Here is a 144,179-nt window from a genome sequence, read left to right as displayed (position 1 = left end):
CAATCAGAAATTCAGATGAACATCATATTTGAAAGTGGACAGAGCATCATATTTAAAACTGTAAGATAATAATCTAACGTACCTCGTCAAATGCCTCAAAAATGTCGATACTTGGTTGGTGTATAGTGCAGACCACCGTTCTTCCTGTATCAACAGTATTACGAACAGTCCTCATCACAATGGCTGCTGCCCTTGCGTCCAGTCCAGATGTGGGTTCATCCATAAAGATAATTGACGGGTTCGCAACAAGCTCAACAGCGATTGTTAAGCGTTTTCTTTGCTCTGTTGATAAGCCTGAACTGCCTGGCACACCAACCAAAGCATGCCTTAGAGTATCAAGCTCTACTAGTTCCATTACTTCTTCAACAAACACCTGCAATGTTAACATAGTAAGGTTATGTGAAAAATAAATTGCAACAACGAGGGGAAGCAAAACGAATATAAATATCATAAGTTGTATGCAGCAACTCACGAGTCTTGTCTCTGTGCTGACTTCCTTTGGAAAGCGAAGAGCAGAAGAAAACCATAGACTCTCCTTAACTGTAACTTGAGGAGAATGTATGTCATTTTGCTCAACATATCCTGCTACTCTAGCAAAAGTATGTTGCTCTCTCAGGTAACCAGATATCTTAATATCTCCTTCTATGTATCCACCAGTTTTCCTACCAGCAAGGACGTCCATCAAAGTGGTCTTTCCAGCTCCACTAGACCCAACTAAAGCTGTAAGAATACCTGGTGAGAATACTCCGCTCACATTCGACAAGAGTTGCAACTTCGATTCTGGTATACCTTGTGACTTCATCTCCTAAAAACATTAAAGATGCCAGTTTGCATTATCTGTAATGTATAGGACATAAACTTGAAGGGCTACAAACTAGGTCTCATCAGCTAAAAGAAAATAAAGCTGAAAGGATACGCACCTTTGGCTTGTGAACAGAGTAGGTAACATTGTGGAAAGTCATTGTTAATGGCTGAAATGGTAAGATCATTCCCTTTACTGGGCTGTTAACTCTAGCTAATTTTGGGCTAGACACAGTCTTATTTTTACCCCCTGCATAATCAGAGTATTAATTGTAGTTATTACAAGTCAACTGAATCTCCTAAATATCTAAATATATTAATACATGAGGTAGATGGTGGAGTTGCGACTGACCATCTGCAGCAGGACTCCCTTCTGTGTCATCAAGTGGAAGCACTGTCTGGTACTTCCTTAGTGCTGTGAAGAACATGTGATGAACAACATTCTTAGAGATGATATACAAATATAACATGAACAGAAAACAATATATTTTTTTGATTTATAAACTGAATGCATTAACTGGACTACTGGAGATACAAACATACAAATTTCTTTCAAACTTACGATTTAGGTACGTCAAGGCCAGAGTCACTCTGCAATTGAAAAGCAATGCATAAGCTAACAAACCACCAACTCCAATCCAATACCAATAATCACCATTTGGTATGTTGTGTTCTTGGAGGACATTTTGCCCAATTGTTCTGTTTGTTAAAGGAGCTATCTGCAAAGGTCCCAAAGCATTAAATAATGGATTCATATCTCATGAATATCATTTTGATCATTTGATTCCAAATTGACAAAAGCATACCTTGATCCACCTTACAGCAGTAAATTCATTGATAGAAAGAGCGCGTTGTCCATATGATAGTGGTGATACCCAAAAGGCCCATTGCCACCATGGCTTAATGCTATCTGAAAAAGAAAAGGCAGGCTGGTCAGTTACTAAAACATATAACAAGGCAAATTACTAATAATAACCAATCTCCTAACCATGCAAAAGATTTTTGTACCTTTGGGAATAACGAATCCACCCAACAAAAATATAACAAGTAATGCAGCTAATCCAAATGCAGCCAGAGCACAAATAAGTGAACTCACAAGCTTTGAGGAGTTCCGCAATACAGTTGCAAGCTGGGAATGACTACTTACGAGGGCCTTAATCTTCTTGAAAGATGCAACAACAGATATTGGCACTATATCAGAATGAATAATAAACAGTTAATAGTGATGAAAACTCAACCCACTAAATTCCAATGCAAAATCAATATACATCCTTGCATATAAAACTGGTTTGTAGCACCACAAACAAATAAGGTATTTCTGCAGGGACAAATCTTGCCCTTTAACTTGAAAGGTAAGCATCATATTAAGTATATTACAGAGCCCAAAAACACTGAATCTAACTCTCTCACACACATTTAAAACCATAACAGTTCTCAAAGGAAAGAAACAGTACAAACAGATTAGTAATTACCAAATCCTTCTGGGTCTTTGTTTATGAACCTCATAAGATGATCAGTAGTAGCTAAGTTCAGATCACTGAAATAATACTCCACCTGCAAATGTTAGGAGAACCAAAAGAATATCAGGTAAGGTAAAGAGTAGGGAAAGTTGAGATTACAACTATTATATTAGATACTAGTATGGTACCACCAAAAACAGTATTCCATTTTTAGATTTTCTCAAACACATCATAGGAGTCAAACCCTGCATACGTTCTGGAACACATGTTATCGAATTCCATAAGGACCAACTTCATCCCCATTTCAATTCATCCAATGTCAAATTAAGTTTGCAGCCAACATACTTTTAGACACATATATGAACACTATTACATAGCATATAATCTGCTATAATAGAAAAATCAAGTAGGGTATACCTTTAGAAGTAGGGAGCTCCTTGCCTTCTTTAGTAAAAAACTCCCTCAACGACACCTATGGTTTCCCCTTGAACTCCTGAACTGTCACCTTCCTCTTATGCGAAAGCTGCGTCAGCACAAACAATACCCCAAAAATCAAAAATCAAATAAAATATCGAATCCAAATTAGCAATAAGCAAGACCCGGATTTTGGCATACCCTACAAATCATGAGATCGCCATTTATCATCTTGTTCATATGATCCCATTACTTAATCAGTCTGTTAGGACTCTGAGTTTTCCACCATTTTGATTCGTTCATATATAAACGGGTATATACAATTATATATATGTACGATTAATTATAGATATAGAAATACATGGAGCTATTCAATAAACCAAGATCAGTAATTGAAAAGCAAACACCAGCTAAGATGAAGATCACTTACAGGTATGTAGACTAAGCAAACTCCACCCAAATCCCAACCAACCTTTCAGCCTAAGACAAATATATGAATTCCATTAGTACTCAGCATTAACTCCCAGATTTCATTACCAATTAAACTGCCCAAAATGGGATTCTTTAGAAACCATTAAAATGATAGGAATCCCATAAACCCAAACCAAGATCAAAATTCAATGCATTAATTGAGTACCTTCCAAACAAACAAACACCAAACCAAAATCAAAATTCAATGCATTCGTCCCTAAAATTCAATGCGTTATCTCTAAAAACCAAATTAAACAACCACAATTTCACAAAACAAAACAAAAAAAAAAATTGAAAACTTTCTTCCAATTAGAACTAGAACGAACACAGAGTGCATCTCTAAAAACGAAATCAAACAACCACAATTTCAATAATTAAATATGAAACGAGTCAAACTTACCAGAATTTAAACTCGGGGAGCCGTCGAACGAAGGGGCGGAACTCGTCGGATCCGCGGGTAGGGAGGCCGGGGCCGTCGGAAAGGTCGTGGATCTCCGGGTCGACCTGAGGAGAGAGAAAGCCGATGAGCAAGTTGAGGAGGAAGATCCCCAAGCCGTACGACACGATGTAGAATCCCTGGAGAAGTAGACGCGGAGGACGTAGACCAAGGCCACGCCGAGGGTCGCGAGCCAGCGGTGATCAATCACTTCAATGTTCTTTAATTTGGAGCTCAATCGATCCACGGCATCTTGATGACAAGAGCAGAAAACGTGGTGGTGGTGAGAGGTGGCCAGCGACTCGTGGAAAATTGAGGTCTGTCGGGGAGAGAGAAAAGTTTTGTTTTATGAAATGAAAAAACAATAGAATTAGAAAGTGTAGAGGGAAGAGATGGGGGGAAACAAAAATTTTAGTGAAAATTTCGCGCCTTATACTTTTACGGCACACATTAATGCATGCCGTAAAAGGCTATATTAAAACAACATTAACGGCGCACATTCTTGCAGGCTGTAAAAGACCAAATAAAAATTGACATTAACGGCGTGCATCAATGCATGCCATAAAAGATCAAATGAAAATTGACATTAACGGCGTGCATCTAATGCATGCCATAAAAGACCAAATGAAAATTGACATTAACGGCGTGCATCAATGCATGCCATAAAAGACCAAATGAAAATTGCCATTAACGGCGTGCATTAGATGCACGCCGTAAAAGACTATATCTGAAAGGGTATTCACGGCATGCCGTGAAAGTGCGCCGTAAATGTATGTCTATTACGGCACTCATCGATGCACGCCGTAAAATGTGCGCGGTAAAAGAGTCATTTTCTTGTAGTGTTTCTTCGATCGAATATCCCGCTGTTTTTTTGGAGAACCTTGATGGTACTAGAGAAATAAAAAGAAATACCAAATTGGAGGACATAGACCTTACAACAAACAAGCTAGAAACAACTGAAACTCAAAATGAACTCTATATCTAATCTCATACTCTATGGTCATTAATTTGTTAAGTTATGAAACTTATTTTAACAATTTTTTTTTAAGCACGGAAATTGTTATAGTGTTTTGATGGATATCACAATTAGTAAGAGCTCGTTACAATTTTCGCTCTAGACTTCCAAAATCTCATGTTTGGCCCTGCTCATGTTACTACTTCGACAATTCTAGTAGTAACTAGAAAAAAGTTATCGTGAAGGTAAATAAGGTCCTCATTGGAGTAAACCAAGTTCTTGTTTAAGTAATCAAGTCTTAAAAGTAGTAATTGAATGCAGATTATATATTAATATATTGTAGTATTTCTCTATAGCTTACAGTTCTACGATTTATCCACGCGCATGCCCGGCCTATTTATATTTTGATAATTGATAATTTTTATAATTTATACCAGATTACCAGAATACCAGGTGCTGTTACTCGTTAGAAATTAGCGGTTCTCCCAGACTACATAGTACATATACAGAGATGACTGAAAACTTTATTGCATATATGCATATCCAGATATCCATTTCATGCATCAAATTAACTAACTATATAGTACGTCGAAAATTAAAGGACATTGTTCATAATTCATTAAAAAGAATGCAATTCCTAATTCATTCATGCTACTTCATTCCGTGATCAAAACCAAACGTCAAGCTACATACTTATCGAGACTAACTACATCAAAATTAATTAAAAGCAATTAGAGACACAAAACTAAACAACTCCTTTATTAGCCACTTCCATCCTCTCGCACGCTGCGGCCACCAACTTAATTAGAAGTATCGGCACCCTGATACATTTCGGCAAATATGGGATTGCAAAGGTTTTCAAGAATTTTCATCTTATTCTCGTATTCTTCACGTTCAGCTAGTTGGTTCCCACTTCCGTCAAGCCAGTGAATGACCTTTTCAACCGCATCCACAATTTTCTTTTTGTCTGGTGAGCTTTGAGAGATTAGAAGATGTGTTCCTCAAGTCATATGCATAGTTTTCCCATGCAATTTTAGCCGCCATCTTATTCTTGTACTCCTGGTCTTCTAATTTGTATTTCTCTGCCTCCTTGACCATCTTCTCAATTTCCTCCTTAGATAACCTATTTTTGTTGTTATTGATGATAGTGATAATGCTTTTATTACCTGTTAGTTTTTCGTCAGCATAGACAACCAAAATTCCATTAGCATCGATCTCAAATATAACGTGAACCTCAGGAACTCGCCTTGCAGCAGAACGGATGCCTTTTGACCTTAAATGTACCCAACAACCTGTTCTCTTTGGCTGTTGCGCTTTCACCCTCATACACAGGAAATTTTATAGTTGTTTGTCCACTTTCGCAAGTTGTGAAATTTCGTTGTTTCTTGGTGGGGATTGCAGTGTTTCTTGGGACAACAACTCTCATTCTTCCTTTAACAGTTTCTATACCAAGAGAGAGTGGAGTCACATCCAACTGGAGTAAGTCTTAACCTTCTCAATATTTCCCTCGCTGCTCAAAATTGCAGCTTGTACGGCTGCACCATATGCAACTGCTTCATCAGGATTGGTGCTCTTGCAAAGCTCCTTACCATTAAAAAAGTTCCTCAATAATTGATGTACCTTAGGAATTCTAGTAGATCCACCAACAAGTACAACATCATGAATAATACTCTTGTCGATTTTAGCATCTCAAACACTTCTCCACCGGCTCCATGCATTTTGTAAAAAGATCTATGTTGAGCTCCTCAAATTTTGCTCTGGTTATTGTGGTGTAAAAATCAACGCTCTCATATAAAGAATCAATCTCGACGGTAGTTTCAGCGGTGGAAGAAAGAGTTCTCTTTGCTCTCTCACATGATGTTCTCAATCTCCTTAGTGCTTTAATTTGGGGTTATTGCTTATATCTTTTTTGTGTTTCCTCTTAAACTCTTGTACAAAATGGTTCACCATTCGGTTGTCAAAATCTTCACCTCCAAGATGGAAATCTCCAGCAGTAGCTTGCACCTCGAAAATTCCCTCTTCAATTTTGAGAAGGGAAACATCGAAAGTGCCACCACCAAGATCAAAAATAAGAACGTTCTTTCCACCAACAGTGCTACCTTTTTTGTCAAGACCATAGGCAATAGCAGTAGCGGTAGGCTCATTGATGATGCCCATGACATTCATACCTGCAATTATACCAGCATCTTTTGTAGCCTGGCGTTGGAAGTCATTAAAGTATGCTGGGACATGCAGTTACAACAACATTCTTGACAGTGGATCCGATGTACGTCTCTGCTATTTTACGCATCTTAATAAGAATCATGGAAGATACCTCCTCAGCAGAAAACTTTTTCTCTTCATTCTTGTAGTTAATCACAATTATTGGTTTGTCTCTCCAACACCACGACCTTTGAAAGGTCAAAACTTCATGTCACTCTTTATGGAGGCATCACTGAAACTCCTACCAATCAAGCGCTTTGCATCTATAATAATGAAAGTATGAAACAAAAGCATAACAATTATTAAAAAAAAAATGGATAGCAGAAGTTATTTAGATACAGCTAGAACAACATACATATATATATGTGTGTCTCTGTGTGTGTAGGTTCTTAGTTAAATTGATTGTTTTCATAAGATATTAATTTACAGATAACTTAAAAAATATATATCAAGAATGTACTAACCAAAAATAGTGTTAATGGGGTTCATGGAGACTTGGTTCTTGGCGGCATCACCAATCAAACGTCCATTGTCGGTAAAAGCTATATATGACGGTGTTGTTCTATTGCCTTGATCATTGGCGATGATCTCAACACGACCGTGTTGCTAAACACCAACGCATGAATAAGTTGTTCCGAGATCGATACCGATGGCCGGACCCTCACCTTTTGCAGCCATAGCCATGTAGAAGATTAAGCCAGATACAAAGAGAAAAGGTGTTCGTGTTACTGTGTACGCAATGGATGTGATGTATTAGTATTACTATGGATGTGAATCATGTGTCAGTATTAGTATTACCATATATTGACCTCTTAGGAATCGAGGCAGCGCGGGTTTTCATTAGTTAGTCCTTTAATCCTTTTCCTTAAATTGATATTACCATTCCTGTCCCAGTGTAACAAAGAAATCCTAACAAGTAGACTAAATTAATTTGTCAACAAGACAACTTCTAGGGGTTAAAAGGAATCATAATTTTGTTCGGTCTCCTTGTGGAGTATGGAGTAACCATATCTTTGATCATTTGTGTCGTCTTTTTTTTTTTTTTAAATATTTCCGGCAAGGCAGACAAAAATGGTTAAAAACGTTGGAAGGTTTATGTTCGAAACTTGGATATGCAAAAGCAACATATTCACTGTACAATAAAGGGAAGGAATCCAGTATAAAATTTAAGTAACATCAAGACCTCGAGGATTCTAATTTCTAAGAAACAAAAAGCCTAGCAGCCACAAGGTTGCAAGTTATGGGAAAGATCGTGACATGACTTGAGACTTTAAATCGGAACAGAACGAGGCTCGACTCAGATAGTGGCCGGTGATTACGCTATATCATGTGTATGAAAGATCTCCAAATCTTTATCTTCAGAGGAGTTCAGGGCAATAATCAATGATTGTCTCATCATTGACTGCGGTTATGAGGGCAGCAAGCCATATGCAACAATTCTGCATGTTTCGTATCAAAAAAAAAAAAAAAACAATTCTGCATGTTACCATATTCACTTGAAGAGCCCCAACTAGGCAACTGCTAACTGCAGAGTTCCTTGGCCTTTTTACCGAGTAAGAGACTTCAGCTTTTCTCTTCTTGCCTTCTTCGGGCTTCTTGGTTGCAGCACCAAGCCTCTTTACATGGGAAATGTATCCATCCACGTCATATTTCCTTTTGCAGCCTGAATAATTCATGCGTATTTTCCGAAAAAATGGTTTGTTCCTTCCAACCCTGAAATTCCTCATCAAATCACCTAATCAGAGAATATCACTAAAAATTAAGATGTCATTGAAATTCCTCATCAAATCACTAAATTGGACAATTCTTAGGTTCACCCTTAGGATGAACGAGTTTATTCACCCCTATTGTCGATTAACATACTTTTGCTTAACAAATTTATAATCCAACGGTGCATATCTTAAATTAGCCTTTAAAGATCATCTATGTAAAAAATCAATCGAATCCGAAATTGTTTAATTATCTAATTAAATCAAACAAATAGATGGTTCTAACAATACTCACTACTCTTATGATGAACCGTCAATGTATTTCATAGAAATGAATAACTAAAATATCTTCAATTTGATTGATTTTTTACAGAGCTAATCTTTGTATTACGTTATACAACATGAATGGTTGGATTAGAAAATTATAAAGTTATTATGCATTAATTTAAAGAGGGGGTGAATATGCTCATTCACCCAAGGGGTGAACCTAAGAATTGTCCTTCACCCCTTGGGTGAATGAACATATTCACCCTCTCTTGCGATTAATGCATAATAACTTTATAATTTTCTAATTCAACCATTCATGTTATATAACGTAATACAAAGATTAGCTCTGTAAAAAATTAGTCAAATTGAAGACCTTTTAGTTATTCATTTCTATGAAATACATGGACGGTTCATCATAATACTAGTAAGTGTTGTTAGAACCATCTATTTGTTTGATTCAATTAGATATTTAAAAGATTTCCGATTCGATTGATTTTTTAAAGAGATGATCTTTAAAGGCTAATTTAAGATATGAACCGTTGGATTATAAATTTATTAAGTAAAATTATGTTAATCGACAATGGGGTAAATATGCTCGTTCACCCTAAGGGTAAATCTGAGAATTGTCATTTCCTAAATATCTAGTTTGTATTGTATTAATAGTTTTCCTAAAGTAACTTGGTATATCTAGTTTCCTAATTAAAGTAACTACTTACCCTACATGATTAGGATTATGATCGTCCTACTTATATATTGACAACAACATCTCACTACAACAAAAAAGCTCATTTGCGAGGAACTTATTCCTCGCTAAAAACCGACATTTCATCACTATAGTATTTCCACGAGGAAATTTTTTTCGTTTTCAATTCGTCGGAGAAAGCTCATCAAGAAAAGTTTTAGCGACGAAAAAACTATTTCCTCGACAAACCTTTTTTGCGAGAAAATTAATTTTTCTTGCTGTTAATCTTTGGCGATAATGTTTTTCCTCACCCAAACTCATACTTTTACCTCGTTAAAAAATTTCGAGGATCAGAAAATAGTCGTTAAATATATTTTCTGACAAACTTGTTTTCGTCGCTAAATTATGTATTTCCTCGCTAATGATAATGAATAAATAAAAAATTATAAAAAAAAAAAAAGTGAACTACTGTTTTTGCGGCGAAAATATTTTCGTCATTATAAATAGCTTTGGCGAGGAAGTTCTTCCTCTCTTTAAACCATTTTCAGCGACGAAATTTTGTTTCATTGTAACATGTACCCTTTTAGCAAGAAAAAGTTATCTCACTAAAAATAATCAGCGAGAAATGGTGTAGGAATTGAAATCTATAGTGAGATAATTCACTTTTGTCATTATTAAATTTTAGTCTATAGCGAGGAAATATTCTTTTCTGTTACAGTTGTCTGCATATTACAATATGACATGTCGGCAGTACATATTATTTCATTCTACAAAGAGGATTCTTTATTCAAAACTATTCAAACAATCAACAAAAATAATAAAGGAAATAAAAGAACATAGCAAGGATTTTGGAACAGAAGAAACTTATATTGCAGCAAACATCGTTTACATATGGTTTACAGTACAAAACTCTCTTGGTATCGTTTACATATGGTTTACAGTACAAAACTCTCTTGGTAGTTCATTATTCTTAGACTTGAAGAAAAAGATCCAAACCTATATTTCAAAGGCAAAAGCATATACTAGCAGCTTTAGCTCTTATTCAAGAAAGCTTAACAAGACAAGCCTCTCACTTCCTCATGATCACAGTCCACAAGCTGCTGCCCCCTGAGACTCACGAGCTCCCCTGTTGTCAAATAATGAGCTCCTTCCAGTGCAAGCTCCCCTTATCTACAAGACTACAAGCAATAAATCATCCTCGTATGTGATTCTTGTTCCTAATCAAAGTTCAAGTATGGGGCAGTCACTAAAACAACATTAGTAGTTTCATAGAATACTTGCAGGAAACACACAGTGGTGCAGAAATGCTTCTAAAAGGTTATCAGGCAGAGAATCTGAGAATTACCTTAATCATTGTCTAAGGCCACAACTTAACCAATCCCTTCTACTTCACCATCAGACCCACGAGCTCTTAAGCTAGAAGTTGACAAGACCTGTGAACCCAAATGACAAATGATATAAATGAGGATTTTCATCTTTTGTCAACATTACATATGATTACATCAAAACAAGGAGTAATCAACCAACCTTTCCAAAGGCTACTCCACACACTACTATGTCCCCCTTTCTAACGGTTCCATTTTGCACGATAAGTGTAACTAAAAGTTCTCTAGATTTATCAAGACCAGCCTCAATGACTGCATTTTGCACTTCTATCAGGATTGGCCTTTAACTGTTGCAACTAACAGAACTATACAGAAGGTTAGATACATGGAGGAGGTAACCAAAATGCAAGGAAGCGGAATGAATTGGTGGAGCCTCTTCCCAAAGATAAGAATTAGTGAGGAACCTGTATGATAAAAAAAAAAGGGACTGATTAGTATATGATCTTCAATACAGTAAGGTGCTCTATAAAATAATAGGGCCAACTCATATAGTAATTTGAGACCCCAACACTGCCCTTACATCTGGAATATATCTTATTCCCCAGACATACAATTAGATAACACAATATCTATCTATATATAGGGAGTTGTTATTAACACTACCATAATGTCAATCTCCACTCTTTTTGAAATTTTATGTCACTGCAAGTAAATAATCACATATTATCTTTTCTGGATTCACACTTGCATCAAACCACATGAGATCATCAGCATATGTTGCTTCACCTATAACTAGCATATTGTTGTCTGTAGTTAAGTCTAGCTGTATACTCACTATCTCCTTATATAGCCTTATAAGGAAGCGATTCACCACACTACCTTGATCTCTTATCTCATCAATAGACAAAACCTACACACATGCTTTCCAACTTCAGGGACCTTTATATATTGAAAGAAAAGAAAACAAAAGAAAGAAGAAGACACACAGAACTGAGTTTCCCTCAAAATTATTTTTCATGTAGCTTTTTTGTGAAGCAAACAAAGCCTTGATAATAAGTTGCTGCAGTATTTCAAGAATCGAAACCACAGTATCATAATAGTTTCAGCTAGAACTGGTACTTACCAGCAAAACTGAAATAATTAACTACAAAAATGGCATGCCTTATTACAAAAGAAGAGTAAATAACACTGATTCTTCATGCCTTATTACATAACTGAAAGTGGAGACTTTTCAGAATGCAAACTTTTACCTTCGTAAAAGAAAGTACAAGGATGACTGCAGCAAAGATAGCAAGCCATGCTGGGACATTTGAGTCCAAAAAAATGGTAAGCGCCTTGCATAACAAAATGCCTAGAATCAAATCACATGTCTTTAGGATACATGTCTACATAATGCATACTAAGTATACTCAGCATACCTCTGTAATTAATCATTACCAAAACATTATGCCAAGTACAGGACCTACTCCACTACACCATCCACAAGACAGAACCAAAATGATATTCAAACAATCACCAGTTCAAACTGTAATAGTTCATTCAATTTGAATCAGATAATCAACAGAAACGGGGAATGATAATCAACAATTCAACATATATTCATTCAATTTGAAAAGACCAGTCCGAACCCAAACTTGAGCAAATGGAGCACAAACTTGCCCACAAGGTTTGTCTTGCAGCGTTCTAGACCACCGAGGAAAGGAGCCTCCGAGATACGAACTGAAACCACACCATTCTCCATGAACGGCAACGGAAGTTAGTCAATGTTGATCGAAGCCGAGCGGTGGAGGCCGCACCGGGCCGACCAGAGAAGAAAAAGAAGGCTTGTGAGGGGGCTGGGGGGCGGTGCCGCTGCCGGAGGAGGAGCCAGCCATCCGGCCCTGGCACGGCGAAGATCTGGTTAGGGTTTATCCTTCCTAGGCACCGCGAAGAGAAAACCAAAGAAAACAAATGATCTCCCGAAGGACAAGGAGGCTAGTACCCTTTAATAAAAGATCAAAATATAACCTTTTTTTTTTTACTTTCTAATTTTACTTGTTTATCCTTGTTCAATAATGTCGTTTTCATGGCTCTCCGCCTCCTTGCTAACCCTAGTCGTCATGGCTGGGGCCTCCGTCAATGGTGTTTGTCACCATCACTAAGCAGTAGCATCTCTGCCTCTCGCCGTCTTACGGCCCTCCAACGTCAATTTTCTTTGACGAGTCTCCAACCAATTTTCTCTCTCAAAGAGGCTGTATCCTCGAGTTCCATCGTGCCTCGCCATGAAGCCATTGATGGCCTCTCAAGTTGGGAACCAACTGAGAATCTGGGTGGGATCCGGCCTCCCAGAGGGCGACTAAAGTATGGTGGCGTTCGGCGTACGATTCTCAATGTGGCGTCAGAGGCGGAGGATCGGATCATAGCCTATGCAACTGTTAGGAGACGAGGTGGCTATGGTTTGGCCCTGGTGCTGAAGGCAGCGGAGAAGGACGAATGGTTTTGCGTGGGCTCGGGATGGAGGCTGAGAATGGTGAAGCCAGAGGGGCGATCATGGCGGCTGGTGGCGGAAAAATTGGAGGTTCGTCCAAGGCAACAGCCAATGACGCATCGAGCTGCAGGTGTGAAAGTTGTTGCGGCGATGGTGGCTGCAAACACCGGTGCAGCAGCTCCAGTTCGGATTCCCAAACTCGTTTGGGTGCCCAGATCCCTTTTTGGGGTGCCCAGATCAAAATGGTTGCCCAACGTTTTAGGGTTTGGAACATTTTGGGGGCCCAATGCAGCTGTGGATGTTTATTGGACCTGGGCTTGTAAGTGGAACAAGCATATGGGTTCAGAATCCCTAAATTTTCGTCTTTGGGATCCCGGAGGTAGTCAAATTATCATAGTTATCCTCCTTGCCCTACTACTATGGGTAAGGAGAAAAATTAAGTTCTATTTTACATTGCCTATGTACTCTCTAATGTTTGAGCATAGTACTATAGGCTTGTTTAGAATAAGTGAGCATCGAATGTTTAATGAGTGGACCTATTTCTATGTACCACCGTGGTACCTCCACAACTTCTTGTCTGTCTACATTAATGACAGCGGAAGGGTATGTAATGGTCATTCTGGCTTGAGGTTAGGACTAGTTCCTTTAGTTTTGATAATGCTCCAGAAAATGTTCTGGGTGCGTTACGATTTGATTGTAATCATCTCTATTGAGACTATTTTATAAAATTTTCCTTTGATTCAAAAAAAAATAATGTCGTTTTCATAGTATCTCTATAAGGGGTATTTACGTAAAAAACATATTTTGGCTAACAAACATTTAAATTTTGTTTATAGATAATAAAATCCTAATACACTAAACTCTTTTCATATAAAAGATGATCTAGAATCAGATTTTCAAAAAAGTTCTATTAGATTCTTAGTAGTAGTCATTGGTCAGCAATGCAATTGCCTTCTAGTCGAGCCTCTAACTTACTACGACATCAACAAGAAAAGATTAGTAGTACCAAAATTAAAAAAAGAATGAAATTATGCAACACTGAAAACCCTATTCGAGATTTAGGGTACTAATGAGAAGAAGAGAAACTAAAAGAGGCGAGATAGATGAGAGGGATTGCATGACAGAGACACTACTGCCGGGAGGTATTGGTGTTCGAAGGTTCGTATGAGCAAGTTGCAGAGCAGTGATCGTTGAATAGTTCAAAGAACTAAGATAAAGGGAGAGGCTATTTATATGTGAGATCGGAACTACATCGTTTCAATCCCAATCAGTTGCTACACACTATTTATTTTTGCCAAACACCATCCAATTCCCAAAGCTTCTAAAGACGGTGGTGATAGTGAGAGAGAGAGAGAGAGAGAGAGAGAGAGAGAGAGAGAGAGAGAGAGAGAGAGAGAGAGAGAGAGAGAGAGAGAGAGAGAGAGAGAGAATTGGGGTTTTTTGGTAGTGTCTCTCTTTTTATTTGATTTTTCATTTTGGCAAACAGGTGCGTTTCTGTTTTTATTGCCGCTTAGAATTTTTAAATGTTTTGCTTTTAATTTCGTTTGTGTTTTGAAAGCCCGCTTTACTTCAGGGTTTGTGGTTTAGGGTATAGGGTATAGGGTTTAAGGTTTCATGGCTTAAGTCATGATTATAGCTAACTAAATGATTTTCAATTTGAAAAAGGTCTTGTATTATACAATAGAGACCCAAATCTTGAACATGTCAAAATAAATTAATTTGCAACTTTGCATAGTATCAATAATCTAATGTCTGGTGCGAGATCTTCTATAGAATTTTATTTCGATGATCTAAATAGTTCCTTAGGACATCACTCCTAGATCATTTTTGTAAAACTTTAAGCTAAATTGAGTACCATTTAGTTATTAATTATCATGAATTATCATGATGATCATATTGAACATAGTGTGATCGTCTACTTTTCTTCTAAGTTCTACATCTTAAAAGAGAGTTATAAAACTAGAGCATTTGAATTGGAATTACATAGTGAGTCACATGTAATATAGTAATATGCATAAAGAAGAGTCCCTTAGTGGAAACGTCAAGTATGCAAAGTGAGCAGAAGATTAAGGAGAAGGAATTGAGGAGTGAGAATAAGTTATTTAAATATATATGTGTGTGTAGTGAGCGGAAGATTAGAGGGAAGGAATTGAGGAGTGAGAATATATATATATATATATATATAGAATCTTCCTCCGCTAAGGAGGTTCTTAACTTAGCTTAAGGAACGGATTTCCATATTTTGACCACTTTTTGATCACATATTCACATCTTAACCGTTCAGTTTTTAGGTATATATGAATATATCATCTCTGCAAATTTTCAGTCAAATTGATGATCGTTAAGGCATCCAAAACTGCAATTTACACGAACAAACAGAATCTGTCCAACCTGAACCGTTCGTGTAAATTGCATTTTTAGATGCCTTAACGATCATCAATTTTGCTAAAAATTTGCAAAAGTGATCTACTCATATATACCTAAAAATTGAACGGTTAAGATGTGAATATGCGATTGAAAAGTGATCAAAATATGAAAATCTGTTCCTTACGCTAAGTTAACACAATTTTCTACCAAACTAATAACGAGGAAAGCGTTATTTCCTCATTAATTGCTTCTTTTGGTGAGGAAATCATTCCTCGATGAATATAGACTTTTAGCGAGGAAACCATAGTTTTGTCACTAATGAATTTAGCGGGTTTTACTCAATTATCCGCCAAACTAATAACGAGGAAAGTGTTATTTCCTCGCTAATTGTTTCTTTTAACGAGGAAATGGTTCCTCATAGAACATAGACTTTTAGCGAGAAAACCATAGTTTTGTCGCCAATGAATTTAGCGGGTTTTACTCAATTATCCGCCAAACTAATAACGAGGAAAGTGTTATTTCCTCGCTAATTGTTTCTTTTAATGAGGAAATGGTTCCTCGTAGAACATAGACTTTTAGCGAGAAACCCATAGTTTTGTCGCCAATGAATTTGGCGGGCCTTACTCAATTATCCGCCAAACTAATAACGAGAAAAGTGTTATTTCATCGCTAATTGTTTCTTTTAACGAGGAAATGGTTTCTCGTAGAAAATAGATTTTCAGCGAGGAAACCATATTTTTGTCGCCATCAAATTAGGCGGGTCCTAAACAATTTGCCGCCAAACAAATAACGACGAAATCATTATTTCCTCGTTGAATGTTGTTTTTGCGATGAAAAAATTCGTCACTGAAGTCTCATATTTCCTCGCTAATAACACGACGATGTGAAAGACCAAATTGTGGTCACCTTTAGTGATGAACTGAAATATTTGTCGTAGAAAGTGATATATAGGGAGGAAAATATGTTCCTCGTAAAAAACCCATGGCATTTAGTGAGGAACTTAATTATTCCTCGTGAAATGTGATATTTAGTGAGGAAAATAAATTCCTCGCGAAAAACTTGGTCGCTAAAGAGACTTTTTGTTGTAGTGTCTTCTGCATGTGTTTCAAACCACACCTTGAGTCTGTGACGATGGAGAACAATGATATGGCGCAGAAAGTTGACTGCATGGAGATCGACAAGTCTGACCCTTCTTCTTCTTGGAACGAGACCTCTTTCTCTGCATTCTTCCATGAAAAACAAGATGACAAGTTTGCAAGACATTTGGCCGATGGTGGAATTGTCTCTAGAAGAGTATGGCATTGCATGCGCTTTGAATCTACCTGAACGTTGCATGACAGTGTCAACAACCAGGACTGAGGACCGAAATTATTTTGAGATGGCTAAGCGTCTCGTTGAACTTTTGACAACAACTCACGTTCCACCACATATGGCAATAGAAACACTAGGATGTCATATCCTCATCAAGATCGGGAATCAAGAAAGGTGGACTTTGCTCCCAATTTGGGATCAAGAATGAACAATTTGTTAAGCAGCGGGAATGTCTTGCTTGCTCCCTAGAGGCACTTACAGCATTGACGTGTTGTAAACTTTTTCTCAACGACAACACTCTTAATTGCTGTTGTGGGTGTATCTCGGTCGTTCGTGCTAGTCAGGAAGATTGTCGTCGACTGCATTGCATGTTAACCACATGAATCCGGAAACTTGCATTAGTGAGATGAGAAAACTCTTTTTGGAGAAGGGAAACTGATTTGGGACCCAAACGTCAATCGCATGGGAATGGATGAGAAGTGTGGCCCTTGCTTGGATTCATATGGCATGCTTGAAGTAACCTCTTACCTTTTGCCTATCTAAACAGGCCGAGAAACTGAGGTGCAAGAAGCTTGGCCGTTTGTGCAGTGGTTTTTACATGGGCATGGCATTTCATGCACATTGAACACGGCTGGGCGTCGCTTGACAATTTCAACCACCAGAAAGACAATGAATCCAGATACTATAGTCAAGGTTGGGGTTGTTCTTGAACTTATGGCAAGTAATCGAACTAGTATTCCAGCAACCAAGGCAGTAGAAATACTAATGGCAGTGTGCTACATGAAGTCATCAAGACTGGGTTTCACAATGGTGGGCTTTGTGCAAAATTGGTATACGAGAAGGATAAGTATGTTAAAAACAGGGAAAACGGGGAACGTTTGTGGCAAAACTCACAGGCACTCGGACGCTGTTGAAGTGTGACATTTATATAAATGGATACATTATTGTTGCAGTAGGGACTTCAGCTGCAGAATTAAGGTTGTTCAGGTCAGTTGTGGAAGGTTGTTTTCTTAGAAATGAAGATCCTATAACAGTTGCCAGGAGGTTAAAACTGGATCGTAAAGTGTACCGGTTGATGAACAAGGTTCAAGCTTTGTGTTTGTGAATGTACAATTTATAATTCACCATCTGAACGTTAATTTATGGTAAAAAGAAAACGTGAACTGCGATATTCTTTACTACTCCGAGATTTAGAAAAGGTTTGATTCCATCAGATTACATACATTCCAGCTTCATTCTAGTATCCTTTTCTCTAATTGTATAACAGCTAGAGGTTTTTTTTTTTTTTTTTTGTTATTCCGAACATAAGCTTAAAAATAAAATATTGATTTTTAGTACCTGAAGTTTCCTCAGAGCATCTGGAATGTTTCCCCTAAGGAAGGAATAATGTGGTTGCATCTAACTAACTGTATTGAAAAGAAACATGAGTAAAACTAAAAGTTGAAAACATGAATCAGAAGAGGAAAGAATATAATCATGTGCCCCAATCTTCGTTGAAGAAATCACAAGCTCACTGTCCTAGTTGATTCAAGAACTCTCCTGTTCATAGCCAGGACTAACTACAAGAGAGTGAGGTGAACAGTAAGACAGCTCGGTTAACCATTAACTTCTAAGTTGAGCTCTCAACAAGCAAACTCATACTTCTTACCTCTCAGTATTGTTAAAGATTGAGCTCTTTCTATTCACAATACTGGTGCTATCTTAGTATACTGATCCCCTGCTTAAGGTTCATCCTAGCAGCATTAACAATACTGATGCTGTCACGCCCCGAATTTTGAATAACCAATTCAAATCCGAAACATGAATAAACAATTAATACAAATAACGTTCTGAATTTTTTTCTCAGAAACAAACACACCACTCGCCACTCAACACAAAACTCGAAAACCTCGAGTTAATTATTACAATTCACTCTTACAAAGTAAAATTGTAAAGCTCTAAATGAGCATAACAAACCTCACAATATAATGCTGTAATTCACATAACACTACTCTAAGCTGCCCGATCACCGTCCTGGTTCTCCTGACCTGCAGGGTTATCCGCTACACCGTTTGAATAGTGTACCGGGATTGCAACAACACAAAACCCGGTAAGCTTTTGACAGCCCGTATGAGTAAAAAGAAAGAACTGTTGATTTATTAAATTTCAGTTCAAGTAAAATTCAACAGTATTACGTCTGCAAAGAGACATCAAACCACTCATGTAAAACCACAAGGAATACATTTTCACAATCCTCAAATCACAATACACCACACTGGTCCTGCAAAAACCCAACCCACATAACACCACTTTGGTCCATCCCAACAGCACGTTAGAGCTCTAACCACATCGCTACCAGTCACCTTGGCCTAGGTGCAAGAAATGCGACATACTTCGGTTAATAATAAACCGTCGCGCTTTGGACATCCCCGTCCTCAGCACCATATACTTCGGTTAATAATAAACCGTCGCGCTTTGGACATCCCCGTCCTCAGCACACAACTTCGGTTAATAATAAACCGTCGCACCTTGGACATCCCCGTCCTCAGCACACAAACACTCCGGTTATCCTTAACCGTCGAACTTCGGACACCTCATCCTCAGAACCCTACATTCTCTAACTCTATACATCCTCCAATGTAAATCATGAATATTAACAAGAACTCATCAATCATGTTCATCACATATAAATATGGTAAGTCACATGTCAATTCATAATAATTTAATCATCCCAAATTCCACACCCTTCAATGTCACACCATTCCACATATAATCACGTAAATATATATATACGTAATCACCCACTCAGGAATGACCACTAATACCAACTATAGTTCACATGCAATAAAACCGAGAAATTCATTTGTATAGTAAAAATCATTTTACTTACCCATGGACCGTAGTTGATCAAGTCCATATGATTTTAAAACAAATATTTATTCCATAAATATTTTCACGCAATTACGACAAAATAAGGTAATTAAATTTATTCGGTTCGTAATATGAACCACGTGAGGTTTACTCACCTCTAAATTCCCGCTGCGTCTTCTTAACAGCTCAAAATACAATTTCACGAATCGTCCGCCAAATCCAACCGTCGATCACCTAATCAAACATGACCTTAACTTAGCCAATAACTCAAAGACAAAATCAAACGACAATCCAACGGTCGGATCGAAATTAAATGATGATCCAACGGTCGGATCGAAATCAAATGATGATCCAACGGTCGGATCCTCACAGATCGCCTTTAGGATCATCCTCCAAAAATCATTACGAAGATCCAACGGTCGGATCTTCCTGAATCGTCCTTACTAACATCTCCGCTAATTTATACGAAAATCCAACGGACGGATTCTCACGAATCGCCTCCCTAATCACTGTTTAGCAATTATACGAAGATCCAACGGTCGGATCTTCGCCCATGACCACACAAAGCCTCTGGGGCAGTCATACGATCATCATATCAAAATTATAGGTTCATCTGACGGTCCTAATTCCACAGATCATAAATCTAACGATCGAAATCGATCGAAATCTCAAAATTCATAACTAATTCATACGATAACCGAAAAATGCGTATAATACGCCGAAATGATCGTATCGAAACATAGAATCATAAAATGGACAGAAACTAAATTTTTGACCTCCGGAGGTGGCCGGAAAGGGCCGCCGGAGTTAGGGACAGAGCCACCGCCGACCACCACAATTGGTATCGGGGCTGTGCTTGTCCCCTTCGTTTTCTCATTCTGGACACTTTTCATAACTAGCACAAGACCAAAAAATGACAGGAAGGGATCGAAATGTACCAAAAATCAGTCGGTGGCCGGAATTTTTCCAGAAACCGGCGAGCTCCAAAATCGACGTGAAAACTACAACCTCACGCCTCGATCCCTTCTGGAGAATTGTTCAGAACTTCCTTATGAACTCAACAAGCCAAGAATCACAAGAAACGATCGTGTATAGCTCGAGATATCTTGATCCGAAGGTTGGTTGTTCGATCCGCACGGGTCGAGCTCCGACGAACGTGAAAACGTTCGATCCAGTTCCGATCCTTCTTGGTGCTTGTATAGGAAGATGAGGCGAGCTCAATGAGCCAAGAATCAAGTGAAATGGTGCTCTGTAGCTCGAGATATCGAGTTTGGAACGAAAACGAGCTAAACCGGACTCGGGGTCGCCGCCGTCGCTGCCGGCCGTGCCGCCGCGCAAGGTTACCTCCGGTAGCTGCGCAAGGTCGAGGCGAAGCCGTGGAAGGTGGTCTGAGGTTGTTTGGTGGTCTGTGGTGGACGGTGCAGCACGATGAACAAAGCTCTGTTTTGTTTCTTCGACTGTGACGAGAGGAAACGAGAGAGAGAACGAGAGAGAAATAGAAAGGAAAGGAATTAAGTTTCTGCTGTCGGTCGATCGAGTGTCGGCAACAATTCATAGTGCTCTAATCGACAATCATCATGAAAGGTAAAGAATGAAATGATCATGTTCCTTGCTTTTGATTAATTATAAAAAAATCCGGTTATTACAGATGCTATGAAGTGCTCATATCAGATATAGAGGTTGAGCTGGAAGAAAACAAGACAGAAACTTTGTATATACACAAAGAGGAGAAAAAGAAACAGAAAAGCTGATCCTTAATTTAAGGGACAACCCAACCATAACTTAGCTAAACAACTCTAACAACTAAGGTAAACTATTAACAGTAGAAAGTAAGGTTGTAGGAGAAATAGCCATACTGCAACCATACTTCCAATACTCCCCCTCAAGCTGGATTAAGGGGATTCATTGATCCAAGCTTGCCCAAAATTATGTGAAACTGAGCAGTGGGAAGGGATTTGGTGAAAATATCAGCTAACTGATCATGGCTTCGGGTGTAGTGAGTATCAATGATCTTGGATTGGACTTGAGCTCGAATGTAGTGATAATCAACTTCTATATGCTTGGTTCTTTCATGAAAAACCGGATTAGAAGCAATATGCATTGTAGCTTGATTGTCACAAAAAAGGGACATTGGTTGACTACTAGGAAACCCCAAATCAGATAGGAGACCTTTTTACCAAATGAGCTCACAAGCAGTGGAAGCCATAGCTCTATATTCAGCCGCCTCTACACTAGAGAGAGCAACAACTGTCTGCTTCTTGCTTTTCCAGGTAACTAAGTTACCACCAACAAATGTGCAGAAACCGGTAGTTGATTTACAATCAAGAGAGTTCCCTGCCCAATCAGCATCTGTGTAACCCATGATTTGAGTGTTACCATTGTTTTTAATCAAAACACCTGTTCCAACAGAGCCTTTGAGATAACGAAGAATTCGTTTAACAATGTGAAGATGAGCCAAAGTGGGAGAATGCATGAAATGACTGACAATGCTTACTGCATAAGCTATATCGGGACGAGTAATGGTACGATAAATAAGTTTAACTACCAGCCTTTGATAATAGCTCACATTCAGGAGAGGCTCACCTTGTACATCAAATTGGAGCTTGCTGTCAAGAGGAGTGCAAGCTGGCTTGCAGTCCTGCAGATCAGTATCTTGTAAAAGATCAGGAACATATTTTCTTTGGTTTAGAAAAAGACCTTTCTGAGAAGTGGCCACTTCTATACCAAGAAAATATTTGAGAATGCCCAAATCTTTCAAAGCAAACCTATTTCGCAAAGATTGCTTGAGAGTATTAATCTCTTCAACATTGTCACCTGTCACAATTAAATCATCAACATAGATGAGTACCACAAGCTTACTAGTTGAACCAATCCGAACAAACAAAGAAGAATCTGCATTGCTTCTTTGAAAACCAACTTCCTCAAGTACTGAACTGAGCTTGGCATACCAAGCACGAGGAGATTGCTTTAAGCCATAAATAGACTTATGAAGCTTGCATACTATCTTGGGATCATGAGATTGAGGATGACTGGGAGGCAACTTCATGTAAACCTTTTCTTCAAGATCACCATGTAAAAACACATTTTTTACATCCATTTGATATAGAGGCCAAGCATGATTGACTGCAACTGATAACAAAACTCTCATTGTACTCATTTTAGCAACAGGAGCAAAAGTCTCCTTGTAGTCTACTCCATATGTTTGAGTAAAACCATGAGCTACCAAACGAGCCTTATGTCTCTCCACAGAACCATCTGAATGAAGCTTCGTTTTGTAAACCCAACGACTGCCTACAACCTTCTTCCCTTTAGGAATTCGAACAACACACCATGTATTATTGTCATGAAGTGCTTGAAGTTCATCTGCCATAGCTTGCTTCCATACATCAAGCTAATTAGCTTCCTCAAAACTTTGAGGTTCATGAGTACAATCACTTAGAAAAGCAGAATGAGCAGAGGAAAAATTCTTATAAGATATAAAGTGTGTCATCGGATACCTTGCAGTGTAGGTTTTATAGTCATTAAGCTTTGACGGAGGACCTCGTTGTCGTGGAGGATTTCTACGAAGAACAACTGTAGGTGGAGATACCAAAGGGTTTCTACGAAGAATAACTGCTGGTGGAGAGGAAGACTCAACATCAGATTGCATATCAATTTCTGAATCAGAGATTACAGCTGGAACTTCTTGAACTGGAATATCAGGATTGATAGACGAGTTGCAATCCTCATCAACAGGAAGATCAGGATTGACAGGCAAGTTGCAATCCTCATCAACAGGAAGATTAGGACTTGGAAACGGATAAGATAGAAACTCCCCCTGACCAATATCACATGGTTTCTTAGTGAAATAGGGAGTTACTTCATCAAATCTCACGTCCCTGGAAACAATAAGCTTCCTAGTAGCATAGTTGTAGCATTTATACCCCTTTGTGTGGATGAGTATCCTAGAAAAACACACTTATTGGCTCTAGGATCAAGTTTATCACGTTGATGAGCTTAAATATGAACAAAGCATGTGCAGCCAGAGACCTTTAAGTGAGATAGATCAATCTTTCTCCCTTTAGAGGAGATTTGAAACCAAGCACTCTACTAGGAAGTCTATTGATGATAATGTAATTTTTTTTTTTTTTTTTTTTTGTTGCATGAAGTTCACAAGTCATCGATTTCATATTTTGAAATATATTTGAAAAACATGTGCAATTCACTAATACGGGTCAAGTTCAATCGCATCATATTTTTTAACACAATTTTTTACACAAGTTTGTGGCCTTTGGATTTAAGACATCCATTAGCCAAAACAAAATTACTTGCTTTGAAATTTTTAAATCAAACAAGGGCTTTATTAATGAAGTTAACACAAATCACCAAGAAAGGCCATGCACATAAGACAATATCTTTCTTTTAATTGATTAAAATAGTAATACAATTCGGGAGGGAGGAAGATAGCATACTAAAAATTAACTAGCTAGGAACATAAAAACTTAATTTTTTTGAACCAAACCCAAATCCGGGTGCTGATAGATATATTTATCTAAAGCCAGAATAGGCCGTTACATACCCTTCCGCTGCCATGTACAGACAGACAAGAAGATAGTGGTAGTACCCACAGTGATACATAGAAATAGACCCACTCATTAGACATGTCATGGACGTAGACATAGCGGAGATCCTCCTTTGATACTACTCCAGAGGCGCTAGAAATACATAGAGTGCACATAACGTGCATTAGCTTCCTAACATGAACTTTATTGTAAAAGACTAAGCTAATACATAATTAATGCACTAGGGCCAAAGTCCTAGCCCAAAACTCAAAGCCCAACTAGGGCAGCCACCACAACAAGTCCACCCAAGGCCCATTCAGTTGGTCCGGTCCAGTCCACCAACACCATCTGCTCTCCCGTCGTTCACAACAGTCAAAGCGAAGCTAGGACGACATGCATAAATAATAAAAACTAAAAATAAACTTATCGCTATCCTATCCCTAATCCCTATCCCGATCTTAGCTAGTGCTCACCTTCTTCTTGTCGGACTTTGCGTCCTTGCGCTTGTGTCTTGGGTAGTTTTGTCATACTTTGGTGGCGGTGGGTAGTTTGATTGAGCGTAGTGGGGAGGCCCCTTGTCTTTGCGAGGCTCTTTTTGCTTAATGTTGCTTGGGTTGTTGTTTGGGTTATTGTTGTCCCCCTCCATTTTTTCTTGTTTTGGAGAAATGATCGGCTCACTGTCCTAGTTGATTCAGTTCTTCTCCTGTTCATAGCCAGGACTGACTACAAGAGTGAGGTAAACAGTAAGACAGCTAGGTTAACCATTAACTTCTAGGTTGAGCTCTCAGCAAGCAAACTCATACTTCTTTCCTCTCAGTATTGTTAAAGATTGAGCTCTATCTATTCACAATACTGGTGCTATTAAGGTATACTGATCCCCTGCTTGAGGTTCATCCTAGCAGCATTAACGGTACTGATGCTAGGAAGGGGTCATATCACATATAAAGGTTGAGCTCTATTCATCATGGCAAATAGTAGGGGATTTTGCATCCAGCAAGTGAGACATTTTCAACAAATAGCCATATGCTGAACAATCAGCAGTAGAGTAATATGGATAACGGATATAACTCGTAGTTTGCCCTCTTATAAAGGAGTTATAACTGCTCTAGTTCCCACTTCCCGTATAAAGTCACCACTGATTGCCAAAACAAAACAAAAAAGTCACCCCAGTTCAGTTCCTATACCCCGCAGCTTTAGTTCCTAGCTTCTGAAGCCATAGGAATAGTAAAAAGATCACATTACAAGAACCATTCCAGTAATAAATATTTGAGTCGATCTTGTAGGCATAATACACTCTTGGATCAAGCCAAACAAATAGCAAATGTTCCTTGTATTCAAGTTCGATACATATGAACAATTGTGATCTCTATTTGAGGTTATTCAGCTATGAGATAAATGATCGTCCAATAAGGACATATTTACAGCATTTGCATAAATCAAATTCAGAAGGAGAAGAGAAGTTGCTGATACATGTCACAGACGTGGTTCGTTGGACATCTGCATTAGAGAGGTTCATTCTAGAGTAACAGGAATAATATTTTGTGTTACTCTAAAGTCTGTAGCAATGGTCCTTTCTTTGTACATAATCTCCTCATCGCATACAGACTATGACCTTCCAAAGTCTATGAGTTCTTCTAACAAATTTACGGAGTCTACGAGCAATAAAATTTGGAAGTAACAATCCAGGACGCAGAGCAGGTGGAGGAGAGTTTGCTCTCACAGGAATGACTTCCAAAGAAGTACTTGATCCTCCATTATTGCTGCTGCTTTTTCGAAGATAGAAGCTTCTGCTACCAACATCCCCAATTAAGTCTGATTTATCCAAACCTGTTCAATTAAAAGAGTTCTGAATAAAGATCTAATCCTAGTTGGAAACCAACAAAATCAAGCACATTGTTCAATGCACCACTTCTTGTTCTCGTTTTTCAGTGGTTTCAGAGCTCGCAACTTCTTAGAAACGGATAAGTTTGTCATCTTTACATGTAATTTTGCATTGGTTTAACTAAAATGTCTTGGTGCAACTTTGGAACTATCCCTCTTAACATAACCAATGTTACACGTTCACGTATTTGATCTCAACTGTGTTTGATCCACACAATCCCTAATAAATAGTTCACCAGTTAAAATTCTCTGAATATTATCTCTCAAACTATCAAACTATTAATTCTACAATCTGGCAGAGCAACTCCAAGAAAAAAAAAAGTTAATAGAACATGAATAACTATATGATTTTGACTTACTTTGAAGGCTGAAGTAGGACTGGTGTAACTCAAAGGACGATGCCTCATCCTTAAGAAGCTTGGGAGTTCTCCCTTCTTTAGTATATTTGTCTACAACAAGCTTGATAGTCTCTTCCACTGTAGATCCCAACTTCACCAAGGCCCTCACCGGTCCTGGACTTCCTTCAACCGAAACATTCAAGACCACCTTTGCATCTTTCTTGTATGCCTGCATTTCAAACACTACCTCTCAGCTCCTTAACCCATACATATCTATCGGAACTTTGAATCTAGTCATGCCTACATCAATTTTTTTGAAATAAAGATTGAATTGATTATGCATTAATTGAATATCAAAATCACAATACTCCACAGTAAATGAAAATCATCAAGAGGGCCAATGCTGCATTGGTTATGCATTAATTGCAGGCAGTGTGGATTACGAACCTCAAGTTCTAACGAAATATTTGCCCAAAACGAAAAGATACAAGGATATTTCTTTTGCATTCTTGTCATGGTCGAAAATATCCACAATTTTCTCGAAATTTTCTTCATATTTTCGTCTTTGAGGAGCAATGATATAAGACGTCACAGTTTACATATCTTGGATAATTTCTCTTACCACATTTTACTGAAATCTTCTATGTAATTCCTGTCGTTCAGTTCAAAAGTATTTTTCTATTTTCAGACCCGCGATATTTGTCACAATCAACATTTGCCTCACATTTAGATTCTGATTAATATGACTAGAAGCCAAAAGAAAAACAGACAAAACAAAATGGTAATAAAAAATTGCATAAGGAAATGAAATAAACTATAAAACCCACTTGATCTAAAAAAAGAAGAAAAAAAAATTTAAATCACAGTGCAGCTAATTAGTTTGATTCACCAAACAGTCAACTACGAACAAGATTGAAAATTTACAAACAAAAATCTAACTTTAATCGCATACCTCATGATTATTGGGAGAGAAGGGCGTCATCAACGTCGGAGACGACGCAAAAACGTCGACACAAGTTTGAGGCCGGAAGAGAACTCCCTCCGGCTCCGACTTCAGCTCCCAACCAACATGCGGCACCACCTCCTCGCCGAAATCGGCAACAGGGCTCCGGAGCAGAGGCTCGGAGGAGCATCGCTTGAGAATCTTTATAGGCTTGGAACGTTGCTTGGGCGATCGCCGAGCTGGTGGGGTCTTCCGGTGCGACGATGGTGAAGCGTTCGAAAGCCGGGTCCTCCGGCCACTACCCGTCACCTGAGATCGTCGCCGGAGACCCCTCTCTGACATGTAAAGCTACAAGTTTTGGAGTTGTTTATTTGGGTCTTTAGAGATTGATGGATTGAGTTTTGGGTTTTGTTGAAGAGAAGGGAAGTTGGGGGAGGTGGTTGGTGGTGGCTTTTGCGTGAGAGGAAAGAGATGCTTGCTTCGTGCTACAGAGTCGTCTTTGCTTGCTTTATAACTGCTTCTTACCTGTGTCTGGTTTCTTTTTCTTTGTTTTTGGCTTTTGGCTTTTCGAAGTCACCGTCACTACTTTTTTATTGGTCGAGTTTGTGCTTCGGCGCAAAAGGTCGGTCATATGCCTTTTCTTGTCTAGTGGTAAAATAACTGAAACTGTGAAAAAGGTTAAAAACTTCAATTGGGGTGCTGGTGTTGTCTCCTCGAAATTAAGGGAGGAATGGGATGTTGAAGCAGATCTTCCGTATTTTCACTTCTTCTTCTTTTTTTTTATTGTGAATTTTTCTGTTGGCTGATGCTACAGAAAATCTTCTTATTCGAGAATGAATTTTTTTTCTCCTATTTATTTTGCTCTAATCACTGCTATTACAATCACTCGTAAGAATCTTCAATTGGTATAATACTGTAACAAAACAAAGTTTTAGAAAGAGATTTAGATTTCATCATTAGAAAGTTGAAGTTATCATTGGCTTAAATAATTATGAAAATTTTGTAAGAGTTTTGGATACAATGTACCCAAATGAATTCATATTACTAGTACCAAAATCATTTGGTACAATTACATTTCTATATGCATTGACTTCGTTTATGGTGTAATTACGGACTTAAAATGAGTCATTTAATTGACAACTAAATATATATATTTATAAGCATTATGCTTTAAAATTATAATCATTTTACTCATGTGGTAAAATGGTAAATAACTAGTGTAGTAATGTTTTTAGCTTTATATATTCGAAAATGCCCATTGAGGCAAAAGAAGAGGTTGAATGCTTCTAAAAGATTCAAAGACACGATCCATGTTTACAACCAAGAAACAAATGCACGTTCTAGAAAACCGAAGCACATTTTCACATGAGGGTCAAAGCACTAAAAGGGCCTGATTGAGTTTCAAAAGTAATGCCCCCTCTGTGTTTGCTAAAACCGGACTAAAATCAAGAGAAAGGCCCAACTTCGCCAATTTATCTCCAACAAAGTTCATGTACGTTACTTGGCAAAAACAAAGATTAGGTACAAGAAGAAAAAGGCTCGCATCATACCAAGACATCAAAGTCTTGCCAGATGAGGGAAGCCCAAAGAGTTACTTTGGATTTTTCACCTCTGAAACTCTGATACGGCATGTAGGCATTCTAACATGAAAACCAGCTGCCTCTTCTTCTTCCTTTTTTTTCTTTTTTTTCTTTTTTTTAATAAGAAAATACTGCAATAGTCAAGTACAAGAGTCTCTAGAGCAGCCCGACCCTAAACGGTCAAACATAAGGGTTTTAGACGCTTGACAAGAAACTACAGCTACGATCTTCTATATTCTAAAATGGTATATATGAAAATGAACACTGAAACAATATTAAGTTTCTATCCCAAATCATAGATGTTTGCCTTTTCTTGTCTCCAATTCGGAGCAGCAATCTGCCCGAACTCGACATCATTGTGCAAGGTGAAAGCAAGAAGCGAAACTCCGTAAAGGCTCAACTCGTACATGTTCCTCTTCTTAGCTCAACTGTTCAACCATCCCTCCCGGCTAGAAGCTCAAAAATTATGTATGCGATGATCGGTCAAGGGCATCTCTATATATGGTCATCCGTATATGGAGCTAAAGACTGAAGGCTTCTATGAAGACTATGTTCCAGTCAAGAAACTTTGTTTCTTGAGGAATGCCATCGAAGATAAGTTGTATACCCGCTATCCATCATAGTGCAAGAACCTTTTATAATGTCTTAATGGCATGGCCAATTTCTCGGAGTGCCTTATGATCTATACAAACAGCTGGCCAATAATTCATAAACCCGGCCATCGATCTAAAACGGAATTCCCTCTGACAGTTTTAGGAGATGGAGATTGGAGAGAAAGGCCGAGTCTTAATTAGTACTGTGGCTGTACGGGTTTGTTCGTGTACGTACGTACATGACTGCTGAGAGTTTGTGTGGCTTAATTTGGAGCTAGGTGATTGGGAACCAAAAAATAACGACTTCGATGATAACATTTTTCAGGTGAATTGATTAGTCTTTCCCTAGTCTTGATTAATATTCTTGACGGATTAACTACCAATGTTCTTGAATTAGTTTTTATTTTTGATTTTTCAAAGAGTATGATAAAAGTACTGTTTAATAAAAAGACTTGGTCGATCTAACTAATTTCACTCAATCTTGCTTGTCAAGGGGTCATCTAGAGTACCTTGATGTATGTCATACCTTTATTTTTTTATTTTTTTTATTTTTAATAAATTAATGTAATAGAAACCTATTGAACTGGTTGTTTGGCTCCAATTTTGTTGCAGCTGGTCAACAGTCTCTTTTCTGCGCGGGCGTGCCAGCACCGTTCGGGTGCGGTCGTCGAGGATGTCCCTTGACCTGACTTCTTTCTAGCAATTGTAGACGAGGAGAGCACCAACCTCGTCGTGGGATTCTTTATGCCTCGTGGTGAGGACTTTTGCTAATCTTCTTGAAAATCACAATCGATACTCGATGTTGTAGATCGAGCAGAGCGAGAACCACTGGGAAGTAGAGAGAACTTGCTAAAGCGTGACTTTAGCTTGGCTGGTTTGCGAGGGCGTTACCCTTTCTTGGCTGGTTCTATAACCGTTGTGGTCGTGGTACTACAATCGGCTCCCGAGGAGACTAGGACTGAAGTACGTTGACAGAGGGTTTGGTGGCACTGAAAGTCGGCTTCTGAGAAGACTAGGACTAGGAGTGTGATCACCGGTAAGAGAAAGAGAAGGAGAGGAGTTGCTCTTAGAGAGGTTTGCTCTAGAGAGACTTAGATCATCTTAGAGATGTATTGATGAGTGAATTGTGTGTTTAAGTGTTTCATTGTAACCTCTATTTATAGGCTACCATGCCAAGGTGTTTAGCATTAAAAAAATGATAGTGGAGCATTAATTGGAGATAAGAAATGATGAATTTCGGAGATAAGGAGATAAGGAGGCATAATTGGAAATAAGGAATGATGAATTTTGGAGATAAGGAAGCACTTTCTGCTCCTTTATTCCTTCAATTTTATCTACATCAAGCACTCAGATTTTGACCGTGACTTCTTCATAAGAAATGTTCCACTATGAGTGTAGATAACCCTGGTAAAATTTCAGAGCTTTTGATATAGTGGTTGGGCCGAAAACGTTGCTGGACCTCTTACAGGTCCAGTTTTCCAAAGCCTCTCTAGACAAGAAAATTGGACTGATTGTTTGAAGGTCTTCCACTCAAAACTAGCTCTGGCACTCTTCATAAGAAATGATCCTTAGGCTTTCTAGATTTAATCTGGAAAGTTTCAGCTCATTTGAATTTCATTTGGTTAGTCTGCCGCCCCTCCTTCCTTGTTTAGCTCGGTTTCTCCTAGCCGAAGTAGGAAAATGTGCTAAAGTTGACTTTTCATGTTTTCATGCTTCCATGCTTCCATAGTAGGCTTTATTTAGCCTCTAAATATAGATTTCGAACTTGTCGACAATATATAGCTTGAGCCACTGACATTGGCTCAATTTCTCCAAAACGTGCCTTGTCAAGCCAAAATGCTCATTTTGGGTCCAAACACTGGTTAACAGGTTACCCACTTAAATGTTGACATGTGTCATTTTTAAAAATAGAATTTACTATATTAACAACATATTCTTTCTTGATATGTAATATTGTTCAAAAATAAGTAATAAATAATGTCAGAATAATAAACTACACCTAATAGAACTAAAATTACGACTCATAACCACACTTATTGTGGTTTTTGTAATTGCGTGGTCAAAGATGTAAATATTATAGTTGGACAATTTTTATTAAATGGATAACATTTTTTTTGACGAAAATAGGTCAGTCCTTTCATTAAATTCAGCAAGCAGTACAAGAACAAAACACCCCTATGGGATCGACATAAAGCAATCGTTCCTTAGAATCATAATAAACCCTATTCTAAAAATAGCGTCCCAAATAGTCCCTAGTACACCGATCTTTTAGGAAGTCCACGCACCATTATTCTAACAAAAACCAGAAACCTCGAAGCAGGCATAAAAGGTAACAACTAAGGTACTGGTTTTTGCGACCCGAAAAAATTAAACAATATTTGGATTAGAGGATGACATACCATCCTCCACTCCCCTAATAATGGAGGTCTAGGACCCAAACCTCAGGCCCAGTCCTCCCAATCCCAGCCCACCAGCCAGAACAAAGCCCAGATGACCCAAGCAGAGAATGCTAAGGGCACCCCGCCCTGTTCTAGTTCACCACCTTCACTGACCCGCACACCGCCGCCGCAGCAGACTGCTCCGCCGGGTCGAGTGACTTCACCAGCAAATCTGTCATCTCCAATACGTCCTCTGACGACCCCTGGCATGTCACCCTGCTTGTGATCTCCTTCTCCATTTCCAAGCATACACCCACCATCGGCACAAGAATCCCAGCGCCAGATCCCTGGTAGAAAACCGATGAAACGCCCACCCCAGATCCGCTGCAAACCACCAGCCCTCAACCAACTCGCCCGCACCAGATCTGCAAGCCTCCAGGCCTCCATGGATTGCGGCAGAGAGCCCAAAGCCAAGGACTGCACTCCACCGCTCATTATCAAAGAAGTCCCAAAACAAGGCGACCTCCCAATCACCAGAAAAGGATTAGCCTTGAAAGTAGAGGGCATGGCCATTGAGGTTTTGAAATTTTGAGAATTTTGTCGATGGCGGGAGGCCGACGATAACTCTAGCAGAGCGCTAGTCATTTTTAGTGAGTGAGGAGTTTGGACTCTGAGAAATATTTATCAAATGGATAACATTGATTATCAAATGGAGAACCTCTTTACAATACTGAGTACTTACATATATTTTGCTCTAATATTAATTTTACCATGTTCACAACACAAATGTTGTCGGAATTGTAAAATGATTGATAATATTGTAAATGCTATACAAATAGAACAAAAGTTACCACTTTTACATCAATTGTTGAGGGTTGTGGTAAAATGTGTACGTAGTCATTGTAGTAATCATTTCATTAGTGATAAAAACATAAATATTTACCACTTTGACTACAAATTTGTTGTCACACCTGCTAAATTGTCGACAAACTAGTACATTAGTTTAGGTGGAGTAATTACTACAAATAGAACAAAAATTACCCTTTTTACATCAATTGTCGTGGATGTAAAAGGCATACTCATTGAAGTAATCATTTTATTAATGATAAAAACATAAAGATTTACTACTCTGATAACAAATTTGTTGTCACACTTGTTAGATTATCCATAAACTAGTAAATAGGTAGGTGGAGTAATTACTACAATTAGAACAAAAATTATCATTTTTACATCAATTGTTGTAGTTTGTGGTAAATTGCGTCGACTAAAAGTAATTACAACTTTGACGATGGAAATTACACAATATTACTTAAATTACGCAAGGGAGAACTTCATTACACCAATGAGATCATACATGCTTTTAGTCAAAATATAATGGTGATAACACATTGTGGTAATATTTGTAAATTAGTTCAAAGAACAGTAATAACAAGTTGTATGTGAAGTAGTAATAACAAGTTGTATGTGAAGTAGTTACTACATCTAAAATAAAGATTATCTATTTTCACATTAATTGATAAAGACAATTAAGGAAACTACTAATGCTATAATTAATTAATAATAAAGACTATTTAATTAATACTAATTCTGTGAGCCTAGATTAGAAGTTTTTCGTTTTTAATAAGGAAAAAATGTAATTGTCAATTGATAGTCAAACATTAATCAGCTAATGATAAAATTAATTAGTAATAAGTACTATTTAACTAATAGTAATTGGCTAAAGACTAAACAGGTTACCAAATTTTAAATAGGGCTAAATACTGTTTAGTACCCTTTGGTTTGTGCCCAATATCAATTCAGTCTCTCGACTTTCAATTTCATCAAAAATACCCCTGCATTACTATATCTCGATTAATAGGTCCTTCCGTTATTCCCCCGTCAACAGCAGCCGTTAACTCGCTGCCATGTCAGCTCCTGTGGGCCCATCTCTAAGGCAAAATTCCCAAATTGTCCATGCCTCCATTCTAACCCATAAATCCTATTACAGCCCTCACTATTCACCTCTCTCTCTCTCTCTCTCTCTGCATCACGATTTCATTGAAAACTAGAAAAGGTCATGGATCACTTTGCCTCCGACGACGGCGACCGAATGGAGAGCTTCCCAGAGGGACATGCCCTCGCCGTCGTGATCGCCGAGGGTGGTGCAGGTGCGCTGGGTTCGGTTGACGAGGTCGATCAAGCTCTCCAATCTGGTCATGGTGGGATTGAATCGGAGAGATGGAGATCTGAGAGATTCACTCTCCGATCACCGCCGAAGTCGCACCGGCGCCTTTAGCTTCCTCGCGGCGGCGTGAAGCGGAGCCCGGTCCTCCCTTCTCCGAACTAGCAGTGACGACGGCAGGACGAAGTCCAAAAACTTCTTGGATTTTCGGGCATATTTTCCGACTCCGGCCACGGTTGGACGCTAGACTGGTGGCGGTAGCTTCGTCTTGGCGAGGTGAAGAAGCTTATGGTACCTTCTTGTCCATCTGTCAACTTGGGACAGAGAATCGAATAGGAGAAGATGTTTGAGTTTTCCGGCGAATTTCCGGAGGTGAAACCAATTTGATCGAGCCCTCTTGCTGCTCCTTGAGGGCGGGGGTGTTCAGGCTCGAGTGTGGCTGGGAATGAGAGAGAGAGAGATCCAAAGACTTGATCTTTTTTATTTAATTCTCAATTCCGAATTTGTGTTTCTTGTTTCTACTTGGTGGGTGTTTTGAATTGGAATACCCTTTTGGATTTTGCTGGGTTTTTTTGTTTGTTTGAGCTTCTCTAATTCATGGTGTTAGTTTGGTGTTAATTGCGTTCTTTCATCTTACTCTATTGGAGCTTAATATTACTGGAATATGGTGAACTGGGTTTGATGGGAATTTGGTGAGGATCATGTCCCCGTCGAACCAGGCTAACCAGGTTTGATGGAAAAATTCCAGAGTGTGGAGCGAGGAGAGGCCGACGGAGGAGACGGCGGAGTGGGGTACGTTGCGGCGGTGTCTGGCGAGGTAGTTGCGGTGAGGAGGGTGAGAAGGCAGACGGCGGAGAGAGAGGGGGTTGTAATTTTTAAATTTTGGGAATAGAGTTAGGGTCACTTTGGGAAATTAGCTTCCATGTGGGCCCCACTTTGTTGAGTCGGAAATGCCATGTCAGCAGGTTAACAGCTAAATTTGACTGAATGATAACGAATGGACCTATTAAACGAGATATAGTAATGCAGGGGTGTTTTTGATGAAATTGAAAATCGAGGGACTGAATTGATGTTGGGTATAAACCATAAGGTACTAAACAGTATTTAGGCCTTTTAAATATTTTGAACCATTGGATATATTACTAATCCAATGGTCCAAAATATTTAACAAAATAAGTGTATGGTAAACACCCGGAAGAAAATTCCGTCAATCTATGTGTAATTTCTTAAACATTATATCACTTTCACTCGGCAAGAATATTCTTATTCTATCATTGTGTTTGAACACAAAATGCAAGAGATCGAAATAAATAAAAGCTAATATCCAATACCGACATTACACTTCCATGCATAATTGCATAAATACACTATCAACTCCAATACTCCATGTAATAGCAGATCAACTCTAAGCATGTAGTAAAAAACTGATCTGTTACTAGTTTATTATTGCATGAAACTAATAAGCTGTTACAATAAATCGATCTACGTGTAAGATTTGAGACCTTTAGAATATATATGATTACTCACTATTACAAAAGTCTTTCATTAGATGTCCAAATTTGACCAAGTGTCACTCATGAATCACGCGCGTCCCAGTAAATTCAAGAACACAAGGGTCATCTACATCTCTCAATGACTCAATTGGGTCAAAAATCATCACAATGATTTCCAAGTTGATGGTGATGATGATATATAAAATGTACCCTCTGAAGATTAGATGGTTGTTTCATCAAATTTAATTAATTACTCGAATGAGTGACTGAATGGACTCAATTAATTAGCTAGCATCCTAGTCTAAAACCACTTTTGGGAAAAGCATGATTCATGAATGGAATTAAGAGTTTGCAATCCCCTTTATTTTCATCTGATGAATATATGCATGCTAGTCAGCTGGACATAAGAAAGAGAGGTCGACTTTTTTCAGCAGAAAAAGAAAAAGAGGCCGACTGACTACTTTTCCATGCTAAGAGTCCACGCACCGAATCATTTGATCACATCACATCTTCATCACCACACCCAAGGACAGTGATACTGATCACTGGGGTCTGTGGACTAATATAATCATCACCAAAATGCGAACCTTTGCCCAGCAAATGATCATTCAACTGATACGGATCACTTTTTACACTATCTCTGTCTTTGGGGATATTTCAAAATTGATTTTACTGGATCTGCAGATGGAGACTGCACTATCAGCTAGGTGACTAGCTATGACAGTCTATCATATCACCAATATGTACGGGAAGCTTGTTGCAGCAGCTGGATATTGAAGACGAGAATGAACAAAAGAATTGGATGGGTTAAGGAACCCTATCTCATAGTTAATTCTTTTTTTATCTCAATCACTTTGAGACAGTAACACGAACGAACGTACATTTCGTAACCTTTTGCTTCGATCTTTCATGCATTTTTATCTTTCCCTCATTCTTAAGAAAAAAAAAGTTTAACGCGAAAACAAACATTGAGGACTTGTGGTTGCAAAACTGAAATGCTTTATTTGGTTGCAAACCCTAAACATGTTGTCATCGGTTTGGGACATATATAGTTTCGCAGATGTCAGGTTTAGAAAGCTCGATCATTTGGGTATTATTCTTCTTGCAGATATTTATTGAGTACGAGTACGTACGTTGTGTATCAGTTAGCTGTGCAGACCAATATTCTTGTGCAGGAACCAGGAAGTATGAAGTAACTGCTGTGTTGTTCAAAAGTTTTGAGACTTGCGCGAGAGTTGTAATTCTAGAAAGGACAAATATTTGAATGATGGAATTGTAGTCATGCTCATCAGCTAGCTCATGCTTCATCAATATGAATCACATTTTGTCAATTTCAATTCAGCATCAGGAAATAATGACTCTTGAACTAAAGGCAAAGTTGATGGGTGAAAGTAAGATCCATCATGAATGCTATTTCATTCAGATGAGCATTAAGGTTTTCTACTTTTAAACTTTTTCATCATCAGCCGTCTTCTTAATTTCGTTCTTTTATTAATCTCTTCTTGTTGGCAAGCTAGAGTTCTAGATTTTTTTTTTGATAAGAGAAAAAGAAAATTATAATACAAAGCCCTTATAGCAATATGCCAATATAAATTGTTGATCCAGTGTAAAATCATGTGCTTTTAATCTTGTATGATCTTAATTAGCAATCTAGCTCGTATTAGAAAATTACTCTCTGTTTATAGGCAACTAATAGTCTAATACAACATGAAGTTAGTCATATATATTTGATGCTTGTACGATATAAAATTTATTCAGTACTTTGGCCGGTCTTCTATATGTGATAATATTGATGGTGTAAGGTGATATCAAAATCTTGTTTAAAAAAATCGTGTTTATAGATGACTATGCATGAGTGGCAGTCGAAGTTTGCGTTGAATTCAAAACTATCATTCATGAGTAGCTTGAGCGTGGTCAAAATGCTGACGAAAAAAGTTGGATATGGTGTGGATTTTTTTTTTTTTTTTGAGAAGAGGATTTGGCAGTGTGGATTTACTTTATTGATCAGCAAAAATCTGTTATCATTAGTCTGATCGAGAAGAGAAAATTGAAAAGAATCTAAGTAGAGTTGTGTAGGTTATTTGATCCATTAAGCTTTCTTAGGAGATTTCGATCCATTAATCTGTCGTTTTTTTTCCTTCTTTGGTTTGATCTATTAATCTGTCGTACGTTGTCCTGGTTAACTACTGGTTCTTAGTTCTTGCTAGCTACAGCTAGATGTTCTTTTCTCTTAGTGTTAAGAAAAAGCGAAAGTATCATACACCAAGTCAATTTCCACCTCATGATGATTGCGAAATTCCAATAACGTACATACATAAAGCGATTAATCAACATTATCATGCTTTTTATGGTTTGCATTTACATAAAAGGGCAACGATATAGGGCATCAATAAGGCCTAAGACTCGTGGCCTCAAATCCTAAGTCATGTAAGCAAATTCAAATTTTATTTTCAATTTCACATAATAAATTTTGCCACATCATAATATTGCAACACCAACTTTACCCTTTTAAATTTCCTTTTAGATGTTAGAGGATGAATCAATTACATTAAAAAATTAATTTAGGTGACAAAAAAAAGATAAGCTATTAATTATGTATTAATTTAAGAGATATGTCTACAAATTCGTTGACAAATATTTTTCTTCATTTAACTAAATTCTTTCTTATAATTTTTCTTTCCAAATAGCATCAATATAGTCAAGAAATAGGCATTAACTTTTCTTTTCAAATATTGATTAATTTCATCCAAAAAAATAGCATCAATAAATTGAATTTGAAAAATACGTATGTCTAAATTAAGAGGTCAGAAAAAATTTCAGCCATTAATTATCATCTACAAATCTAAATATAAGGAAAAAAACAAACAAAAAACAATAAACTCAAAATATAACGTTCTATGAAGTTGCTTTATGAAGAAAATGAACATAAGAATACATATAATCATATGAATATGTATTTTTCACATTATATTTTCAAAATTTACAGGAACCCAACAAAAGTTGAATTCATATACATGTGTTATGCAAATCTATTGATCGAGTGTATGTGCAAATCTATTGACTGAATTACATGAATTTTTTTCTATTCTTGATTGAAGAAAAAAAATTGTTGTTTAAATCTAAGCATGAGAGTAATGAAAAGAAAAAATGAAGAAAAGAAAAAAAAACCAAAATAATTTTTGTTTAGAAGAAAACCAAAGTAACTTAGATTCATTAGATTTTGAAAGGATAAGATTGTATTTTTCTTAAGAATTACATGTCATGATTTGACAAATTGATGATGTGTGTAGGTGACATGGCATGACACCTAAGATTGAGACCACAAATTTTAGACCTCATTGAGGCCATAAATCATTTTCCTTACATAAAATACAGACTAATAAACACATAATGTGAGATATCACCAACGATTAAGTAAATAGTCTGAATGATGTTCTCTTGTTAGATATATTTAAACTATAAATCAATATTATGTTAAGCAACATCAATCGAGTTATGACTAAAGAAGATTTATTCCCCTAATAAACATCTCCACTAGTCGAAAATTTTTCATACAACGAGACATGCTTGATAGTAACATTTGACGTACTTTTCGTGCAACGACGCTAGCTATTCTGTTTGGAAAGTTCAACATTAGTTGCTCATATAACCAAAATCCCTTTGGCATGGAGGTTTGAGTTTAAAATAACTAGAACTATCGACAGTTAGCCAAAATAAGCCATCAGAGTACAATTAAACGCATCAATTGGAGATGCTACTCTTGCTGTTTATAAATATACAGTTCATATAGACATATAGTTTGTTTGCATATATAAGAACAAGATCTGGTTTCGTTACTACTTGTTGCTCGATCTCCGATATGGAGATATGGGCAGCAGGAAAATATCATATGCCATTCATATTGCTATAATGCAGTATCGAGTCTTTCTTTAATCAGATACACGCACACACACCTCTGCAGTTGCTACGTACTAATAAAGAAATATATAGATCTGCATTATTGGCTCATATAGTGCATGCATTTGCAAAAATAATGAATGCATGGTGCGTGTCAATCTTTCTCGCCCCATACCATACATTATTGCAGAGATCGAGGCTACCAAATTACGTTCCAAACTAGATAATCTAGATGTCACCAACTATCTGGCGACGTGGGCAACGAAGAAGTAAGAACATACACCACTTGGTAAATTGGATCCTCTAATAATTTGGTTCAGAACTGCTACTACTGCTATATATATTATCGATCTGATCGAACTCTGGAGGTGCTTGAAGTTGAGGCTCGCTCAGTCCATCTGGTCACATTACGGTTTTCGATCATATGAGGCCTAAGATGAATTGATTAATAATGATTTTTGGTATACTCGGTGATATTCGAATTTATATCATGGAATAAATAGCAATTTCGAAGTAGAAAGGCCATTTTCACACTCTCATTGCTACCATTGCACTCTTTTATTTTTTATTTTTTTTATTTTGCGTTTCGGTAATCGAATGAGAATCCGAGCATAAAGATGAGAAACGCATGAAATACATATATAATGGGAATGCCTATCTCACAACGCATGAGACTATGAGATAAATTAAAAAGCATAATTTCCACACTTTCAAACACTCTCACAAAATTATGAATTCAAACTTGATTAAAATGGTCATTGTTTCTTAAAAAAGAACTCTTTAATTATGCAATTAACACTCCGGTTAGGCGGTTACGATCCATTAATCAAGTAAAGCAACATGTCAAAGAGTGTTGGCTCAACTACTATGTGGATTAAGGACGTACTCAATAATGTTTCATTTATAATGTTTGACAAATGTGCAAAACGTGTTGTTCAAAAGATAAATGCAATTCTCTTTTCTCAAAAAGTATAAAAAAAAAAAAAAATGCTACAATGAAAAATATAAGCATAGAAAGTTTGAAACCTCTCTCATTGAGATCACTTATTCCTTCTCTAATTTCAGCATTCTCCACACTGTCATGACATAGACCAATTTGTATTTTTGTTAAGCAAGTACTTTCATTTCTAATATAAACTTTGATGCCTGGCCGTCTTTTATTTTTCCATGGTTTAGAACGGCTGCCTCAAAAGTACGTGACGAAATCTGATTTGTCTTCCTCTATCACTCACCTCGCTCGCACCCTTTTTTATTTCTTCTTTTTCTTTTCTATATTAAAACCACATAGAGGTTTCACATTTTTTTTATTTTTTTTTTCCTAGAGAAGTAGTTTCAGAAATTTATATAAGTAACAGAGGCACGTCTGTCATCATGTCGATGCCTTTCCCATCGCCGTTTAAATATTCCCGCATATTTTAACCAACTTAACCCCCCAACCCAGAGTCCAGACTGTGTGCCTAACTCTCTCTCTATCTCTCTCTCTCCACCGCTCAGTTCATCTCTGATCGAATGCTGCCGTACCAGACCATCTCGGAGGCGGCCTCCGCCCTCGGCAGGAACCTCACCTTCGCCGAGACCCTCTGGTTCAACTACTCCGCCTCCAAGTCCGACTACATCCTCTACTGCCACAACATTCTCTTCCTCTTCCTCATCTTCTCCGTCGTCCCTCTCCCCCTCGTCTTCGTCGAGGTCCTCCGATGGGCCGGGTTCGACCGCCACAAGATCCAGCCCAAGGTCCGATTGACCCTCCATGACATGCTCAAGTGCTACAAGGACGTCATGTGGATGTTCTTCTCCATCGTCGGCCCTCTCCAGCTCGTCTCTTACCCTTCTATTCAGGTCTCTTTCCAATTTGATTTCACTACAAAAATTGCAACTTTGATCCTCCCTCTATTTAATTCTCATGATGATTTTGTGTGTTTTGTGCAATTGGGTTTACGTCACTTTGTTTGAGGGGTTTTTGTGTTGGGATTTGTAGGGGTTTTACATTATGCTTAAACTCTATTTGAGTTTTCCTAATAACATTGTGCCTGAATTATGAATATGTGCTTACAAATTTCATCATCCACTGGGGATAATGAAGAATGTTGCTTTACTTTCTGAAATTGCTGTAATAATCATGGATTTCTGGTTGTGAACAGCTTATAGGGATTCGAACAGGATTGCCATTGCCTTCTGGGTGGGAGATGGTTTCCCAATTGTTAGTTTATTTCTTGGTTGAAGATTACACCAACTACTGGATCCACAGATTTCTGCATAACAAATGGGGGTATGAAAAGATCCATCGTGTTCATCACGAATACACTGCTCCGATTGGATTTGCGGCGCCATATGCGCACTGGGCTGAGATTTTGATTCTCGGGATCCCATCTTTTCTCGGGCCAGCCATAGCGCCTGGCCACATGATCACATTCTGGTCGTGGATAGCATTGAGGCAGGTTGAGGCCATTGAAACACACAGCGGGTACGCATGCTGCATTTTGCTTTTCTATGCTTGTGGTCCTTCACTTCTCTAGATTCTGACTTAATGATGGCAACTTTGGAGTTCCTTTCATTCTTTTTTTTTTTTTTACTTTTCTAATGGAATTCTAAGCAAGTACCTCATATTTGAAAGATCTTAGATAGTGCCTTAACTTTTAATGATGGGGCCAACGATGCTACAATGCCTTTCTCTTCTAACTTTTTTTTCAGGATTTAGTTTCTTAATTATTACTTTTTGTATGCTGAGTGAGTGGTTACCAGCAGAATTTTAATTTTTTATGCTTCACTCTTGTTCTGGATTTCTTGCCAATATCGGAATCCGAAGAGGGAGAATCGATGAGTGCAACCACATGAACTTCATGATCTTCCAGATCCAATTGTCATTCTTAAATGCTGATCACTGAACTCTTATGACAGAACGTGTATTTGGGGTTTGAGTCAGTTGTTTGTGCATTAAGGTTCTTATGATTGATGTGTTCAACCATTATTGTCAAATTGTCTGCATAAAAATTTAGATATAATTAGTCCTGCATACCACCATATTAGCACTTCAGAGGAAGAACGATGCAAAGAAAAATAAAATAAAAAAAACCTGTGTTGAAAGTGAGTGTCTTATTTGTATCTGATCATCGCTGCATGTGTTGTTGCCTATAGAGTTTTGTGAGTTTTGTGTAATTTGGACTGTAGGAGGTCCATACAGAACTAAAATACAAGTTTCTTTGGAAGAAGTAGACCTTTTGGTGAAGGGCCATGAATTTTACCTGCATACTTTTAGTTTTAGGATAGAGAGTTGCTGAAATGCGGCTTTTGCTTTATATGTGAGGTGTTTGTTGACGAACAGTGAGTTTGGTAACATAATATCATTCCCTTGGGGAATTGTCTGAGGAGAAAAAGTCAGTTAGCTGCATGGATGGCATGTCTTTTAGTGTACTATTATATAAATTTTCCTGCAGTGAGTTATTCCACGTCCATTTTTATGTTTTACAGCAACATAAGAATCATGTGGTTTCTTCTCATTATCTGCACTGAGGTTTTGACTACTATGTTTCATGAGGACCAAATTTTAATCCATGTCTTATTGTGCAGGTATGACTTCCCCTGGACTCCCACAAAATATATTCCATTTTATGGTGGTGCTGAGTATCATGATTACCATCATTATGTTGGAGGACTAAGCCAGAGCAATTTTGCTTCAGTTTTCACCTACTGCGATTACATTTATGGGACTGACAAGGTAAAATACCATCTCTTTGTACCAGTATACTTATGTTTCATCTGATGAAATGGTTTGGCAATCATTAACTCTTGATCAATTTTAACAGGGATATCGTTACCAGAAGAAGATCCTTAAAAAGGTAATCATCTTGTCTTTATTTTCCCCGTACAATATCAAAACATACAATAGGCTCTTGGTTGTTTGACATATGGAGAATCATGTCTCACGATTGATATAGTTCAACATGTACCTGATCAATTGATCAACTAATTTCTTTTATTGTCTGAAATCTATAAGTGGGTATAGTTTACCAAGAGTTTTAGCATACCCTCCTAGGTAGAATATTTTAACTGGTTGCTTATAGGATTACTTCTATCTTTCATGCTTGCCTTGTGCTTTCTTGGGCAACCATGCATGATCTGTCATTTAAATTATTGCATTCTCTGTTGAAAGAGGATACTAATGGTTGCTTATTAGTTCCCTCAATCTAATAATCTCGGTAATTGTATTTCAGTTGAAAGAGGATACTAATGGTGTGCAAAATGGAGGGTCGTACAACACCTCAACTGTAGACCTTAAAACTGATTAGCTTCGAGACTGCGTAGCTCTGTATTTCAGAAATGCCCTTTCAGTATAGCTCTCAGTGGTGACAACTCTCGGAAACCTCTGATTTCAATTTGACATCAATGTGGTAGGGTGGTAAATAGAAGTGTAGTGGCTCAGGTGCAGATTAACTGTGGGGTTTTCAGAGTTCGTGATTTTGAGTAGCCTGGAGGCGGTTAAAAAAAATCAGTAGATTGTAAGGTTCAGAGTTCAGCTTGTGTTTCTGACATAATGTTCAAAACTATAATTGGATGAACTCGTTCGTTGTTTGTGATTTTGGAATTTAAATGTTAAAATGTTCTTTAGCTTGAGTTTCTTGAGTTTGGCATCAAGTTTATAAAATTCTCCACCTGGGTGATATAACTATCCGGTTTTACATCCAAGGAGGATTGTTCCACTTTATTCCCAGCATATGCAGTTGGGACTTGGGCTCAGATGCTTATGTCGAAGGGTGGACCAAATAGTTTATTCACGCTGGTGAAAGTGAAACATTCTGTAGACAAGTAGATTAGTCATGTGATCTTTACACGTGAATATAGTGCAGGCTTGCTGATTTGCACTTGATTCCCTAAACTATTCTGGATGAAATCTCAATTCCATGTGCTATATTACGAGCATCAAATCCAGAGCACTGCTGCCCATGGATATCTATGGATTCAGATCAGAGCCAGTCAGCCAGAGTTGGTATCTTGGTTTTATGCGAGTATGCCTGGATCCAACTGGGTTGTACAATACAATCTGAGTCCAAAACGCCAAATCAGTGGGCATGAACATAACTTTCCAAGTCCAAAAAGAACAATAATGGAGCTATGTAGTATCACTAGTATGCCTCGAAGCTAGAAAGATAGTTGTGCTGATGATAGAAACTCCAAATCAGACTAAAATCACTAAATGCCAAGTCACGATTTCCGAACGATCTAAGTTGAAGATGACTGTGAATGGCTAGCATGGCTGGCAAACTCATGTGAAGAAATCTCCTTCAATCATGTTTTCTGTGAGGCAAATATATCCTACATATGTGATAATTCACTGCTGCGCTCAATAATGATACTATTATTACTTTTCAGGATCATTGCCAACGACAGCCCGTCTAGCTCAGTTGGTAGAGCGCAAGGCTCTTAACCTTGTGGTCGTGGGTTCGAGCCCCACGGTGGGCGACCTTTTTTTAAAAATCTTTTTATGTTTTTTAACAAATTAACATAAACTTGCTTCGCTGTTTGTTTGCAGCCCAAGTTACATATTTTGGACAAATTTGATGGGCCTCGATGAAACTGAACAAGGACTAAGAGATGAGCCCATTTAGTTCTTTAATTCTATGGTGATGATCTCCAAGTGATCAACTGAGAGTACTGGAGAGCTTATTAGTACATGGAATTGGAACGGGCAGGGGGTCCTTAGCAGTGATGTGCTTGACCCAGCCAGCTGTGTTGTGTTCTGAATTCTGATTGCTATAACAAGTTTCAGCTTTCAATGTTTGTACCCCTAGGATAATAGATAGGCCTCCCTTGCTGCAGTTGCTTGCTTTTCCCCACTTGTCATAAAGGAATGAGGGGAAGTTACAGATCATCATTTCCTTCACTTTTTATGGCTTTCTTTCATGCAGAATCATTAGGAGGGTGGAATGTCAGCTTCTCAATCCTTGCCATACACATGGCTCTGGATCCCTGAGCTAATCATATGGAATCCCAAGTACACAACATACCCATTTGAAAGCAAGTACCTTTGCCCTCTGCCCTGCTGGAAACCCATTTGACAATTTTAGTTCCAACAAGCTCCCAGGTAGTTAATAAAAAAAACAAAAAAAAACTAGCTCCCAGGTAGTTAATAGCACTGGGCAAGCTCATAGATCGGGGAAATGTTCAATTACTCCCACCAAAGATATTAGTCCAAATTTATTCAAGAAAAAAAAAAGATATTAGTTCAAATTGAAAAGAGATTATTTACATTTATCGTCTAATTACCTTGTTATAAAATAAGAGAGCACATTTTTTGTCATTTTGGTCGATGAATAGCAAGTTTGTATTAACTTAATTGCAATTATGATCCTCTAAGTATTTTAAGTTCCAATACTTGTTAAACTTTCTATCTATAGCCATAACATTTCTCCATTATGTCCTTTTTGTGATAGCTCTTTTGAGACCATTGACCATTTATTTATGCGTTGTTCTTTTACGGTTCAGATTTGGTCCTCAGCTCATACTTTAAATCCTTTGTATTGGAATCTATCTTTTTTAGATTGGCTTGATCATATTGGGAATAATTCTGCTTTGTCCTCAGATCATTTTGCTTCCAGTCTCTACATTGCTTGGGCCATTTGGTATAGCAGAAATAAACTAGTTTTTCATAATATTAATTTGTCTCCTGCCTCGTGTGTGTTTCAAGCTTATGCTTTGAGCTCTAATTATTTGAAAGCCAATCCCAGGCTCTCTCTCCCAAAGATTTCGAAATACTTTCATATTAAGTGGCAACCCCCTAATGCTAATCAAGTGAAGTTGAACTTTGACGGTTTTGTCAGGAATGGTTTGGCTACTCTTGGGTTTGTTATTCGCAATGAGGATGGTAACCCTCTTTTTGCAGCTAATAGAAAAATTGGCAATGCATCAGTGTTGGTAGCGGAAGCCACGGCTCTACGAGATGGACTCCATACAGCTTTACTTCAACATCATTCTGACATCATTGTGGAAGGCGATTCAAAGTTATTAATAGACTGTGTTCAAGGTCGTTGTTAGCTTCCGTAGTGCATTAAAACATTATTACATGATATTAAGGAGCTTACTCTACAGTTTCGTTCAATTATCTTCAGACATGTGTATCGAGAGGCGAATTTTGTTGCAGACCATCTAGCATCGGCAGCGCATTCTTCTTAGAATCCGTCTGTCGGGTTTTTTTGTTTGCCCCTTTCTGTGTCCCCAGCGTTCCAGTTGGATCAGTTGGGAGGGGGTGTGGCGCGTGGGTTTGTTTTCTAGTTTCTGTTTTGTTTTTCAATCATCAAAAAAAATTTTTAGAACTTTAATTACTCTTGTAGTTTATGAACAAACAAAAAGATTGTTATTTCTACCCAATAAACTAAATACAAAAGAAAGACCGCAATCAATCATCAGGTTCCCTTAGTCGCCACTTCAGTCTTGTCCAAAGAGAAGATGGATTTGCACTAGTTCTTTTCAGGGAGCACTTTTATATTTATATGTTGGAAAATGTTTTTGACATTCGTGAAATATTCATTTACACCCCTCTTGGTTTAATTCTGTCGATTTGTTTGAAAGAATGAACTTGCTTATGTGCAATTCTGTCTTCTTGGGTAGTTTATAGTTTCCATCTATGCTCTTAGAGCATCTTTAGCAGACTCTCTATTTTGGCTCCTTAGCTATTTTGGAGAGGATGTTTAGCTTTTTATCTATTTTAGCAGCTGCACCAGACTCCTAAGTGGCTCTCCATTATAACTTTTAGCTATCTCGCTCCTAAATATAGAGAGCGAGATGAGGCTCTCTATAATTTAAAACATTTCTTTTAAGTTATTTTATGTAATTTATAAATATATTTAAACTATTTAATCTTCATTTAAAAAATTATATAAATTCAAAACTAGCTAAAATAGAGAGCATTGATGTAGACGTATTTCTAAAGTGGCTAGCTAAAATGACTTTTTAGCTACTTTGGCTAAAATTTGACTAAAAAATTGCTAGCATTGCTAAAAATGCTCTTATACTCTAGCATTGGTTACTTGCTTGCTCATCTCATCCAATAAATTGGCAAAAATAAACGATTGTTTTATCTCTTGTAAATCATATGTGTCAAAATTGCAAATTTGAAATTACATAGACGAAAATAGCCATATTTCATGGATGACAACTCATAATTCGGGTTAAGGGCCAAGTAAAACAATATCGAAGTTCTACACAAAGCCACAAGTCAGTAGTACTTGCTAGTTGCTAGAAACTATATATATATTTTTTTTTGGCAAAGTTGCTAGAAACTATATTTAGAGCTTATCAAAGAAAAAAGAGAAAAAGAAACTATATTTACTATTTAGAGACAAGCTTCTTGGAGTTGGGAGAGAAGAGGCAAAAGATGTCTACTGAAGAAACTCTGAATTTGACATTTGACTTGGTTTACATGTGAGCTTTGAATGAAAAAGAAAAAGTAGGCAAGGAAAAGTAGCAGTCATGAAGTTTTTGAAAATGACTAGCTCATGAGTAATTTTCTTTTTCTATTGCTTAATTTAGTATCATTTGCTATTATGTCGTGGAACAAGAGGGTAGACAACTAATATTTCCTCAAGAGTCAAGACCAAAATGAGAGGCACTAAATTACTCCAAACCCAAAAAAACAAGCCATTCAATTGGGATTTAATCAATGCCTCTCTTGGTTAAGCTATTCTTGGAATTTAATTGTGAACAAGGCCAACTACTAATTTGGAGAGGGAGCAAAGGCATCACACCCTTTTTGTGGGTTCAGTAATTGTATACATCACAATGTGGATGACAGTTGGGTATGTGGTTATTGACTCATTGGAATTGACTCCTAGGTCAATTTTATTGACAACTTCACTTCTTGATTGATGATAGATTTTTAGGTAGGGCTGGCGCGCCACGTAGCGGTACGCCCAGTCAATCATTGTCTATGTAGGGAGTGTTTTGGGTATTTCATTATAATTAAACATGGGTTATTTTGGAAACAATTAAAAAATAGATAGACATAATTGGCTGGGCGTACCACGTGGCTGATACGTTTGCCCTACCTAAGAATTTCTCGATTGATTAATACTTAATCAGCTTATTATACCTACTTTAGTTGCTAATGAATCTCTTAATTAATCCCCCTCCAATGAACTCATGTTCTATAATTGGTTATTAGGACTATGCCTAAAGAGAACTCAAAAACCAGAGGTGAGAGGATCTGTTAATATACCGCCCTTCCCAAATGTCACAAGGACACTACCATTATGGATTCTCTTAATTATGGAAGATTTATGATTTGATAATCCTATGATAACATATATAGAGTATTTCAGGTTTAGATAATTCTTAAGTTCACCTCTGCAACAAACCTTGTGGTTTATTCCCAAAGAAACTCACTCCACTTGTGATGGAATGTTCACACTTATCACTCGGCCACTTGTATGCATGAAATGCTTATGTTTTACATTTGTTTGAGACGATTTGATAGTTAAACAATTTTTAACTTGATTGGTTGTTTGTAATAATTGGGTGATTAATAAAATGAATGAATCTTTTTCCTTTTTTTAAAGGGTTTGGCCCGGTTCCATTTATTATATTAATATCATAATTTTGCAACCGCGGGGGGGGGGGGGGGGAGGACATAAAACCTGAACCCCGTACTACAGAAGAACTATGACAATAATCCTCGTAGAGTACATCCTGGATAATAGTAGGAGTCTCATCTAACCAAACATCATCTAACGAATCAACACTAGCAAGGTGAGCAAGCCTATATGCAACACCATTTGCTTCACGGTATAAAAGAGTAAGATGAAGATTTTTTTTTTTTTTTTTTTGAACAATGGGGTTTGTAACCTAATCAAACTGGAGGGTTTATCCCCATGCCATATTATTATTTCAAATGAATGAGTCTGATTATGAAAGGGTAAAATGAAGATTTTTTAATTACAAGATTCATAATCGGGGCACACTAACAAATTCACCACAATTGTACTCCACACACACACACACACACAAAGGCTGAATAAATACATACTTTAAAGGCACTTCAAGGAAATATGGAAGATCTTTCAGAGGTAGGTTGTATTGTGGAGGATTGCAAAGATTATATGCGTGCAATTCCCTCCTGCAATTTACGATCTATTTACAGGGAAGCAAATGGTGTCGCTCATAGATTGGCGCACCTTGCTAGTGTTGATTATTTAGATGATTACTGGTTAGATGAGACTCCTGTGATTATCCAGGATGTACTCTATGAGGATTCTTGTATTAGTACTCGAGGTATAGGTATTACGTCCCCCTCGTTGTACAATCATCCTTCTACTATTATTAATAATAACGGGCGTGGGGCTGAGCCTCCCAGTTAGGCTGGGTTCCAAACCCCTTTTCAAAAAAAAAAAAAAATACATACTTTAAAGGCATAATTGTCAATTTGTACCCTAGGTTTGACCATGTGTCAATTTGCTACCCTAAATTTTATTTATGTCAATTTGTTTACCTAGGATTTCATAATTAGCCAATTTACTACCCTAAGTTTTATTTCAGCCAACTTACTACCCTTCCGTCAAATTTCCTAATCTAGGATTTCAAAATTAACTAATTTGCTTATCTAAATTTTCAAAATTAGTCATTTATTATCCTATTCAAAATTAATCATTGCTTGGATAGATGAATGGAAGAATTAAAACAAGTTAATTTGACAAAATGGTAGGGTAGTAAATTGGTTTATGAAAAGTTGACTGAAATAAAACTTAGGGTAGTGAATTGGCTAATTATGAAATTTAAGGTTGCAAATTAACATAAATAAGACATAGGGTAGCAAATTGACACTATGATAAAACCTAAGGTAGCAAATTGGCTATTAAGCCTAGATTAAAAATCACGGTGACCACACAAGAACAGTACCAAGACATGACGTATATTAGAGCCTAAACCATGTAACAACAACTGCCTTGCCTACTTGACCTAGTAAGAAGTAATCTCGAGCAAATAACACCCAATACAGTATAAATTGCACTTACATTATTGAAAAAAAAAAATTAAAAAGAAAAAAAAAATTCTAACGAAACAATCCTACACCCAGGGGCGGATCTAAAAATGTTTCTTAGGTAAGGCAAGACTCAAAGTAAATAGTAAGGATATATTCAGTAGGTCAATATATCCTACGAAGCTTGCCTGTTTTGCCCGTTTCTGCCATATTTCTGCCATTTTCACATGGGAAAAATTCACCAACGGTGTCTAGACACTGAGAGGACTTTCAGAATGATACCTGAACTTTCAAAGTTATCAATGTGATACCTGGACTCATTTTTTCGTATCAAGGTCGTACCTACGTCAGAATTCTGTTACGGGTCTGTTATCCTGAGGCACACGGGATCAAAAAAGTGAGGGCAAAACGGACTTTTTCTCCCAATTCCCCCTAAAATCAATCAAAAACTCAATTCCTTCCAAAGTTTGGAGGACACCTCATTTCGAACCCCCAACCTCCCTCACAACAACTCAACTCCCGACCACTGGAGCACGAACTGACCTCAACAAAACTGTTCCAAACTTTATATTTATACTCTTTTTAGGCGATACCGAATAATTAAACAAAATATTTATACCTTGGAACACTTGAGATTCGAACCGCCAACCTCTTCCACAACAACTCAACTCCCCACCATTGGGGCACGAGCTGCCGATGTTATAATTTCTACGATCTTTATATTTATAATGTTCTTAGGTGATAGATTAAACACCAAAAAGAATATTCTCTCTCTCTCTCTGTCTTGGTCTTCGACCTTTCTTCTTCTTATTCTTCTTCTTCTTTTGCATTTAGTTCTGCAGTTTCTGCAATTCTGCTTCATCTTTTTTTTTTTTTTTCTTCCTCCCCAATCCCCATCAACGTCGTCGTCACGGCCGCAGCGGGGCGAACCGAGTTGGACCGGAGCGGGCGGCCGGGGGAGAAAGCGAACTCGGCGTCGGAGGAGTGACGTGGCGGGGGGATCATGACGGGAGAGAGAGAGTTGCCGGAAGGGGAAATGTCGGAGACGGGAGGGGAGGAGGCGATGGGCTCCTGGGCGGCGAAGAACCCGACTTGGCAGACCTTTGGGTTGCTGACGAAGGAGCTGAAAGAAAGCAGAGGGAAGAAGAAGCTGAAAAAGAAAAACAAGAAAGAAAAAAAGAAAGAAAGAAAGCAAAAAAATAAAGAATAAAAAAATAATTAAAAAAAAACTTTTGAGGGTAAATTAGTCTTTTACTCTTATTTTGTGCTTCACGTGCCGGACACGTGGTTATAGTTAACGGTTCCGTAACGGAATTCTGACGTAAGTACGACGTTGATACGAAAAAATGAGTCCAGGTATCACATTGATAACTTTGAAAGTTCAGATATCATTCTGAAAGTCCCCTAAGTGTCCAGACACCGTTGGTGAATTTTTCTCTTTTCACATATATAGCTTGCCTATGCCAAACCTATTAAGAATATATTCAGTACCAAGCTTGCCTATTTTACCATATTCCTGCCCTATTTCTGCCATTTTTGCCCTATTTCTGCCATTTTTGCCTATACCAAATCTATGTAAACTCAAAAATCCAGTCTAAGCAAGTGCCTAAGCTGGGCTCTATGTGCATCCGCCCCTGCCTACACCACCCATTTTATACCCACATAGCTCGCGTCAAAGTATGCAATTATGATACAAAGGCTAAAAATCTTAGACAACTGTTATTTTTTTTTTCTCTAGAAAGAGACGGAAAATTTTATTCAAAATAAAGCATATGTTCGGTTACACTCCTCATGAAGGATGTCAACCAAATATGATTAAACAAATGACACGTTTACTTACTTGAAATGAAAAATAATCATGAATCGGAGACAAGTGGAATGGGAGAAGAAATGAATCGGTATTGATTCCTAAACTCATCTCCCCCATTCCTAATCAAATTTATGAGTATTCAGTAATCGATTCCTGATAAGGAGGTAGGACCTACACAAATTCCGATTCTTTCATGTGTTAGTAAACGCATGAATATTTTTATCTGGAATCATTCCGATTTATTTATGTGTTAGTAAACGCAGGAATATTTTTACTCCGTAATCGTTCCGTCCCATTCCAAGTAAGTAAACGTACCCAAAGATCTGGGAAGCTGTGTAATAAAGTAAAGATTGAATGGATATGTAAAACACATTTAGCTAACCGGTGAGCCACTTCATTAATCTCCCTACAAATATGATGGAACAAGGATCTTGGAATCACTTGGAAGTGTCAGCCAATGCCCTCATAGATGGAGTCTAAACGTGACTTATGTGAATCAGTGGAAGATAGAACCCGTACCAAATGAAGGCAGTCTGATTCAAATCGGACAACCTCAACACCATGCTCAATAGCGAATTGACCAGCAGATTTCCCTGCTAAAGCTTCTATAGTTCGACTTGACCACGGTCGTAAACATGCTGAACAATAAAGGAACATCCCATAAGGAAGGACCCTCATGATATCTAGTTAACACACCAATCCCCCCAAATCTAGCAACCTCATAAAAGATAAAACACCGTCCAGAGTAATGTTGCACCAGCCCACAGCAGGGCAAACCCATCGTTGTACTATACCCAACCCTTCTAGGGGATTGAGCATTGGCCTCCTCTTTCATTTGAAAAATGTTTGATTCAGTATGTTTGTAATTTTGTATTTAAAATTATTTATTCTATAGGTAATTCAAATACATCTATAGACACATAATTTGTCAAAATGAACCAAATCGTAATTATTTAAATATAATTAAATAATAAAAGATTCGCCAAAGAAAATTAAGAATAATTCGCTAATACATACCTCATTATGATCAATACTCTAATAATCACTCATTATGATCAATACTCTAATAATTTAAATGACAAATTTGTTGGCAAAGAAATATTTAATCATCCAATAACATAAGAAATAAGTAACCGATTTGGTTAAAAACACTAGAGCAGCTAGTTTTATCTCAAGTTACCTATCTTCACCCGGTAAGAAAACAATTAACCAACGAATGGAATAATAAAAATCAGTAAAGAAATGAGTAGAAATTTTGTCAAGATCAGCACTCTCATACTTGGGCAATGAATGACAGCTACCTACCAACTCTACTCCCTCTACAAATTACACAAAGTTCTAAAATTTTCTAGGGAAAAAAATAAATTAATGGAAATAAAGTATGACTATATTGCCTATCACATCCAGATAATAATAATAATAAAAAAGACTCATTCATAATTCAGGCTTGGATTGCAGAGCAGAGGTGCATTTGGTGGTGAACTTTTTCAAGCCAATTCTCTTTCTTTGTCTTGGTCAACACTTGGTCCCCCTCCCCCACACCAAAAAGAATTCATTGAATTCCTAGGTTGCCCTTTTATGTCCCCATCCCCCTCCCCTTCCATAAATACCCACATGAACAACAAGTCACAAATGCAAGCCCTAGCACCAAAAAAAAATCTTCCCCCATTTTGAATAATTAATTTCAAACGTAAATAATAAAATATTGAATATGTACGAAACCAGTGCATAAAGAAAAGAAAAAGAGAGAAGAAGACAAACCAAGCCCTTCCCCACAACACATAAAAAAAGAAAAGTGTGGAAAAAAAAAATGAAGAAAGCACCAAAACCCTTCACCATGGCCCAAAACCCCCCACCCCCCTCCCTCCCCCCTCACCTTTAAAGTCACGTGCGCCTCACGCTCCAATGAGGAGCGGGTGATGAGCGATGTCAGGAGGAACTGTTTCCGTCCGTGCGAGACTGTTGAGTAGTGGCATTATTAATATTACCTCACGGTGACCACCACGGTCGTAGTTTCCAATTCCATCAACAAAACCAGGCCGTGTCTCCCCACTCTCTCAACGGTGGCGCGTGCAGGTGCGTGGACTACTACTGACTCCCACTGAAAGGCCTACCTACATAACCATCTCTCTCTCTCTCACTTCTGTCCCTATTTTTTTCTCTGAAAAAACAAACCAGACTCTCACAACCAACACAGCTCAACTCAGAAACCCGAGCCGTCAGTCTCAGTCCACCAAAGAAGAAGAAGAAGAAGCAGCTAGAGTGTTCAGATCGCCGGGTCGGGTAATGGAGACCGGCCCAAGCCCAAGCCCGCGGCTTTCTCCGGCCGAATGCCACCAATACGCCGTCGTATCGCCTTATTGAAATCCCCGGAAAGCTCCACAATTTCGCCAACGTGACCGCTTCTTCTTGTTTTTTTTTTTTGCTCCGAGAATGGCGGCTACTAACACCACCACGCAGACGGTGGCCGTGGGGATGGAACTCGCGGTGGACACGTCGTCGCCGTCGCCGGACGACGCGGCGGCCAAGGCCGTGACGAAACGCTACGAGGGGCTGGTGACGGTGAGGACCAAGGCCATAAAGGGCAAAGGGGCTTGGTACTGGGCCCACCTAGAGCCCATTCTGGTTCACAACACCGACACCGGGCTACCCAAGGCCGTGAAGCTCCGCTGCGCTCTCTGCGAGGCCATTTTCTCGGCGTCGAACCCGTCGCGCACGGCGTCGGAGCACCTGAAGCGCGGGACTTGCCCCAATTTCAGCTCCGCATCCAAACCCATTTCGTCTCCGTCGCCAATATCGACTTCTTTGCCCAACTCCGCTCCGCCGCCGCCGTCCCACCACAACCCCCGGAAGCGGAGCTCCTCCTCTGCGGCGGCCTCCGGGAGCGCCCCGACGCCGTCGTACAGCGTTCCACCGCAGGGTATAGTCGATCCGACGCGGTTCTGCGGCGGCGAGCTGACGTACGCTTCGGCGGTGACGACGACGGTGCTGACTCAGCAGCCGCATTTGATGTTGTCCGGCGGGAAAGACGATTTGGGAGCTCTGGCGATGCTGGAGGACAGTGTGAAGAAGCTCAAGAGTCCCAAAACCTCACCTGGCCCGACGCTGTGTAAGAGCCAAGTCGATTGTGCGCTTGATTTTCTTGCTGATTGGGTCTACGAGTCTTGTGGGTCGGTCTCATTTTCGAGCCTGGAGCATCCCAAGTTCCGAGCTTTTCTTAACCAGGTGGGCTTGCCGGCGATTTCCCGGAGGGAGTTCACCGGGTCGAGGTTGGATGCTAAGTTTGAGGAAGCGAAGGCCGAGTCGGAAGCCAGAATTAGAGACGCTATGTTCTTCCAGATTGCCTCTGACGGATGGAAGTCCAAGAATGCTGGGGGTTTAGGTGAGGATAGTCTTGTCAATTTGACTGTGAATCTTCCCAATGGGACTAGTGTGTACCGGAGGGCGGTGTTTGTTGGCGGCTCTGTGCCGTGGAAGTACGCCGAGGAGGTTCTGTGGGAGACGATTACGAGCATTTGTGGGAATGCTGTGCAACAATGTGTAGGAATAGTAGCGGACAGGTTTAGGATCAAGGCATTGAGGAATTTAGAGAGTCAGAATCACTGGATGGTTAATCTATCTTGTCAGTTTCAGGGTTTTACTAGTTTGATTAAGGATTTCAGTAAGGAGCTTCGGTTGTTCAGGGCTGTTACTGAAAACTGTTACAAGCTCGCGAGTTTTGTGAATAACAAGTCTCAGGTTAGGATTAGCTTTCAGAGGTATCAATCCCAGGAGGGTGGTTATGCTGGTTTATTACGAGTGCCATCGATGCGCGATTATGAAATGCTCAACTTTGGTCCAGTGTATGTAATGGTTGAGGATATTCTTAGCTCCGCGCGAGCACTTCAGTTGGTCGTGCTAGATGAATCTTATAAAGGGGTATCAATGGAGGACCAAACGGCAAGAGAAGTTGCTGAGATGATTGGGGACGTGGCGTTTTGGAATGAATTGGAGGCGGTGCATTCTTTGGTTAAACTTATCAAGGACATGGCTCAAGAGATTGAGATAGAGAGGCCACTGGTTGGGAAATGCCTCCCACTTTGGGATGAATTAAGAGCAAAAGTGAAGGATTGGTGTTCAAGTTTCCACATTGATCAAGGTCCCGTGGAGAAGGTAATCGAAAAGCGGTTCAAGAAGAATTACCATCCAGCTTGGGCTGCTGCATTTATACTCGATCCAGTTTATTTGATTAAGGACATAAGTGGAAAGTATCTTCCACCATTCAAATTGTTGACGCCGGAGCAAGAGAAGGATGTGGACAAGCTCATAACCCGGCTTGTATCAAGGGAGGAGGCTCACATTGCACTAATGGAACTCATGAAGTGGAGAACAGAAGGGCTTGATCCCGTATATGCTCGCGCTGTACAAATGAAGGAGAAGGATCCCGTTTCAGGCAAGATGAGAATTACTAACCCACAAAGCAGTAGACTTGTGTGGGAAACATACCTCACTGAATTTAAGTCACTAGGGAAAGTTGCAGTTAGGCTCATTTTCCTTCATGCAACTTCATGTGGGTTCAAATCCAGTTGGTCTTTAATGAGGTGGGTGTCTGCAAATGGGCACTCAAGGGTGAGCATGGACAAGGCACAGAAGTTGATCTTCATTGCAGCTCATTCCAAGCTTGAAAGACGGGATTTTTCCTGTGATGAAGATAAGGACGCAGAGCTACTTGCCCTAGTAAACGGTGAGGATGATGTGTTAAATGATGTTCTTGATACATCCTCAGTGTAACAAATATTTTTTTTCTCAAGTAGAAATTTAAATTTGTAGGATTTATTGAATTCTTTCTTATTTTTTGTTGTTGTTATCTGCTTAGTTACTCTAGAAGATTTTAGGGCAGTAAGGTTGGGGGAGTAGGAATTGAATCTGTATTTCTAGCACTGTACAGCTTCATTTGATTTTAGTCACTGCCCTATTTCACCCTAGCAATGATTTTGAAGTTTTTGGGTTTGCAGAAAAAGATATTCTTCTTGTGTGTGAAGATAGAGGGTGCTGTGCAAAGTACAGGAAGAATGTTGTAAAATTTTTGTACCTAAGTACTTTGACATAAATAATATTAGTGAAGGGGAAGATTTTATTATTTCTCCTTTGTTTTATTATCAAATCTCTAATCTCACCTTTTCTCTTTTACCTCCTTTTGCTTTAAAGTAGAGTTCTGGCTAATTAACCAATTAACTATAATCTCATGAACATATTGGTAATGATCTGCGCCACAGATGGAGTATGTAGCTATCTTTGTTTGGTTTGTAAATTGCATAAAGCAATTCTGTGATGTTTTCCATTTTCTGTTCTTTCTGAACAGGGTTTGACTGACTGCAACACTTGCTTTTGAACTGGAGGAGCCATTTTTTGCACCAGGTGCTTTGTTCTGTAATTCTCTTGTCATAATAACATTTCCATGTTGGCATTATTGTTGAAGTAGTAGCTCTACAAAGGGAATTGACTTTCTGTCTGAAAAAGTTGCACCGTTTATCTTCAAAATGATGCCAAGGTCCAACTGAAATTTTAGATTCAAGTGTGCAGTCGTACCCTTTTTCTTTTATCTGTGGATGAATCATTAAATCATGGGAAGGGTTTAACTCAAAATCTCTGAGATGATATATCTCTTGCGGTCCTTATTTGCTCATCTACAGGTCTTATTCAATCAACATCCTCGTACTGAGGCAATAAAATGAGTGAATGACCTTGTTGCTTATTTAATATCTCTGTTTTTCACTCGGAATTCCTTGCACCAGAGGATATAGAATTCAGTACTTCCTCTTCTACTGTTGATTTTTAGTGCTTTTCTTTATTTTTTATTTCAAGCTTCCTGAAAGACATAACTTTAATTATTGTTGCTGTGTGTTTTGGAATATCAAATATGCCAAAAGAGAATAGTTTTGTGTGTTGACAACTTTTGTTTAGATGTGAAATCACTAACTTGGATGTTTCAACTGCATAATTAGTTCCATATGATTAAAACTAAACTTCCACTCTATTTCTCTCTTTTTCAGCAGAAGAGTTCGACAAAGATATGGTTGGACTGGAGAGGCCACCTTAAAATGGTTGGTGGTTGGCATAACCCTTTGGATCATGACAGAGGAAGAGCTTGCCGAAAGGATCCAAAGACTGATATGACCTGAAATTTTTTGGAAACGACCTGTCTTTTGCATGTACAGGGCTTTGGTTCTTCTTCTAATGGCAAGCCAGAGTTTCACAAATGCAAGGCTTTAGAGCTGGAGAAGCACTTTTGTTTCAGCTAAGCCCCCACCATGAGAGAAGTGGAAGTCGTTTTCTAAGCTTTGGTTTTTTTGGTCATGGATCTGATGGGAATGGGATAAGATTATCAGGGTTTTTTTTTTATTAATTTTTTTTTTCCTTTTCCCATCAAATCAGCAAGTTTGGTTCAATTGGGTAACTTGTGTTTTAAACATTCCAAAGGCTTTTGATGAAAGTTTCATGCAGAGTTATTGGGTTGATGCTTGCTCCCCATGATTGAGGGAAAGAAAGGTTTCGAAAAAGAAATAAGAACCCAGTTCCTAAGGAAGGCTGTCGGCATGAAGCAGCACACAAGATGCTTGAGAACGATCCCCCTTTCAAAATTAGCCTCATTTTCCCGCTGCTTGTTACGCTTCGCTGGAGTTGAAAACTACAATTTTAAGTTTTTAACATGCAGTGGTATTGGAAGTGGTGTACCTAACATCATGTCTTTGTATGTATTGTGTAAACCACTTGTTCACAACCACATGGTTACTACTTATTCAAACTCATTGAAACCCTATTATTTAGTTCGTCCTTCATTGCTAAAGCTGATTGCAGATATCTGATTACTTATCTAACATTTTTTATGATACGTAATAATCGGTACGTGAAATTCAATTTATACTCCAAAGAAAAAGGAGTGCCTGAGGATTCAAATGTTAAAATCTGGTATGCCCAATTTACCAACTTCTGGAGAAATGACTTGAGCTATAATGACCAAACCAAACCTATGAACTTTTATGTTCTACTTAAATTATGGTCAGAATGGGGTAATGATCATATTGGACTGGTGAAATATTAGTAGTGAGTTAAATGACAAAATAGCTAGTCACCAACTCTTTTAATTCCAAGCTAGTAAAGTAGTTTACCAATTATGGAAAGCCATAAACAGATTTTTCCGGCATCTTTTGGGTACATGCAAGGTCACTCATTCTGCAGATTATTCAAGGTAGCTACCCAACTAGCCTCTGTATGATTCATTTGCTTTCATTATACAAACCCCTTCAAGCAGCGGATTCAAATATGAACTCTCTCTCTCTCTCAGCAGTCTCTTTCTGTTGGATTAACACCCACTCATTCACTCACACCCACCTCACCCAATCAAGTACTCAACTATTCAAGAGCTGTGGGTCTCTGTCTTTCTGCACTTTTTGTTGAGTGAAGTGAAGTGAGTAAGGGAAAGTAGAAAGAATTATTATTAGGGTATTCTATTGCCACCATTGGGTCTATCTCCTCCTAATTATTTATTTAGTGGAGGATACAGAAACTGTTGTCGGTAAAGCTCACCAAGTACACTGACTGCTCACCAACTAATCTCTCTCTCTTTTTTTCTGGTTCTTAGCTTAAGCTTTTCTTCAGCAGTGTATGTATTCACTCCACTCATTTTTCTTGAGTACAGGGAAAGGAAATATAATGATTAGTATTGGAAGGAAGACAGTACTAACTAGTCTCTCTTTAATTATACCAGAATCTTTCCCTCTTCCAATGCTTGCTCATCATTTGTCTTTTTATCCAGTTATTCTTGCTTACAATGGTGATTTTGTTGGAGCTTTAGAATATTTTGTGCTCTGTATAGTTAATAATGAAGGTTACAGGAAATTTATGACTAATGTTGTTGTAATCATTACCGCGACTCAAGTGCCTAACTTAATTATTAACCCAATGAACTTGATGAGGGAGTTTTATCCCAGAATATTTCTATGTTAGTACTTACTACTTAGTATAATCCGTAGTAGAGACGAATTCAGAATTTTCTTTTTGTTAGAGCTAAACTTACCTATCTCGATTTCTCTATGAAACATTTTATTGAACGCTTACTTCATTGTTCATTTCTAGTATAGCCTAGTAATTAAATTGCAATAACCTAACTAGCTAGTTAGCGTTTCATTGTTTCTTCTTCTCAATTTCTCCAACAACCAAGCCATGCCAGCCCCGGCTCTGCTGGAGTTTTGTAAGGTTGTGGTCCTTGTGGACTGTGTAGTCAATTTCTTCTAGTACCAAAGACAAGTATTCCCCTGTATGTTGTTTTATCTTTTATAATATATATATATATATATATATATATATATTTGGGTACATAAATCAGCACCATATATATAGATCCCATCAAAAGAATTAATCCCAATTCTAATTACTCATATATATATTCTAACGATAACGGAGTAATGTTTTCATGGTCATGGGTAGATTAAAAAATTTATAATCGCCTACAATGCGTTTTCCGGAAGATCAATGGAGTAATGTTCTAAATAAATTGTCATCGAAATAGATTGGAAATCAATTTATATATGCATTGTTGAGACCCCATAAGTATTTTGAGTCTAGGAAAAAACTAATCGCACAAATCTTCTTACCCTGTAAGTGTAGGCTTTAAAATATATTCCCAAGTAGAAATATAAACAAACTGGAAGAAAAAAAACATCTGAGCACCACTAGCTAGTGATAACTGTATATAGAAAATCACATAATCCTCTTTGTGAATACTGAGTGGTCTATATATTTGCTGTATCTTTATGCAGGAATGGTTGGACAGACCACTAATTTTTACCACAAGCTGCTGGTCAGCTTCTCGAGATGTTGGCTTAATTTTCAAGAACATACTTAATCTTCTTTTACTGTTATTTCACATGCAGCTAATTGTATATATAGCAAATCAAGACGATCTTATATACCCTAGCTAGGTTTTCTTTATTTAATTTTTCTTCGGCTGGAGAGAAAGAAAAAAAAACCGAATTAACCGGAGGAGAGAGGTACGTAGAGTGTTGAGCAAATCCCTAACGTACATGGTAATTATAAATTTATAACGTGCATTTATCTCACTAGAGTCTCACAACTAGTTTTACAGAGGCTAAGAGAACTAGTTTTAGGATGATCAACTGGAACAAACCCATGCCAGAACGTATTACAGCTCCAAACAGACTCATCGAGACCATAGCTAGTTAACTAATAGCACTGTCTCTGACTTTCTGGTGATAAATGGTCCGGCTTAGTTTGGTATTTGGTTTCAATCGGAATAAAATGATTGTGAATCCTGGGATCTATATGTAGGACCTGGAGAAAGCTCTGAAAACTAAACATATATATACCATTTCTAATTATTAGCACCTTAATGAAGGTAATCAAAGTATGACCCTGGCTGAATAGACCTTCTTATCAGTTTAGTGCTCAAACTTTTCTTGTGTTTTAGTTAGTTAAAACTTGGCTTTCACAAACAAAGACCTAGCAGAATCATTGTACTCAACAAAATCGATCATTATCCTAACTAGCGGACATAATGTATCACTCGATCACCTCTATCAAATAATTGCACTTAATTAGTTTCTTAATCTTCTGCTCGTGACCCGTAATATATGCAGGTTTCTGCACCCCTTCTAAGCTTCTGAGGTTATCAAACAAATTAACAAGGAGAGAGCTAGACAGATCTGGTTCAATGGATTTGGATCACAGTTACAGTCCCTTAGCATTCAAGAAACACTAACAACTAGATAAACGTGGTGCCTAATTATATTATGGATATTTGATGCTAATTATGTTATGGATATTTGATTAATGTATTAGGCTGAAAAAATTAGCTTGCTTTTGGTGATATTGTCGTTGTCGGGCATATACCATAATTAGATTGAAACACCCTTTATTTTATTTTCCCTTTTCAGCTTTTTCAGTAGTCAATTGTGCTTTCATTTGATTATGTATTCTCTTCCTATTATAACATCACAATTAATTAAGTGTGTATATATAAGTGCATGTGCTTCATTTTGTATAAGAAAAACTAAGTATCAGCTTTAGTTGGCTCACTACTCCATTACTAATTGTATAAGATCTTGGAAAGGAGATTTGGTAGGTGTATGTATTCCCAACTCATTGGATTGCTTGGCACAAAAGAAATTTAGTGGGACGTACTCTGCCAATTAATTGTTTAAGAATGGCATTAGCTTTTAGATATTATTAGCTCAAAATTGGTTGAATACATATATATCCTATATAAACTCTAATGATTAACACATACTATTGTCATCGAAATAGTAAGCAAGCATGCGCTAATTGAGGCACCAAGAATTGGAATCTAATTAGAGTGTAGGGTTTTTAAAGCCATGTATTTGGGGAACCAAAAGTACAGTTAGTCCTGGACATATTATAATGCTTTCTGAGCAATAATAGGAAAATAAAGTGAAGGAAAGACACTTCTGGTAAACACCAGATGATATCTCTATTTTGGTAATGAGTTGCTGGGGTTGACATTACAAGAAAATTTGTATTTTTTTCTTCTGTTTTTTTTGGCCAATTGTATTTTGGAATTAAGATGCTCAACAAGCTACTATTGAAGGATAATAGACCATATATATTTGTTTCCTCACATTTTTCAGAAAACTTTCTTCTATACCATAAGCTCACCATTTGTACAGCATAATTTTAAGAGTTTGTTCCATTGATGGAACACCAAACCTTGGCTGAATTTTTATTTTATGAATTTTATGGCTTTTGACTTTGAAAATTCGTAGACAAAATTGTGTTATGATTTTTGAGTTCTGTCATTTCGAAAAGTATTCAAAAATCATTATTTGAGAGTTGAAATTTTTTAATAAGAAAACAAGAACATGCTATGTTGACCAAACTTCGTGTACTTTATTCCAAATTTTTGGATAACAACCATAATATTGGATTTTTTAAAAGTTATTGTTATAGTTTTTAACTTTTTTATTTTTTTCTTCACATTTTTTTTTGAACAAAAAATAATTCATTGAAACAAACACCAAAGAAAAAAAAAAAAAACAGAGCTAAAACCCCCTGCCCAAAACATAGAAGAAAAAGGGGAGTCGAGAAGGAAAACAAACTAAGTCGGATCACGTCTGGCATGGCGACATCATACAATAGAATATGAGAAAAGATGGAAGGTGCAAACTGAACCCAATCAGCTAGACACTGCCTCCTGCAAGCTATGAAGCTAAGCAAGTTCACATTCTACCAACAAGCCCTTTGATCCGGGAAACAACTTATCTTGGGCCCTCTTCAAATATTACAACACTCCCTTCACTTTGGGTCGAGAACTTATTTTGGGCCTGATCCACCAAGGAACTACACTAACGACCAAACTCTTCGCTCTAATCAATCCACGTATCTATATTCAAAACCACACCTTTAACCGTTTCGTTTCCCTCCTTTTTTCTCCTCTCCTCCTTCCCCATTTTCACCTTCTCTGATTTTCTCTCTCTCTTTTAACCTACACGCACCCTGGCCCACATTCTCCGTACACCGCCGGCGCAAATTAGCAAGCACATTCCGGTTCCCTTCTACTCCTCCATGGCCGCAAACACCGCCTCCGTCCAACCGGGTCGGTTTCGGGTCCTAAAGCAAGGGGCGAAACCGGTCGACCCGAATCCGGGTCCCGTGGTTTACTGGATGTTCAGAGACCAACGGGTCAAAGACAACTGGGCGTTGATCCACGCCGTTGAAGAGGCCAACAAGGCCCATGTCCCGGTCGCCGTGGCCTTCAATTTGTTCGATCAATTTCTTGGCGCCAAAGCCCGCCATTTAGGGTTTATGCTGAGGGGCTTGCGACAATTGCATCCTGATCTTGAAGAATCGCATCAGATTCCATTTTTTCTCGTCCGGGTAATTTAAAAGATTGAATTTTTAGATACCCATTTGGTTCAATTGACATTTATGCTTTAGAAATTTTGGAAATTGTTTGTTTGTGTTTATTGGAAAAATTGGGGCTTTTTTGTGTGTATAGAGGTTTAATGGTGGGTTTTACATACAGGGAGAAGCGGAGGAGACTATACCCAATTTTGTGAGGGAATGTGGGGCTTCACTATTAGTAACAGATTTTTCACCTTTAAGGGAGGTTCAGAAATGTAAAGAGGAAATATGCAATAGGGTTGGTGATTTTGTGACCATACATGAAGTTGATGCCCACAATGTGGTGCCCGTTTGGGCGGCATCGGAGAAGTTGGAGTATAGTGCTAGGACTATAAGGAGTAAGATAAATAAAAGGCTGCCTGAGTACCTTATTGAGTTTCCTACATTGCAGCCACCGATTGCAAAATGGGTGGGTACAAGTCCGGCGATTGATTGGGATGGTCTTATTGATGAAGTTTTAAGGTTAGGTGTCGTTTAAATTTTGTTGACATGCTTGGGGAATTTTGGGGTTTCTGTTGTTGATGGTTTTCTTGTGTGACTAGGAAAGGAGCAGAAGTTCCTGAAGTGGACTGGTGCGAACCAGGCGAAAAGGCAGCAATGGAAGTTTTGAAGGGTAGCAAAAATGGATTCTTGACAAAAAGGCTGAAGGGTTATTCATCGGACCGGAATAACCCTTTGAAACCAAGAGGGGTGTCTGGTCTTTCTCCATATTTGCATTTTGGGCAAATATCTGCTCAGAGGTGTGCCTTGGAGGCACGCAGTGTCCGAAAACTCAGTCCCCTGGTTTGTGATTTTAAATTCATATTGAACATTTGTTTTTGCTTTTACATTTTCCTTATCTGTTCTGACTTTGCTGTGTCCAGAATTATCTGCAATTTGGTGCCGTCTTTCTATAATTCTACTCTTGCTTCATGTGAAGTGGTTTATTGTATATGATATGTTGCTTATTTTCCTACTTTTACTTGCTATTATAAGGCAGTGGATGCATTTTTAGAGGAGTTGATTGTGCGCAGAGAACTTGCTGACAACTACTGCTTTTACCAGCCTCAATATGATTCATTGCAAGGGGCATGGGAATGGGCACGTAAGACCTTAATGGACCATGCTTCGGATAAGCGAGAACATATTTACACGTCAGTATATTAGTTGTCCTTTGTTGCTATATGTTGATTGTTGTTTCTGAAGCGATAATGGTTATGAAGTGTGTAAAATTTCTAAATTGCAGGAGGGAGCAATTGGAGAAGGCACAAACTGCTGATCCTGTAAGTTAACTGTGCTTCTACTTCATAAAGCTTATGTATTTGCGTGTCTCCTCTGTTGTATATCAGGTTGTCTGCTGTATCATTTTCTTATCACCTTCTGTTTCTTCTTCTCCTGCTTTTCAGCTCTGGAATGCCTCCCAATGTGAGATGGTTCATTACGGGAAGATGCATGGTTTTATGCGGTAAGGAACTATTCTCTGTCAGGTTAAATGGTTTACTACTCTGATCAGAGTTTTCTTGTTTCTAATATTTAAAATCTCATAGAATATCCTTTGAGTATTATGGTCCCAGTTTGCTTGTCCCAGTTAAGCAGTTCTTCTATTTGCTGAGCATGGCATCACATAGTGCTTGCATTGATGACTAGAGTTTCATTAAGATCTAATCAGTATGTATGTTGCTTGTTTCACATACCAATGTCATGCTGTTGGTTCTGTTTAGTATTTAATGTCAGGAGAGCAAGTTTAAGTTATTGTTTCATCTGCAGGATGTATTGGGCAAAAAAGATCCTTGAGTGGACAAGAGGACCCGAAGAAGCCCTTGAAATATCCATATATTTAAATAACAAGGTATGCAAGTACAATTTTATTACGCTTATATGGAGGCTGTTGCCAAATTTTCACCTAGACCTCTTTGGCTGATAAAACTTCTTGCAGTATGAAATAGATGGAAGGGATCCCAATGGATATGTTGGTTGCATGTGGTCAATATGTGGTGTTCACGACCAGGTTTATGTCCATCATTTTATATTTTGATCTCTGTATTTTATTCCAACTTTCTACTCATTATAAAACCAGTGATTATGAGTGATTGGTTCTTTCTTAGACAACTGGAAGTGATAAAAATGAGAATGAAAGATGAGAATCATTTTCAGTGAGATTGGCCGATCAACTAATTTGATATGGAATTTCAGGGTTGGAAGGAACGACCAATTTTTGGGAAAATACGTTACATGAACTATGCAGGCTGTAAAAGGAAATTTGACGTGGATGGATACATTGCCTATGTGCAGAGGCTTGGTGCAACCAAGAAGAGAAAACTCCTACTCAGTGAATAGGTCAAGGAACTCTGCAGTTGGTACTTGGGGATCTTCAAGTGAATATAGTATGCAGAATCATTGATTATTGCACTGAATTCCTCTGAAGATAAAGATTTGGAGGTCTTTCTGACACATGATGTAGTGTGTCACCGGCAACTATCTGAGTCGAGCCCCGTTCTATTCCGATTTAAAGTCTCAAGTCAGAAGACATAGATGTCATGTTCTTTCCCCTAACTTGCAACCTTGTGGCTGCTCATGAAGTCCTAGATCTGTAATTTTGCTTTGATTCTCCGAAATGATAATAGGAGTTAAGTTCTCAAGTGGCAGAGCAAGTAGGAAATCAAATTAAAATTCATTTCAATCTCTATCTCCAATGTCAGAGACTCACATAGATGATATGGATCGAGGATGTTTGATTTTATATGAATTCTTCGTTTTCGTGGAGATAATGAAAATAAATTGTATGGAGGATTTCTTTAACCAAATCTAAAATTACCACATCAGAGTTGAATCAAACACGAGCAATGGTGGCTGTAACATCTGCATTTTACGTCATAAAGCATTAAGCCGTCGAACCTGACGACGTTTAAGACTGAGAAATATCTGGGCTATAGCTTACGGCGACGATGCAGCGACATTTGAAGATAATGTGGGCAATATGGAATGATTCATATGAGACAGCATGACCTTTTTTCTTTTTTGGTTTTGCATTTAACGTTACACGAATGATTCATATGCTTTTATCATCTGTATACAATTATTGCTATTTGGTAAAGTGCTCATAGGGCCAATTAGTTGATGATGATGAAAAAGAAAGATTCCCGGGTAGGGTAGTCTAAAATTCTGCCATCCACCTAGGTGGTGCTCACCTGGTGACGTGGCAGAACGACAGCCACTCATTTCATTTCGGGTTTGAACCTATGATTCAGGGGTCTGAAGCTGCCGTTAGTCCGTTAACGGTTTGTTGGAAACAAGGTAAAAAAAAAAAAAAACATGTTGGTTGATCGGGTAAAACTCGTCACTCCGTCCTCAGCTGCAAATTATAACCCTCTTAAGAACAAAAAATAGTACCTCATTGCTTTCCCAAAACAAAGTAGTTGTGTTCAATTTGCAAAAGAACAACCACACACACACACATATATATATATACAGGCACGGAACTAGGAATTAAATTTGAGGTGGGCTAAATTTACCTTATGCTGGCAAGAAAAATTATTTTCAAAAATTTGGCAGTGTCTATTTTGTTTTGATGGAATATCTCAATTGCATAGCACTTATCAAAATATCATCCACAAAATGCATTTTGTCACCCAAATTTTTATTCAATGTCAATACAAATTCAACTACTTAAGTTGTGCTCTTCGGTTACCTGAAGCATAAAACTCATCGATAACCGAATTTGAATCAATAGTATCAACAATTTCTCTCTCAATATGCACTGTCATTAAATCTGCAAGAAAATCATCACTCATCTTGCTTCGAAGTCGGCTCTTAATGAGCTTCATGGCTGAAAATGCTCTCTGTTGTAGCCGTAGAAATAGGAAATCATCACTAGACGGACTAGTCTCTCAATCAACAAGAATGGTGTCCTTGTGTTAACAAATATGCAAGGAGCACACCCGGGCAGCCCACCAGGCCACCACATCCCTCCCCACCACAAGGGAAAATAAATTTAACTTACTCAAAAGCTAAAAAACACCCAATCAAAATTATAATCAACTCAACTCTAAAACAATCAACACAATAAAGAAATTGTAACTATCATGGGCAATTGGGCATTTGGGTATTAATAATAGAAATTCAATATCTTTTTCTAGGAATCAATAGATTTGATTAATTACATCAAGAAATCTAGAAATACCCAAATTCTAACCTAAATTATATTCTAATTTCGTCAAAAAAAAAATTCATTATAGAAGAGAAGTTAAAGTGTAATACCTGAACAAGGTTGAGAGATGAGAGCAGATTGTCGAGGAGAGGAGATAGAGTGACTTGGTAGAGACTAGAGAGAGGTGAGAGTCTGACTGTCTGAGCTTGAGAAGTTGAGAAACGTAGAACTGAGCAGTGGGCAGAGGTGAGGAGGAGAGGACAGAAAAGGGGAGAAAAGAGAAGAAAATGAGAGACTTGCATACATTAATTATACTAGTGCCAGCACTCGTTTTCGAGGCAAGAGGCAGTGAAGAAATATGGTCAGATGCATGTACTTTAGTTATCTTTTATATGTGTTTAACTTTTTTTTTTTTTTTTTAAGGGGAGATATGCTGGGGTCAGATACATATAATCATTTTTTTCCCCCAAAATACTGGGGTGTGTTGCAGCACACCTCAGCCCACCCCTATGTCTGTGCCTGTATATATATATATATAATACCAGAGTCACTGAATTTGATAACCAATGGGTTTGAGAGTGAGTCCAAATTTGAATTAAATGAAATGCTCTCACATCATTTGGTAAACAAATTTGATGACGTGCGCTAACATATTACATTTGTACAAGTAATGATACAAAAAGTCCTTATCTACCCTTATGAATACTCTTAGGCTCTGTTTGGTTTGTGGAAAGGAAATGAATCATTTTCCTTTCCATTGGGAAAGTGGATCCTGGGGTGGGTGGGGGGAATCATTTTCCACCTCTTTTTCCTTTCCATTGGGAAGCATTTTCCCTTCCATTGTCACTCCCAAACACAGGAGAGGAATGACATTCCTTTCCTAATGCCCAAAATCTGTGAAACAAACACAGCCTTAGACGAAAGTCAATCTCACCTTCTCTACTTCTTCCACACCCAAATCACTAAGAAAGTACTCATAGGCTGTTTATGCACGAGTAAGCCTCAAGAAGAACAGCCCAAATCTCCCTATTCGCTTCCGCTCCGATGGGACTTTCAAGATTGTCCAGGTATATCTTGCTTGCTTGTTTTTGATTACTGGAAGTCTGGAACATGGAAAGTCAATGATCTTGAGCAATTTTGATTAGTAGGTTTTAATTTGTTGAGATATATATATATTGCAGGTGGCTGATATGCATTTTGGGAATGGAGGGCTTGACTCGGTGCCAAGACGTGTTAGCCTCTGCCTCACCATGTAGTCATGTACTCATCTCTCCCTGACTGGTGGCGGACGGACCCAAAATACCAATTCCTCCAACACTTAACCGAAACTCGTAAATGAACACATAATCGTATAGAACTCGAAGAGCACAACAAACCTCTTACCTAGGTCTTCGCCGATTGCGACCAAATTCGCCGAAAATTGCAGAAAACCCGCCGGCAGGTCCGAAGCCTCCAAGTTTTGATTCTCTGTCCAAAATTGAGGATCCAAAATACAGACACCATATGATCCTTCACCTCACCGAGACGCAGCAACCGCTACCAGTCTCGCCAGCAGTCGTGGTGGAAGTTGGAAAATCCGACTGGACCGCCATGCACAGTGGAAGATTTCTATTCAGAATTTATCGATATCAGAAATTGGTGCGATCTACAAATTCTGAATAGAAATCGATAAATTTGACATTATCCATCTATTTATAGCATATAAGTATGTACAGTGTAAAAAAAATGAGGTCGATCTGACGTCAATTTGACAGTGGTCAAAGCGGTCAACCCTTTGTAGACGTAAACTTCCCTAAGGGGAGCTATAGCACGAGGAGATAAAAATCTAGAAATTTTAACATCAGTTACTAGACCCCCTACCCACGAGAGTGTGAGGGCTGACAGATCGAAAAAATAAATTGCAAATGACCAGTTATGAGCATATTAGTGTTATGCGGTATTTAAGGTTTAGGGTTGACCTAGTAGATCGAGACCTAAACGACGACGATAAAAGCTAAAATTTTTGACCATAACCATATATTGTTATAGTGATAACATCCAATGGTGGATTTTCATAAATTCCATTTCCTCCACCGTGATGGTGTTGGAGGGTTCAAGTTTTTAATACCCCTAATAAACAATAACTACTACATTACTAGGCATATAAGGAATTGGTCCGATTGAAAAATTCTGAAATAGAAATCGATAAATTTGACATTACCCATCTATTTATAGCATATAATTATGTCCTATGTAAAAAAATAAGGTCGTTCCGATGTCAATTCGACAGTGGTCAAAGCGATCAACCCTTTGTAGACGTAAACTTCCCTAAGGGGAGCTATAGCACGAGGAGATAAAAATCTAGAAATTTTTACATAGGTTACTAGACCCCCTACCCACGAGAGTGTGAGAGCTGACAGATCGAAAAAATAAATTGTGAATGATCAGTTATAAGCATATTAGTGTTATGCGATATTTAGGGTTTATGGTTGACCTAGTAGATCGAGACCCAAACGACGACAAAAATAGCTGAAATTTTGACCATTACCATATCTCCTTATCATGATAACATCTAACAGTCGATTTTGATAAATTATATTTCCTCCACCATGTTGCTCATGGAAGGTATAATTTTGTATGCACCTAATAAATAAGATGGACCACATTACTAGGCATATAAGGATTTTGTGTGATTCAAAAATTCGTAACTGAAAATCGATAAATTTGAGAATACTCATCTATTTATAGCGTATTAATAGATACTCTGTAAAAAAATTTAACCCAATCTGCTGTCATTTCGACATTAAACAAAGCGATCAACCTTTTATACACTAATACTTCCCTAAGGGGAGCTATACTAGGAAGAGATAAAATTTCAGAAAATTTTACATTAGTTTATATAGTCCATACCCACGAGAGTGTAAGAGCTGACAGATCGAAAAAATAAATTGCGAAGGATCGGTTACGAGCATATTAGTTTTATGTGGTATTTAGGATTAAGGGTTGACCTACTAGATAGAAACCCAAACGACGACAAAAATAGCTGAAATTTTGACCATAACCATATCTTCTTATCATGATAACATCCAATGGTCAATTTTAATAAATTCTACTTCCTCCATCATGTTGCTCATGGAAAGTATAATTTTGCAATACACCTAATAAACAAGTTACCACATTACTAGGCATATAAGGATTTTGTGCGATCCAAAAATTCGTAACCAGAAATCAATAAATTTGAGATTACCCATATATTTATAGCGTATTAATAGATACTCTGTAAAAAAAAAAATTAACCCGATCCGCCGTCATTTCTACATCAAACAAAGCGGTCAACTTTTATATACTTATACTTTCCTAAGGGGAGCTATACTAGGAGGATATGAAATTCTAGAAATTTTTTACATTAGTTTATATATCCCATACCCACGAGAGTGTGAGAGCAGACAGATAGAAAAAATAAATTGCGAAGGACCCGTTATGAGCATATTAGTTTTATTTGGTATTTAGGATTTAGGGTTGACCTAATAGATCAAGACCCAAACGACGACAAAAATACCTGAAATTTTGATCATAACCATATCTTCTTATCATGATAACATTCAACGGTCGATATTGATAATTTCTATTTCCTCCACCTTGTTGCTTATGGAAGATATACTTATTCGATATAAGTAATAAATATTTATATATTAGATTGCTTAAAGGGTTTGGTATTTATTATGAGTCTTGGGAAAAAAAAGAAAAGAAGAGGAAAATATCGAAAAGTATTTATTACTGCAATCTAATATATAAATATTTATTACTTATATCGAAAAGTATACTTTCCATAAGCAACAAGGTGGAGGAAACATAAATGATCAATATCGACCGTTGGATGTTATCATGATAAGAAGAAATGGTGATGTTCAAAATTTTGGCTGTCGATCTACTATGTCAATCCTAAACCCTAAATACCACATAAAACTAATATACTCATAACCGGTCATTCGTATTTTTTTTTTTCAAATGGTCAGCTCTTACACTCTCGTAGGTATGAGCTATATCAACCAATGCAAGAATTTTCAGAAATTTTATCTTCTCGTGGTTCAGCTTCCCTTAGGGAAGTATAAGCGTATAATTGGTTAACCAAATGGATCAAAATTGAAACAATAAAGAAATTGGCTGAATTGTTTACAACGGGCATAAAATATTCTAATACTCTCATCTAACGGTCGATTTCCCTTATTTTTTGTGTCTTGATAGGATTGGTATTTGAAGAATCTATTTTATTTAGTACAGGACAATCTTGATATTAATTGCACCATTCAAGGGGCAAGACCGTCAACGAATATAAGGCTTAGGACACCAACCGCTGGATGTGAGAATTACATTATTTTAGGCTTATAGTTATAAATTTAGCCAATTTCGTTTTCGAAACTATCCCCTTGGTCAACCAAATAAGGTTCTATAACCTTCTAAGGGAAAGATCATCAACGAATGTAAATATTATGACACCGATCGTTGGATGTGAGAATTACATTATTTTAGGCTTGTATTCCAAAATTCAGCCAATTTCATATTCGTTTAGACTTCGATCCAGTTAGTCAACTATATTTTATGCATGTTAAGGACAATCAGGGCTTTTTTTTTTTGTAATCTTTATTGAAGTGAATCTTCAATTTGTGAGCTCCAGTGTAAAGTACGCACCGCAATGAGTCCATAAGAATTTTTATCGAATTTTTAGGATGCCCAAGGTATTTATTTTGAATTTGAGAAATTTTAAATACACACCCCAAACTACTTAATACACATCCCTATTATTTTATATTTCAAATCAGATTTTAAATGACCAAAATAGACATTGAAAAACAATAATAATCATATATTCCTTATATTATTCTATAATTATAAACACAATGAACTTCTATAAATGGAATCCTCATTTAAAACAAGAATAAAGTTAGAAACCATCTAATTTAAATTTTCCTTAAATAAATTGTAATTAAATGGGGTGAGAGACCATATAATTTAGAATTTCAAAATCAATGGCATTAAGTGTTTTTAAAACATATTGCTTTACTTCCACTTTTTAGTTCATTTTTTTTTTGGGCTGTGACCACTTACCCAATTTAAGCTTAAAAATTGCCCACTTACTCCACTAAGAGTTATTTAACCCCATTTACCCGATCTAACATCTATTGACATTTTATTCCCTATTAATTAAATTAAAACCCATCCCTCTCCTATCAGTCTCTCTCTCATTCCCAGACTCTCTCTCTCTCCCCCCGATCTCCACCTCCAGTCTCTCTCTCTCTCTCTCTTCCTTCCCGGCTGAGACGACTCAGCGACCATCGTTAGCCTCGAAAATCGGCGTCCTCAAGTCCGGTTCGATTGAAGAACAGAACCAAGCGGCTATGGAGATCAAGCTCCTACGAAGGTGGGGGGCCGGGGGCTGGGCTGCTACGTCGTGGCCGATCTGGGTGCTGCGACGGTAGGGGGCTGACGAATCCGATCTGGGTGCAGAGGAGTCGTCGTTGAGGTCGAGATCTGGTCTCAAAGGCAGCGCGGAGATCAATTGCTCTGGTCCTACTGTTAGGTGTGGAGATCAATTTCTCTTGGCTGGGTGCGGTGAGGCCGGCGGCCAAAACAATTTTTTTTTTTTTGGATGGCGGTAGAAAAGAAGAAATTTTTTTCCTTCTTAGGGTTTTTTTTTTTTTTTTTTGACGGAAACTAGTAAACTAGAGTTTTTTTTCTTGGCTATTGGCTGATAACGTATAAAAGTAAGAGTATTGGGAGGCAATAATATGAGTATTGGGGGGCAATAATATGATTACTGGGGGGCAATAATATGATCAATTGTGTCTGTAGTGTATTCATTTTGGTTTTGAGAGTTTATACAATTCACTGGACGGAAATAATATGATTATTGGAGGCAATAATATGATTATTGAGAGGCAATTATATGAGTATTGGGGGGCAATAATATGATTACTGGGGGGCAATAATATGATCAATTGTGTCTGTAGTGTATTCATTTTGGTTTTGGGAGTTTATACAATTCACTGGAAGGAAATAATATGATTATTGGAGGCAACAATATGATTTTTGGGAGGCAATAATATGAGTATTGGGGGTAGGGCTGTCAATTCCGACACGACCCGATAACACGACTCGAAACCCGCACGAAATAAAGCGGGTTGAACCCGCACGATTAAAAAGCGGGTCAGCCATGGGTCAACCCGCCATGACCCATCTAATAAATGGGTCGGCCACGGGTCAACCCGCCAACATGAAGTGAACCCGTATAACCCGATTATACTATATTTTATCCTGAAATTTTAGACGTTGGGAGTATTTGATCATAGGATTAGAAATATTTTGCTTTATAATTATTGGATTTAATTATTTATGAATTATATATAATTATTTATATTATTCGTCTTGTGGAGTTTTTAGTGAATTTAATCAATTTATACATTTTTTTAGTTAAATGGGTCGCATTGTTAACCCTTAAATGAGACATTTTGTCAAACACGACACAACCTATTTATTAAATGGGTTAAGCGGGTTGGAAATGGGTAACCCGTTTAATAAATAGGTTGGGTTTGGGTTTAAATTTTTGACACGATTATTAAATGGGTTGAGTTTGGGTTTGTATCTTGCGACACGACAAATACCTTGACCCAACACGAACCCAACCCGACACGACCCATTGACAGCCCTAATTGGGGGGCAATAATAACATTACTGGGGGGCAATAATATGGTTACTGGGTATTATTAGGGAGCAATAAATTCAGACACTGGAATCCTGACACCAGTCCGGTAGCCGGATTCCGGATTCCGGTCACCGGAGTCGGCGGCCGGCCACTGGTCACCGAAGTCCGGCAAGGTGGAGGATGATTCTCCCTCTAAGTGAGAAAGAAGGAGAGGGCAAAAAAGTCCCAAAAATAAATAAAAAGAATAAAAAAAGAATTAATTGGGTAAAGGGGAAATAATCCCTTATAGTGTTTTGGGTAAATGAGGTTAAAAAACTGTTAGTGGAGCAAGTGGGCAAATTTTAAGCTAAAATTGGGTAAATGAGCATTTCCCCTTTTTTTTTTTCCTAAAAGTTATGATTAGTCAATTTATTATCTAATATAAAACATCACATACATGTATAAAATTTTGTAGTTGTTAATTTGTTTGACCATCCAATGACAACTTCGTAGTTTTGCCATTGTGGAGAAACTACTGATATAGTTTTGGTTGAATGTTCGACTCAAAATTTTATACTTGATCAATACGGTGTTTCCGTGTTTGGTGAATGAGAACTCAAATAATACAAAACCTATTTCTAAGCATCTATTTGAAGAGAACAATAATGAATCCTTATGGATTTCCCAATAACTAACACAAATAATTAATATGGTGAATTATATATACTAATCAAATTAAATAGTAGCCGTAATGTAGTTAAATAATAGTGTATTTCATGGTTTTTTAGTTTAAGGATATTTTAGGTAATTTGGGTTAAGGATTTAGTAAAATATTAGAATAAGAAATTAAATGGTAAGTGTATTGAGTAAGGAGTGTGTATTAAGTAATTTGGGTATATATATATATATTTTTTTTTTGAAGAATATCATGTCGATATATTAATAAACTCAGGCCAGAAAGGACCATTACATATCCTCCCTCTACCATCTCTGGGTAGATAAAGAGTTTGTGGTATACCACATCGATACATAGATTAGATCCGATCATTTGACGGTACCCATGCTCACTTATTCAAGAAAGCCTATAAACTATGTTATCAAAGACACGTAAATAGGTTAAATATATAAAAACTTAAATGAGACCCGGCCATAGAAGGCTGACCCACTCCTCACGAGGCCCAAGATAAGGCCCAAAGACCTCATCCCAGCCCCAAAAGAAGTAAGCAAGCCCAAAAGGCCCAGCCAATCCTGGCGTCGTGCAGTCATGATCCAGCAGCCCCATACCACGGACTGCACCGCCACCGAACACTGCGAAGACCACCATATTGAAAAGCTTCAAGTGCAACCACAGGGCCAGTTGCACCATTTGGACTCCCTAGCCCACGCCATGGAACGTTGAATCTGGTCGGAACCAGATGAACGAAAAAGGTTGGATGAGGAATCTAATCTGCCAAACCAGCAACTCCGGCGTCGATAAAGTCACCACCGCCGCCGCCGAACTCGTCCAGCAATAATCACAGCCGCTTGTCACCAAAGCTACAGATCGCAGGCTTGCCATTTCTTGCGTCATCGCCGGTAGCGCCCAAGTGGAGCCGCTCACTTGCACAGCCTCCATCGAGCCCAAATCTTTCCTTGACGTCTCGATCCAAAATGCCTTAGATCGATCTGCATTCCCCAGTGAAACACATATCATCGGGACTCCACAAGCAGATTGGGATTGAGAGAACGAGGTCACGGTAAGTGGAAAGCCTAGCCTTGGCCTTGGCTTCTTGGAGGAGATAGCAGCAGGCATGCTCAATAAGTCCGATGAAAAGGAGATTGTTAATGTCTAAAAGTTCGGCGGTAGCTGAACCTTTGTTAACGCTGATCCGGAGGGCGGATCGATACTTGTGACGTTCTCAAAGCCTCCGCTACCTGTCAAGTAAAATACAAAGGGCGTCAGAGGGAGACCGCGTTGGGCGGTCTTCAACTCTCCGATGCCTAAGTTAGTCAATGTATTTATGTTGACAAAGTAACAGTAGGTAAGTATTGAATGCGTAATTAATGAGGAGAGAGGAGAGAACCTTTTATAGGTGAGGAAGAGGTTGATCTTCTCTTTGTTTTCAATGTGGGACTGATGTGCTTCAGTCCCCAGCTCTGGGAGCTTCTGATGCTACCTTGGCGCGGCGCGTGGCGGCGCGTTGGCGGTGATCTGGGGGTGATCCGCCGTCGAGGTTGTAGCCCGCCTGGCGGTGTGTTTGCATGTCATTCCTTTGGTTGGAATTAGTACCTTTGGCGGTCGAATGAGCGTGGCCCATTATAGCTAATAATGCTTGCAAATGTACATGTATGTACAAGTCCCCCAATTCCCCAGTCAAGGAGGGCAATCTTGGTTGGGGAGTTGTTCGGCAGTTCGAAGCGTTTTCTTCCGCTAGGCTTGCAAGAGCATAATTAGCGTCAGTGCGTTGTCAACCATGGATTTTACTGAGCAAACGCTTTATACCCTTTCGGGTGGGCCTCTGCTAGGCCCCCCAGGGAGTCCCCCACTCCCCGGCTAAGATAGACCTCCGGATGGTCTGCAAATTGTTTGCTGAGGGGGAGCTGCGCGGAGCAGAGGGTGTTGGGTAGCGAGCCCAATCTTTAGCACCCAAGTGACGGGGGTCAACGTGCCTGATCAGGGCCGTCGTAGACTGTTGACACAAGTCCCCGTGTCCCGTAGGGACCGTCTGACGGTAACGCCGCGTGGCGGTCGTTGTCAGAGTGAGGCGTGGCCTCGGGATCCGCCGCTGGCGGAAGTCCCCCCGCTGATTGGAGCAGGAAGCAGCGTCCAGTAGACGTGCCTGGCGGTATTTTATTGAGCGATACTGCGCTGAACAAAGTACGCGGCCTGCAAGATGATAAGGGGCTCCGCTAGAGGTGTGTAGCGGAAGATGCCCCGCTTGCAAGATGTCAAGGGAGAAGTTCCGCTGGCGGGGTTTCGCTCAGCGGAGACTTCGTCACTTGGAAGATGACAAGGGAGAAGTTCCGCTGGCGGGGTGTCGCTCAGCGGAGACTTCGTCACTTGGAAAATGACAAGGGAGAAGTTCCGCTGGCGGGGTGTCGCTCAGCGGAGACTTCGTCACCTGGAAAAAGACAAGGGAGAAGTTCCGCTGGCGGGGTTTCGCTCAGCGGAGACTTCGTCACTTAGAAGATGACAAGGGAGAAGTTCCGCTGGCGGGGTGTCGCTCAGCGGAGACTTCGTCACTTGAAAAATGACAAGGGAGAAGTTCCGCTGGCGGGGTTTCGCTCAGCGGAGACTTCGTCACTTGGAAAATGACAAGGGAGAAGTTCCGCTGGCGGGGTGTCGCTCAGCGGAGACTTCGTCACTTGGAAGATGACAAGGGAGAAGTTCCGCTGGCGGGGTTTCGCTCAGCGGAGACTTCGTCACTTGGAAGATGACAAGGGAGAAGTTCCGCTGGCGGAGTGTCGCTCAGCGGAGACTTCGTCACTTGGAAAATGACAAGGGAGAAGTTCCGCTGGCGGGGTGTCGGTCAGCGGAGACTTCGTCACTTGGAAAATGACAAGGGAGAAGTTCCGCTGGCGGGGTTTCGCTCAGCGGAGACTTCGGACGGTTGGGGAATCCATCGCAAGTGGTTACTTCCACCAGACGCTTCGTCTGGTGGTGGTTAACACGTGTTGAACCAGTAGAGGGTTAGCGTGCGCAGGTCTGTCCCCTAAGCGTAGCCGTCTTCTCGCCATTAATGATAGTAATGATGGATTTCGTAACCGAGGCGACGCCTCGGTTAATCCGGAGAGTAAGTGAAAAGTGGTGACACGTGTACGGCTGGTGTGTGATGTCGTATTTTAGCGGACGGCCTAGAACGCGTTGATGTTGACATAAAAGGGGGGGAACCTTAGCGAGATTTGACATTTTGTGAAAACTTCAAACCCGAGTCGTCGTCTTCAAGCTCTCTGCGATTTGCGAATAGAGTCCTGCGGGGCGAAAGCTGTGGAGTCACCGGGTCTTGGGAACGAGGTTTCTATTGGTGAGGACAAGCGCTTGCAATCACAGCAAAGGTTTCATCAGTAAGGTTGGTTCTCTGAATCCTATCCCTGTTCCATTGAATTTCTATGTACTTGTTGTTGTCAGTTTTCTGGGTTTTGTGAATTTGGGGTGTTCTGAGTGTGTAAAGTGGGCTTTGGGGGATGGGTTTTGGTGTTTTTGACAGTTGGGATTTCTGGGTTTGCTAGATGGTCGAATCTGGGTTCAGTGTTTGTTGGTTATTTGTTCCTGTTTTTGTGATTTCTGGGTAAACTGTGACTGATGTTCTTGTCGATAACTGATGTAAGAATAGGCTAGATCTGTGCTTGTGCTAACTGGTGTGGGTTTTAGGGTTTGGGATGGCTAACGTCATAGAGATATCGAGCAGTGAGGATTCCGGGTCTGACGTGTCGTTCAGCACGGCGGATAGGGTATTTATTGACTCGTTGCGTCCGTCTGCCCATGCAGGAACCTCACTGCCGGAACCGCTAGAGGTTGAGCCGCTACAGACCATACCTTGGGCAATATCCATGGGTCGTACGTCACGTCCGGAGAGCTCTAAGGCGGGTGAGGTGGCGGCGGCCAAAGCTAGGCGCGACGAGCGCTTGGCGAGCAACAGTGCCGCCAGCGGATCCGCTGGGGATGAGGAAACAGCGGGGGAGGACGCTGAGTCCGCGTGGTTTCTCCGGGATGGCACCCCCGTCGACGAGGCGGGAGGGCGGATGACTCTCGCCGCTGTTAGCAAGATGAAGCGGACGTTCCGGCTGCCGGGCTCTGTGAAGCTGCGCCCGCCAACTGCGGATGATAAGGCGTCAATTCTCCCGGTGGGATTTGCGGCCGTTCACGAAGCGATACTCCGCCAAGGAGTGACATTACCGCTGGTGCCGAATCTGCAAATCCTGGTGTGTGAATTCGGCCTTGCGTTCGGTCAGGTTTGTCCCAACATGTGGCGTCTGCTGCTGGCGATGAACTCCTTGTGGCGGTTGTCCGGGTGCGAGGGGCCTACCGTGGCGGAAGTGCTTCACTTCTACGAGCTGGTGTACGTGAAGCGCCAGGGTTGCAGAGGGCAAGTGAACCTGAGCCGCCGTCAGGGAGCACCGAAGCTGATAGAAAACCTAAGGGATTCAATGTCCTATTGGCGGGGGACCTTCTGTGTCGCCACGGAGGGATGGGAGTACCAGGCTGGAGCGAACGAAGAAGGGCCGACGTTTAGGATTAAGTCGGAATTCCAACCTATCCGAGGTTGGTGACCATTTTCCGCTGGCGGTAGCCGGCGGGGTTTTTATCTTGAAGGCTTTGTATTCTTACTAATCCACTTGTGTTTGTGCAGCGGGACTGCGGTACAACCTAACGCGGGAGGAGGAGTGTCGCATTGCTCGTATCAGAGGCTGTTGGCGGAACCGTAACCTGCTGGACTTTAGACTTCTGACTGGCTGGGAGTTGCTAGTCGACCAGAAACTTACTCGCTCCGTTGGTAAGAAATTTCTGTCAGACCGATGTTTCCTTTGTAATAAGTAGCCGAGACTGACTGGCTTATGTATATTTTCCCAGAAACTCCGCCAGGAAATAAGTCGAGCCGCGACGCTTTCGAAAAAGCAATGGACCGCGCCGAGGTGGACAATTTTCTGGAGACCATGTACGCCGAGGGGCTGGCGGCCCAACAGACGCTGGTGAACCCCGAGACACTGGCGCTGAGCCAGTCGGAGGTTCCGGTAGTGCTGCCAATGCCGCACCACTCCCATCTTGGTGAGGATGGCCTGCCGGTAGTGCAGGCGGGGGTCCCAGTGGCTGGCGGGAAGAAGGGAGGCGCTGCGGCTGGGCAGCAGAAAGATCGGATGCCCGCCAACAGGCGTGGCCCCCAAAAGGAAAAGGTGGTGCCGCCGGCGGATACTGTCATTGCAGCAAGGGAGGAACTGCCGGTGAGGGTGACGAAGACTGCCGCCGGGAACCAGAGGGCGCCGGAGAGAAAACATCGGCAGGCCGACTCCCCTGACGAGGAAGAGGGGGAGGACGTGGAGGTGATCGGCTCGCGCCGACAGAAGAGGGCCCGAGGAGCTCCGTCGAAGACTGTTGTGGGGGAGGGAGAAGAGCCCGTCGCCAGCGAGCTAGACTCGTTTGCCGAGTACGCACCGTTCATGACAGATGGGGAGCGGGAATATCTCTTCCACCTATGCGAACGGCTAGGGTTCGGCGGCCTAGCGGGTATCTCATGCCCGACAGCAATTGACCAATCGCCCTTCAACCTGGCGTTTGGGCAAATATCTGCGGGACTGCACGACATGTTTGTGGCGGCGTCGAAGCAACCCATGGTCGAGGGGGAGCTGCGGGAGGAAATTCAAGGTCTCCAGAGGGAGTTGGCGGAGGAGAAGGAGAAGCTGGCAGAGGCAGAGCGGCGCCTGGCTAAGGCAGAGTGTGACCTTGCCGATGCCCGCGGTAAGCTTCGCGTGGCCATCGAGCGTGACTTGGAGAGGAATGACCGCGTCTCCAAGTTGGAGCGGGACGTTGCGTTGCTGGAGGAGCGGATTGCCGCCAAGGACAAAAAACTTATTATCGTACAGCGGGAGTCCGCCGCCAGGGTGACGGAGTTGAAGCGGTTAGAAGGTGAGGTTGCTCGTCTGAGAGCTGAAGGGAATACCGCTGCGGCAGCCGCTGTCGAGGCATTCAAGCGGTCTGCGGAGTTTAAGAAGGCGATGACCGAGTCGGCGAAGGCCGGGGCCCTGGCAAACATAGATATGCTGAAGCGGAAGGGTGCCATCGACTTCGCCAAAGCGTCGCAGCCCGATGCGCCGCCAGTCAAGAGTACCCCCACGGAGAGAGACGGCGTGGCCGCTCCAGCGGGAGGTGCCCGGTCAGGTAGCGGGGAAAGTGGTGCGCATCCGGCGGAAGGGTCCCAGCAGACTCCCAACCCCACCCCATCGGAGGTGTCGCGCGCTGGTTTCCTGGCGGCGCACACCCGTGCGGATGGCACCATCGAGACCCCAAGTCCGACAGAGCGAGGATCCGATCAGACGAGTCGAGCGGTCGTGCCGCCGCCTGCCGAAGCAGAAGATGTCGAAGGCCACCCCTGAGGCCAGTTTGGACCGCTCCCGATTTTTCAACTTTGTTTCTTTTGTAGCCGTTGAGGCATGCCATTTTGTAATGTTTTGCTGAATAATATGAAATTTTGAGTTTGTGTTTGCCCCATGTGTTTGTACCGTTAGTACTTTGAGTTACATTTTGCTTTTGTCAATCAATGACACATTAAAGGAATTAAAATTGGTCCAAGTGCACCTCGTAGCGGACGAGGTCCGCTGACGATCGCTGGCGTTGCCAGTTGTCCTCAGTGCCAGACTTGGTAACAATGGTTTGAATAATTCCTCGTTTCATTGATAGCTGATTGATCAGCGTACAAAAGTGGGGTAGTACCCGTCGGGTAGCTTCCCTTAGCTAAATATTAAACAAAAATTTAGCTAAGTCAAGATGCTCCTGGGTAGCGGTCTGACTATTTGTAATAATACCGAAGGTGTTCAGTATTCCAAGGGTGGGCCGATTTGACGCCATCCTTGTCCATTAAGTAGAAGGTGCCTGGGCTCACGACTTCCACAATGTTGTATGGGCCTTCCCAAGTTGGGCGGAGCTTTGTTGGTGGTGGAATGACTTCTTTCATTACCCAGTCCCCCAGTTGGAGGTTCCGGGCTTTGACTCTGGCGTTATAGAAACGCGATACCAGCCTTTTGTTTTGCAAGTTGCGCAAATGGGCCTTGAGTCTTTTTTCTTCTAGGAGGTCCCTGTCCAGGTTGATGCCGTCGCCGTTGGTGTCTGGGCAGTAGCCCTCGACCCTAGCGGTAGGCTGAGTTACTTCAATAGGTAGGACCGCCTCTGTGCCGAACATCATGCAGAAAGGAGTTTCGCCGGTGGCGGTAGTTGGAGTCGTCCGGATGGCCCATAGGACTTCTGGAAGCTTCTCCGCCCATAAACCCTTGGCGCTGTCGAGCTTCTTTTTTAGCAGCTTCTTGATTATCTTGTTTGCTGCTTCGACCTGGCCGTTGGTTTGGGGATGGGCGACAGATGCAAAACTTAACTTGGTGCCCAAGTTGGCGGTGAACGATATGAGTTCCTTGTTGTTGAACTGTGTACCGTTGTCTGTAATGATTGTGTGTGGGACACCATAGCTGCAGTAGATGTTCTTCCAGAGGAAGCGAATGACCTTGGCGGTAGTAATTGCCGTTAGTGGCTCCGCCTCTATCCATTTGCTGTTGTAGTCGATGGCTACAATGATGTACTTGAATTGGCCCTTGGCGGTTTGGAATTTTCCCATCAAATCGAGGCCCCACGTGGAGTGAACCCAAGGGCCGATGATGACTGACAGAGGTTCCGCCGGTGCATGTGGGAGATCCGCGAACCGTTGGCATTTGTGGCAAGACCTCGAAATTTTCCGGGCGTCATCACCCAGTGTGGGCCAGAAGTAGCCCTGTCGCAATGTGCGGTTGGCCAATGATCTGGCACCTGAGTGGTTTCCACATTCTCCGCCGTGGATTTCCGCCAGGACGATCTTTCCCTCCTCTGGGGTTAGGCAGCGGAGGTTGGGGTAGGTGAACCCCTGACGGTACAGCTTGCCATTCTGAATGTTGTAGCGGGTTGCTCTCCGCTTGAGCTGTCTTGCCTGGATCTTATCCTCTGGCAATGTGCCGTTGCGCTTATATGCAATGATCTCGTCCATCCAGCTGGAGTTGACTTCAATGTTGAAGATCTCCGCCAGGGTCTTTGTGATGCTTGGCTTGTCAAGGTATTCTACCCTTGTGTCCGCTGGACTCTGATGTGGCTGGGCGGTTGCCAGTCTCGCCAGTGAATCAGCCTTGGCGTTCTTTTCCCTGGGGATTTGTGTGATGTTGTGAAATTTGAACTTTTTTAGCAACGTTTTGACGTACCCCAAATATGCCGCTAACTGCTGGTCCTTGGCTTGGAAGCTGTCGTTGACCTGGTTAACGACTAGCTGGGAGTCACTGAATATGTTGACGCTGTCAGCCCCCGAGTCAATGGCGAGGAGTAGACCGGCGATGAGTGCCTCGTACTCCGCCATGTTGTTTGAAGCTTTGAAGTTGAATTTTAACGCATATTCCGCGTTCAGTCCCCCGGGTCCTGTTAAGATGATTCCGGCGCCGCTGGCCTTGGCGCTGGCGGAGCCGTCCACATGCAGGTTCCAATCTGACTGTGGAGGGGCTACCTCCTCAACGGTCACCATTTCTGTTCCGGGCCTTGTCTCAACACCGGGCTCCGGCTGTCGCTCGGTTAGCTCAGCGATGAAGTCCGCCACTGCCTGGCCTTTCATGGCGGTTCTTGGCCTGTAATCTATGTCGAACTCGCTGAGCTCAATGGCCCACTTGCTGAGGCACCCCGAGTGCTCAGGGTTCTGCATCACTTGCCGCAGCGGCTGATTGGTTAACACATGGATCGTGTGAGCCTGGAAGTATTGCCGGAGGCGTCTGGCAGCAACGATAAGTGCGAGGGCCAGTTGCTCCAAGGGAGGATATCTTGTTTCTGCTCCGTTCATGCCTCTGCCGGCGTAAAACACTGGAAGCTCATCTTGGCCTTCCCGCCGGACAATGGCGCAACTTACCGCCGATGCCGAAACCGCCAGGTAGATGAATAGTGTTTCTCCTTGCACAGGAACAGAAAGGAGAGGGATTGCCGCCAGGTATTCCTTTAAGCCCTGGAACGCCGCCTGGCACTCTGGGTTCCAGTTGATGACCTTCTTGTGCATTGTTTTGAGGAGTTTGAAGAATGGGGCGCACCTATCAGTGAGTCGAGAGATGAACCGAGAAAGGGCGGTTAACTTGCCCTGGAGGCACTGGACGTGTACCTTATATTCAGGGTCTGCCAGGTCAAGGATGGCCTGGACCTTGTCTGGGTTAGCCTCGATGCCTCGCTCGCTGACGATGTAGCCCAGGAATTTGCTTGCGGTGACCGCAAAGAAACACTTCTCTGGGTTGAGGCGCATGCCGTAGGCCAAGAGAATGGTTACTATGACCTTGAGGTTTGCCACATGTCCGCTGGCCCTTACGCTCTTGACTAGCATGTCGTCCACGTAGACCTCGATGATTTTTCCCAGATGCTCAGCGAACATGGCGTTCATCAACCGCTGGTAAGTTGCACCGGCGTTCTTCAGACCGAAAGGCATGACATTGTAGCAGTAGAGGCCTTTGTCGGTGGTGAAGGTGGTGCATTCCTGGTCGCTGGGGTGCATCTTGATCTGATTGTATCCGGAGAAAGCGTCCATCATGCTGAGGAGCTCATGTCCGGCAGTTGCATCGACTAGTTGATCGATACGAGGTAGCGGGAAACTATCCTTTGGGCATGCCTTGTTGAGATTTTTGAAGTCGACACACATCCGCCACTTGCCGCTGGCCTTTTTGACCATTACCAGGTTTGAGATCCACTGGGGATAGATGACTTGGCGGATGAACCCAATGTCCTGGAGTTTGGCAACCTCCTCTCTGATTGCCCGGTATTTTTCCTCATCAAAGGCCCTTCGCTTCTGCTTGATGGGATAAAAGGAGGGTTTGATGGTCAGTTTATGAGTGATAATTTCAGGAGAGATACCTGGCATGTCCGCGTATGACCATGCAAAGACGGCGGCATTATCACGTAGGAACTGAGTGAGTTCTGCCTCCACCTCTGGGTTGAGATGGGCGCCTATGCGGACTGTCCGCTCAGGGTGCTCGTCCGAGAGGCAGACAACCTTTAGCGACGTGTCAGGGTCGACCGGCTCCTTCCGTACATACTTCTCCTCCTCATCCCTAGGATCCTCAAAGATGTTTGGTGGCGGTGCCTCACTACCCACTGTCAGAATTTCATGGTGGCGCGTCAACTGCGCTATAGTCGTTGAGTAACATTCTCGTGCCAGCTGTTGGCTTCCCCTGACACAGCCCGTGCCGTTGGGTGTGGGGAACTTCATGAGAAGCATGTACCCGGCAATGATGCACTTGAGCTTGTTAAGCGCTGGTCGACCAATGATGGCGTTGTACGAACTGAAGCAGTCGACAATAATGAATTCTGTATGTACCTCCGCCATGCAGGGGCTAGTGCCAATAACCAGCCGCATGTAATCTGACCCCAGCGGTTGTGTGACGTCACCGGAGAAGCTGAGCAGTGGCTCGTTGTTAATGTCTAAAAGTTCGGCGGTAGCTGAACCTTTGTTAACGCTGATCCAGAGGGCGGATCGATACTTGTGACGTTCTCAAAGCCTCCGCTACCTGTCAAGTAAAATACAAAGGGCGTCAGAGGGAGACCGCGTTGGGCGGTCTTCAACTCTCCGATGCCTAAGTTAGTCAATGTATTTATGTTGACAAAGTAACAATAGGTAAGTATATAATGCGTCCTCAATGAGGAGAGAGGAGAGAACCTTTTATAGGTGAGGAAGAGGTTGATCTTCTCTTTGTTTTCGATGTGGGACTGATGTGCTTCAGTCCCCAGCTCTGGGAGCTTCTGATGCTACCTTGGCGCGACGCGTGGCGGCGCGTTGGCGGTGATCTGGGGGTGATCCGCCGCCGAGGTTGTAGCCCGCCTGGCGGTGTGTTTGCATGTCATTCCTTTGGTTGGAATTAGTACCTTTGGCGGTCGAATGAGCGTGGCCCATTATAGCTAATTATGCTTGCAAATGTACATGTATGTACACTCGTGATCCTGGAGTAGTTTTTTGTTCCGCTTGAGATGGTCGTAGCAACCGTTGAAGATGACGTTGACAGCGGACCCGCTATCTACCAAAATTCTCCCCACCGAGAATTTGTCCAGAATGGCATCGACCAAGAATGGGTCGTCATGGGGTAAATGCACTCCGCGCTCTTCCTCCTCCGAAAAGGTAATAGGTTCCCAACCTGATTTTGGGAGCTTGGCGGATCTTTCGTAGCGGATGTTGCAGACTTCCTTTGGGTGATTAGCGCGTGCATAGCGCTTCCTTGCCCTGTGAGACATGCTGGTGATTGGAGCACCGCCATCGATGGTGTTGATGCGGCCCAAGGTCTCAACGTTGGCAATTACCGGTGGTGGTTGACGCACCTTGAACTGCTCCAACTTGCCGTCACGGTACAAGGTCTCGATGGCCGTTTTGAGAGCATTGCAGCTATTGGTATTGTGGTCGCTGTCCTCGTGGTATTTGCACCACTTGCCGGTGTTCCTGGGTTTGCCTGTTTTTGGGTATTTTGGAGGGGGTGGCGGTGGGATCTGATCCTTGCACTGATTGTAGATGTCTTCATATGAGGCAGTCAGGACCGTGAAAACTGCATACCGCTGCGAGGACTCTGCCTGCTTGTTGCGGTTATCCCCATGGGTTGGGCGGTTGCCCTTATGGTAATGCTGATCCTTCTGCCGCTTGCTCTGGTGGTGGCCCTGTTGCCACTCCCTTTTCTTGTCAGTTGATGGTGCTGAGGGGGTCTTGCTAGCGGTTTCCTGATGACTGGAAGATGGCTGTGTTGATTTTGGTGTTAGTGGTGGCGGTGGGGTTTCTCCGTATGTGATGAATTCCGCCTGGGCGTGAATGACCGCCTCACTCATGACGTGGTCATACGTCGCATTGGGATGATTGTAGTTGAGGTGAGGAACGGTCCCTTGAGCAGTCCCTTCCTGAAGGCCGCTGACGCCATCGTTTTGTCTAGGTCACGGCACTGAGATGCTGCCGCCCGCCACCTTGTGACAAAGGCCTTCAGTGATTCGTCCTCCCCCTGCTTGACGCTGAACAGTTGACTTGTGTTGTGGTGTCCGGCGGACAATAGGATGAACCGGGAGAGGAAGGCATGTGATAGTGCATGGAATGAGTTGACAGACCCCGGCGGACACTCAAAGAACCAGTTCATTGCCTCACCGTCCAACGTCTCACTGAACAAGTGACACAAGGTGGCGTCATCGAATCCTTTGTTGTTGGTGACTTTCTTGAAGGTGTCCATGTGGACAAAGGGATCGGATAATCCGCCGTAATGCGCCATCTTTGGGGTTTTTGCAGACGCTAGTCTGATAGCTTGCAGAATCTCAGCGGTGAATGGCCCAGGTCTGGAAGCGAAGAGTGGATTCTGGGTTGGCGCTGGGGCGCCCGACTCCGCCCGGATCAGCCTTTGCTCCAGTTGGTGCATCCTTTCCAATATCTGGGCGGTTGCATCGCTGGCGGTGTCAGCCCGGGTACTCCGCTGGACCTGCCTGCGCCTTGGCGCAGGCGGATGGCCCTCAGTCCTTGCCCTAGCCTCCGAACGGTTGGTATGCGGCACTAATTCCGCTTCCTGCTCAATCATTAGTTGGGGGATGGGCGGTGGTCCCATTCCCGACAACTCAGGTGGGTTCAGCGGTACCTGCATCTGTATGACTGGCCCTGGTGCCAATGTGCCAGTGCCGGGTCGACTACGTCTGGTGCTGCGTGACTGCTCGCTCAGTGCTGGGCGGGCGGTAGGCTCCAGGGTCCTCTTTAGCTCTTCAAAACGTGCCAAGAGCGTAGCCACCTGTCCCTGGGCCTCAGCCTTCTCCTTACGCTCCTCCTCACGCTCTCTGTTTGCCCTATGAAGATCCGCCAGTGCTATCTCGTACATAGCGACGAGATCCTGGCCCGGCGGGCGGCTGCTGCTTGGGTTTGCCTCGCCGCCGGGGTTGGCCGGTGTTGTAAATAGTGCGCGGTTAACGCCTATCGTTGGATCGGAGGGTTGGGGGATGGTGGACTGGTCCGCCCGCTCCTCAGCGTTCCCTCCGCTACCGTTAGTCATGGTGGATGTAGTGGGATGACCTTTTGTTCAAGGATTCCCACAGACGGCGCCAATGTTAATGTCTAAAAGTTCAGCGGTAGCTGAACCTTTGTTAACGCTGATCCGGAGGGCGGATCGATACTTGTGACGTTCTCAAAGCCTCCGCTACCTGTCAAGTAAAATACAAAGGGCGTCAGAGGGAGACCGCGTTGGGCGGTCTTCAACTCTCCGATGCCTAAGTTAGTCAATGTATTTATGTTGACAAAGTAACAGTAGGTAAGTATTGAATGCGTAATTAATGAGGAAAGAGGAGAGAACCTTTTATAGGTGAGGAAGAGGTTGATCTTCTCTTTGTTTTCGATGTGGGACTGATGTGCTTCAGTCCCCAGCTCTGGGAGCTTCTGATGCTACCTTGGCGCGGCGCGTGGCGGCGCGTTGGCGGTGATCTGGGGGTGATCCGCCGCCGAGGTTGTAGCCCGCCTGGCGGTGTGTTTGCATGTCATTCCTTTGGTTGGAATTAGTACCTTTGGCGGTCGAATGAGCGTGGCCTATTATAGCTAATTATGCTTGCAAATGTACATGTATGTACAGAGATCGGAATAGACATCCATCTGTGATGGGGGAGAGGCCAAGGGCGGCTGGAGCGCAACCCTAGCAGAGCCATGTTAGTTGACTATTTGTATAAGTTTTTATGAGAATATATTAGGGGTGTATATTTAAAACTACCTGAAGTTTGGAAATGCTGAAATTTCTTTTAAACAGAAACCAAATTTTCTTTTTTATACGTCTATTCCGATCTCCTTTTCATCGGACTTATTGAGCATGCCTGCTGCTATCTCCTCCAAGAAGCCAAGGGCAAGGCTAGGCTTTCCACTTACCGTGACCTCGTTCTCTCAATCCCAATCTGCTTGTGGAGTCCCGATGATATGTGTTTCGCTGGGGAATGCAGATTGATCTAAGGCGTTTTGGATCGAGACGTCAAGGAAAGATTTGGGCTTGGATAAGAGTTTCAGTTTGCAGAGGCGATGAGGAAGGGTTTGGAGGCGGAGGGAGTAGTTACTTGGCGAAGGAGGAGAAGCTCTGCTTCTTGTTGAGGAAGTTGTGTTGATCTTCACTGACCTCGAGTTTTTTTTTTTTAACTCTGTTAGCGTGCACTGCACGCGCTGTAAATTGTCAAAAGGTGAGCACCACCTAGGTGGATAGCAGAGTCTCCGGTACGGTAGTCTAAAATTCTGCCATAAAACCCAAATGAATACCATTATAAGAACCCAAATGAATATCATTCAATCTGTGAATGTTGTACCGTCAATCAAAAAAAAAAAAAAATCATCATGAATATTCAATGTTGAATGCAAAATAACAATACACTTGACATGAAGTGAATACTTTTCACTTTCAAGAGAGGATGTAAAGTAACCCGCGCTTTAGCATAAGGGGTGACATTTGAGCTCCTTTATAGCTGTAAACCAAAAGAGTACGTTGCTTTATATATAGCTTCTATGCAGCAAAAAAGCAAAGCGGAGTGGAGTAGACGGGAGTAGTTGTTTTAATACCCCACTCGCGTAACCAAGCTCGCGTAACCAAGCTCGGCAACCCACGCTTTAGCATAAGACGTGACATTTGAATTCCTTTAATTATAGCTGTAAACCGAAAGAGTACGTTGCTTTATATATATATGCAGCAAAAAAAAAAACCACTAAAATGAAACTGATCAGTTACTCTTACATTCTTATGTCTGAAAGATTAAAGCTTCACTGCCCTGAAAGAGGTTTTGCAACTTACTTTGCTTTAAGTTTTCATTTGTATTCTGATTTGATCTCTCTGCACAATTGCATATTTAGATTCCGCCTGGTGTTGATTTGATTATGATTATATCTTTTGATTTCATTTTCCGGTCCTTTCAATTTGCCGCTGTTCTTCAAGTTCATTAATTACGAGACGAAATACATTCCTACTGTGGTGTTCTAATTAAGCGAAGGAAACTGAGGACCGACCAGATTCTTTTCCAAGTCATAACCAAAAGATTGTGGCATACTGGTACGTCCTTCAATTTCTCTCTCTCTTGTGCATCTATTTCCTTCTTCGTGTATGTTCTTCAATAACTTTCATGTGAAGGAAAATGCTAAATAAGACGTATGATTTGAGGCCTTACACATACGTGGAATGTCTATGAATAAAATCAATATTTGAACTACAATAAATAAAATAAAATAGATTGATAACAATTTGACCTATTATCAGTGATCACATTTACGTAAATTATCCGCTTCTCTTCGGTAGTTAAATTCTGATAACAATTGAGAACCCAATTATTTTCTTTCAGATCCAGAAAACAACTTATAATTAAAAGGGCTTGTTTGATTCAATTCCTGAATAAAGTTACCACTTACCAGCCACAATTTTTTTTTTTTAAATAAATTTGATAAAGCAGGAGGAGCCTGGTAACTAGAAAGCGATCTCCTTTAACAGAACTGTAGGGGTCATCATTTGGCCCGCAGGTCTAAAAGCCCATGGGCGCCCGCCCGGCCCGGTCTGCAGCAAATTCGAAATCATAATAACCTATTTTTATTCAATCGTCGAGATTGAGGGGGTTAATTCAATATTTTTTAGGAAACATTCAAATTGATGACTAAAAATTTGTTTCAAAATTAGGCATTTAATCTAAACGTTTTCGTTAATAATATTAATTATTCTTATAATAGTTTTGTTTTTTATTTATTTTAGGGTATCTGTTTTTCAACTTAACTAACAACGAGGTTTTTCGTTTCCCTGCCCATTGGGCACGAGGTAGGGGTAGGGCGGAGGGTTCAAAGCCCAGTCCCAGCCCGTTATATGCTCATTAAAGCCTGCCCGACCCAGCCTTATAAGCCCGCCCGAAAGTCCATTCAATTCTTGTATTAATATCTTTTTATGTAGTTATATTGAACTAATTATTGCATTAGGCCATATGTTTTTTTTTAAGTTTGTATTTTATTTTGTTCAATCATTAACATATCATAATTTTTTCATAGCTTTTTGTAATTTTTTTAACAAAATAATATGACATATAAATATAATGGCCTCGGCCCTACCCACCCAAAAAAGCCTGGCTCTAAAAAGCCCATAAGGCCCTAGGCCTTGATTTTTAAGAGAAGCTCGGCCCTGCCCGGCTTGAAAAATTAAAAAAAAAATGTTTTGGTCTTACCCGGCCCGACCTGAGCTCATTAATTTTGGGCAGGGCTGCCCATTGACGACCCCTATACGGTAGAGATACCAAAATATTATACCAAATTTCAATCCCAAATGATGTGGCATTGCCACCTCATTCATAGTTATTTCCAACATGTAATTATGTCAATTAATTTTCATTTATATAGTTTCCATTATATATGCAATTACTTAATATTATATTAAATGAGAAAAATAATGTTTCCCTGCAATCCCAAAAATTGATCTTCAATACCAGGGATATTCTCATATACCACCTGTCATCATCATCCTCATCTCATGCTACACCAAAATTTGGAACTCAAGGGACGAAAAATCATCTAGGATTTGAATAAATAAAAGGTCTTGGCGTATGAAAATCCAAAATAAAGAAGATGATTATGAATGTAGCAACCACAAGGCATAAATTGGCTTTGTAAATCATAATCACAAGGGATTATGATGAAAAACTGTGAGTTAGCTCTTAATAAAAGATTAAGAAAGATACAAATCAATACAGAAGTTAATTTAACCAACTTGTTTTGAAATTTGAATCCACTCGATTGGTTCAAAAAATTAAAAGAGAGAACAACAAATTTACTTATTCTTCTTCTTCTTCTTTATTTTTTTTATTTTTTATTTTTTTTTACAATAGAACAAAGAATTTACTGGTTGTGGATAGATGGCTGCGATATATGGAGGATGAGTTTTGCATTTTTTAGGGTTTATCAAGACATGAGTTTGCGCGCTTGTTGGATTGATTAACTTCACCGCATTTTCTTCTTCTGTTTTTTAATATCTTAGAGATAAATAAACTAATTTAAATACATATTCTAAATATATATAAAAAAATGACAGCTTGAATATTTTGAGGTTCATTAGGGCTGATGTGGTCAATGCCATGTCATTTGGGATGGTTTTTTTGTATGAAATTTTGGGATCCAAAGCATTTTCCTTTCAAAATTAGGCAACTTTGAAATCTGGCAAGTCTGTTGGGATGCTAATGTCCAACTAAAAATATCATACATATGCTCTTTTTTTTTGAAAGAATACAAATGCTCTTTATTCTTAAGAAATATTACTTCTTTATTTAAGTACAAGAAGAAAAAAATAATCTTATTTCATTTGCGGACTTTTTAGTACTCCTATCTTCTCGGTGTTTCCTTGGAAATGTGAAGAGCAACGATCTTCATTTATAATATATTCCATAAGGCTTGCCCGAGGCCTTTGGAACAAATAATCCATAGGGGTAAGGTACGTGCTTTGCTTTTATTTTTTATTTACTTGATCTAATGTGCTGTAGCAAACTATAAAAATTCCAAGTCCATATTGGAGACATTATGAGATATGAGATTCACCAACTAGGTGACTTGCTGGTTATTTTGTCCTTCTATGGTTGATACATCCAAATTAGGTGTATAAATAAATCCCTGCAATTACAATTAAGAATCGATGGTAGTATAGAAAAGAGGGTGTCTCCCTCAGAGAATTGTGGCTTAACAATTGCAAAACAGATTCAAATTTATGAGACTGACACTAGACAAAGACGAAAATAAAAACTATATCTAAACTGAACAAAAAATTGAGAAATTAAATCTACAAAAACTACGCTCACAGATAATGACTCGCACAAAATTTGGGGAAAGTTGGAGATTATTTACTATACTAACAAAAATAAACAAAATAGAGGACAGAAGGACCTACGAAAATAAAAGATTGTTTATGGGGTTTTTGATTTTGGAAATCAAATATAAGAAAGCTAGTTAGGAACTACTTCTCACCACTAGACAATGACTACACCTATGATGTATTTACTAACATGTTTCAATTCGTTATGATATCCTTACTCAAGCGAAGCCAATGATGTGTTGAACTTAACCTATTAAACTTTCTTACTTGGTATGTTAAGTCACTTAAGTGCATGATGTGTGCATCCTAATATGTTAAGTGCATGATGTGTACATCCTAACTTAGCTTCTAGAATGGAACCTAGAGTGATGTTCTCGCACAACTCTCCCCTAGAAGTCATTAAGATTGAAAAGATTGTGAATAAGGCTAGGCAATGTCGTACTTGTTAGGGAATTACAATCCCTCCCGTCAAGGCTCATAGAGTAGATTGGTAGAAAACTAGACAAACCAAAACACAAGCATCAAGAGAACACCAAGAGCTGACGAGGTTAAGCACAAATCCATGTTTACGTCCTCCCGAGAGATACATGTTCTAAACTATGAGAATAATTACAGTACAAGAACAATTAAGTTGAATCATCATAAACCAACCTCGAAACCCTTGTACATCCACATATAGAATTTCTCAAGAACTTAATCTCATCCAAGAGATGTACTCACTCTTGACATCTCTGCTTTCTTACCTATGAGATATTCACTCTCTTGTCGATGATCGTACAAATCAACTATATCGTATCGACCATACCTTGGTTTACTACCCTTGCCCTGTATATATAGGCACCCTAATTACAATCAAATTAGTAGTAGAAAAACCAAACTTTCTCAAACAAGAGAAAAGATCATATTCCTAATTAGGAATAAGCTTTGACATAAACCATGTCCAATAGGAAATTAAACCAAGTCCAACTATGACTTACTCTTCCTAATTAATTCTCATCACATCTTAACAATCTCCACCTTTATGAGAATGTCATGCAAATTACCTTGCACAACTTTATCATTGGCTTTTCCTTGTACTAGCAACACATAGCCCAAATCAACTGTGGTCCTCCTCGATTCGTAACAGCCAATCATATGTGTAACTGCACTGAGTCAACAGTCATCTGCTGACTCCAAAGGGAAACCTCGAAATGACCCCTTCCCTAGTGAGATTTTCCTTTTTATCATCATTTGAACCTGGAAACTTATCAACAACGTCTCTGTTGCACTCACAAACGAGACTCGCCTTTGCGCACTCCTGTTTCCCACTATCCATCGAGGTCTGACATACTAGACTGTTTTCCATGTATAAGGACCGTACCGTTATGTGTGATTTTATCAGCTCCACCTGTTATAAAACACCTATAGCCATTGGAATCCAATTGGCTCCTGGATATCAAATCCTTATGTAGCTTTGGGACATATGTCACACTACCCAAAGTACAGATCGCTCCAAATCTAATATCCAATATAAGAACATGTGTCACCTATGGAGATTGTGAGAGCATCTCCATATGAAAATTGTTTTCTACTACCACAGTGTCATCCAAGCCTTCTGCTTCATGTGACCTCAGTCATGACATTTGTAGCACCTCTTCCCCTAGATTTAGACATGCTATGATCACTAAATCCCCAACAGTTTCCCATGCATTATCCCTTGTCTTCTTCAGTTCCTCATTTTTTCCCTTCAAAGTTTTGCTAAGCCCCGTTGAACTGGGATGTTTTTCACTTTCTTATACTGAAATAGTGAAACTCCCTTTTCTATCAAACTACTCCACCTCAAACTGTGAGGTAATACCTGAAGCCATAACCACGATAAACATGCAAACCTTCAGCGAACTTGAATACCACGAACAACGAACAAGCACGATCGTTGACACCATGAACCACCTTGATGATATAATACACTCATAAACCATCATTCCCTTAAGTCATATCCTGGTCCTCCCTTGAGTCATACCTGGTCCTTGCAACTCCACATTTGATTAGGATTTTCCTTGAGTCTGGCTTACACCACTTGCCTCCGAGTCATTCCACCTATCGACTACCTTCGATCATGATTTTCTTGAGTTTCCGACCCGCTCCACCTAGCTGGAACTTTTCTCCAAGCTGGCTTCACCTAATGCACCTTTGAGTTGTCACATTGACTGTCTGCTTGATTCTACTTTGAATGATAAGGTGTCCCAGCCAAATTACAATCTCCTGGCTCTGATACCACTTGTTAGGGAATTACAATCTCTCCCATCAAGGCTGATAGAGTAGACTGATAGAAAAGTAAACAAACCACAAGACAAGCAACAAGAGAACACTGAGATTTAATGAGGTTAAACACAAATCCATGCCTATGTCCTCCCGAGAGATACTTGTTCTTCACTATGTGAATAATTACAATACAAGATATAATTGAGCTAAATTGTCATAATCCAACCCCAAAACCCATGTACATCCTCACTCATAGAATTTCTCATGAACTCAATCTTATCTAAGAGATGTACTCACTCTTGACATCTCTGCGCCATTACCCAAGAGATATACACTCTCTTGCCGATGATTGTACGTATTGACTATATCATATAGACCACACCCTGGTTTACTACCCTTGCCCTCTATATATAGGCACCCCAATTACAATCTAATATGGTTGTAGGAAAACCAAACTTTCTCGTATAGGAGAAAAGATCATATTCTTGATAGGAATAACTTTGACATACACCATGTCCAATCCAACTAGGACTTACTTTTCCTAATTAATTCTCATCACTTCTTAACAGTACTGATGTTGTTCGAATCTACCTAGATATTGGTTTAGGGTTTTTGTCCATTTACCCCAATTCTAGGGATCTTTTTCCCACTTATCCCAATAGTCTTTTTAATTCCCCCTTACCCAAAACACTCTAAGGAGATCTTTCTTAATACCCCATCAAGTTTTTTGTTTATTTTTGAGACTATTTTACTCTCACTCCTTTGTTACATAGAGAGAGAGAGAGAGAGAGAGAGAGAGAGAGAGAGAGAGAGAGAGAGAGAGAGAGAGAGAGAGAGAGAGAGAGAGAGAGAGAGAGAGAGAGAGAGTGGAAGAGAGAGAAACCATAGGAGACTTCATCCGATTCCGGTCACCGGCCGCCCCCACCGGACTTTTCTAAAAACCTAGCCGGAGGTCCCCAAAGAGGTCGTGGAGATCTCATAGGTCACTAGAAAGATTTATTGACCCCAAATAGACTTCTATTGCCCCACAATAGAGGAACAATAAACCTTTATTAGCCCTCAATAAACGTCTATTGCCTTCCAATAGAACTTTCAGTCTCTGAAATAGGAATTAATCTCCCTAAATTTAGACAAATAAAACTTTAATCAAAGTAAAAAAAATGAGGAGATTACATCAATTCAAAATGTCTATTGCCCCCTAATAGACGTAAGACGTTTATTGGCCCCCAATAGAACTTTCAGTCTCCGAAATGGAAACTATTTATACAAATAAAACTTTGATTAAAGAAAAAAAAAAAAATATTATATCAATTCAAAACGTCTATTACCCCTATTAGACGTCTATAGCCCATAATAAACTTTTAACAGACTTCTATTACCCTAATAGAACTTTTTTTTTTTCATTTTTTCTTTCCTTTTGCCCCCATTTTACCAAAAAAAAATGGAAAGAGAGAAATTGATATGGGCACCCAATCATCTTTCTCCTCTGCCGCAGCGTCGAGCACCGGAGGTGTCCAGGAGGCCATCAGCGGTGCCAAGGAGATGGCGAGGCGTCCATGAGGTGGCTCAGCCTTGTTTTCCTCATCGCTTGGAACCTGTGATTCCTCGATTCTATCGGCTGTTGCTCAGCCCTGTTTTCCATCACCGGCCAAAATGGGAGAGAAGGCGGAGGCTGTGAGGGGTCCGTAGGTCCCGGTTAGGAGGTGTGGGAGTGTAGACTGGGCTCGCAGAAGGTTCGGGTGTGGAAGAGGTGATCAGTTCGGTTTTGGAGATTGAGCTCGAGACAGAAAAGGAGACGATGGAATTGGTTCGAAACCCTAGGTTGAGATTTCGGCAATTCAGTATGGGCTTAGGGTTCGAAAGGTTAGGTTATGAGAGAGATGGTGAGGTCGTATAGTGAAGACAAACTCAATTCCACGGCTTTACTTTGGAATTGAAGAGAGAGAGAGAGATTGCAGATCGGAGAGATGAGAGAGAGTGAGAGAGAGATCGGATAGAGGAGAGAGATGAGAGTGGCATGATGCAATTTCTTAATTAAGATATGGGCTAAGTTGTCATTTTTCTTTAAATTGGGTTAATAAGAATAAAAATCTGTTACTGGGGTAAATGTGATAGTTTAGGCCAATTTTGGTGCTAAAGACCCATCGGTTTATGTGAATGGGGCTCAAGTCACTCACTAGTTACTCTAGAATGCAAGTAAGCATGGATGATCATACAAGACACTCGTAGCTTTAAACCTAACTTGCTTACTAATGTTGCGCACTATCAATAGACATACAAAGTTGATCAATGAATAAACGATAAACCAATAAATATTCGAAATTCCTGAAATAGATCAAATAAATGCCAACATCATAGTTTACATCATGTCTAGAGCTTAAAGCATCCCTAACTAAATGAAATCAGTTACTCATAATGATATAAAACACACAAAAGCAAAACATAGTTCGAAGGGAAGAAAATATAATCGGAAAGGGAGTAGAACAGGGTAAATGATTGAAATCAGGTTTTTGCAGACTTCCAAACTTCACTTCTTCTCCTTGAGTTGCTTGAATGGTTTCTTGCTTCTCTTGTGCATTGTAGACTTTGATTCTGATGTCCTAAGGCTTTTTACTCTGTTCCAAGACTCCTCCTTGTTTCCTTATGGATCTCTAACTTATCACTTCAAAGAAAAGTTATAATCCAATTTTCTTACTGGTTCGGCAACAATTGACATCACTTCATCCAATGAAAGCTCGCCAAGTCAAAGATTTTGCTGAGAAAATCTCTATCTTTCAAGTAGCTTCAAGGATTAAGCAATCATTTCAAGTATCTTTCAAACACTACTAGAATTTTGTTAATAGACATCAGTCCAAAACCGATGAAAACTAAAATCCGACCGATCTCTTAGTGGGTAATGTAAAAGATCGAGAAAATCAGACATCGGTCAGACACCGATGTCTAGGATAACAATCAACATCGCTTCTGAAACACTAAACTCTGTTCACAAGTATGCTACAAACGACATACCTCTAGTACACTCACATTTTTGTAACTAAGCCCAAAACAAGGGAAACCAGACCTCCGAAGATGAAAAAGATTAACAACGAAGCATCTCTTTTCCTTGTTGATCTTCTCACTCAAAAAAGAAAAAAAAAATATGGGACCATCATCCTTTCTTGAAAAAGGATGGAGACCCAAAATATATAAAAATTACCTAGAAATCCTGTTAGCCCAACCCCAAGCCCAAGAGAAAGCCGAGATCCACTTGTAACTCCAATAGGCCTACATTTGAAAAGCCCTAGACACCACCGACCAAGGCCAGGCCCACAAAGCCCACCCAAAGCAACCAACGCAAACCATAGAGGAGCAGTCCTCCTCTTCCATCTTGGCCGTCGCCACAGGACCTGCCATCGGAGATAGTGTCGCCGACATATGAAATTGAGCCCGGAAAACCCCCTCGATCACCAAACACCATCAACAGTGGTTGTGAGACCACCAGTACTGTCGCCCACTGCAAAGAATGCAGCCCATAGCGCTCTCGATCCGAGAATCAGCAACCCGTATCATACCAAACCAAGTCCAGAGAACCTCGCCCCACCATGCAGTCAGAACTCGGCGATTGAAAAATCTCAACCCGTCCCCCATAGTCAGTTCGACTGTTCGAGCACCATCAACGCCACCGTGACCAACTCCGAAACCCAAACCCAGATTGAAATGAGTCCGGAACGGTCCCGATCGCATACCAAACCCAGAAATCAGTTGCCTATAGCCACCGGATCTCCATCACTTTCAAGAGTACACCGAACCATCACCATACCGTCACCCTTTCCTACAACCAGGACGACAGTGCAGACAAGGAATAGGCAGGAGCCAACCCCCATAGCCCAGCCAAGTGAGCGCCGGTCTAGTATGAGAGTCAGAGAGAGAAAAGTCAATCTCAATATAATTGTAGAGATTGTTGTGCCAGATGTTACTGTCGTTTAGTTTCCTTGTTTTTACGAGTCCTTATAATTTTAGAGAAAAGTCATTCTTCTGCCTCGTTTAGTTAAATGCCGCTATTTCCGGTCATCCTGATACTTCCTTTGCATGATATCGACAGACATGGAGATTATTACTGGAAAGATTTTCGGGTACGCGGGTTCAACCGTTGGACGGCAAGTGGGTTATTTAATCCACTACAAACGCAACCTTGAAAATCTACAGACTGAAGTGGCCAAATTAAATGCTGCAAAGAAAACAGTGAATGAGAAGATTGCCGTCGCTGAAACCAACGGTGGAAAGATTCATTCGGATGTCCAGTTTTGGCGGGAAGATGTGGCTAAAACTACAAAGCAGGCAGAAGATCTGTTGAAAGATAAGCAACAAGCAACTATTGAAGACGCAAACAATTCGTTGAAAGATGACGGCCAGCCAAAGACGAAGTGTGCCCATGGGTTTTGTCCAAATCCGATGCTCCGTCGTCGTCGAAGCAAGATGTCGTTGGCATTGATTGAGGATGTTACCAAGCTGATCAACAAAAAAAGGGAACTTTCTGACATTTCATACCCCCCCCCCCTAAAGATCTACAGACTGAAGTGGACAAATTAGGTGCTGCTAAAAAGACAGTAGCTGAGAAGGTCAATGCAGCTGAAGTGGAGGGTAAAAAAATCCATACAAATGTCCAAGACTGGCTAAAAAGAGTGGATGAGATTATTGAAAAAGCAGAAGCATTCTTGAAAGACAAGCACCAATCAATTGAAGAGGCAAGCGAATTGAAAGATGAAATCCAAGCAATTGAAAAGCCAGACACCTCCTTAAGTCATGGAAGCAAGGAATCATTGGAATTGCTGAAGGTGGTTACTGAACTCTACGAGATGAGAGAATTTTCTGATATTTCATACGTTCTTCCGGCAGACGATGTATGTATCGCATCTGACGAAGACTACGAGGAATTTGATTCAAGAACTTCAATACTGGAGAAAATCTTGAAGGAATTGGGAAATTCTAGTTCTGAAATGATTTTGGTGTATGGTGTTGGGGGTGTGGGAAAGACCACGCTCGTTGAAGAAGTTCTAAGGAAAACTCAAAAAGAGAAATTTTTTGAGGATGTAGTAATGGTACGGGATGTGAAAATTCCAAACTTGGAAGCAATTCAAAATCAAATTGCTGACAAGTTAAGTCTGGACATTTCAGAAATTAAGACTCTACCTGGAAGAGCCGATAAAATAAATGAAAGAATCAAGCACAAGAAGACTCTTGTCATTTTTGATGATGTTTGGGGAGAACTTGATTTGAAGGCTGTGGGACTTCCCCACAAATCCACTTGTAGAATATTGTTGACATCCAGAAGTCAACAAGTATTTTCTCATAAGATTAAGCAAAAAGAGTTTCTGCTTGGGGTTTTAGATGAAAAAGAAGCATGGGCTTTATTTGAGAAGAAAGCAGGTGATGTTGTTTCAGATCCTACGATTCAAAATGTAGCAACTGAAGTAGCCAAAAAATGTGGAGGGTTGCCTGTTTTTATTATCACTGTTGCAAGAGCTTTAGAAAACAAGACCCCACCCATCTGGAAAAATGCCTTAAGATGCCTCGAAAGGTTTGATGAGAAAGGAGACTTAACTGAAAAGGCATACTTGGGTATCGAGTGGAGTTACAAGCAATTGAGTGTCAAGGATCAGCTTCAGCCATTGTTCTTGTTGTGTGGTCTTATTGCAGAGGGCAACTATGTTTCATTTACAGACTTGTTGAAATATAGTATAGGTTTGGGTTTGTTTGAAGACTGTACTGTGGAAGACGCACGAAATGCCTTATATCAACAGGTTGACAAGCTTAAAAGTTCTTGTCTATTGCTAGACGATGATGATGGTACATGTGTCAGAATGCACGATCTTGTACATGATGTTGCTAACAGGATTGCATACAGAGATCATCATGTGTTGGTTGAAGATGGAGGTCATGAGAGGAAAAAATGGCCAAATGAAGATTTCTTTACTGAGTGCAGTAAGATCTGTTTGCCTTGTCGCAATATCGCCGCCCTTCCTCAAGTACCTTGGCAATGCCCGAAATTGGAGATGTTTCATTTGCACCGTGGAAGTGATGATTCCTCGCCTGAAATACCAAGCAACTTTTTCGTGGAGATGAAAAAACTCAGAGTATTGGGTTTAAGCAATGTGCCTCTTCTTCCACTACCCCCATCTTTTTCATTTTTAAAGAATCTCCAAACATTGTGTTTAGATGGATGCATGTTTGAAGACATTGCTGTAGTTGGAGAGCTAAGAAACTTAGAAGTTCTTAGCCTTGTAAAATCCGAGGTTAAGCGATTACCCAAAGAAATTGGGCAGTTAACCCGTCTGCGGTTGGTGGATTTGTCTGATTGCTATGGACTTAAAGTGATTCCAGCTGGTGTCATTTCAAATTGGACAAGACTTGAAGACTTGAGAATGAGAGACAGCTTTCAGAATTGGGTGAGTGGAGAAGTCATCTGTGAAACAAGTAATGCTAGCCTTTTGGAGCTGATGAACTTGCCCAAGCTAACCGCATTAGAAGTACGCATTCCAGATCCCGACATTCTTCCAGCAAAGTTTTTGTCTGACAGGTGGGAAAAATACCAAATATTTATTGAGCCGAAGGGGTGGTCGTGTGGTATGTATGAAACAACCCTCAACACGCTTGTACTAGGGCTCACTACCAGATATGAATTGGACCAAGGTCTAAAAGTATTGCTGGAGAGATGTGAAGATTTATACTTTATTGGGACGAAAGATGTTGATTTTTCATGTATCATGAAGACAGAGGTACGTTTTTGATTTCTTTTTCACATTTGTTTCATGAGCTAATACTGCTAATCTTCTTTTCATTGTTTATTTTATTTTAATTTAATTTTTATCCAAGGGTCTTTGACAAATAAGGGGGAAAAAATTCATTCAAACACATAAAAAACTAAATAAGACTTGAAGCATCCAATAAGACTGAACAAATGTAACAGACAAATTGAAACGTTTGCTTCAATTGCACAAAATAAATAATATCATAACTAAGAAAAATTCTTCTATGCATCGACAATATAAGTGAATCAAGACATCTAACAGATCTCCACCGTTGATATTTATAGACAATTTTTTTTTTCTAATATTAAAAGAAATGTGCTTGATGTTATCCAACCGTCAGTACTAGTAGATATAAAGCACAAGTGGTTACATTGAATATTCTTACTATTCATCTAATCTACATATACGAGCACTTTTACTATAATTTAAAGATATAAAAAAAATATAAGACGATATAACTAGGTGTCCTCGAAGAACACCAAGGCCCCTAATTCATATCTTCATGGCTTTCCTCATCCTCATCCCCATCATCATCGTCGTCGTCGTCATCATCATCATCATCATCATCATCTCTAGAATGATGTATATTCCAGCCTTCAATGCGGCAATTTGATCCTCCATATACTTCGATATGCCCTATAAGTTTCTCCATTGTGCTTGCCAACTCAACCACTTGTGTTCTGTCATTTAGGAACTAGTAGATGTAACACTTGGGGAAGAAAGTTGGTCTACCTCTGTGGACCATAGCACAGACAGTGAATTCCTCTGCCCGATATATAACTTAATAAGATCAACATGCATGGTTTTATGACTCAATAAGCTTGGAAAGCATGAAAAGACATGTTTAAAAATCAGTCATAGACAGCATAGCGACTCAAAACATAGAGGAAAACCGATAAGAAAGGTTTCACACTTCCAAGCCAAAGATGTTAAATATGCAGGCACTTTCATCAGTCAAGATAAACTATAGTGCTACAATGAATTTCCAATAGAAAAAAAGTAAGAAATGGACACTTATGCAGGAATTTTCAATTCATTACACAAATAAATCACCTTATGTAAAATCAAGAACTTTATCCTACATCCAGGCTATTCTAAATTTCTAATTATATATGTATAAAACAATCAAACTAATGGAGAACATAAAGCTGGACTGTAGCCGTAGAACAAAGAAAAGGATAGATAATCGATTAAAGTGCAAATTTTCTCATGCCTAATAAACACAGAAACCAACGCATAACCATTCATTTATTTATCTATTACCAAACAGGACCTCGTCGGGAGAGTGTGCTTCGGCATATGCAGGGACATAGCACGCTTCTTGAAGTTTGTACAACCTACTTCTCTAAGATCTATACAACTTGGCCATCTTATCTTCAATGTATCTCATCAGATCCGGGTCCGTCTAGTCGGACCCAAGCATAGTGTAGCATAAGAAGAAGAAAAAAGTCAGTTAATTACACAAAACCTGAACATAGCAAGATATTTTATAACTCCCCCTCAATGAATCTATGATTATAGCCTTATCTTCCTAGGATTCCTCTTTCCACTTCTTGACTTTGTGTGGAGCATATTTGTGTGTGAAGAACCCAATCTCCAAAGAAAACACAGCTTTCAACATTGAAAGTATTAACATGTTATAAACAAGCGAGATAGGTTATGCAAATACATTTAGAGCAGACCTGCACAGCATTTGTGATTTCAAGTGATCAAAGATCTAGTTTGAGTGCCAAATATTAACAGAACTTGGAAAGGTTTGATATTACCTTTTGAGTGCCAAATAACATAAATCAATATCAAATAGCAGACAACAAGCAAAACCGAAATTTAAAACAAGCACCCACAAAATCCAACACATCTAAAAATGCTACATATCAATAATCAAATTATTCATATTCAGGAATAGATGATAATACTAAATCATGAAACCCATTGCAATGAAGTAGATGAAGATTTACCTCCCCCCCCCCCCCCCCCCCCCACAACATGAATCAGAGCTGTAAACAACCTTACTGAACACACTAAAACGGAAGTGCTATATTAGATCATAATTGTATAAGAGTAGCGAAGAAGAGACTCCATAAACCAAAGGTAGGAGACGCGTTACTGCGGATCAAATTAAAATTAATGGTTAAAGTTAACAAATGCAGAAAATACCCATTCAAATTATGCATCAAAACCTTTGACCTTAAAATCCGGGAGAAATGAGGTAATTATACGGAGGTGGAGATCAAAATTGCGTTGGGGCCGTGGTGTGGGCGAGGGTAAGCCGAGGAAATCGTGGATGTGAGTTGGGTGCAAAAGAGAAAGCATATAATTATAAAAAGAAAAAATTTCACGAACAGTACACCAAGTAAAAGCTATTAATAATTTTCATACATAAAATTTAAATCGAGCATTTTGGTACACGGACTCTCGAGCCCGAACCACTATATAGACACGACGTCAATGACGCCCTTAACTCTAATGTCATTATTCATTTGTCAAAGAGTAATTTAGTACTCTCACACTCGCTCATTTTTTTTGTTACAAAAAAAAAAAGAAAAAAAAGAAAAAAGAGAGAAACGATCTCCTCTGCCTATCTCCCTCTCCCTCTCCCTCCCCCCCCCCCCCCCCCCCCCCTCCTCGTCTCTCTCTCTCTCTCTCTTCCCCCACGTACCCAAACCCAGAAAGCCCGACCCCAGCGACCACCGCATCTCCTCCACCTTCCAAATCCTCACCCACCAAACTCAACCCCTCTTCTAATCCACCAAAACCCTAATTCTAATTCTAATCTCAGCCCCATCTCCACCACCGATCACCACCACAATCCCTACGCCCATCTCCAGACACCCTTTCGGGTGCACAACCCCAACGTCGCCGGGTGCACAACCACCCATTCTGTTTCAGGTTTTTTTTCGTTGTTTTTGGATGCTCTCTTCCCGCACTCTCATCACAACCTCTTAGGATTTTCTAGCAAATTGAGACTAGAGAGAGAAAGAATCGCAGAGACAAAGGTGAGGAGAGAGAAATTGGGTATGAGAAGATGGGTGCCCATAGCGAGAGAGAGGGTTTGGGTTGGTCCCTCTTCTAGGAGAGATTTCCGTTGATGAGAGTCAACTTAATGGGATAAGCGAGAAAAAAATCCCTAGAATTAGGGTAAATGGTCAAAATCCCTACAAAATAATTTAGTGAAATGAAGAGGTAAGATCATCTTCTTTGTAACAATACCCATTATTCTTAAGTATTGATTAAAAATAAATTAAAAATCTTCCTTATTTTTTTATCAAAAGAAAAAAAAAAATCGTTGTGAAAGTCATTAGACATGCATTGATATGTTGAGGACTTGAGGTGTGCTACTAAGCTAATCTTCAATCCTCTTGCAAGTGTAGTTGACTTGATCTTATTTACCGTCATATGGTAGTAGGAAATAATATTTCAAATGTACATACATGGCTAATTAATAATCTATGTGCACTGCAGGTTGTGATGTCCAGCTTAACAACTTTGGAGGTGTCAAATTGTGATGGTTTAAAATACTTGTTATCATCTTCTATGGCTAGAAGTCTCGTGAAACTCAAACAGCTCAAGATATCAAATTGTAAGGCCATGGAAGAAATAGTATCAACAAGAGAATCCCAAAATAACATAATTTATAAGCTAGAAATCCTGGAACTGGACAACCTTCCAAAACTTGCTAGATTCTGCACAGCTGGAAGTTGTATTGAATTTCCATCATTGGAGAGACTGTATATGCAAGAATGTAGTAAACTAGGAGAAAGTACTTCAAAAGACACTACATTCCGCAGAGAGATTCAAGAGAGAGAGTTGGATGAGAACTTTCAGGCCCACAATGAGACTTCTAGCCAAAACTTTCTTTTTGACGAAAAGGTAATTTTTATATCGGGTTCTCGATCAATCTTTCATCATTTTTTCAATTATAAGTCCACTTCATTAAAATAATATGCAGATAAGTTGAATGTATATAACATATGCAGATAAGATGTCCAAGACTGGAGATATTGGAAATCATCAATGACTACGACAGTGACTATGAAAATAGGTTCTTGCAGACCATATGGCACAACCAATTGGATCCAGACTCATTTTGCAGACTCAGAGAAGTCTGTGTGGTAAATTGTGTCAGTCTAAGAAGCATTTTTCCACCTAGTATGATGGGAAGATTGAGTGCTTTAGAAACCTTACACATAAAAAGGTGCGAGTCAATGGAAGTGGTATTTGATGAACGTAGAGAAACTAATGTCAACGAAACACACGGCACATCAACCACTCAGTTGAAAGACGGTCAAAATCTAAAGTCAGTGGATATATACTATTGTGACAGATTGAAGTACATTTTTCCCGCATCTATGGTAACTAGAGGTCTTCAACAGCTGCAAAAGATGAGAGCGCTTGATTGTGATGAAATGGAGAGTGTTGTTGCCAAGGAAGAGGGGACTCTAGAATCAACAAGGCATCCCAACTTTGTGTTCCCAAAAGTTGAATCTATGCTTTTTGAATCTATGCAAAGGCTTAAGAGCTTCTATCCCGGAATGTATATTTCTGAGTGGCCCTTGCTCAAACATTTCAAGTTTGTAGGTGAGGTGGAGATTTTTGCTGCAGAACTATCAGTCTTTCAGGAAGGGCAATTGCATGCTCCAACTAAGCAACCTTTCTTGCTAATTGATAAGGTATGTAGGAGTACTTTTATCAATTTACTTATTTGAAACTCCTCTTTATATTATAATTTACGATCTATATATATATATATATATATATATATATGAGTTTTTGTCCATTTACTCTTTATACATACGGGGATAACGTCAGACCAGAAAAAAGGGCCGCCAACCAGGCCCCGATGGTCAGGGATGAGCCAAGAAAGCGAGAATGGGCCCAGGATGGGGGACGATCGCCCCAAAATACAAGCAAGAGGAACAGGGAGTCCTCGTCCAAATCTGGTGGTTACTCGGGCACTCAGTCCCACCGGGAAGACCGAACCCAATAGAAACCCAGAACACCACTTCCACCCCGGTACGAGGTATTCACTCTCCTGAATGCTTCGTACGAAACCATCTGGAACAAGAACAAAGCTGAGATACCTGGACCACCGCCCTGAAAATTCCCGAAGAGCAAGCTTACGTAACAGGATACCGGCAGGTTCTGTACGTATCATGAAGGTGTCGGGCACAATACCAACCTTTGCATGGCTCTAAAAAATACGATCGAGTCGCTTGTTCAGAAAGGCAAACTTCAGCGATATCTACCCGCCAAGGAGGTAGGAGCCATCGACGTATATGGCCGGATCCTCACGATCCATGGTGGAGGGCCAAAAGATTTACCTCCCCGAAGGCGGAAACGAAGCTCCAGTTTCGGCCACCCGGAGGTTTTCAATTTCCACAACACCCCTCAACAAGGAAATGTGGCTGGATGGAAGTCCATCAATTTCTTGGAAGAGGAGGAAGCTAACCTCAAAATGCCCCATGATGACCTCTTCCTGATCACGCTCCAAATGAACCACTACATTACTTCTTGGGTACTCGTAGATACTGGAGCTTCTGTTAGTGTATTATTTCGTGATGCATACCAAGCTTTGAACAGGGGACGATCCAAGTTGTCCCAGGACAAAAAACCCCTTGTCAGTTTCTCCGAGAATATCGTCCAGCCACTTGGATCAGATTATTTATGGATCACTGTGGGAGAAAGTCCAAACTGCTCCACTATCAAAACAGAATTCATAGTGGTCATACCACCCCGGCTTACGACGCGGTCTCCTCACCCCGGTACCCACCCCGCGTACGCTACTAGCCAAGTAGGTATCTATTGCCTGCTCCGCCTGCCTCTCTGAAGCTTGGTACGATGACTCTCCTCCCTCACGAGTAGCTCTTGTTTCTGATTCCATCCTATTAGCCTACGGGTACCCTAGCCTTGAAGTCTGGTATATCTGGAATCAGAAAAAGGGAGTCAGCCTAGAAACCCAGATCTAGGGCTTCGTTGCAGTGTGGATCACTCCCCACTACTTTAAAACCCAGAAACCCAGAAACAAACAACCCCAAACCCAGAAAATCTAATCATCGCCCTAGCAATTTATACCACTTCTACATACAATTCAACATATAGTGAATAGATTTAGTGCCACAAACAACAGCAAAAACGAAAATCTCAAGCAAGAGAAACCCCAAAAACCCAGAAAGACGCAAACCAGAAAAAAAAAAAAAATACATAGCAAAGTAGTACAAAACAAAACCCATTCTCTTACCTCGCCGTACTACAGTCGCTCGTCCGGCCTAGCTCTCCGCAAAATCAACTTCAACTGTTCGTCTCTCTTCTCCACAGCGACAGAAACTTCGCAAAAATGCAATATTTTTTTTTCCAGAGTTTCTCCCCAGAACTCATAGAGTGGAGAAGAGGAACAACACTTTTCCCTCTTAAATTCAACTCGTGAGCAATCGCAACCGTTGGCAGCGAAGGGTCGCCAACCGTTGGATCACGCCACGTGTCCCACTATCCCCCTTAACTCCTTGGATACGCAAAACGTCAGAGTCGAAGAGACGGGCATTTATTGCCCTCTCCGGAATCTACGCACCACGTGCCTCGCATGCACCACTCACCCCAACAGGTACCAGAGGCTCAAGCCCTCTTTTGGACTCCAACGGGTACCAAGAGGCTCAAGCCCTCTCATGCACCCCAACGGGTAATAGAGGCTCAAGCCCTCTTTTGGACCCCAACGGGTACCAGAGGCTCAAGCCCTCTCATGCACCCCAACGGGTAATAGAGGCACAAGCCCTCTTTTGGACCCTAACGGGTACCAGAGGCTCAAGCCCTCTCATGCACCCCGACAGGTACCAGAGGCACCCCAACGGGTAACAGAGGCACAAGCCCTCTTTTGGACCCCAACGGGTACCAGAGGCTTAAGCCCTCTCATGCACCCCGATGGGTACCAGAGGTTTAAACCCTCTCTTGGACCCAAACGGGTACCAGAGGGTCAAGCCCTCTCATGAACCCCAATGGGTACACGGGACAACCCCTCATCCAACCCCACCGGGTTATGACGAGTGCGCTGTAGAGTAGCTACCTACATAGCAACCCGATCAAGACATCTCTTAACCGCGAACTTCGGGGACTCCCTACGGGCACAATAGTGCCAAACCTTGCGCCTAAATTTATCAAGTCCCCACCCAAGAAACATCTTGAACGGGAACTTGGGGGACTTGTACATACTGATAGATATTTCACCAAGGTTTGGTACTATCAGCTGGGGCCCGTAGGAAAACCCAAGTACCATACCATGGGCCGAGTTCACAACCCACCATGATGGTGCTCATCGGAGGCAACACCTCGGACGCCGACAGCCCCGGACTTGGCCAACACAACCATCTATACACACCAGAAAAGCTGGTATGACTGCAAAGGGACAAGCCGCGTCCCACATCGAAGAAATGGGAAACTCCTTTTCCATGCTCAAGTATAAAAGATCAACACAACCACCTTTTTGAAGGTAATAACTCCTTTTCTTTTACGATCACAGACGGACGTCGACACAGCAGTCGCTTTTAGGCCGTGACGGCGGCGCGGGGCTTGCAGGACGGAGGCATCGCAGATGGCTTATGGGCAGCGATCGAGGTCGGGGTTGCATGTTTCTGGGCAGCGACCTCACCTGCAACTGCAGGTTCTGGGCAGCGCTACAAACCGGTCGTCGGCGACTCCACCCGACGGCAGACTGGCTTTGCAGACCCCTGGCCTCCGTCCGACAAGCTGCGCCGCCCCGTCGACGCTTGATCGAGGCTGGAGGAGCGACGTCCGCACTTTTTCTGGATTGCGGACGTTCGCTCTCGAACGGCTCCATATATATATATATATATATATATATACATATATATATATATGGAGTTGCTCACTCAAGAAACAATGTTTGGGGGACTATAAGGGACAAATGAATCTGATGGCTGAGGATAAATGCACAATTTTAAGATTTTTTAAGTTTTAGCTTTTGCATTTAAAATACAAGTGGCTGAGATCTACTTGTTCCTCACCATGACTACATTACTTTAATTTGTCATTACTTCAACTCTTTTAAACATCACCATGACTGCATGAAAAAGAAAGACATCTGTGGTTACAAACCATCGTTGCCAGATACCCGCGAAGGCTTTCTTTCAGTCCCCTATGCTGATCATTGTTACAGACATCTTTTGGCTAAAAGTTAAGGAGAAATGATCATTTACCCAATTTCAGCTTAAAAATTGCCCACTTGCTCTACTAACAGTTTTTTAATCCCGTTTACCCAAAACACTCTAAGGGATTATTTCCCTAATACCCAATTAATTCTTTTTTATTTATTTTTGGGACTTTTTTGCCCTCTCCTTCTTTCTCACTTAGAGGGAGAAGTCATCCTCCACCTTGCCGGACTTCGGTGACCAGTGGCCGGCCGCCGACTCCGGTGATGGGAATCGGGCGACCGGTGACCGGAATCCGGAATCCGGCTACCAGACTGGTGTCGGGATTCTGGTGTCTGAATTTATTGCCCCCTAATAATACCCAGTAACCATATTATTGCCCCCCTAGTAATCATATTATTGCCCCCCAATACTCATATTATTGCCTCCCAAAAATCATATTATTGCCTCCAATAATCATATTATTTTCGTCCAATGAATTGTATAAACTCCCAAAACCAAAATGAATACACTACAGGCACAATTGATCATATTATTGCCCCCCAGTAATCATATTATTGCTCCCCAAATACTCATATTTTTGCCTCCTAATAATCATATTATTGCCTCCTAATAATTATATTATTACCCTCCAATAATCATATTATTGCCCTCAAGTGAACCAAAATGAATACATTACAGATACAAAAAAAAAATAAAAAAAATCTCAGGATACCGAAAAAAAAAAAAATTTCTCTGGGCACCCACTAGAGTGTGAGGCCGATGCAGGAGTGGTCGGGGCGTGTTTTAGGGTGACGGCGACGTTGGAGAGGAGTCGATTCGGGCTGGGATCGGAGTCGGATCGGCGGTGGGGCTGAGTTGTTGCAATGGGCCTTGGATCGTTGGATCTGTGGTTTGGGTGACGGTGACGCCGGAGGTGGATCGATCGAGTTGTTGGCCCGAAGGCGAAGGTGGGGCGCCGGAGTAGCCATGGCAGAGAGAGAGTCTGGTTCGGGTGACGGCGGCGCTCGGAGGTTGAGTTCGAATCCGGATGCAGTGCTCCGATCTTGGGGCTGGCTTGGGGGACCCATGACGGTTGAGATCGTCTCTGATGGCGGTGGAGACTTGATGGAGGTGGTGGCCCGAAGCCGCCGGAGCAGCCATGGCACAGAGAGATAGAGAGAGAGTGAGAGAGAGAGTCTGAGAGGAAAGAGTTTAATAGGGGCAAAACTGTCACTAGAGGTTAGATTAGGTAAATGGGGTTAAAAAACTCTTAGTGGAGTAAGTGGGCAATGTTCATGCTGAAATTGGGTAAGTGGTCACGGCCCCAAAAGTTAATTACTAGATGGAACCCACACACAGAAATGTGGACCGTAGAGTGTGTGATTTATTTTATTTTATTTTCATTTTTGAATTAGTTGACACCTAACAGACTAAAAGAAAAAAGAATTAGTTGATATGTAATAATTTTTTAATATTATATATGGTTTACAAGAGATTATGTCTTAAACATAATATAATAAACGATCTTAATGGTTTTGGGATATGCCTTGAACGTTATTTTAATTGACGAATTTTTGCCAAAAATAGCCTTTAGATCAACACTGTGAAATTCACAAACCTGGGTGACGGTACACATTTGGAAGCCAAATGGATTTAAGCATTCTGGGCCCGAAAGTCACAAGAATCATTCATATCTTTTACCTTTTTATTGTAACATTATTAGTGCACTTTTCTCTAGACCAAAGAAAAAAAAGTGATGCCATAACTTTCTTCAATTTTTTTGAAGTGTATAATTTCAATCCATACCACAAGTACTATTCAAGATATAATCATTATATTTTTAGACTTAAAAGTATGAAATATCTCTCTGTATATGCTATTTATCATCTATATTTACATTGATGCACTTATTACACTATTTCAGGGTTCATTCCCCGTCTTGGAAAAATTGGAGGTGTCTACCGCGGAGATTTTGTATGGTCCATCTTCATCCCCAGTAGAGTCGATCTTTAGCAGACTAAAATATATACATTTTTGGTGTAAACCCTGCCTCGAGCATGCGGCAGTGCTTTTCCTTCAGAAATTACCTAATCTGGAAGTCCTAAAATTGTACAGGATTATGCCCAAAATATTTGTGGACGAGAGAAATAGTTGTGGGGAAACTGTAAGAGTCAGGTCCCTCCCAAGTGTAAGAGTTCTAGAGCTCTGGGATGTTGATGTGAGGCATCTTCGGATAGAGAACCAGCCAGCGGGCCCAGTTTTTCCAAACTTGGAATCTCTTAACGTGAGCGACTGTTACAGACTAGAGAATTTAGTGTCATCTGCAGTATCCTTCCAGAATCTAACAAAGTTGGAAGTATATAAGTGTGATGGATTGAAGTGTTTAGCACCTTCTTCGGTAGCTAAAAGCTTAGTGCAACTCACGAATTTGACAGTGGCGCATTGTACAGAAATTGAAGTATTAGTGGCAGGCAACGAAGATGAAGATGATGATACAGAAAATGAGATTGCTTTCAGCCGGTTGCAATATTTGGAACTTTACTGGCTACAAAGTCTACAGGGCTTTTGCTCCCGAAATTGCACTGCTAAACTCCCATTGTCAATCACTGTAGTTGTAGTCGACTGCCCGATTCAGTTGAAGATTTCCCCTGATGGGGTACCAATAGCAGAAAGCCTAAATATAACAAATGAAGATGAAGATGGAGATGCAGATGGAGATGCAGAAGGAGATGGAGATGAGGATGGAGATAGAAGACACAGCTGATGATGACCACTCAACTGTAAGTTTTTATCACCAAATATATATCTTATATCTCGTTTTTCAAATTCTTTGAAGCTTTCACTATGTCGTGCGATGACTATACTATGCATCACAATTGTGGTCAATAACAGAAAGATCATGACGACGTAACTGTTAAGTTTTTATTACCGAATAAATATATCTTGTATCTGGACTTTCAAATTCTTTAACGCGTTCACTGTGTCATGATGGTGAATATATACTATGCATCACAATTGTTTGTAGGGCCCGTGACCACTTACCCAATGTCAGCTTAAAAATTGTCCACTTACTCCACTAAAAGTTTTTTAACCCCATTTACCCAATCTAACATCTATTGACAGTTTTGCCCATATAATTAAATTGAAACTCATCGATCTCTCTCCTCTCAGACTCTCTCTCTCTCTCTCTCTCTCTCTCTCTCTCTCTCTCTCTCTCTCTCTCTCTCTCTCTCTCTCTCTCTCTCTCTCTCTCTCTCTCTCTCTCTCTCTCAGTTCATTGCAGGAACTTCGTCGACACCCTCCGATTACGTCCTCTGCCACCAAGTCCGATTACATCCTCTGCGACCTCCAAGTCCGATTACTTCCTCTTCTTTATCTTTCTTCATCGTCCCTCTGCCCTCAATCTCTGATCTGCGGTGTGCTGAATCAGTTGCCGTCGCAGTCAACCTTAATTGCATCTCCGATCCCGAGCACCACCGCCACGCGAAGAAGACGCAAGAAGAAGAGGATCGTCGCAATTGCAGCCTCTGCAAGCCATGGAGTTCATGTCCGGGTTTTGTTCCGGGTCGGGGCTTGCACTGGCGTCGTCTGCCAAAGCTCATGGAGGCCACTCTAGTCTCGATCCGGCCAGTCCTTCAACCTCGTCGCCCAAAAGTCATTCTTTCCGACCTCGCTTCCTGATTTCTGTCGCCGACCAATTCAACGTCTACACATTTTTTTTTTTTTGGTCTGAGATCGATGACGTCTACACCATTCCTTTTTTTTTTTTTTTTGGGCAGACCACATGCCACAAGTTGTCTAGTATGAGAAAATATGCAGAAAAAATGTTTTAATTCCAGTTATGTACTAGATTAGCATCTGTTTGGTAGATTTTGTAGATTGGTGACTGCCTGTACTAATATTTAACTGTTGTAATCGTCTTGTTGCAAGTTTATTGAGGGGCAATAATAAGATTACTGGGGGGGGGGGGGGTAATAAAATGTTTATTGGGGGCAATAATAAGATTATTGGGGTGTATAACATACACTCTAGAATTTCCCCACAATTGTTGTCAATAAAAATTTATTAAACAAATAATAACTCTCATAGCTAGGCTTTTCTCATACATTCAAATAAATAACTACTGTTTACATGTTCATTTGGAAGGCCAAGTGAAATATCGCGGAAGAGGCCCCTGCTATCGATTGGCCATAACAATGGTGTTGCAAGACATTTGATATTTGTAAGTATTGATTGGCCATAACACGTACATATTTCTCTTAGTTACAAGAATTCTTTGGTTAATTGTTTCTGACAAGTCTTTCTTCTACCTTAGACTTGCTGTCCTTGGCAATGCTGTCAGTTTCGATGTTAGGCTTAGTTTGAGATAAGACTTGCAAGCTACTGCCTCAGAGAGAAATTGCAGAAGGCAGGCCAAGAAATGTGGAACACTCAGTGTGCACCATATAAGTGTTTGGAATTGCTTGTTTGATTTGTTTGTATAGACACTGCTGCATTCCTTTTGTTAATTTTGTGTTTTTCTCAAAACTGGGACATGAAAGTGCGGTAGTAGGTAATAATTCATTAAGCTATCCTGGGTGCTGGACTGGGAGCCTTGTTGAATTTGGATTTCTATTTGGCTATTCCGTTTGGTTGATCTCCACATCGTGTTTCTTTCTATTCTGTTTGCTCATCAATTTAGCAATTTAGGAAACACTTTCTTTTCAGTGAGTAATTTGGCTTTGAGTATATGGTCAGCCTATTCATTATTACCAACTCAAAGTCTAAGGATTGAAAATTGTGACCACAGGTATCACTACCATTTCTGTTTGGTTCACCCCAGATATCCCCACAAATAAGTGGGACTTTGACGGTACATAATCACCAAACTAGAAAATTCAACATTCTGTTTGGTTCCCGACTCCTGAATAAGTAGGTTAATAACTGATTAACTGAAAGTACTGATTTATACCCCCATTTTGAAAAAAGCAAGTGACTAATTCAGTGCCATAATCTGATCTAGTGAGGGCTAGAATTTCTAACATCTCCCCCACATTTCTTACCAACCAAAACAGAGCCACGAATTGCAATTGAAAACAGAGCACCCGACTATATGCTGCAATCTTTATAAACTGTGAATGTTTCTTCATCCTTGGGTCACTTCTCACCGGTCTATTTCAGAAATAAACTTGTCTAAAGTTCAGTTTAAGGAATGTCCATACTGGGGACTGAAATGAAGTCCAGTTCCAAAATATTGGAGTTTCAACATTTCATATATGAAATTGGAATTAATTGCGTCGTCCCATTCGCATTTCATTTTATTAACATTTAGAGCAAATCGTATGTACTTACTTTCTAAAAGATATATCAGAAAAGGAAATCGATCATGCTTTTTCAGTTGTCTGAGTTGGACATTATTTCAGTCAAAGAAGGCGCTCTATAAGTTTATAAAGAAGTACTCAGCTAATTATCCATTATGCTAATTAATCTCAACTAAAATTATAGTTCTAAGCTACTTGAGTAGATCATAAAATTAGTGTGTTAGATGTAAAACTAGATTACAAACAAGCTCACACAAATTGCATGTTCATTATTGACTTTAAACATACCATTGACGTCATAAGAAGAAGCCATTGCTGCAGCTGCAAAAACAAGGATGAAGATGAGGTTGAAGTCTTCTGCTATTCACCAACTGTAGCTTCTGAATGGGCAGAACACTATGCTTGTAGACGGTGGTGATAACAGGGACCCTAACCTCTTATTTATACAAGTACTAGTCCTAAGAATCCTCCCATAAAGGTTTTCCTTAAGGATCAAGTCTTGTATCTAAGAATCCTAATGCATCACAGTTTAGGACTTTCTTGTAGTCCAAATAATGAACTCCTAATCTAATGATAAATACACTATCACATTAGATATCTAGGTTGATTCTTTTCCAGATCCATGTTGTATTCAATTTAATGCTTTGATGGTTTCCTAGTTGCTTTAGGATAACTTGTGATGAGTCCACTTTTGATCTAACAATCTCCCACTTGGACTATCACTGGTTATCTAGGACAACCAAAACTGAATAACATCAACTCGTTTACAACCAACTGTAGTGTGCACCAGAATAAGGAAAAGTCTTAAAATCCATTCAACATGGTCAAAACACAGTAGCTTATGCAGAGCAAGGAAAAGCATACACTTTAACAAAAATGCAGCACTTCCAGACCACTAACATAAGCCCCTGCATTCCACATATGCTATTAAAAACAAAATGATGCAGTATATGAACATCGTGTATTACCAGAAGATCATATACCTGAATGGTCCAACTGAATGTTTCAAAACGAAACTCAAGCATAACTGAAAACACTGATGGTCTTAATGCTTGTACTTTAAACTGAAAGAACATGTTCACTGAAATTACAAGACCATTTGACATTTAGGTAAATCAAGAACACAAAATAAAGTTGCTGAGAATTTTAATAAAATTGCAGTAACACAACTTAAATGAAATACCTCGAGAATTTTATTGATAATCAAAATTCAATAATACATAAAGTTATGATGATGAATAGACTGGAATTCACAACTACCAGAAACTTACAAGAACTTAGAAAATACAAAACTCATAAAAATTTGCTCTTACTAAATAGGCTCCCACTGTACTCAAGAACCTAAACTAGGTAAAACACCAATGTTCTCAATATGTTTCTTGAAGGCTGTAACTGACAATGCCTTAGTGAATGGATCTGCAAGCTGAAAGTCTGTGCTTATACTCAATACTGAAATTTCACCATGCTTGACTCTCTCCCTCACACTGTAATACTTAAGGTCAATATGCTTTGAGTTATTTGACCTTTTACTGTTTTTACTGAAGAACACAGCTGCCTCATTGTCACAATAAATTACAAGAGCATCAGAAACTATATGACTTAAAATCTTAGTTTGCATCAAGAAATTTCTAATCCATAGCCCTTCACACATTCCTTCATATACTGCAATAAATTCTGCCTGCATTGTAGATGTTGTCACTAAGGTTTGTTTCATAGTTTTCCAAGCAACAGCCCCTCCTGCAAGCATAAAAACATATCCACAAGTCGATTTCTTGGAATCAGGATAATTTCCTGCAAAGTCTGAGTCTGTGTATCCTACAAGCTTCAACTGTTCCACTTGTCTATACACAAGCATGTGATTTTTAGTCCTCTGCAAGTACCTGAGTACTTTCTTTCCAGATACCCAGTGTTCATGACCTGGATTAGACTGAAACCTGGAAAGAATACCAACTGCAAAAGACAAATCAGGTCTAGTGCAGACCTGAGCATACATGAGGCTTCCAACAAGCCTTGCATAAGGCTTGGACCCCATATCCACCTTTTCTACTTCATTCTTGGGACTTTGTTTCTTAGTGAGCTTATCTCCTTTAGACATTGGAACCTCCCCTGATGCACAAGTCAGCTCCATGCCAAACCTTTTTAGAATTTTAGCAATATAGTTTTGCTGGGATAAACCTAGCAAACCTTGTGCCCTATCTCTTATAATTTCTATTCCTAGTACATATGATGCTTCACCTAAATCCTTCATGTCAAAATTCTTTGACAGAAAGGCTTTGGTTTCTTTAAGTAGCTTTAAATTGCTACTGGCCAACAAAATGTCATCAACATAAAGTACCAGAAATATAAATTGGTTTCCAGATGTTTTGAGATAGACACACTCATCCACTAAATTTTCAGTGAATCCAAAAGAAGAAATTACAGAGTCAAACTTTTTATACCATTGTCTAGAAGCTTGTTTTAAACCATAAATGGATTTTCTTAGCTTGCAGACTAAGTCTTCTGTTCCTGGTTCTATAAACCCTTCAGGCTGCTTCATGTAAATAACCTCATCGAGTTCTCCATTTAAGAAGGCTGTCTTGACATCCATCTGGTGTAGTTCCATATCAAACTGAGCTACAAGTGCCATAATGATCCTAAAGGAGTCTTTGGTTGAAACTGGGGAAAAGGTTTCAGTAAAATCAATACCCTCTTTCTGTGTGAAACCCTTGGCAACTAACCTAGCTTTATGTCTCTCAATATTCCCATTTGCATCTCTCTTGGTTTTAAACACCCACTTGCAGCCTATAGCCTTTTGTTTGGGGTCAGGTTTCACTAAATCTCAAACTGCATTGTGGTTCATGGACTCAATCTCAGCTTCCATAGCTTGTTTCCACTCACTTGACTGACTACTTTCAATAGCTTGATTGAAAGTGACTGGATCATTGTCATCTGCAAGATCAATTTCAACTTCATGTTCTTGCAAATAAACAATATAGTCAGAATCTTCCCCCCCATAAGTTGGTTTCCTTGCTCTATTAGACCTTCTTAATTGGGGATTTTGATTTTGGTGTGGTTCTGCAGGCTGATCTTGAGGTTCTACAGGCTGTGGTTGATCAGTTAAGGGTTCAGGGTTAGCTTGATCATCTGCAAAATGCATTTCTTGATCAACAAGTTGATCTTGTGCATTTTGAGTTTCTGGAACACTAATGGCTGCTTGTGTATCATGAATTATAGGTAATATACTTTCAGTATGCTCATTTTCCACAATTTCTTCAAATTCTGAAGATAAATCCTCAAGACTTGTATTGTGAATTTTCTCGTCCAAGAATTTGACTTGATGTGTTTCAAAAATTCTTGGTGAGTGTTGAGCTGCATAAAGCTTATAACCCTTAGATTTTTCAGGGTAGCCTATAAAATAGCAGCTTACTGTTTTAGGATCAAGTTTGTTAATGTTTGGATTGTAGATTCTAGCTTCTGCAAGGCAGCCCCACACATGACAATGGTGGAGGCTAGGCTTTCTGCCACACCATAACTCAAAAGCAGTTTTCTCTATAGATTTACTAGGTGTTCTATTGCAAACATAGTTTGCAGTCCTTAAGGCTTCACCCCATAAAAACCTAGGTAGGCCTGTTGTGCACATCATGCTCCTGACCATATTCAAAAGTGTCCTATTCTTTCTCTCAGCCACACCATTTTGCTGAGGATTATATGGCGTGGTATATTGAGCCTTAATGCCTTGTTCTTGCAGATACAAGGCAAAAGGACCCTTTTGTTGTCCACTCTCTGTGTATTTTCCATAAAATTCACCACCTCTATCTGATCTAACAGTTTTGATTTTCTTCTCTAATTGTTTTTCTACTTCAGCCTTAAATATTTGAAAGGCTTTAAGTGCTTGAGATTTTTCTGAAAGTAGATAAACATAACAATATCTAGAGAAGTCATCGATGAAGGTTATGAAATACATGTTTCCACAGATTGTTTGAGTTCTAAATGGACCACAAATGTCAGTGTGTATGAGCTCTAAAGGTGCTTGGCTTCTGTATGCAGTCTTTTTCCTTAAGTTAGTTATTTTTCCCTTAAAACATTCAACACAATCTTGTAAATCAGAAAAGTCAAGTTCATTCAAGATATTGTTTTTAACTAAAATTTTCAATCTCTCTTTTGATATATGGCCAAGTCTTCTATGCCACAAATATGCAGACTTTTCATTGCATTTAGTTCTTTTAACACCAGTTAAAGTGTTACTCGATGTGTTATTATTTTCAACAAGAGAAATTTCTTGTTGACTGTGTGAACAATTTAACTGTAGGTAATCATTCAATATAACACCAGAACCAATTTGAACCGAATCTTTAGAAATAATAATTCCATTATTGTCAATAAGAAGTCTACATCCAGATTTAACCAAAAGAGAAACTGAAATTAAATTCCTTCTCATGGAAGGTACATAATAAACATTATCCAAAACTAACAACTTTCCTAAACCAAGATCTAATTTTAAGGTTCCAATAGCTTTGACTGCCACTCTCATGCCATTGCCTACACATAGGTTCACTTCATTACTTCTTGGGACTCTCTTCCTTATGAATCCCTGCAGAGAATTAGTAATATGTAAGGGGCTTCCTGAATCAATCCACCAAGTTTTTGGTTCAACATTAACTAAATTAATTTCTAAAGAAAATAGTGAGTTAGAAAAATTACCCTTTTGATCAACCAATTCTTAAAGCCTGTGCAATCTTTCTTCATGTGCCCTACTTTCTTACAGAAATAGCACTTGAACCTAAATGGTTTGTTGGCTTTAGCTGCTCCCGAGGTAGATCCTTTGTAGATGGTTTTGGTAGGCTTAAGCTTAGACTGGTTCTGGTATTTCTTCTTAGGCTTCTCAACAAGGTTGACTGAGGTGCTCGGATCTTTTTCCTTCCTAATCCTGTCCTCCTCATCTACACAAATGGCAATCAGCTCCTTGAGGCTCCATTTTTCCTTCTGAGCATTGTAGCTGGTCCTTAGTTGGCTGAAACTATTAGGCAAGGAATGCAGTGCAGTGTGCACTACATAATCATCAGTGACCCCCATGTTGAGGTCCCTTAGCTGAGCATTAATCTCAATAAGCTTCATGATATGCTCTCTCACTTTTCCTGTTCCAGTGTACTTAAGGTCGTTAAATTCCTTTGCCAGCCTAGCTGCCTCAGCCTTATCACTTTCCCTATACATGCCATGAATAGCATACAAAAAATCCATGGCTAGATCAGGTTCTTCTATGCTACCTCTGACAGTGTCTGACATAGTAGTCCTAATCACATTCTTTGCCATCTTATTAGCTTTATGCCACTCCTTATAATATTTCTTCTCTTCATCAGTGCTCTCACTAGTAAGCATCTCAGGTTCATCTTCAGTTAAGCAAAGGTCCATGTTTTGGTTTATGGCTAGGTAAAAATCAACTTGGTTTCTCCACTTCTTGTAATTATAGCCAGTTAGGAGCTGAATGGTGTTCAAGGTCACAGTAGGGATTCCTACAGAGCAAAAAACAAAATAAAGTTTTGTAAGTTTTCAATCCAAAAGTTCTTATTATCTTAAGTTTGATGTTTTCTGTGACTTAAGTAATTTCAAGACAAAATAAACTACAACACAGAAAACAAAACACAAGCAATGCCATATTTCAACCAATAGCCCTTTTATCTAAAATTAATATCATGCAACACTTTTAAGCAGAAGACATAATATTCTGAAGGTTCCAAATCAATAAGCCATATCTGTTGAAAACAAGTTATCCAAAGAAAACAAATCACATCTTTAGACAGAAATTTGTATTCTAAGTATCCATATTTGAAAACAACAGTTATGCATATTGCTATTTGCATTCTAAAATCATACTGTACTACTTCTTTGGAAGCAAAATTATATGCATAATTTTAAAACACAAGATACAATTTTCAGGTTTGTTAACTCAAGGTCTTCTGCAAGAATTAATGAAGAGTGCTTTGTGCAATATGTTCATTTAAACCTACAGAAAACACAAACCAAAACGAGCTTGAAAACTTGTTTTCTATCCGGATTGATAATCCTTATAAGAAACTAAGCTCTTTGTACCTGTAGAAAATTTTAACAATGCCTAAAATTTTTGGGAGTTTTCTGTATGCATTGTCATATCATGATTCACAGATACAAAACTCAAGAATTCACATTAAACATGCATATCAAATCACAAGCAGAAGCAATACAGATATGCAAACACAAATTCGATTTCACAAGGCACAGAAGCATCCAAAAAATTTAAATTTCATCCGGTCACCATCTACTCTAGCCTATGTGCACGCCGGGAATGCAACTAGGGTTCTTGTGCTCACCAATCAACAAAACAAATTGAATCGAAACTGAATTTTTCTGTAAAAACCTGATCTTTGCAATTTTCCCAATTTTGCTGCAAGAAACTTTCGCGGAAGCATGAATTCAGTAACAGAAGGTAGCAAAAATCCTTATTGGCATCTTAATCGAGCAACACAGGGGTCTTGAATCCCTACAAGATGAGTTCATCTTGTGCGTCTCCGTTTTTGAATACCCAGAACCAATCCCCACTTCATGTGACCGTTGTGATAACGGTCACTTTCTTTAGTTTCTGAAGGAGGTTTTGGGTCGAGTCTGGGCTCGGATCAGCATGTGTTGTTGTGTGGGCCAAAAGGGTTTTCTGAAGGTGGCCAAAACGTGGCCTGTTTATTGCAAAGCAAAAATTTTTTTTTTTTTTTTTTGTTTGAAAACCTAAAACGATTTTTACATCGAAAATAAATTTGAAGAACAATTTGTGAGCCTAAGCTCTGATACCAATTGTAAAACTAGATTACAAACAAGCTCACACAAATTGCATGTTCATTATTGACTTTAAACATACCATTGACGTCATAAGTAGAAGCCATTGCTGCAGCTGCAAAAACAAGGATGAAGATGAGGTTGAAGTCTTCTGCTATTCACCAACTGTAGCTTCTGAATGGGCAGAACACTATGCTTGTAGACGGTGGTGATAACAGGGACCCTAACCTCTTATTTATACAAGTACTAGTCCTAAGAATCCTCCCATAAAGGTTTTCCTTAAGGATCAAGTCTTGTATCTAAGAATCCTAATGCATCACAGTTTAGGACTTTCTTGTAGTCCAAATAATGAACTCCTAATCTAATGATAAATACACTATCACATTAGATATCTAGGTTGATTCTTTTCCAGATCCATGTTGTATTCAATTTAATGCTTTGATGGTTTCCTAGTTGCTTCAGGATAACTTGTGATGAGTCCACTTTTGATCTAACATTAGAGATCCAGGTTCACAGACCATTTTTCTTTTTAATTTCATATGAATGTATGATTTTTGGGGCTGATTTTGTATTTGCCACCTAAGTTATATGAATCCCTACGTATATTTAAAACACAAAACCGGAAATGTTGACTGGTGTCTGCCATTATTGAACGAGACTCGAGCTTTCAAGTCTTGATGGAAGCTTCTGATAGTCCGGAAAAATCATCTTATTTTTTATTTTTTATTTTCATTTAACTGTTCTCTGATATTGTGGTAATTATATAACCTTTTCTCAAGGAGTACTGGGGTAACACTAATCATTGGAGATATAACAGAAACTCGTCATGCTTGTTACTGGGACAGTGAGACTACAACGTAGTTGGAATGAAATGGGTGGGTACCTAACGTCGGAGTTTTCACTTTTCACAGTTCCCCTGGCTGTCCGTACCTCAAGATCGACTAATTGTATTTCCAGAACTTCAAGCTAGGATGACTTGACTAAAAGATTGATGTATTGAATTCACACCCTGAATTGAAAATTATATTCCTATTTTCACATGCATATAATCAAAATTCTACAGCTATTGAAAATTTTAAAGCCTTGTCCATACTCCAGAGATGTCCTTCCTCGAAGGCTATAAATACCACATCAAGTTCTCATACTTCCCCACATCTAATACCGTTTACCTCCAAGGTTTACTTGTTAAGTTTTTCCATCACATTATTAACTTAATCATCATCATGGGTGTCTTCACTTATGAATCTGAACCTCTGTCCAATCCCACCAACCAGGTTGTTCAAGGCCTTCGTTCTCGATGCAGACAACCTCATTCCCAAGATTGCACCCCAAGCAGTTAAGAGTACCGAGATTCTTCAAGGAGATGGAGGTGTTGGAACCATCAAGAAGATCAACCTCGGGGAAGGAAGTGAATACAGCTACGTGAAGCATCAGATTGACGGAATTGACAAGGACAACTTTGTGTACAAGTACAGCATGATTGAAGGAGATGCTATCTCAGACAAAATTGAGAAGATCTCGTATGAGACTAAGTTGGTAGCATCTTCCGACGGAGGCTCCGTCATTAAGAGCACCAGCAACTACCACACCAAGGGTGGCGTCGAGATCAAGGAAGAGCATGTTAAGGCTGGCAAAGAAAGGGCTGCTGGTTTGTTCAAGATTATTGAGAGCCACCTTCTGGCTAACCCTGATGCTTACAACTAAGAACTCTATCTAGCTATCTCTGCCGTGGAGGGAATGTTGCTATTAAGTTTGATGTAGCGAAGGCCTTTGATACTCTGAATTGGGACTTCCTTCGAAGGGTTCTTAATGCTTTTGGTTTTCATGCAACTTTTGTAGATTGGTTTAGTTCTATATTGGCTTTAGCTCGGCTCTCTATCTTATTTAATGGCTCTCCAGTGGGATTTTTTGGCTGTAGCCGTGGAGTTCGACAAGGCGATCCATTGTCTCTTCTTTTTTGTCTTGCTGAGGAGGTTCTTAGCCATGGTATCTTGCGTCTGGTCGATATGGGGCATGTCCAAGCTATTTCCTCTCCTAGTGCTGTGAAAGTCCCTTCTCATGTTTTATATGCTGATGATATAATGGTTTTTTGTAAGGGAGATAAAAGAAGCCTATTAAATCTTATGGCTTTCTTTGAGGAGTACGGACTCAACTCGGGCCAGTTGGTGAACAAAACCAAGTCTCATGTTTATTTGGGGAGGTCAGCTGTTCATCGTCGTACCCTAATATATTCTTGGTTAGGTGTTCCAGTGGGTAAATTGCCCTTCATGTACCTTGGTGTGCCAATTTTTGTTGGCCGACCGAAGCGAATTTACTTCCAAGTATTGGCTGATCGAATTCGTAACGTTATGTCTAATTGGAGAGGGCATTCTCTTTCCATGGCAGGACGGGTAACACTGGTCAATTCTGTGGTGGTTAGTATGCTTTCCCATAGTTTCACAATTTATGCTTGGCCAAGGACCGTATTGCAACAAGTTCGGAATTGGATGAGGAATTTTAATGGGGAATTTGATTCTACACCCAAATTCACACACCCCTTTTAGAATAAACCCATCCATAAGAGTGTTTTAATATACACCCAAACCAATTAATTAGGTTTATTTAAAATAAAAAAACCTATTAAATAGGATAAATCTTAAAACTCAATGTTGTTAAGAATTACTAAAGCTGCCACTATCAAATTCCCCATTCACCTATATTAAATAGGATTAATAATCAAAATCATCTAGCAAATATTATGGAGTTTGATTGACGTTATTGTTGATATTACCTTCACTTTAGGTTTTTATCAGTACTTAATTTTAGGTGTTTACATTAATCTCATTATTATCATATAATGATGAATTTTTGGTATGTTTCTTCCTATATATAGAAGCTAGTGAATTCATTCGTCATTTTTTTTTTGGGTGGAGACCTTTCACAAAGTTGCATATGATTTCAAAGGATGATTTCAAACGACCTATTCATGAGGTTTATTTCATCATTTTCTTATGGGTTAGAGAGTTTCTTTCAAATAGGTACATATATCATATTCGTAATTCAAATTACTTATTCATCAGATTTATTTAGTATAATATCTTTGTTAATCTCTTGATTTTGTGTAAAGCTTGAATTGGATGGATGTTTAGTAATTAGAAATTTCAATTTATGAATCTGGTACAAAACTTAGTTTCATTCCTTCAAAGTAGAATCGTTGTTTCTAATTACCAGATACTTAGATTGCTTTAATATGTAATACATATGACTTAGATGTTTGTTTTTGTAGTTTTAAATTATTTGTGTGACTCTATATCATAGCTAGGTTGTTTATTCCATAACCTATAGTATTGACAATTAATATACCTATAATTTAGATAATATATTTTGGATATATGTATGTAAATCCTAATAGAATTTTACCTTTGAAATAGATCTATGAAGGTAATTTGCAATTGTATAAGGAATCACAACATGCAGGGCACTAGTAGTTGGGATATTTTTTGAAGACTACATTGCAAAGTGCTAGTCGAGATGATGGATGAAGTGTTATAATGTTCTTTATATTAGGTTCGAAAATGTAAAGTTTATATTTCAATTGTAAAAACAAATTTAAAATTGTTTATTTCAATACTGGATGAAGATCATTTACGGTTGTACTCATTGTCCCTATTTCAATAAATTTTTAGGTTTATTCCTTCAAAAAGAATGTGTATTTAAATTACCTTGATATTAGAAATAAATTTCTTAATATTGTAAAGTTCATTTTCAATTGTAAAACAATGAATGATAATAATAAGTTTACTAAATTATAGTGCAAAAACTCTTGCACATTCAAAATTATTTAATGTGCAAAAATTAAGGGATAATTATATATTAAGCAAACTCTACAGTTACACAACTATTATGTGGTCCTTGACCACCCCATAGAATCAGGCACCTATGTGGAGAAAAATGTAGGGGAGGAAAAAAAAAATCTTAAAGCAATCAATCTACATCAAGTACATTTTACATGGGCTAATTACATTAACTCGACCATTTTAGAAAATTAATGAATATGGAATGATTGTATAACTACACCTATTAGAACGGATAAGCAAAATAACATACCTTAATGAGAGGATGTTCAATCATGTCGAGAAAGAGAAATATTTATATAATAGGAATATAACAGAATCTGATGATACACAAACATATTTATTAAAAAATAGTAAATATATGGATCACATCGGAAAGAGAAATTTTTCCATGCTCCCGTCATTCCACCTGGCATATGTGACGGGTAATTCTAATTGGTCCACATCATTGTTGTTTTCTGTTGCTAATCCATACTCACCGTCAAACAAGAACAGTACTAACATTTTCAAAAAAAAAAAAAAACATATATTAACAATGCCTGGAATTATGAACTGGATCTGGAGATTCATCCCTCCCAAATCATTTGCAATTATGCGAAGCACTTCATAGCCAACTGCATGCCAGTAATAGTTTTATTGTAGCATGATGACGACTTGGCAATTTGGAGCAATTAAACATCTAAGTGATATAATTTTCCAGTGAGTTCGTTCTTGATTCTCCTTCCATAGTCAAGTTGGTTTTGGTGCTTGGTTGTTCTCTTAGAATTGGGGTTTGATTATTCCACTGGAATTATTTAAAAGATCAAAACCCAGTCCTCCAGGAAGAGTTCTCTCACCTTCTTTTGGATTTTCACATCAATTTTCTTCCTTCTTGTTTGGATATCAGTTCTTCCATATATAACAATAGACATGGAGGAATATCATTTTCTCCACTCACTCGATCTAAAGTGACGAGATTATAGATCAATTTAGATATCATATATTCAATTTGTGGATTGGATTTAAGGTTCAAGCTCTGTTCTTATTATTCACGACAAGAGATAACAGAGGGAGAGAGGTTATGAGTGGTTTAACGGAGGAGAAAAAGTAGGAATGATGTGGACCAATAAAAATTACCCGTCACATATGCCAAGTGGAATGACAGTAGCATCGAAAAATTTCTCCATCGGAAAGGAAGAAATATAGGATAATTAAGGCAATTAATCGTTTTAAATAAGAGAAAAATCAAGGATTAAATTGATTGTATTAAATTCTAAATATTTAAATTCAAAAAATAGTCAACAGCTATATTTGATGAATATTTTATTTATTCAATCAGAAGGGCAAAAAAGTCAAACTAAAAATCGTGAAAAATCTTAATTATAGATTTAAAACCTATAAAGAATGTTCAATTATGTGAATTGGGTGTAGATTAAAAGAAAATATAGGGGTGGGTTTTTCTTAATAGGAGCTTTGTTTTTTGGGTTTTTATCTAATTTTCTCAATTTTATTTGGACCGGCAATGTGTCTTCTAGAGCCTATCATCCAGTTTCTTGGAAAAAGTGTTGTGCTCCATTGAAGGAGGGTGGTCTTGGAGTTCATAATATTATGGCTCTTAATAAGGCTTTCCTCCTAAATTTTTTTTGGGATTTCTTAACTAAGTCTACACTAGCAGCTGCTTTTTTTTCTGCTCGGTTTCTTCAACGTTCAGGTCAGCCATGTTCTTACTATAAAAAATCATCTATTTGGCCTGGCATGCGACCCTTGTTTATGGATATTTTCTACAGCTCTAAATGGTTAGTGGGCAATGGTCGATCAATTGATTTTTGGCATGGTAATTGGCTTAATGGTTCAGTTGTTGATAGATTGGGTATTGAGCATCAGCTGAGCAAATTATTATGTGCCAAAGTTTCTGATTTCATCAAAGATGGCTGTTGGTATTGCTCTAGTAATTTAATTGCTGATCTTGCTGCACTTTGGTCAGAAATTTCAGCTATTAGGCTTCCTTATTCAGACATGGAGGATAAGTTGGTGTGGTTGGATTCTTCTGATGGGAGTTTGTCTTTATCTATAGCCTATGAGTTAAAGAGGAGTAAACAGGCCATTGTTATTTGGGATAGATAGGTTTGGCGTCAATGCTTTCGTCCTCGAAACTCCATTACTTTATGGAAATTTCTTCATGGTAAGCTTTTAACAGATGATCTCTTACTTCAGCGAGGCTTTTCTTTTGCTTCTATGTGCTCTCTCTGTCACGCATCTGCTGAGACGGCCCACCATCTTTTTTTTGAGTGCTCTTTCTCTACACAGATCTGGTCCGCAATTTTATCTTGGTTTCAAGTTAATACTCATTTCCTGGCTATATACACTTTATTCTCTTACCCACTGCAACATGGTTTTGGTACTTAATTGCAATTGCTTTGGTGGGGAATGATGGGAGCTGGCTTTTACTCTCTTTGGGACGCTAGAAATTCTATTCGTTTTGATGAGCGTCGCTTAACTGCTGATTATTTGATTCACTCTATCAAGCAGCAAATTCGAGAGGTTGATTATTGGGGTTTTGGAATTATGCGTAACTCAGTAGATGAGCTTTGTATTTGTAGTGCTCTTGGAATCAGCGGTAGAGCCTCAAGAACACATCAAATTCGTGAGGTAAATTGGCATGCTTCTTGTGTTTTTCAGTTAAAGGTTAATACAGATGGTGCTGCTCGTGGGACACCAGGCCTCGCGGGCTTTGGAGGTATTTTTCGTGATCACTTGGGCAATTTATGGGTTGTTTTGCTGGTTCCATGGGTATTGCTACTGCCCTAGAAGCAGAGCTTCAAGCCATTATTCATGCCGTTTTAATAGCATCAGGAAAATGATGGACTTCTCTCTGGATTGAGTGTGATTCAACGGTAGCAATTCACTTTCTTGCCAATAGAAATTGCTCAGTCCCTTGGCGTCTAAGTGTTGATTGGGTCAATTGTTGTACCATTCTCTCCTCTATGCAGATTCGTTTTTCACATATTTATCGAGAAGGGAATCAAGTGGCTGACTGCTTAGCTAACTATGGGGTGGATCATGAGGGGCATTATTGGTGGGACTCTTGCCCTCCTTGTGCTTCAGCTGCCTTTGTTCACAATCTGCAAGGTTTACCAAATTTTCGTATTAGCTGAATTCTGATGTGCTTGACAGATTTCATGCAAACGTGGTTTTTGCTGCATGGTTGCTATATTCATCAGTCTGTAAGTAGTTTAGCTCAGTGCTCACTTTGAGTACTTTATTTCATTTTGTTCTCAGAGAGGTTTTGGTTCTTGTCCCCCTCTCTCGTCTTGTGATTTTTTTTTCCTTTTATTAATAAAATAAAATAGAGGGACGGGCGGTGGGTTCCCGGTTGCGATGACCCCATTTCTTTCGAGATTGCGGGTGGGTGCCAGTCACCCCAAATCAGTTGTCGCAGAGGAACTAATATCGCCTAATCCTCTATTTAATTTATATATATAAAAAAAAGATGCTAGATACAACAATCATGTATCCTCATTTCTATGTTTGTTTGGCTTTCATTTTTGTTTTTCTTTTGGTGTGAAGTAGATCATGCATTTTGATTGAGTGCTGATGATACAGTACGTCATATACTTGTATTTGATTTCAATCCGAATAAAGAAAGCAATAATTTTTGCAACCTGGATTTGCATATATATCTTTATTCCTATGTTATCTGCTTTCATAGTTAAATTCAGCTGACAGTCTTATTTCTTGCATTGTTAAACGTTTAAAAAAGTATGTAGTCCTATTCTTTTCTTATAAGTTATAAGTAATTTTCATTCACATGAATTTGTTCTACATGATCACAAGGCTTTCATTGTTCATGTGTAATGAACATTCCTCATTCTATATTCATACTTCCGTTACTATCCTCCTCACTTTCATTTCATTTTTCTTGCTCGTGTAATGAGTTGTTTATTTAGAACAACTCCAACAGCTTCCCTATAATTTATGTATTTATAGGAAATCAAAAGTCAAAGCTTTAGCCTATTTTTCTTCTCCAACTCCAACAGATTCCCTATTTTACAACAATCTCTAAAATCTCCATATTCTTCCTTAAAATTTTAGAGTTTGCTGTAAATATAGGGAATTTGTTTTTCTCTTTCCTCACTTTCCCTAAAATAGGGATAGTTATAGGGAATCTGTTGGAGCAAAAGAGGCTTATTTTTCCTAAAAAAAACAAAAGAAAAACTAGTATTGGAAGGAAGACAGTACTAACTAGTCTCTCTTTAATTATACCAGAATCTTTCCCTCTTCCAATGCTTGCTCATCATTTGTCTTTTTCTCCAGTTATTCTTGCTTACAATGGTGATTTAGTTGGAGCTTTAGAATATTTTGTGCTCTGTATAGTTAATAATGAAGGTTATAGGAAATTTATGACTAATGTTGTTGTAATCATACCGCGAACTCAAGTGCCTAACTTAATTATTAACCCAATGAACTTGATGAGGGAGTTTCATCCGAGAATATTTCTATAGTAGAGACGAATTCAGAATTTTCTTTTTGTTAGAGCTAAACTTACCTATCTCGATTTCTCTATGAAACATTTTATTGAGCGCTTACTTCATTGTTCATTTCTAGTATATAGCCTAGTAAATTGCAATAACCTAACTAGCTAGTTAGCGTTTCATTGTTTCTTCTCAATTTCTCCAACAACCAATTAAGCCATGCCAGCCCCGGCTCTGCTGGAGTTTTGTTAGGTTGTGGTCCTTGTGGACTGTGTAGTCAATTTCTTCTAGTACCAAAGACAAGTATTCCCCTATATATTTTATCTTTACTTGAACAAAATCAGCACCATATATATATATATATATATATATATATATATATATATATATATATATATATATATATATATATATTTTTTTTTTTTTTTTTTTTTTTTTGGGTACATAAATCAGCACCATATATATAGATCCCATCAAAAGAATTAATCCCCATTCTAATTACTCATATATTCTAACGATAATAGAGTAATGTTTTCATGGTCATGGGTAGATCAAGAAATTTATAATCGCCTACAATGTGTTTTCCAGAAGATCAATGGAGTAATGTTCTAAATAAATTGTCATCGAAATAGATTGGAAACCAATTTATGCATTGTTGAGACCCCATAAGTATTTTGAGATTTTGAGTTTAGGAAAAAACTAATCCCACTGAGACTCAAGCTGAATATAGATGGGGCTTATCATGAGGCTTCCGGGCAGGGAGGAATTGGTGCCGTTATTAGAGATGACCTCGGTGTGTGCTTAGCTGCAATTGCACGGCCTTTTTCCTTTGTTAGATCGGCTCTACAGATGGAAATTGAAGCGATGAGAGCTGGCCTCCTACTTGTTATCCACCAAGGCTATGATCAGGTTGACATTGAGACTGATTGTGCTGCTGTGGTGAACGCCCTAAAGGGAGATTTGGAGGATCTTTCGGAGGTAGGTTGTATTGTGGAGGATTGTAAAGCATATTTGCAAGCAATCCCCTATTATTCTTTACAATCTATATATCGTGAAGCAAATGGTGTTGCCCATAGATTGGCACACCTTGCTAGTGTTCATTATTTAGATGAGTATTGGTTAGATGAGACACCTGTGATTATCCAGGATGTTCTCTATGAGGATTCTTGTACTAGTACTCGAGGTGTAGGTATTACGTCCCCCTCGCTGTACAATCATCATTTAAATCTTAATAATAATAACGGGCGTGGGGCTGAGCCTCCCAGTTAGGCTGGGTTCCAAACCCCTTTTCAAAAAAAAAAAAAAAAACTAATCCCACTAATCTTCTTACCCTGTAAGTGTAGGCTTTAAAATATATTCCTAAGTAGAAATATAAACAAACTGGAAGAAAAAAAAAACATCTGAGCACCACTAGCTAATGTAACCTCAAAGGCTTGTTATCAACCCCACCAATTGAGTGTACATTGACTTAAAAGTTCCACTTTCTGATGCTTTGTAGAGGGATAGCAGTAACAATAGGAATAAGTGAATAACATTGTCTTTGCTTTTTCAAGTTGCAAAGTATGACTTTTCCAAGTTGCAAAGTATGACCTTTCCAAGTTGCAAAATTCTTGTGTACTTTTTCAACCAGATCAAAGTGCTTACTTGTGTTATTTTTTAGAGAAAATTAGAAAAAAACCCAAAAAATGAAGCTCATTTTAAGAGAAACCCAATCATATGTTTTCTTTTAATCTACACCCATTCATATAATTAAACCTACCGTATAGGTTTTAAGTCTATAATTAAATTTTTTTCTCATTTTTTTAGTTTGACTATTTTACCCTTCTCGTCGAAAAAGGAAAATATTCCTCAAATATAGGTGTTTTTTTTAAATTTAAATATGGCATCAGTTATAAACACAAATTAGAATTTAATACCATCAATTTATTTTTCCTGATTTAAAAACGATTAATTGCCTTAATTATTGTATATCTCTTCCTTTCTGATTTGACCTATATCTTTTCCATTTTTTAGTAGATATGTTTGTGTAGATAATCCTATTATTAAATATGTCAACGTGATTAATTGCCTTAATTATTGTATGTAACTAATGTCATATTTTAGGAGATATGTTTGTGTAGATATTCCTTATTTAAAAAGATTAATAGCCTTAATTATTGTATATCTCTTCCTTTCAGATTTGATCTTTATATTTGCCATTTTTAAGTAGATGTGGTTGTGTAGATATTCCTATTAGATTTCGTAGATAATTTCTCAATCTGATTAAACATCCTTTTGTGGAGGTATTCTTATCATGTAGTGATTAAACATCCTCTCATCAAGGTATGTCATTTTTCTTTTCTTTTTTTCCCTTTTTTTGAATGAAATTTGATTCCCCATTCCAATAGGCGTAGGTATAGAATCAATATTGTTCATTAATTTTCCATAATAGGGTCCATGTTATTCATCTAGAGGGTGCAATCATTGCAAGGACCAGCTTTGATTCAAAAACATTAGCATTTCCAATTTATAGTCACACTACATATAAGGATATATGTGAGGAAATATGGTTACATGCTTCTATAACACAGGAAAATAAATATGGTAACATGCTTCTATAACACAGGCAAATAAATCAATCGCAGCTTCAGTAGATAACTATGCACACAACAACCTGCACACCGACAGCTTCCTCATTCAAGATGGCTAGTACATCCTTAACAAATACTCCTGACTTCACTCCATGCCACAGGGGCGACCTACATGCATACATACCAACTTTCACCGGTTACAGCACAACATAATGCAAACATATACAGCAACCTTCTCATGAAGAGGTACGAACCCTATGTGATACGGAGACACCAACTTGAATAGGAACTCATAAAAAGGGTATCCCATTTTTATCCATAATTGTACCACTTACTTGTTCTCTCTTTTCGCCAAATAAACCTTAAGCCTCTTTGCATCAGGAATCGTCATGCACTTACCAACCCGTAGTCTCCAAACACCTATGTTTTGATCTACTGTTGGGTCTTCTTTTTCTTGGAAGGCGATTGTACGACAAAATCATCATCGTCCTTCTTAACAATTTCAGCTTTTGCTTTTCCTTTCTTGGTCCTCTCAGTGATGAAGTCGGCTAAAATAAGGGGGTTTTTTGCATTTAGACCTCGACCTCAGGTTCATTGAAATTTGATTTTCATTCTCAACCACTTTGTTACTCGGAGCATATTAATCATACCTGCAATCAAGAACTTGTATAGTCTATCATACCTACTCAATATCAAAAACCTAGAACCATCACAAAACAAATACCTCTTCGTCAGGAGCACACACACCTTTTGAATAGGTAGCAACCACAATACTCATGAACCGTACCAATCGGATATGCTGTTGAACCTCACCAACATCTGATTGTGCAATCCATTTATATCACAAGCTTGTAGAGATATTGACACCAGCTTTGAATGTACAGATTAGACTTTTTAATGTGAAGGAGGTTACCCAGAGGAGAATTTTCAATTGCTGAAATCAAGGGTTAAGTAATTCTGGGGCGACGTCTATGGGCAGCCGTTTCATGATCGACTTCCATCAGCAACATTACTGGATTTTATTATCAATCCTATTTAATAGGTGAATGGGAAATTTGATAGTGGCAGCTTTAGTAATTCTTAACAACATTGGGTTTTATTATTTATTCTATTTAATAGGTTTTTTTTATTTTGCATAAACCTAATTAATTGGTTTGGGTGTATATTAAAACACTCTTATGGATGGGTTTATTCTAAAAGAGGTGTGTCAATTTGGGTGTATAATCAAATTCCCCTATTTTTTAAAGCCCTTTTTTAAAACTATAACTGAAATTTATTCTACTTCAGAAGCTTATATTGTCTGTTTGTGATATAGGGTTTAGAAGTTTAAAAGTAGCTTATATGTTGCAGGAACATGCTTGAATTCCAACAGAGCAAAGTACAATATAAAACAATAAGTTTACCTTTTCCAGAAACATGCCTTTTCTATTTTGACTTCTATTTTTGTCTCATATGAAAGATTTAGGTTCTGTTTTTGTCTCATACTTATTCAACCCTAATAATTATGAAGATGATGCCGGCATATAGCACTAATAGATATTTTATCTTTGGGTCATTTATGCTTCAATTGTTGTCTGTTTATGAAGGCTTGACCCTTAAAGTAGGTGATTAAAGTATGCAGGTGCATGTGAAAGTTGTTGGGGATAATGAATGAGGGTTTTAATATTGCTGCTGTTATGGTTTTGATGTGTTTGTTGTTGGTTGTGGTCATTGTTTACTACTACCCACTTAGCAGTGCTTTTATAAGTGGTCCAACTGTTGGTTGTGGTAATAACTAACATGCTTTATTAATTTTTTTTTTCTTTCCTTCCATGCAGATAATCCTGATTACTTTACGATGAAGATATATCATGGGGGGGGGAACATATTAGGAAACAGGTACATAGGTGGGAAGATATCCTTCTATGATCATGTCGACAAGGATAGGATGTCATTGACCGAGTTGGATAACATGGTCCAAGGGTTGAACCCAGATTATGCCGGTACTAGGATTGATTATTGGTTTAGTATAGGAAGTGAAGATGATGCTATGACAAAAATAAGTTCAGATGCGGATGTGATGACTATGTTATGTTGTGTACCAGAAGTGAGATTAATTGTTCTCTACTTAGATCACATTCATAGAGGTGATGAAGGCTTAAATGAAGTTGAGGTCTATATGTATCCAGTTGGTTTTGATGTGTTTAGTCAGTCGGGATCTTCTGGAGTGGTGATTGAAGAGCTCCCTGATGAGCCGAGAAAGAAGCCTACATGTGTTATTGAGGAGATCATTGATGAAAAAAAGTTGCAAGTTAGTGAGATAAGGGAGACAAGGCAGCTGGGTATAGTCATTAGAGAGGTTAATGATGGCATCCATAGTCAAGGCAGCAAGGTGTCTAAAGCAGATCCTAAAGACAAAGGAAAAAGAAAGATGTACCCTGAGGGAAGTGATGTGAAGAAAAGTATTGACGGTGTAAGTGGTTTAGAGGAGGAGCTGCTTAAAGATATAGATATTCTTGACTACATGCAGTCCTTCGGGTTCAACCCTGAGCAAGTAGATGAAGTGGAGTTTGATGGCAGTGAGAGTGATGAGGATGATGACTACATACCTGCAGCTGAAGATGATGAATATGATCAGTATGGTGTTGATGACGATGATTGGTTAGAGGAAGCTGATATAGGGTTTGAGGTTAATGGAAATGGTGAATGGGTAGGACCAAGTAAAGAAGCTGTGAACAATGTGGAGATGGAAAGTGGAAAAGAGTTTATTGATCACGAAGATATGTTTGGACCAGTAGAGTCCGATGAAGAGAGATTGCAGCCTGCTTTGAATTCTGATGGTGAAGAGGAAGTGTTATTCCCTGAGTTTAATCCCGAAACAGATATGAAGGATCCAGTCTTCAAGAAAGGGATGATATTTGGCAGCTGTGCCATTTTGAGAGAGGCTATAAGGGAGAGGGCTATTAGAGATGGTTGGGAGGTATTTTTTTATCAAAAATGATAGGAAAAGGGTGAGAGCTATATGCAAGTCCGATGACTGTCCATTCGAGCTGTATGCATCTAGGATGCAACATCAGGACTCTCTTATGATCAAGACTTACCTGAACACAAGTGCACTAGAGTCTTTGATAACAGCATGGTCAGTGCTAAGTATTTAACTAAGCGCTTCATGGAAATGATCAAGCTAAACACCGGATGGAAGCCAGGTATCCATTTCTAATCTCTTCATGCTTTTGCTCAGTTTGGTTGAGATGCTGAAAATTGATAAGTTACTGTTGTTTGTGTACTTCTATGATATTTTCATGTCTTTTTTTTCCATGTTTGGTTGGTTACAGCTATTAGAAATGAGTTAAAGTACAGTTTTGCTGGGTATATTTTCATATTTTTGACGCAAGTGCATGAGTTACTGTTGATTTAAGTTAAAACGTCCATATTTGAGCAATGTTTATTATGTTGTAGCAAGTGTACGAGTTAGTGTTGTTGTCAGACTAAATTTCCAGATTTGAGCAAATTTGTTGGGTTGCAGGTAGTGTTATGGGAAATTTTATTTCAGAATTGAGCAAAGTTAGAGTACCTGCCATGTTTGTATACATTATTTAGAGTAGTTTTGTTTGTGTACTATCTTTAGAGCAGTCAAACCTGCAAGTTAGGGTACAGTTTTAGAGTAATTACCTGTTTACTTGATATATTTGCTTGTTTCGATGGTTGCTGAAAGTTGAAAAGTTAGAGTACCCAGTTTTACCCAACAGACTACAGTTTTACGATGCTTGTTTTGATGGTTGCTTTTTTTTTTTTTTTGGTTACTGAACTTGGTATTGTTGGTTACTCTTTTTCTGTTTGTTTTGTTGCAGAATCTTTGGCTCAAACTATGTCTTCAGAAGTTAGAGTAAGGGTCTCGAAGCAGATGGCTTATCGAGTAAAGAAAGCAGCCATTTTAGTGTTGGAGGGAACCATCATGGAGCAGTATGCCAGACTCCGGGATTATGGGAATGAGCTGAAAAGGGTGGACCCTTCTACAACCGTCGACATAAAATGTGATTTCAGCAAGAAGCTTCCAATCTTTAAAAGGATGTACATCTGTCTTGGAGCTCTTAAAAATGGATTCAAAGCGGGATGTAGGTCTGTGATTGGGCTAGACGGTTGCCATTTGAGGTCTGCATATGGGAGTCAGCTCTTGACAGCCGTTGGAATTGATGCCAACAACACTTCATGGGTGATTGCCTACGCAATGGTGGAGATGGAAAGCAAAGACTCCTGGATTTGGTTTCTAGAGCTTCTGTGCAATGACCTGAGTATACTTGAGGATGGAGCAGGTTGGACTTTCATCAACGATAAGCAAAAGGGTTTAGTCCCTGCCTTTGAAGAAGTGGTTCCATCGGCCAAGATTAGATTTTGTGTGCGCCATATGTGGACAAATTTTACGAAGCTCTTTCCGGGGAAGGTACTAAAGGATCAAATGTGGAGATGTGCAAAGTCAACTACACTTCCTTACTTTGCAAAGGAAATGGAGAAGATGAAGGCTTTGGATAATGAAGCGTACAAGTGGATGACACGTAAGTTTTCAAGATTACAAAGGTTCTGATTTTTTTTTTTTTGACCTGTTTACTTGACCTATATATGACTAATGGCTTCTCATGCTTGTTTTGTAGATAAGGATAGGCCTCCACACTATTGGTGTAGAGCACACTTCGACACTTGCTCGAAGTGTGACGTTATGATCAACAACTCATGTGAAAGCTTCAACTCATTCATTTTTGATGCTAGAGCAAAACCACCAGTGAGTATGTTTGAGGAAATCAGAATGAAGCTAATGAAGAGAAACCAAATCAAAAAGGATAAGATGCAAGCAATGGTAGGAAATCTGTGCCCCAAGCCTAGAGAAGTACTAGAAAAGAACAAAAAGAAGGCTGCTTCAGATTGCATTTCTACCGGGAATAGTGGTGACCACGTGGAGGTCGAGACTTTTGAAGGAACAAAGAATGTGGTCAACCTTATTGCAAGGACCTGCACATGCCGAATGTGGGACTTAACTGGTGTTCCATGCAAGCACGCTGTCTCAGCAATATACAACAATAGGGCAGATCCGGAAGACTTTGTTGCAGATTGCTACTTAAAAAAGACGTACATTAACATTTACAACAATTTGATCAAGCCTGTTAATGGAATGGAGATGTGGACTAGGAGTGAAGAACAACCAATTCTGCCTCCACAGTATTCTAGATAGACCGGAAGGCCACGAACAAAGAGGATTAGAGATTTATCGGAGAAGTTGGCTGCAAATGGAACAAAGCTTGGAAGAGTTCAGCGATCCTTGAAGTGTAGCAATTGTCAAAGAGTTGGCCACAACGTGAAGACATGTCACAGACATCTTCCACCAAAAGATAAGCAAGCTGCAAATGTGAACAAGAAAAGGAAGCTGAACAATGGAGAAGGAACTGCATCTCAAAACGCCCAGGTAATTTCTGATTTATTTTCATGTTATGTTTAGTGTACTTTTGCAAATTAATTTGTTTATGGGGCAGCTTGTTTATGTTTCTGTTTAAGGCTGATCCCATAATTTTTTTGCAGCCTAAACCTGGAAGAAAACCACCATTGAGTAAGAATGACTTGAGGAAAAACCATCTAAAAGTGGTTGAATATCAAAGGGTATGAAAGTTGGATTTTAGGTTGTAAACTTTGTGTATTTGTTGATGAATAGGTCTGTGATTGGGCTAGTGATGCTTTGCTTTTGGTATCTGTGTGTTGACAATTATATTCTTGTTTCTGATTTTTTTTTTTTTTTGTGAGTATAGAAGAAGATGACTGCATTGAAGGCATCTAGAAAAGCTGCTGCTGCTGCCACCCCTGCTAAGGGCTAGTTTGGGATTGCTGTGACTTTAAAAAAAAACGGCTGCTGCTGTGTTGTGAGAATAATCAACTGTGAATTAAAATAGTTTTGTGTTTGGTAAATAATATTTTTAAAAATGCTGTCAGTACATAAAACAACTGCAGAGTGTGTTTTGTTCCACAACAGCTTCCAAAAGCAACCTCTAGGCTGCTTCTAAAATCTGCTGCCAGTGACCTATAACTTTAAATTAAAACTGCTTTTTATTTATTTACCAAACATAATAAAATCTAAAATTTTGAACAAAAGCTGATTTTTTTAAAAGCGAAGCAATCCCAAACGGGGCCTAACTCTACCAAAGCTGCTGCTGCCGCCACAAAATCCAAGTCCACCAAAGCTGCTGCTGCTGCTGCCACATCTACCTCAGCAACCACAAGGCCTCCGACATCGAATAAAGCATCAAAAGGTCAATCTCCAACACCTTCCAGATCATCTCAAAGGATTAGGCAGAATTCCAAGCAAGGGGGAAAGTAGGTGGAAGTTTGGGGAATGATAAGCAAGCCCTAACATTTTTTGTGCAACCTTGGTGTGTGCTACCTAGGTTTCTAGCTCTAATTTTTTGGGAGGATGATTAGAGCTATTTGAAATGCAAACATTTGATATGTTGTAAACATTTGGGCTGCTTATTTTGTTGGATTTTAAGAAAGTTTGATGTTGTTAAACTTTCGAATGTAGAATTGGTGCATGTTGTTACTTTGAAGTACATGTTGTTACTTTGAACATTTACAGGTCAAATGTTATTACTTTGAACATGTTCTGCAAATAGATTATTTTGGGCGGGATGTACATCTCCGAGACAAGTATTTAGGTCTTCTTTGGTGGGAAAAATTCAATCCTAATAGGATTTGGGGCTGTGATAGAGTCAGGGACATTTTGGGAATTTCACATCCGTGTGGGCCCCACTTTTGATGAGTTGGAAATGCCACGTCATCATTTAACGTTTGAAATTAACGGAATTGAGTCAGAGGGACCTATTGGACGAGAAAATGATAGTGCGGGGGTGTTTTTGATGAAATTGAAAGTCGAGGGACTGAATTGATGTGAGGTCCATACCACAGGGTGGTAAACAATATTTAGCCCTACCAAATATGGTATTAACTCGCATATGGAGAGTAGTATCTGTTGAATTCCTGATATCAGAGATGACAATTTTTACAACAAACCTGTTGTCAAACAAATTCATCAGGTGAAAATTCATGTAACAGACACCATCCCCACACACATAATAGTAGGAAACTGTAGGCAACCAACATGAAACTACAATCCATATAATCAAAATGAAGTGACTCACCTTCTCGCGCGCTTCACATCAGCGGGATCCATATTCTCAGTAATTTCAATGTCTCCTTCCAAGTCAGCATCATCCAAGTCATCTTTCGACGATCCACTGGTTGTTTGAGCTTTTTTCTGAATAGCAGGCAAAGCCGGAATGCCAAGCGGGCTAGTGTCAGCCTCACTTTGTGGCAAACCATAACCCGCAGCTAGCACATTCCCAATCAAAATGGTCTATCTATGTTAAACACAAACATATCTAACACTAACATTAGTAAATTGCTGTGAGCATTGTGATCACTAAGCATTAACCATAAAGAACAAACCTTTATTATTAAGTCCAGAGGTCAATTGCGAAGGCTGTGGCAATATAGATTGAGTCTCAGTTCGAGAGAAAAAAAAAATGACTAACCATGTTCTCTTTTGATTTTACGATAATAGAGGTCAATAGTAGTAATTAAGATTGTAATTTTGATAATGCTTCGATATTCCAATCCCAAGTTATAAAATTGATGATAGAACGAATTATTGTAAAAAGTGGTAGTCAAGTTGTAATTAGTGTTAATAGTTCACTATAACAAAGTTTGAGAACCGTTTTACTAATAAAATAACGAATTGTGGTAAAAAGTGGTAATTTAGTTGTAATAAGTGTTAATACTTCACTATTACAAGTTTTCAGAATCATTTTACTAATAAAACAACGAATGTGTTGCTATAATGGTAAAACTTCGAATTCATATATTTAAGTAAATTTGCGGTGAGTCCTTTATGGTGTAATAAGGTTGTCTATTTTGTAACTACCGTCGTTTAAGAGTTATTTACTTATTTGACAATTTTTTTTCTAGATTTTACGGCAATTGAGGTACAAAGTAATATTCAAGGTTGTATTTGTGGTAATTCTTCAATATTACAAGTTTGAGAACCATTTGATCGATGAGACAACGAATTATTGTAGAAGTAGTAATCAAGCTCTTATTTGTGGTAATTTTTTCTATTACAAGTCTGAGAACCATTTTACTAATGTGACAATGAATTGCTGTCAAAGTGGTAAAACTTTATGTATATATTGTAAATGAGGCGCGAGTCCTTAATTGTGTATTAAAGTTCTCTATTTTGTAATTTAATACCTTCTTGTGTAAATCTCATCATCCATGAGATAATTACTCGTTTGACAATGCATTCTACTATAAATTACAACTATTGAGGTATAACATGGTAATTATGGTTGTTTTAATGATAATTACTTGAAATATGATTCCATTTACAAAAAAAAAAAAACGATCACTTTACCAGTTCTACAACAAATGTTTTGTTTATATGGTAAATAATCATTTTAGACCTAAAATTTTTCAAGTCCTTATTCTTGTAATCCAGTTGTTTTTTTTTTGTAACTAGAGTCCTTTCTTTTGTAAATTATATCATCGATGAGACATTTTACAACAAACGACCACATTGGACATATTTAGTGATAATTATAGTTGTAATCAAAGTAATTACTATATTTACGATCTGCATTACAAGTTTTTGAACGATTTACGTATAAAATAATAAATGAGTACTTAGTATGGTAATTTTTTTTTTAAGTACACATGTCAAATTATAAGTGGATAACTTGTTGACCTGTACAACAGATTTCACCAACTAATTTAATTTAATATATATTTATTAAAAAGTTGATGTAGGATAAATATCAACACATAGACTTCCCCATATAAACAAACCAGAAGAAAAAAAACATGTGAGCACCACTAGCTAGTGATAACTGTATACAGAAAATCACATAATAATACCACTCTTTGTGAATATTGAGTGGGTCTATATATTTGCTGTATCTTTATGCAGGAATGGTTGGACAGGCCACTAATTTTTACCACAAGCTACTGGTTCTGCTGCTTAATTTTAAAGAACATACTTAATCTTCTTTTACTGTTATTTCACATGCAGCTAATTGTATATATATAGCAAATCAAGACGATCATACATACCCTAGCTAGCGGTTTTCTTTATTTAATTTTTCTTCGGCTGGAGAGAAAAAAAAAAAAAAACCGAAATAACCGGAGGAGAGAGGTACGTAGAGTGTTCAGCAAATCCCTAACGTACATGGTAATTATAAATTTATAACGTGCATTTATCTCACTGGAGTCTCACAATTAGTTTTACAGAGGCTGAGAGAACTAGTTTTAGGATGATCAACTGGAACAAACCCAGAACGTATTACAGCTCCAAACAGACTCATCGAGACCATATATAGCTAGTTAACTAATAGCACTGTTTCTGACTTTCTGGTGATAAGTGGTCCGGCCAGCTTAGTTTGGTATTTGGTTTCAATCGGAATAAAATGATTGTGAATCCTGGGATCTAAATGTAGGACCTAAAGAAAGCTCTGAAAACTAAACATATATATACCATTTCTAATTATTAGCACCTTAATGAAGGTAATCAAAGTATGACGATCCTAGCTGAATAGACCTTCTTATCAGTTTAGTGCTCAAACTTTTCTTGCGTTTTAGTTAGTTAAAACTTGGCTTTCACAAACAAATTAAGACCTATCGGAATCATTGTACTCAACAAAATCGATCATTATCCTAACTAGCGGACATAATGTATCACTCGATCAGCTTGATCAAATAATTGCACTTAATTCGTTTCTTAATTTTCTGCTCGTGATCCGTAATATATGCAGGTTTCTGTACCCCTTCTAAGCTTCTGAGGTTGTCAAACAAATTAACAAGGAGAGAGCTAGAGAGCTCTGGTTCAGTGGATTTGGATCACAGTTACAGTCCCTTAGCATTCAAGAAACACTAACAACTAGATAAACGTGGTGCCTAATTATATTATGGATATTTGATTAATGTATTAGGCTGAAAAAATTAGCTTGCTTTTGGTGATATTGTCGTTGTCGGGCAAATACCATAATTAGATTGAAACACCCTTTATTTTATTTTTCCCTTTTCAGCTTTTTCAGTAGTCAATTGTGCTTTCATTTGATTATGTATTCTCTTCATATTATTACATCACAATTAAGTGTGTATATATAAGTGCATGTGCTTCATTTGGTATAAGAAAAACTAAGTATCAGCTTTAGTTGGCTGACTTGGTTCACTACTCCATTACTGATTGTATAAGATCTTGGAAAGGAGATTTGGTAGGTGTATGTATTCCCAACTCATTGGATTGCATGGTACGAAAGATATTTAGTGGGACGTACTTTGCCAATTAATTGTTTAAGAATGGCATTAGCTTTTAGATTATTAGCTCAAAATTGCTTGAATACATATATATCCTATATAAACTCTAATGATTAACACATACTATTGTCATCGAAATAGTAAGCAAGCATGCGCTAATTGAGGCACCAAGAATTGGAATCTAATTAGAGTGTAGGGTTTTTAAAGCTATGTATTTGGGGAACCAAAAGTACAGTTAGTCCTG

At 39.4% G+C, this 144,179-nt stretch overlaps 7 protein-coding genes, 1 non-coding gene and 2 pseudogenes across 13 annotated transcripts in view; 6 read left to right on the top strand and 4 right to left on the bottom strand.

Moving 5' to 3' along the window:
* The window catches only part of LOC133706801 (ABC transporter G family member 31-like), a 4,486-nt gene extending 539 nt beyond the window's left edge, over positions 1–3,947 (bottom strand). The window contains exons 1-11 of one of the 2 annotated variants that reach the window (XM_062132351.1): positions 3,547–3,947; positions 3,106–3,155; positions 2,679–2,784; positions 2,274–2,355; positions 1,810–1,992; positions 1,608–1,711; positions 1,364–1,520; positions 1,154–1,216; positions 921–1,051; positions 473–805; positions 83–373 (exon numbers count right to left, since the gene is read on the bottom strand). In XM_062132351.1, the coding sequence (XP_061988335.1) occupies positions 83–373; positions 473–805; positions 921–1,051; positions 1,154–1,216; positions 1,364–1,520; positions 1,608–1,711; positions 1,810–1,992; positions 2,274–2,307 (1,296 nt within the window). In that variant the 5' untranslated portion in view covers positions 2,308–2,355; positions 2,679–2,784; positions 3,106–3,155; positions 3,547–3,947. The remainder of the gene's footprint in view (positions 1–82; positions 374–472; positions 806–920; positions 1,052–1,153; positions 1,217–1,363; positions 1,521–1,607; positions 1,712–1,809; positions 1,993–2,273; positions 2,356–2,678; positions 2,785–3,105; positions 3,156–3,546) is intronic. The other variant, XM_062132352.1, reaches the window with a different exon arrangement.
* Positions 3,948–5,337: 1,390 nt separating this feature from the next.
* LOC133744843 (heat shock cognate 70 kDa protein 2-like) lies at positions 5,338–7,417 on the bottom strand (annotated as a pseudogene).
* A 14,473-nt stretch (positions 7,418–21,890) lies between these two features.
* On the bottom strand, positions 21,891–23,087 carry LOC133744842 (uncharacterized mitochondrial protein AtMg00810-like). The gene has a single exon (XM_062172875.1). The coding sequence runs from the start codon at positions 23,085–23,087 to the stop codon at positions 21,891–21,893; it is 1,197 nt and encodes a 398-aa protein (XP_062028859.1).
* Positions 23,088–25,508: 2,421 nt separating this feature from the next.
* LOC133706817 (uncharacterized protein At4g22758) lies at positions 25,509–27,982 on the bottom strand. The gene is made up of 3 exons (XM_062132366.1): positions 27,430–27,982; positions 26,499–26,706; positions 25,509–26,085 (listed from the first exon to the last, which is right to left on the bottom strand). Exons 1-3 carry the CDS (start codon positions 27,760–27,762, stop codon positions 25,850–25,852), a joined length of 777 nt encoding a protein of 258 aa, XP_061988350.1. The 5' UTR covers positions 27,763–27,982; the 3' UTR covers positions 25,509–25,849.
* Positions 27,983–40,875: 12,893 nt separating this feature from the next.
* LOC133706650 (methylsterol monooxygenase 1-1-like) lies at positions 40,876–44,133 on the top strand. The gene is made up of 5 exons (XM_062132193.1): positions 40,876–41,361; positions 41,664–41,986; positions 43,090–43,237; positions 43,326–43,358; positions 43,734–44,133. Exons 1-5 carry the CDS (start codon positions 41,032–41,034, stop codon positions 43,806–43,808), a joined length of 909 nt encoding a protein of 302 aa, XP_061988177.1. The 5' UTR covers positions 40,876–41,031; the 3' UTR covers positions 43,809–44,133.
* A 773-nt stretch (positions 44,134–44,906) lies between these two features.
* On the top strand, positions 44,907–44,979 carry TRNAK-CUU (transfer RNA lysine (anticodon CUU)). Its single transcript has one exon. It is a non-coding gene; the product is annotated as a tRNA-Lys (tRNA).
* A 9,302-nt stretch (positions 44,980–54,281) lies between these two features.
* On the top strand, positions 54,282–59,116 carry LOC133743247 (uncharacterized). 3 transcript variants are annotated; one of them, XM_062171111.1, is made up of 3 exons: positions 54,283–57,021; positions 57,640–57,695; positions 58,334–59,116. In XM_062171111.1, exons 1-2 carry the CDS (start codon positions 54,732–54,734, stop codon positions 57,648–57,650), a joined length of 2,301 nt encoding a protein of 766 aa, XP_062027095.1. In that variant the 5' UTR covers positions 54,283–54,731; the 3' UTR covers positions 57,651–57,695; positions 58,334–59,116. The 3 variants fall into 3 exon arrangements, with proteins under 3 accessions (XP_062027093.1, XP_062027095.1, XP_062027094.1); XM_062171110.1 differs by having other exon boundaries at positions 58,331–59,116; XM_062171109.1 differs by lacking the exons at positions 57,640–57,695; positions 58,334–59,116 and having other exon boundaries at positions 54,282–57,417.
* Positions 59,117–63,751: 4,635 nt separating this feature from the next.
* LOC133743809 (deoxyribodipyrimidine photo-lyase) lies at positions 63,752–66,933 on the top strand. Of its 2 annotated transcripts, XM_062171841.1 has the most exons (9): positions 63,752–64,187; positions 64,336–64,676; positions 64,757–64,997; positions 65,190–65,347; positions 65,440–65,476; positions 65,600–65,658; positions 65,961–66,042; positions 66,130–66,201; positions 66,387–66,933. In XM_062171841.1, the coding sequence occupies exons 1-9, from the start codon at positions 63,876–63,878 to the stop codon at positions 66,528–66,530; spliced, it is 1,446 nt and encodes a 481-aa protein (XP_062027825.1). In that variant the 5' UTR covers positions 63,752–63,875; the 3' UTR covers positions 66,531–66,933. The 2 variants fall into 2 exon arrangements, with proteins under 2 accessions (XP_062027825.1, XP_062027826.1); XM_062171842.1 differs by lacking the exons at positions 66,130–66,201; positions 66,387–66,933 and adding an exon at positions 65,768–65,861.
* A 23,446-nt stretch (positions 66,934–90,379) lies between these two features.
* LOC133707265 (probable disease resistance protein At4g27220) lies at positions 90,380–115,280 on the top strand. 2 transcript variants are annotated; one of them, XM_062132823.1, is made up of 9 exons: positions 90,380–90,464; positions 90,620–90,733; positions 93,023–93,136; positions 99,834–102,507; positions 106,003–106,410; positions 106,518–107,210; positions 112,603–113,458; positions 114,825–114,900; positions 114,994–115,280. In XM_062132823.1, exons 4-7 carry the CDS (start codon positions 100,588–100,590, stop codon positions 113,440–113,442), a joined length of 3,861 nt encoding a protein of 1,286 aa, XP_061988807.1. In that variant the 5' UTR covers positions 90,380–90,464; positions 90,620–90,733; positions 93,023–93,136; positions 99,834–100,587; the 3' UTR covers positions 113,443–113,458; positions 114,825–114,900; positions 114,994–115,280. The 2 variants fall into 2 exon arrangements, with proteins under 2 accessions (XP_061988807.1, XP_061988808.1); XM_062132824.1 differs by lacking the exon at positions 93,023–93,136.
* Positions 115,281–123,981: 8,701 nt separating this feature from the next.
* Positions 123,982–124,462, top strand: LOC133707458 (major strawberry allergen Fra a 1.08-like; annotated as a pseudogene).
* Positions 124,463–144,179: the final 19,717 nt, after the last annotated feature.

Source organism: Rosa rugosa, chromosome 4, assembly GCF_958449725.1.
Source record: "Rosa rugosa chromosome 4, drRosRugo1.1, whole genome shotgun sequence".
NCBI lineage: Eukaryota > Viridiplantae > Streptophyta > Magnoliopsida > Rosales > Rosaceae > Rosa > Rosa rugosa.
Note: the sequence above shows the minus strand (reverse complement) of the source record. Positions and strands in the feature narration are given on the sequence as shown.

What these genes read in the sequence shown, in the direction of transcription:
- LOC133744842 (XM_062172875.1), bottom strand. Translation starts at nt 23,087, where the DNA reads ATGGCAGATGAACTTCAAGCACTTCATGACAATAATACATGGTGTGTT.
- LOC133706817 (XM_062132366.1), bottom strand. Translation starts at nt 27,762, where the DNA reads ATGTCAGAGAGGGGTCTCCGGCGACGATCTCAGGTGACGGGTAGTGGC. An exon ending in TCTCTCCCAATAATCATGAG is followed by an intron (nt 26,707 to 27,429) that starts GTATGCGATTAA and finishes TTTGAAATGCAG; the next exon opens with GCATACAAGAAAGATGCAAA. An exon ending in GTCCTACTTCAGCCTTCAAA is followed by an intron (nt 26,086 to 26,498) that starts GTAAGTCAAAAT and finishes TTAATTGAACAG; the next exon opens with GTTTGGATAAATCAGACTTA.
- LOC133706650 (XM_062132193.1), top strand. Translation starts at nt 41,032, where the DNA reads ATGCTGCCGTACCAGACCATCTCGGAGGCGGCCTCCGCCCTCGGCAGG. An exon ending in ACATTTATGGGACTGACAAG is followed by an intron (nt 43,238 to 43,325) that starts GTAAAATACCAT and finishes CAATTTTAACAG; the next exon opens with GGATATCGTTACCAGAAGAA. An exon ending in AGAAGAAGATCCTTAAAAAG is followed by an intron (nt 43,359 to 43,733) that starts GTAATCATCTTG and finishes ATTGTATTTCAG; the next exon opens with TTGAAAGAGGATACTAATGG.
- LOC133743247 (XM_062171109.1), top strand. Translation starts at nt 54,732, where the DNA reads ATGGCGGCTACTAACACCACCACGCAGACGGTGGCCGTGGGGATGGAA.
- LOC133743809 (XM_062171841.1), top strand. Translation starts at nt 63,876, where the DNA reads ATGGCCGCAAACACCGCCTCCGTCCAACCGGGTCGGTTTCGGGTCCTA. An exon ending in AGGCACAAACTGCTGATCCT is followed by an intron (nt 65,477 to 65,599) that starts GTAAGTTAACTG and finishes CCTGCTTTTCAG; the next exon opens with CTCTGGAATGCCTCCCAATG. An exon ending in AAGATGCATGGTTTTATGCG is followed by an intron (nt 65,659 to 65,960) that starts GTAAGGAACTAT and finishes TTTCATCTGCAG; the next exon opens with GATGTATTGGGCAAAAAAGA.
- LOC133707265 (XM_062132824.1), top strand. Translation starts at nt 100,588, where the DNA reads ATGAGAGAATTTTCTGATATTTCATACGTTCTTCCGGCAGACGATGTA. An exon ending in CATGTATCATGAAGACAGAG is followed by an intron (nt 102,508 to 106,002) that starts GTACGTTTTTGA and finishes TGTGCACTGCAG; the next exon opens with GTTGTGATGTCCAGCTTAAC. An exon ending in ACTTTCTTTTTGACGAAAAG is followed by an intron (nt 106,411 to 106,517) that starts GTAATTTTTATA and finishes TAACATATGCAG; the next exon opens with ATAAGATGTCCAAGACTGGA.